The 144,179-nt window shown below is 41.8% G+C and overlaps 1 protein-coding gene across 1 annotated transcript; it reads left to right on the forward strand.

Moving 5' to 3' along the window:
* Nucleotides 1–27,001: 27,001 nt before the first annotated feature.
* Nucleotides 27,002–103,153, forward strand: LOC121614619 (cadherin-6-like). The gene is made up of 12 exons (XM_041948598.1): nt 27,002–27,095; nt 58,511–58,857; nt 70,065–70,359; nt 70,526–70,645; nt 73,486–73,659; nt 81,855–82,042; nt 83,797–84,047; nt 88,323–88,459; nt 90,179–90,300; nt 94,298–94,415; nt 96,151–96,402; nt 101,951–103,153. The coding sequence occupies exons 2-12, from the start codon at nt 58,636–58,638 to the stop codon at nt 102,496–102,498; spliced, it is 2,427 nt and encodes an 808-aa protein (XP_041804532.1). The 5' UTR covers nt 27,002–27,095; nt 58,511–58,635; the 3' UTR covers nt 102,499–103,153.
* The last annotated feature ends 41,026 nt before the right edge of the window (nt 103,154–144,179 follow it).

Below are 144,179 nucleotides of genomic sequence, written 5' to 3' on the forward strand. Positions count from 1 at the left end.
GAGCTTTAAGATTGCACGTACATTACTGTGGACCATTTTTCAAAGCATGCTGTAGTGTTTGAGATTATTAAATCTATTTAAGGATTTTTTTCTGTTTGGTTTTTGCTGTTTTGACTTTCAGGCAACTGTTGATTTCCCTTCATTTCATTCTGGTCTAAAAAATGAACCCATAGAGAGTCAAAAAGAAGAAACCAGTGTGTCTGCTTCTATTTTCCTCAGCTGTAATTCACTGCTAATCAGTCTGTCCTGGGTTGTCACGTTCAAAAATGAAAAACACAACAGAGTATCCTGACTACTGGACTGGTGCAAAGCAAATGCAATTTGGAGTTAACATGCACAGTATAAATGTGAACAAACACTGTCCTTCATGTTGGATTTGCACTCCAAAAGATTTGGGTTTGGGCCAGAGTCAAGCTGTGCAGTATGTGTCACAGAATTAATTAAACCGAGAGATGAGAACAGAATTCTTCTTCCATATGATCTATCTGTCACGATTGAAATAGTTCATTCAGGATGGAGTTCTCTCCCTCTAGTATTGTTCTCCTGTCGTTCTGTTCTGTTCTCTGCGTGGCATTTAAGAGTCAGGAGGGAAGAGCTGCTAATGAATCAGTGGGGATTAGCTGGCCAGATGATGGAGGGTGGAGACGCTCTTCAGTTCAGACCACCTGAATAAAATATAACACCTAGAAGGCTCTTCCAACAAAATAGCTAAAACTGGCATTAAAGAATACGTGTGTTTTATTACAACATGGGAGTTATTTCTAGTAAATATAACATCTCACACACAAGAGTGGAGAGATAACAGGAAATGAGTGGAGGGACAGGCAGGAAATGACATGCAACAAGGTCCCCCGCCAGATGCGAACCGGGGACCTTGCAGTTGATATTCGGCACCATAATCACTAGACCAATAGACTGCAGATGAGCCAACAGTTTAGTCAAATTCATTACTCCACTTTATTTGACGTGAAAGTGAGTGAAGCAAAGGAAAGCTGCGTGCACACACAACAACCATAAGCACTGCAGGTCTAAGCTGAAGCAGGAAGTGGGTCTGGAAACTGGGACGGGTGTTTCCAGCAGACAGTTTGGGTAATAATTTGTGATTTACTTCCACACACATTTGACTAACCTGGGGGTTTGTTTTAAACTCGTCTGACCATGTGATTGCTTGTGTTTCACGGTGTCACTGAAGAGCTCTCAACAGTCTTGTTGAGTATAATGTTGTACTCATGGGAGCGATGGCAGAGTCAAGCGATGGCAGAGTCAAGCGATGACAGAGGAAGCATAGACAGTTCAGTATCCACAGCTCTATGTGTGCAGCTCTGTGTGTGCAGCTCTGTGTGTGCAGCTCTATGAGTGCAGCTCTATGTGTGCAGCTCTATACTGGTTCTAGCTGCTGCCTCACTCAGCCCATCGACCTTGATACTGGAAGCTGGAAACACTGACCAAGGTCCTCCTAAAAACTACTCACTCAGTAGGTTAAATAGTTGCTTAGACAAATTTTTATTTCATTTGACATAGATTTTCCCAAAACTTTGAAAAGTTTTGAATTGATTATTAAGGCAAATTCTGCACAGATTGTTGATGAAAGAATCAAATCATTTTCAATGTCAACAGCAAAAACTTTGTGAGTAAACTGCACATGGTGAGCAGTGGAAATGTGTTCCAAGGTGCTCATTTAGAGCTCCTACCACAGTTTCCACAATTCATTTGAGGTTTTCATGTGAAATTGATGTGTTCCTTGAGTTGCCTCCTGCTTGCCAGTAAAAGTTAAGGCCAGCAAAGCGAAACCTCTCACAACTCCAGTAAAACACTGACTGTGAAATATGCTGCCTTATGCTGGGTGGGCATTCTGCTCAGCTTTGGCTACGAGTCTTGTTGGAAGAAATCATTTTATTGAGCAACCTCTGAAGTTGCCATGAAAGAGTCAGGTTCATTAGCCATGCTCTCAGTGGAAACCAGGCGTCTTACTTAAGCTGTGATCAGTAACTAATAGAAAAACCAGCACCAGCTCTGACATCCTGCATCTGAAAGTTGGACAGCAAACGGCATTACACTCAATGATGTGCGGTGTCAGAAAATCAAATATAGAGGATGAACAATTAGCAAAACAGTTGTGACAAGACCAGTGTGAAAGGCTTGTGTCACTTTAGCAGCTGTGTGCAGGAAACATGTTCGTCAGCCACCTCTGAAAGCTCAGGTGTTGTGGTGTCCTTGTCGTCACCAACAGAAAGGAGCTTTCAAAATAGACTGTAGCTTTGGCAAAATAGCTCACAGTCCTGTAAATCCTCCACAATCTTTGTGATAAAAAAAAGTTTACTCCAAACAGAAGTCCAGGAATCCAGCAACCTGCACTGTAATGTAATGAAGTAATGATTTTAGATACAGTGATGAAAACACAAACACAACATTTTCTAGGATGCACAAACTAAACTGGTGACTACAGACAAAGTGTCCGGTTTGTTTAAAGCCTTATGATCTCCAATAAGCCGTGCAGTGAAGCACTGAAACACAAACAGAAACAGCCTCCGTGTGCACTGAAACTCATTTTCTACAATACAATCATTTTATGGCGAGAGCTAAGAAATGAATGAACTGTGACCATTAATAGCTCTAATTCTGCAGTCCGCTTGCACGACCATGTCTCGCTCTGTGAGCCTGCAGTTGTGTTACCTCAGTCCTGCTGAAGGGCCTGATGGAGTCACTGGCCTTTGGCAGGTGGAGGGTCACAGCTCATGATGGTGCAGTTCATGACATCCCACGGGTACTTGATGGGTTCAAAGTTAAACACTTACAAAGTGACCTAAGTGTTGTTTTTTCTTGCGTGACCTGACCTGAGACCTGATTAGACAGTGCTCTGTTGGAACTTTAAAGTTAGACTGTGCCTAACACAACTTTTTTCAGAACTGCAAACCAAATCACTACACTTAAGCACAGTTTGGAGGTACCTGACCTTGAGCACTTCCATTTTATTCACACTTTACACTTCTACTCTACTACATTTCACAGGGAAATTCTGTACATTTTATCTCATTACATATTTATTTGACCACTTTAGTTAGCCGTTACTTTGGCATTCAAAACCTGATCAGCTTTTAGAATATGATGCATTGTGACTGATTTAACTGCCAACGGTATAAAATGCAGCTGAAATTTGCTTTGCCTCAACCACCTACACCATTAAAATGTTGCCTCTACATTAATGCATCAGTGATGGAGTACAATAACAGCAACAGGGGCTGTTCTGCTTCCACATCACAGCACATTTCACTGCTCAGACTTCTTTACTTTTACTGAAGTGAAAAAAAAATATGGATGTAGGTCTTTTCAAATTGAAGTATTTTTACTTAAGGGAAGTGAAAGGTCTCAGTACCCCCACCACTGCTGATCACTGACAACATGCAAGTGGTCTGCATTTGCATGTTGCATGTCAGGCAATCTTTTCCTCCTCCTTTGTTTGTACCCCTCACTTTGTGTACTAACATATCATTCTTCTATCTGTCAAATTATTTCAGGCTGTAACAAAACATCACTCCTCAACAATAAGTGTTCATGTAACTGAACCAGATTTCCTTATGATGTCCTTTACAGTTTGTAAAAGTCAGTTTATGGTATCATAGAATGAGAATGAGAAATATTTAGATATATGTAAATATATCTTTATACACGTATCCACCTTCTGTCGCCTTTCTCTTATGCATCAGCTGTTTATTATGGCCGTTTTCTGCCACATAGATACAGTCCAACTGCTGCTAATTACACTGATTTATGTGCTTGTGTGCTGTGACAAGCTTTATCCTCAGCCAGATTTATTTTAACACATTTAATAAATCAGTGTAGCATTGATCTTTGCTAGGATCAGAGCACTCAACATCTCTTGGTGTTTAAGACTGCCATAAGTCAGACTGGAGGATCAGCTCCTGACATGTGTTGACGGAGAAAGAACGCTGTCAGTTTGCAGAGTTTTCCTGGTGAGAAACAGGCAGAGAAGTCACAGAGGAAGATGAAAACGCACCTCTCTTTCTTCCTCTTCATGTTTTCACACTTCTTCTCTGTCTCTCTGCATCTTTCTCTTTTCTCTCTTTCTGCCCACCCACCACAGTCTAGCAACATATCTTTCACATTGTCTTCTCTACTTCTTATCTGTGACCTCATTCACCTTCATCCACCCACACACACACACAGACACACAAACACAACAAGTGTTTGGATAAAGGTGGATTGTTCAGCTCTCCATTGTTGTGGCCAAGGTAGAACTTTTCCAATCTATACAGCGTTAAAACGGAGAGAAACTGCTTGTATTTTGATTTGAAATGGACATGGTGAGGATCAGGTGACGTAGTATACAGAACAAGAACATGTGCACAGAAATGATTGACATGCAGATGTAAATATAAAATAAAGAAATAGCTATGTGGATTGCATGGCAGGTGTAATGATTACCATGTTCACTATCTATGTTTATCATGCTAGCATTTGCTAATTACTGTAGCACTAAACATGAAGTCCAGCTGAGGCTGATGGGAGCATCATTAGTTCTACAGGCATTTGGTCACAGCGCTAGATGAAAAGTCAGGGAGTCACCAGAGAGAGTACAGTTCATCCAGAGGGGAACTTGTCTTTCAATTCATTGCAATCCATTAAATAGCAGTCAAGACATTTCAATCTGAACCAAAAATGTCAAACTGCTAGTGGCACTAAAGGAAAAGTCAGAGGATCACCGCAGTCATTAGCATATGTTCTCCAAGCATGAATGTCTACACAAAACTCCATGTCAATCATCCATTAGCCGTGGAGACAAACCAACTAACATCGCTATCCCTCGAACCACGAAGACCGCCTGAATAACGTCCCACCACACCTTTCTGGCACTGAAAACCTGTTGGGGGTGCTGTTTCTGACCATTTACAAGCCCACCCACGCTGCACAGTGATTGGCCAGGTGTGTGGAGGGGAAAGGGTTTGAGGGATTTAAACTGAACTGTCATGTTTCGTCTGTACAACACAGTGACAGCTGTTGAAGAGGCGGTGCAGTGCTCACTTGTTTGGATGTTTTCATGGGATTTGTTGGCAAGAAGACAAATATGGATTGGATAAAATATGGATACATCAGCCTATATTCTAGAAGTGATTGGAAAGCAATGCAGAAACAATCAGGGTCGTGTGTTCTCTTTTAATGTTGGTGACTGAGAAGTTTAGTTTAACTACAAAAGTTCTTTGAAGGATTGAGAAATCTTATCAGACCTGTGTGTACCAGGCTCAGCGGCACCATCATTGTGACGTGAGCTTCCAGAAGAGTTTTGCTCAGATATCACTGGTCAGAGTTATTGCTCACAAATACACAATGAGCATTTTAGCTGCTGTGAGAGCTGTGGGGGACAGATTTGAAAGGGCCTGAATAACATCCTGCTGACTGGCTGACTCCTCTTCACCTCACTTTGTGCTGCCGACAGTGAAGCTACATCTTTCTCAGTTTGCCTCCGTCCATTGCATTTGCATGCAATCAGTCAAATGGAATTTTGTTTACGCATTCTGTCAGAAAACAGGGTAAAAGGGCATGGTAAACGAGCCAACATGCAGAGACTGAAGTAGGGAGTCCTGCTGTTTATCAGGGAGTTGCTGCTTTTCAGACTGCTTCACATGTTTCTACGTGTTTTAGAAGTTAGGTTCCTGTATATGTTGTGCTTTTAGAGGGCTCTGATGTTAGCTTGGCAACATCAGTATGTCGATCCACCACCTTGGTCCTGACTAAAAGGTCTCAATGATCATCTGATGGATTGCCATAATATTTTGTACATACATTCATGGTCCCCTGAAAATAACTCTCTCTGTGTTTGCTGATCCTCTGTCGCCACCATGAAGCCATGACCAACCATGACATATCTCAACAACCACTGGATGGATGACCATGACGTTTGCTACAGACATTCATGTCCCCCTCAGGAGGAATTTCAATAACTTTGGTGATCCTGACTTCATGTAGCACAATCATCAGCTCAGTTTTTCGATTTTGTGTAACTTTATGACCAAAAGCTGCAAAATAATTGACATTTCATCAGCCTCAGCCGCACTTGTTTAGTGCTGATGAGTAAATGTTAACCTGCAAATACGCTCAACTACGGTGGTAAATGTAAACATTATACATGCTGAACGTCGGCATGTTGAATTTAACTCCAAGCACCACTGAGTCTGTGTACAGCCTCAGAGCTGCAAGCACGGCTGTAGTCTTGTTAAATTTAGTCTTTCTTTGAATCCACATCAAAAGCGAGATTATACTATCCCTACAAGCAGCTCCTGATGAACTGAAAGCACAGCGGACATCAGAAATATCAGAATCAGTGTATCAGAAATTTACTGGACAAAAATGTGCTTCAATTAATCTGCAGGCTCATTGAGCACTGGAGATTCATGTATTTATTAATTCTGCGCTGTTGTCTGGCTGATGCAGAGCAGCACAACGTGAAGGCACAGCACCAAACATGCTGTCATTTCTTGAACAGTTGCTTAGTGTAGTCTGTAGACTAATAAAAATAGCTATTTATATGAATGCATCAATCTCTTGTTCAGTCTTAATTCTACTATAGATTATCTCGTGATGTAAATTGTCATAATTTTGCAGAACGTTAGACGGCAGTGTTCGCACTGTAATGCATTTCAACAATAAACATGACATGTTGAACAAACTGCAAAAAAAAGTTGGGAAGGAGGTCATGAGGCCCAGGATTAATACAGGATATCAAGTCACAAGCGACCGGTGCGATGTGTGTGTGGGTGTTTTGTGCAGCTTGATGTAGTTTGTATGTGATTTAATCAAGGTTAACAACAGATTTATCAGCATGTGCACTGCTGCCTTCAGGTGACTGCAGGGACTCAAAGAGCTGTTGGAGAAGGTTTCCAGGCAGCGTTAAGCAGCTGTGGACAACAGATACTGCGATAAGCACCCATATTAAGAGATCAATGCAGACTGGTTTACTGACGATCCTGCTTTAACGGCATTAGAAGTTATTTTTGATGCTGACTTAAACACCTGAGTGATGTTGCAGCAGAAAGCGACGCGGGTCTGAGACGTCTATTCTCAGCACATCATCTAAGACCCAGTTTCCGCCGAAATAACAACTCTCTTTGTGCTGCCTCATTTGAATGAACCTCCCACCTGTTTGTGCCTCTCTTCCCACCCAAGCACTCTGAGCTGCGAATACACACCGACGGGCAAAGTAAATTTCAAGGTGATGAAAACACCTCCCTGTCAGAGCGCTGCTTATGCTGGCCATTGCGCCGCAATAAAAACCTATTACGTGAGGGAGTGCACTGCTGTTGCCGCATGAAGTGACGTGCTGAATTCACCTTTGACTACAAATACATTCAATTTACTTCAACTTCAGAGGTAAGCTGGTCAGGTGAGGTGATACACTTGTGATGTTGAGCGTGTTATAACCATGGACACCAGGAGAGAGAGATGACTAGGCTATAACCACCTCTCTGATAAGCTACCAATTAAAACACCTCTCTCTCACCAAAATAACTAACCTGTGTTCGCTATTGCATACAAATAATTGTCAGCAAGCCAAGTGATTAACAAATAACATATTTTCATGATTAATTTGGGGAGTCTTAGCCTCCCCTAGCCTCTTCATAGCATCTATACTGTTAATTCTGACATATTAATGGCCAAACAAGGACTGGAGGTAATAACAGCTTGGGGGAGCAACATGTAAAAAGGCCTCACCTGAATCTTCATTGCTGAGACGAGCTGTGGAATGTTGTTTGTGAGCACAGCGTGTGTTCAGGAAGGATGAGTGACAGGGTGTGGTATTAGAGACAAGCAGACAGGATGTAGGCGGCAGGAAAAGGAAATGGTTATGTTCAAGGTGACTGAGGGACAGAGGCACATGCACGTGGTTTGGAGTGATAAAGAGTTTCATGAGGTTGCCAGGACGCGTAACGGGAATTCACTGCGCCCGGCAAAGAAATAGTCCACCACGTAACCCCATATCAAACCAAGAAATGTTGATCAGGGAGCTTCAGAGGTGCTGGTAGGTGGCTTTTGGTAGCGTCATATTAACTGAGACTGGTATCAATCAATTTAATATTAAAAAAACAAGTTGATTCATTTAATTTTCAAAGCTGGTTATGAGTTGGCAGCCGGCACACGGATGTCCCTCAGACCATGAAAATGAGAATAAAAACAGATCGTGCTGAGAGAGTAAACTTTGTCTGGAGTCAGAGTTAGTCACATGTCGTCTGACACAGGACCAGTCAGGGTGAGTCACTGTAGGACACTTTCTGTTTTCTTAAAAATATTAGGGTCATTACATGATTTCTTTGGCAAAAAGCAATGGGTAAATATCCAATATATCTCACCGCGGCCATACTTTGTTGACTGGCTTCTTTATTGTGTTGATACCTCGTGTTGTTTGTCTTAATCTTCACTTTTATATTGAAAAGCTTATAAATAGAATTAATAAAAAGGACTCAGCCACCTCAAGGGCTGTATTTCTCTGCAGTCACAGTGGGGTAACTAACTGTGGTCACCAACGCTAACTTCCTCCATCCTGTGACTTTGAGTCGTTGTATGGCCTGCTGTGATGCTGTTTGCAGGACTGTACTGCAGGGAAGTGCAGACGGTAGTTTGACAGTTTGTCATGCAGCTGTTTCTGTCTGGTAATACATTGTAATCGTCATGGTTTACTTGACATGGCAGAGCTTTGCAGCTACTGTACAAGAAGCCGTACTACCTACTTACCCGTTTTGCATTAAAGTATCTGCTGATTAAACTGAAACACTATGAGCAGGGAAAGCCTGCTTAGCAGCCCAGAATCCTGAGGAATTACAATCACGACTGTCGATGCTGATCTTCAGGGCTAATGGAGGATGTAGTCCAGGTCCAGGTCCAGGTGGTGGATGGGCACGTAGCCCCTTCATGCAAGTTTGCTTTTCACCACAAACCCACAGTTAATGTTTGTCTTTTCATCAGCCATATGTACAATCTCATCCCCTAACCTAAACCAAATGTCAAAGCACTTAAACCATAATTAAGACTGAAATAGCTTCGCAGTCATTGGATGGGCTGCAATGGACCTCATGACTCCCACTGACTGTTGGCCCTCTTTGCCTCATGTGCTGTCACTATATGCAATGCTTTGGACATATTGGCTGAACATCAGCAAGTTATATTTAACTCAAATCACCACTGTGTCTAAGTACAGCCTCTGTGACTATGGCTGTAGTCTTGTTAAATTTAGTGAATTTAGTTTAGTTACAGTGAATGCACATCAAAAGTGAAATGATGCTGTCCTCAGAAGCAGCTGTCCTGAACTAAACATGGTAAATATGCTAAACTGTGTGAAGAACAATTTCTCCCTCATTCATTTGAATGCAGCCATTCCAGTGATACAGCAGAGGTGGCAACACAGGCTCCAGTGAAACACACGGTCACCTGGCAAAAACGTTGAATGGAGGTGAACCTTTTCTGCAGTGTGATGCAACATCACCCAGCAAGGTGCTGCATTGGCACATCACATCCATGAAGTGCACATTCCTAGTGAATTACTTTTTTAGTGTAAACAGAATGTTTTACTTCATTTTCCCACTATGAACTCGACTGAAAGCCAGTTCGTGATTACTAAATGGTCTGGACGACAAAGCCTCCAGCCTCTGAAGCCAGAAGTCTCTAACAGGCTAGATCAGTGGTTCCCAAAGCCACTGCAGAGGGGGCGTGGATGAAACTAAACATTCATTCAGAATATGATTTATGATGGGAAAATAAACAAACAAGAGTTTCACTAAAATTCAGCTTGGGTCCTTCTTGTTAGCGGGTAATGATTGGTACTATGGGGAGGAGTTGTGAACTCTTTATGGCTTCTAAAGAGGGATACGTCAGAAAAGGTTTCGGGAAAGATTAAAGAAATTCACGATTGGCTGAACTGGCTGGAACAAAGTGATGATGAATCACTGGACTTCCCCTGATTACATGAGCTCAGTATGAGTGGGGCATTAACCTTTCTGAACCTTATCATGGCTCAGCACAGTGGAGAACGTTAACATGAGGAACAGGAGCACCTTGGTAGCTTTGTCACAGTGACTGACTCAGAATCAGACTCATGTCACAAATATGTCTTCAGCGGTCCTAGTGCTCAAAGAAGGTATCTCGTGGTTTGGCCAATAGCATTTCACTGTGTGTCTGAAATATTAGGAGATGTGGTCAGTTAATATCCTTTGAGCAGTTTGCAGCATCACTTGGATCACGGTACCCTGTGTGCCTTCACGCCTGTGAGGTGTACCCCTCCTGCTAACTTCTTGTCTGCTGGGCTTCACTGTGAGGTGTGGACAGACAGAGACACGGTCAGCATCCTGCCGCTGCATTGTTGTCTGTCGCCCGTCTGCCGAGTGAAACAGTGACCAAAGAATGGAAGACCGGGGTTAGAGGAGGGACGGAGTCAGTAGGAGGGCAAAGGAACTGGGGAGAGGGACGACTGGAGGGCATCATGGGGGAGGCGCCTCTGTTGGTGGAAGGAGGAAGGAAAACAGGAAAAGAGAAAGGAAGGTAGGGGGTTAACAGTGGGGTCTGAATAGGGGATTAACCCCCCTGCAGACCCACTAACACACCACACTGGATTAAGGCTGTACACCTGAAGGGGCCCACATTAGACGAACTCTTAACGAGACACCCCGGCTGCAGTCCCGGAGTACATACTCTCCTGCTTCCTCTTTAGTTCTCAGGAATTTCAGGGATCTATTCACTTTATATTACACGTCATAAATCCAATCCCCTGCAGTGTCACGCTTGTCTGAGTGAGAGGATTTTCCGAAGATGGACAAGGAAGACAAAGAGGGAGGATTCTCCTCAGTTCACTGTGAAAATTCCTCATCAACTTGTGAATAATATCACTTGGCAGTCATGGTAATGGTGGCAGACAGCCCTGTGTTTGGTGACAAGCATGATTGGATTTTCATTCTTTGTTTGTTTTTTCCCCTGCTTTTTGTTTGAGAAATGCCCCATGGGTGGCTTGCAGTGCCAAAACCACATTTTGGCTTCCCTTGGAAAAATTTGTCTGAGGTAATCTCAGGGCCAAGTGCCCAGAGATGGATGGCTGAAGCCCAGATACTGGACAGTCATTCAATGCCAAAAATGCTAAATACCAGATAATGAAATTATTGCTCAGAATGTAATTATAATAACAATAGCATGTAATAGAATTTCCTGATGATGCAATAAAGGACCGGGAAGTACTCTTGACAAGATTGCTTCTTTGTGGATAATGTATTTCTGTCATTTTGTAATGTATGTCCCAGACTTATGTCTTAACTCGCTTTTATCAAAAATGATGTAGAGCAGATTTCAAAATTCCATTATCAAAACTACAGGTCCAAATTTAAGATCATCACTTCTAACCATTACAACTGGTTTTTTTTTCGCCTTCAGGGATTTTGCTGTCACAGTCTTACTTGATCTGGCTTGACCAGTACCTCTGTAGCTGAAGTTAGCAAACTTAGATATGTCTAAATACTGTGTAACTGACAGGACCGAGTCAGTTTGTTGACTTTAAGGCTCTTTTTTAATTGTGCCACTGTAATATGTTGGCATGTCCCATTCTCACCTAATCTCCACTTGTGACCACGGTGGCTGACGTCCTGCAAAGGTAACACAGGCAGCTTTGATTCCTGGACAGATTCAAAGGATGAGGACTATAGAATCTGCCCCCATCTCTTACAGTGTAGTCGCTCTAGAAAGGTCGTCTGTGCGGGCAGCTCACTATGACCCGTGTAAGGACGAGGTCGGGGCGGATGGGTCAGTCGCACAGAGCACCTTCACCCAGGGGGCTGCTGGTCATGTCATGTGTGATACCAAAACTATGCAGCCTAAGTTAACTTCCATGACATACTGAAGGTCCTAACAAAGTACATATGTCACTGAACTTGCATCACTAACAAACCTAACCAAGTAGTTCTGGTGCCTAAAGCTAATCAAACTGCGACTGTTTCATGATGTTAACCACGGGTTTGTTACTGCTTCTCTTCAGTCGTATAGTATGGGTTTGTGGAGAATAGTGTGTCATTTTGTGAGTTACTGGCAAACAACTTGTTGTGTTGGTGTGAGACCATCTTGGAATAGACCTACCAATTAAATTACAACACTTGCCTTCATGGCTTCAGGTCATGTAGCCGGGTCAGGAGAACATACTGGTCGGCTTTGGTGTGAGTGGGTGAGCATGGGTTGCATAAAAAAGTGCAGAGGTCCAAATATAGGAATAGAATAGACTAAAATAAAATATGATATATATAACTGTGACAGTGCATTAATAATATGTGTAATATGTGTCAACAAAATCAAATAATTTAGAACCAAATGTCACTCGATCTCAAAAACATGAGCCATCATGAGGGTTTATATCAAATATGTCCTGACACAAATGTTATCATGTTAATTCTTTATAACAGCTTCTTATTTGATAATACTCAGACCGTAAGGCATGATTTATTGTCAAAATACTGCCACAGTATTTTGAAAGTATTCCTCAGCAACAGGTCCTGTACTTCAGTAATGTCTGACAGACTTGCACAGTCTGTGTCCGGAGCAGTTTTCTCCAACATTAACACTGATGTTTCGTCTTTCAGATTCCAGTCATTTCTAATTTAAACACTGAGCTTCAATAATTCATTTAAATATAAATAAATATTACATTTTACATATCCCTGCAGTGAATTCATACATATTACTGACCCAGCATACCGTGTTGTTGTCCCATTACAATACACAGTACCTTTATTTCTAAAATGTAGAGTCTAACAATACCCAAACCTACAATTCACAATCCACAAAGCCAGTTGTTTTTTTTGTTTTTTTCCTACCAAATAAATGAGTTTTATGTAGACTCAACACTTCTTCAGGTAAAATCTCTAAGAGCCAAAACGAAGGTTTGAAGATTTCTTTCATGACTGATTTGAAAATTTGTATTTATGTGAACATGGTTATTTTGTGAACAGATTCTCTTTTTTCAGTTCTAAATATATTTATTTTTAGATCAATATATGTATTTTTGTTGTCTGCTTCGTCTGATCCTCCTTGTGAAGAAGCAGAGGTTGTGACACACTGAGTGTGACTGGCTATCAGCACAACGTGGTTTGTTCTTTAATTCTTCTTTAGTTCTATTAACATTTATTCATGAAGAGGTACTTTTCAGTGGAAACCAGCGGGCCAGCCAGCTCCACTGGTTTACAGCTCTATTTTATGGACAAAACGAGCAGTGTGTGATCTGAGAGGAATTTGAAGGCAGGGGGATGGCAGCGTCCATCTGTGGAGTCAGAGGGGGGCCTCTAATCTCTGTCTCTGAGCCCCCCACACCAGCAGAGCTGGACAGAGGAAATACTGTAAAATGGGAAGAAAAGAGGGGGCTATTATACTCCAGCAGAGAGCCTGTTTTGATGGCTCAGAGTTTTTACGAGGGCTTAAGGATCAGGGTGGGTGTGTTTCTGAACGTGTGATTGGTGGGCAGAAAGCAGAGTGGTACTGACTGAAGTTTATCTGATTTAAACTGAAGGCTCTCAAGATTGTGTTCAGCCTATGCCTTTTTTTTGTTTGTTTGTTTTGCATCATACACGCCGAACAGACTCTTCAGGTTTAAATAGCACAACCTCATTCTCACATTCGGACTGACTCTAGGTCTGTGGTGTGCAATATGCACGACAGTTGTTGATTTGCAGTGCACGTATAATCTTATGATGCGGGCGTACACGCCCATTGTCACGTCTCACAATCCTTGTAAAGCCTGCAGGGAGAAACATCTGTCTAAACTTATCTCTCAAACTTATTATCATTTACATTTTATTGAACATGAATGTTTTGAGATAACGCTTGTATGCATGAGCAATCCACAGGAACAAACAGCAAGAAGACGACAGCGAGCATAAGTCTAATTTACATCAATTACCTACAGTTCCACTTGTGCACAATGTGATCAAGAAGCAGTGTTTACATTCCAATTTCAAGCATAAAATGCCATTTATTATGCAAGAAAATGAACTTGTGTTTAACACTTCAATACATACACAAGACTGTCAGTAAAGATTTCCATATGCATCATGCTTTCCACTGTTGAGCATCAATTTTCAGCGAATTAAAATGGTCCCTGCAATGTTTGCTCTGCAGACTTAATCATGGAAAGTGTAGAATGTTTTGTGGAAATCAAAACGACGACTCTCATTTTACAATCATGTGAAAGCATCTTTGCCAAAAAGAGACTTCTTCTGAACAGTGGTCACACTGTGGCAAAATTCACCTTCATTTCCCAAGAGTCTCCTGTGTCAGTTGATTTATCTGAACTAGTTCATGATATTGAGAATTGAACAAGGATTCATTTAATCATTTCCTCTTTTAAAAGGAACATAGTCTTGTTTTGAATACACTGGATTTTCTGAGAGATTCAGCACTAATACCTTCTGTAGTTTTACAGTAATTCAGCTGTATTACATTCAAGTTATTACAGAAGCACGTGATCACCCTCTGGTATCACAGCAGTGTGAGAGCCTCATTCAACCGTGTTCAGGCGCAGGGTCACAAAGCCAGGACGTGTTGAGCCATTCAGACCGGCAGCAAACACGGCTTTATGATGGGCCACTGCACCGCAGACTGAAAGGGGTGTTAGCTGGATGGAATAACCCCTGACGTTCACCACCCTCCACCTGGAGACCTCTGTGTCCGAGAGGTGTCGCTTAAACTAAACCGGGTTTGTTTTTTTTGTTTTTTTAAGACCAAACGTACACAGAGAAGGGAAATTAGACTGTGTGGTGGAAGCTACAAAGACATTCCTTCCTTTGAGAAAAGCAGTTTAAAGGGTAAGACTTTAAATTAATCCTGCTGTATGATTCAAACATCTGTGTGTAAACACTCCTGTATTTAAACTGCTTTCTCTCAGGAGAAACAGAGATGGGAGCTCGAGGCACAACACAAAGGAGTTTCTTATTTCTTCCTCTTCCATGGCCTCAGGCAGCTCAGCTCCCCTGGACTGTCTGTGTGTGTGTGTGTGTGTGTGTGTGTGTGTGTGTGTGTGTGTGTGTGTGTGTGTGTCTGTTTGTTGGGAATCTCACAGGACATCAGAGGGCTCCAAGATGCTCCAGTGAGTGATTAGCTGTGCTCAGCAATCTCCACAGAGAGCCGCTCACACACACACACACACACACACACACGCACACACACACACACACACACACACAGGCATACAGTTTGTCAGGCTGACAGAGACGGGCAGACTGGCAGGCCTGGCTGAGCTGATGAACTGACGTGTGTGTGTGTGTGTGTGTGTGTGTGTATGAGAAAGGGCGGATGCATTGTTTCTATGTGCTGCATGCGAGCATGTTGCATTGCTGCTTGTGCAGGTGACTGCATGGATAAAGGCACATACGCACACTTGTGACGTGAACAGCGGGGGTCTGGTGCTGCTTGTTTCGAGACCGGCGTTGACTAAGCCGAAGCCTGAGCAGGATCTCGGCGTGGTGATTGATGCTGACAGGCAGGCTGAGGACATGATGAAAGTCTCTGTGTGCCATGAATGTACTGTCACCCCTCCCCCCTCCCCATTACATATCAGTAACATGCTTTCAAAGCTTGCTGAATCCGTCCCTTGTTGCAATAGTCATCAAAAAGCTTGCTGCGGTATTTTCTGTACTTTCAGCAGATGAGTAAGATCAAAGGGAGTCAAACTGCCTGTGTTTGACTTTATGTTGACAACGTCTTACTCTCTTTGCAAGGCCCTCACAAATCCCTGCAAGAGGATGTTAAACTTACCAAGATGCTTCCAGCTATCCCATGAATTAGGCCAAATCACCAGCTATACACACGCACTACTTCATCCGCAGGACGCTTTAGGTACTTAAAACACTACCGCCAAGCTGTCAGACATGCACAGGCTCAGCCTCTGCTTATTATTCACGATGACACAAGCTGGCTGGGACTGCCTGCTCTGTTTCTGATATGCTTCACATGTCAATCTGTATCATTGATTAACTATCTCATAATGTAGGTTTCTTTGAAGGAGCGTGGCTATAGGATAGCAACTTCTGCCGTTCACTTGGTTCACCACTTTGATGCAGACAGAAATATTTCAACAACTATTTCATGGATTTGAATGAAGCCTTGTAAAACATTCATAGTCTCTGGAGCATTAAGCCTAATGACTCTGTTAATCCCCTGACTTTTCATTTAGCTCCAACAGCAAGTTAAAGTCTTCACTTATCCAGTGGAATATCTCAAAATCTGCTAGATAATTGTCCCAATATTTGGTATAGACCTTTGTGGTTCCCAGGGGATGTTTTGTAATGAGTATGATGATCCTTTGGTGTTCTGACGACTATTGGATGGGTTGTCATGAAATTTGGCATAGACATTCATGTCCCCCTCAGGATGAACTGCAATAACAGAATTAAAACTTGGCCAATACTTTGACCAACCTGCCAACAGCAGGCATGGACGTAGTCCAGTTCACGTCAACTGTGAAGCTGTATTTATACAAATAAATGAAACTGGAGATATTTGGAGCTTTCTCTCAGGAGCAGAATATTCATCACTTCTTATTATTTCTGCCTTCACTTTATACCAAGCAATATACCAAATGTTCTGTTGTGTAGATTCATCATTAGCCTCAATAATAACTACATTATCCTGAAAAGTTCATCACAATGTGGACTTCCAGCACAATATGTCTATGCTTCTTCACAAACGATTTACATTTTATTCATCGACACTTGAATAGCAAGGACATCTGAATTGCTGGCCTTCCATTTCTACCTCTCTTTTATCAAATCTCACAAATGTGTCAAAGGGATAACCATTTCAATACCTCTGGAGGGTGGTGGGCTTTTCTAAAATCACACAGTAGCCCACGGTGCACTTCTTCGAACCCAAGAATGGGACAATGTAAGTTTAAAATCAATGAAAGATTTCATGCTGAAACACTTTAGATGGACACAAGATACTTCTATTATGAACATCAGTAATCAAAAAACCCAGACCCAAGAACGCCAAAGTTATGTGAACTCCCCGGAGCAGGTGTCACACAAAGCCTTTTGAGAGGAAGCCAAACAATTCTCACATAGTGATTAAACCTTGTATCTGGTCATAATCCTTACGTGTCTCACTTGTCTGGTTGTTTTTTTGTCTTGTCTTGTTCACATTGTTTGACTGTCTGTATGACTGCTTGATTGTCTTTCATGCATGGCAGGGCCACTGGGTTATACATGTATATGACAAGCATTGTTTTTCGGTTCCTCTTTGGAATTGCTTCTTATTTCTTTTTGACAGTTATTGTGCCTGAATGACTCCGTGAAATCCAACTGTCCTCGTGCGTGGGTTCAGCTCCCAGAGGCAGGTCTCCTGGCCAACAGAGAAGCCAAAGGTGGGCATGAGAGGAAGTTCGTTTAGTCATATTTTCCCCAAAATGCAAGTTTGAATGAGGTTTGAGCACAGAAGCTGAGGCTGTGCAAATCATTCCAGAGTAGTGAAAGTTTGTGCAGACAGTCTGATCTTCTTTTGTTACTGTTAAGGACTTTGGTGCAGTCCCTGAACATCAAACTCGAGATGACAAGGTGACCATGTGTGTCCAGTATGAAAACAAAGATGCATGACTGTGAAGTGACTCCTGGCCATAAACAGCTCGAGCACTGAGGATGATAAAAGACGGTCGCAGTATACGTTCGCAACAGCATTTCAGAGTGAGAGGATGAGAAGAAAGGTTTGGACAGTTACATATTGATTAACTAGTCTGCAATTAAATCTGTCAATAGTTTTAATATAGCAGAAAAGCTGCATAAAATTTGCATTTGACATTTTGTGAGCAAGATAAAAATAGACTAAAAAGAAAAAAAAACTGTTGGTTTGCTTGCAGGAAGCTCTGCTGCTAAATGATTGGTTCTTGTTTTTTAGTCTGTCCCGAACAGCTCAGTGAAAAGCCCCCCCAGAGCAGCTCAGGAGGATTGAAGTGTTGGAAATGTCAATGGAGAGACTATGACCTCATTTCCAGCTGGTATTAACATGTGATCTGGATCTGGATGTCTTACCTACATGAGGAAAAATGCATTTTAATATGAATGTGAAATGCTTTCGGCTACAGCTACCTGCTGATTATCTCGATGAACCAACTCCTAATAATCACATAACAGCAGAGGGTGGAAACAAGCATGCATTTGCATTTTCTTTCAAATTCAGTTGCACTTTGCGGTACATTGGATGGAAACGCAGCCATTGTGAAGAGCTCACTGTAAACTATCAACAACTCTCAGCTCATTGAAGCCTTCACGCATCTTTAAGCTCATTGTTTTGGCTTTACTGGTGAACATGGTGGAGCATTCAGGAGCCAGACATCCTTCTCACAAGTTGTTGGAGGGCAAAGCGAAGCTAAGGGGAGAATGAATTTTGGACTTCCAGTAGATTCTTCATGTGGACACAAAGATCACAAATGAAAGAATGAATGCTAATGTTGCTCTGTAACTGCTGGATGTTGAAGCAGCTGCCTACTAATATGCTAGCCATATCAATATAAGGTGATAACATGTCAAAGTTGTGTTCAGAGAGTTACTCTTCACGCCACAGAAATCTGGCTGCAACACGGTGATAAATTCTGCTCAAAGCCAGACACCCCCCGAAATGACTCACTGTATTATCAGACACTAATCCATCCCAATCAGATTTGTAAGTGTTAAATGTGCATGCTCTCAACCGACTGGACTGAAGGACTCGGACGTGCGTGCACTGTATGGGCCCAAAAACACAGACGGCTGTCAGTGCTCTTTTGGTGTATGCGTCCAAACATGAAAGACAATCAATGGTCACATGACTAACAGGGGGTAATCATGGTAACACCATGTGATTTTGGTTTGGTTATGTTTTACTGCCAACATTCTAATATACTTGTTAAATGAAAAATATATCAAACCTCTTCCATTAAAGTCCTGCACTTATTTCCACTGTTGTCCCTTGTGTTTCCACAGCATCACCTTCTGAGTAACATATAGTCTAATTAGCAAGATGGCGTCTCCATCTGTCCTTGCCTTGCAGTGCAGGACTTGATCACTCAAATCCTGCACTGCACACACAGATGCACTGTTTGCTGGCTTCCAGCTAAGCTACATGCATATTGACTCCTGATTACAACATTTTTCATATCAGGTGCAATTGAAGGCTCTGTGATCAAATGTCATTACATACTTACATACTTTATACAGTCATGCGTTCACAAAGTGGTGAACCTTGCTCCATCCTCGCTGTGAACCACTGAGCCTTTCAATCATGATACTATCACCTGTTACCGATCAACCTGTTTACCTGTGGAATGATCCAAACAGGTGTTTTTGGAGCGTTCCACATCATTCCCAGTCTGTTGCTGTCCCTGTCCCAACTTATTTAAAACGTGTTGCTGCTTTAATTTCAGAACAAGCAAATATTTACAAAAATCAATGAAGTTTTTACATAAAAACATATTTTACACAGCGTCTCAACTCTTTTGGAAGGGGTGTGTTTTATCTCTTTAGCTTCCTCCTTTTTGAAAAAAAAAAACAGACACCTTACTCATCCGTTCGTACAAAGGGGGTGTATTCAACAACTTTCCTGATTAAATGGGGTGAATGAATGAACAAAAATGAGTATTAACAGGACACTCACACAATTCTCAATTTCGTTTTCAAGAAAAAGAGTTACTGAAATTGTGCCATCATGCTGTGGAAAATGTCCACCCCCGTGTTTATATAGCGACAAAAAGAGCCCGAACGAAAAGCTAATTTTCCTGCTTCCATCCCAGCACCCTTATTCAGTCAGAGCTCCAGTTTTTCACTTTGTCTTGGCAGGGAACAGTAAACAGCACTGCCAGAGCCAGTCAGCCAATATGGTGTAACTGATTTAAGGCGGATTAGAGATTCCTGTGCTAAGCCTGAGAGAATCCTCTCAAATATTCACAGACGGACTGAATTAGTGAAAGAAACAATAGTCATTTTCAATGCATCTTATGTAAAATGTTTGCGTCCTGTGATATTTGCAGCCATTGTAGGTGGCTGGCTTTAAGTCTCAAGAACATGTGACATGATTATGTTTTAAAGCCAGTCAACGCCTGACATTTCTTTATGATATTTGAACAAGAACATGATTTAAAAATACATGCAGCTGGCTTTACAAAAAAAAAAAAAAAGAAAGAAAAAATCCTGTTTCCTCGAGCCTGAAGTTCCTTTTCTTTAGGTTAACAAAGTCTTGGAAAAGCTTTGGGGTCTATGGAAGTGGAATTGCTTCTAATTTACATGTGTTCAGCATTATCCTATTTTTCTCATGCTTGTCACAACTGAAAGCTTGAAATATAGAAGGACAAGTCAAGAGATATCCTATATTGTTCTACCTCAATAAAATCTTCAATCCAGATAAGCCATTCAGATATTCAGCAGCGAGTTCATGAAAACATGAGCTATGAGAAATATTCTGAAGGCTAAATGCATGCGGGGATCTACATCAAATGTATTCAGCAATTCATATCACCCACTAAACTCTGTCTAAATTCCTTTGTGAAAAGTTGTGTTTTTTTAAAAAAGGTTCATTTTCTGTGTTTTTACATTTATTTAAAAGACAAAATTAACAAGTTCACCAAATCCACAAAACAAAGCAAAGGTCAGGGGGCCCGTTCAAGGGATACCAGACAGACAACAACGGCACCAGAACTGAGAGGTACAGGAAAACAGCAGACGCCACTGCATGATAAAAAATCATATATATATATATATATATATATATATATATATATATATATATATATATATATATATATATGATTTTCTGGCGCACAGAACACAGTATTGAGTGTTTTAAGTCAGTAAAAAAATGTAGCCTTGGCAATGATTTAGTGAATTAACCTGTTTGCAGTATCCTGTACAATATTAACATTCCAGCCAATCAGAAACCACCATGGGCACAGAAGTGTTTGTAGTTTCTTGTTCATTTTTGTGCATTCAAACAGATGTCTGTCTTTGAATAAAAGTGCTTGCAGTTCCACAATTTACCAATGAGTGTTCAGTAGAAGAGTCTTCAGTAGAAAAGCAGCATAAAAATCATTATTTTTGTATCACTTCAATCATGTTTAGGTACCATTTTTTCCTTCACTTGTGTTTTTAACCAAAGCCTTTAATTCAACATCTGAAAAAACACACATTGAATTGGAATGTTTTACAGAACCCACCACAAACATCGAGCATTCTTGGCTGTCATAGTGGTAAAAATAATCCACAAAATGCTGAAAGCACTGCTTTCCGTGTTGTTTCAGTGTTTCCAGTGTTTCTCAGAGGCAGAGCTGTTTGTGAGGCAGAAGTAACGCCACTGGTTGAGTCAAAGCACTGACAGTGTGTGCAAGTGATCCAAACAAAATACTCTAATGAAAATATAGATTGCACTTAGAAATCCTATGAGCCACAGTATTGCTTTTTTCTGGGATTTGTTTGCTAATCAGAGCTGACAGCATCACCAGGAAGAGGCAGATTCTAAGTGTCAGGCAGGTTTACAGGAAGCTGAACATCCTTTCAGACTTCAGTGACTCTGCCGATCTACGTTCAGGTGCTCAGTACACACAAATGCAGGTACAGGAGTACATTTCTGTCCATAAAGTACATATTTCACAGATGTAGCATAACAGGCAGATAATGGTCCTCATGAGAGCAGAGGTGTACCTTCTGATCCAGCATAAAAGCTCAATGTAATGTCAGATATAACACTGGAGGCCATACTGCTCACACAGTCTTGGTGAAATGGCTGCCTACACCTCCTCCAGGCGCTGGGAGTTAAAGAGAAAAGCCATCAGGTGACAGACTTTGTTGAAAGCTACCTTTTCATTACTTGGGTTGGATAAATGTACTTTTAAAGGCAGAGAGTTTAGAGGTTCAGATATGTACAGATAATGCCGTTTCATTTGTGACAAAATGATCTAAGCTCAAAGGTCCACTGAAGAGCTTTCTGAGCATCCTGTGACTGACGACCGTGAATGCTGAATGAAGGTCATGAGGTGCTGTTGAAAGCTCTTAGTGCACCTTTGACGTGAGATTATTTTGTCACATGTGGTATACTGTTCCCAAGTTCAAGAAAGAACGACCACGCTCAAATTCTACAAAACTTTTCTCCTAAAATATTCTTCTTTTCTCAGTTAAATTACGAATTGATATTTTCAAGGATCTTTTTCTCCATCTTTTCCCAGCAGAGTTTTAAAGGTGGTGAGTCATTCTGGAGAAAGATTGTTGATATTTGCTGAATTTGAAAAATTCAGCAAATACCTCCTGATGGTTCGTTCCGTGTGCGCTGAAATAAAAAAAAAATCTATTTTTGTACTCAGGCTTTGTCTGTGTAAATGGGAAACAAACACAGCGGCTCACACCGAGCCACACACCACTACTCCAGCCAATCAGCAACAAGTGGCGTTCATGCTTGTGCACAGGACAGGGGGAAGGGGAGGGGAGATGGGGAGCGAGAGGGATAATCGCATTGTGAAGAAGGAGAGATGCCATTTTCAACAATCTTTCCCCAGAATGACTCACCCCATGTTAACCGGTTACATTTTTCCCTGTGTCTTTGTCTGATGTTGTTTTGTTTGCCAGCTTTCTGTGCTATTGCTTACAACCCAGTTGGCCTTTAGGATTTAATTAGGGTTTAGCTGAACAATTGACCTGATGCACAAATGATTTGTCTCTCAGAAAAACTGAAAGAGAAATAAGGAAACCGTGAGCCTGTGCACACCACTGATTTGTTCATACCTAAATAAATGACTTCCTTTTGTGACTGTCCTGAAATTAAAAGCACATTGCAGTTCCACTTGTCATTAGCATAATCCTTTACGACAGCAGCAGCCTCACAGCGGCGGGCAGACACTCTTTAGGCTGTTAGCTCTGGACGAGTGAACACCCCAACAAGGAAATTAATAAAACAGAGAGAACAACAATAGAAACCATGTCACCGGTGCACTTAATGCAGTATCAGCATCAAACTTCAACAATGATGTGAGGGCCGGTCCCTGGGGAGCTGAAATGGATGAGAGCAGTGGATCCACAAATGGAGAGGTTGTGAGGTCTGAAGTGCACTACACGGTGAGCAGGATCACTGAGACCCCAGCTCCACACATTTAGGATCAGGGCTGTGATTATTGCAGCCAGTCAAATCATTTCTATCATTTCGTGTCAAGTGTGTTAGAGTGTTGAGTGAAATATGGTGGCTGTTTTACAGCATGAGACGCCTCTTTGACAAATGTACGCTGTAGGTATGATTGCATGTAGGTAATTAATTTGCACTCCTAGACAAAGAGACATTTGAGTGCAGTAAGTTTTCCTCTATTATCAATATTGTGATATCCCTGGCCCTTTTATGTAGGAAAACTTTCTATACCCTTCACTTACAATAATCATTCAATCTACCACAACATTTATTTCCAGCACAAAAGGTTAATTTCCATAAGTCTGACACTTACAGAGGCAGGATCCGTAAAGGGTGGCTGAGGGGCTGAAAAGTAATTGCTGTAGCAACAGAAATGAAACTTTATTACAGCTAAACATGGCGCTGTTTCAGATCGATAAAGTGTTCAGTTCTCCACAGTCTCGATGAGATCCAGCAGCCTCCAGACAGATATAATCACATGTAGTCCACACAAGCACATGGCTCCTGGAAAGGAAACATCATTTGGTGAACAAAGGCAAACACTGTCTGAGATTACCCAAAAAAAAAAACTCCTTCAACATTCAATCTCTAAAGTAACCTACGGGCCAAATTTCAGGTTGTTGTGCAGAAGAAATGATACTGTAAGCATTCTGCCTCGAGAAGGCGACACATCCTGCCTACTGTAAAATAGAAAACCCACATTAAAAGCATATTTACATCAAAATACGCTAGGTGCATATTTTACACTGCCAGCCCTGATTATGATTATCAGACAGCTATGAACAAAAGACATGCGGGGCACATAAAAAGCTATGTAGATACTGGAACGTCATTAGTTTTAAAGAGGTATTTGGTCCTTAGCAGAAGAATTGGAGAAACTGAAATGTTGAGAGGATCATCAGAGTCATTTAGATTCATCCTCTGCGGACCATGAATGCTCCAGTCTATCTGGTAAATATTGAGATACTTCACTGAGTCAGTGAAAACTTTGACCTGCTGTTGGCACTAGAAAAAGAGTCAATCTAAGCCACTGAGCTTCCTCCTCTGAGGGCCGTTTATGTCTGTACAAAGTTTCATGGCCATCAATCCTATGGTTGATGAGATATTTCAGTTTGGATGAATGGTAGGACCTTTGTCCAAAGTCTCTCCAGATAACTGAGAGGAGATCTGTCTGCCAGCCACAGGTGGTGCCACAGTCTGTATCCACCAAAGCTGAACAGTGCAGGCAGAATATCATGAAGCATCCACATCAGGACAACCACACCCAGCCCAGTGTTACTGACCTTTACTGCTTTACTACAACTGTGAAACAAGAGGCCGGGCAAGGCAGTAATCCAAAGTCATCTGCTGAACAGCCACAACATCAACATACTTCAGTACCAAGGAGAGCACCCGCCACAGGTCTGAATTTATCAGTTAACAAGATTTTACTCTGCAAAACCAGCAACAAAAATATCATCCTCACTGTCAGCATTTTGACGAGCACATCCTTGATATGTAGATAGAGCCAAGATCCCAGTAGCTGGTATGAATAAATCAGCAGTGTTGCCTTCTTACCCTCTACACTAAGATTAGCAGAACAGTGTACAGCCACAGATCCAGCACCAAACTGGTTCCTCTGTTCACGTCACTCTCGCAAAGATGCAAGTCCTGTACATTTATTTACCTGGTGCTGCGTCTTTCTCACAGACGACTGGTTCTGCTCCGAGATAATCAATTACTCACTTAACTCCCAATAACAAAATAAATACAAGTAAATGTCTAATCTTTCTGCTTCATACTGGCACTGAAAACATTTGAAGAACACAAGAGTCACAATAGCTTCTCTGTCCTCACACATCTGTGCACCTGATTTTTGCTTTCTGTCCCTTCTGTAGCACTTTAGCCCTGGTGGACTGGCACAGTGGAACCAGGCCCCCCTGAAAAAGGCACTAATGTACAACAGGACAGAGATCTTTGTCAAATGTATTCTGCAACACATATAACATACTCTTTTATGTCAAACTAGATTCATTCTAAGATAAAACACCTTTTTTTTTCAATTCAAATGAATTTAAAAGACTAAATTTAATGTTCACCAAAACGGCAAAGAAAGGTCAGGGGGCCCCTTCAAGCAGACAGACAGTAACAGTGCCATCAGAACAGGAAAACGGCAGATGCATAGCCCGCTGTGTGAAATGAAATCCTTTCTATATATGTTTTCTGCCTTAAAGAACACATTAAAAAAGTCATATTACATTTTTGATAAAAAATTGAATTTCTTATGCCCACCCGCTATCGGTGCTCAAAGCACTACCTAGATTCAGGTAAGCAACATTTCTTCAGAAAGTCAGTCAAATCCAAGAAGCCTATCTTCCTCTCAACTTCACTGACAGAATAGAAGGAGAGCCGTGGGTCAGCCACAAATGGTGTTTTAGCCCCCTAAGAAAAGACCCACCTAAAAAAAAACTCAATATCAGTTTAAGTATACACTATATTAAGAATATTTTCACTGCTTTGCTTTGGCATCGGACAACCCTTCCCAATAGGTACCTGAAGCTGTTATTTCCATCAATGCCTTCTCCTAATTCACCAGACTCCTTTGACAAACACAGTCATTTTATCTCTCAGAACACAGGGCTTGCAGGTCTACTGCCAAACTAACCCTTTAAAACACCAAAATCACACCGTACCTCAAACTAACTAACCGAACAAGGCAGCGGTAGACAAGCAACTGATGTTTTTTACATGGAAAAATTTTGGCTTTCGTGTGTAATGTAGTGTGGTGGCTTTGGAGAGAGTGAGCTAACTATTCTGCCATGAAAAGCGGCCTCACATTTGGTCTGTGATGCGGTTTTGTTCCATCCTCCGCATACCCCATCGAGAGCGTTTCAGAAGCGGAGCATTTTGCCTCCCTGATTTTGTTGACTTTCTCAGATTTTGTTGATTTGATCTTTTTTTTTTCTTGATGTTTGTGCTTCTAAGCAGGCCACATAGTTAAATGGTTTCTTTTTTTTGTCTTTTTAAATTGTGTTTATTGTCGATATACAGCCGGGAGTCACAGTGCGATTTATTTTGAAATTTGACTGGATTCTCTATTCTGTTCCTGTGTCTGACTTCCTGCCTGGCTCGACCTGCTCTGTGCAGCCTTACGCAGCTTCCATCCAAAATTCTTCACAGAGCAGAAGAAAAAAAAAACTCTTACAGTATCTCTTTCAGATCCTATTAACTGCAACAATAAATTTATGGGTCCCAAAATCAAAACAAAGACGCTACGGAGGGAAGAGAATGGATGGGAACTGCAGAGTAGGGTGATGATGAGACACCTTTGAAATCTGATCCATTGTTCACATATAAATGTGGATTAGTGCATCTTTAAATTTCAAAATTCCAACAGGATCACATAGTGCACTTGAATAATCCAGAAGACTGCCATCCTGCCCAGAAGACACTTGTCCAGGCTGGAGCCAGCTTCAGCTGTGACTCCTGTGGCTTGTAGCTCACAGGCTGTAATAAGTGAAGCTCGTCACAAACAGCTCGTCAGTTCATGTGATCTTGTTGCTGAAACGTCTTCAAATAAGCCAGAGTTGTGCTTTAAGGAAGCAGTCGGCCAGCTTCTGAGAGGAGCGGCTGCTTGAATTGGGGTGAAGGCTGAGCCCAGGATGTGTGTTCCTGTGCGCGCGAGCGTGCGTGCGTGCGCGCGTGCCTTTAATCACTGACGGCACTGTAATGACCAATCAGCAGCCAGTTCAACTCCTCAATTTGTTGATTTGGTGAGTGGGGGCCGTGGGACGGAGGGCTGGTAGAGAGAGGGAAGGAGTGAACGGGAGAGAGGGAAAGAGAGAGAGCGCGCGGCAGAGGGAGAGGCAGAGGCAGAGTGAGGACGGCAGAGAGGGGACCGACGCGGAGAACAGCAGTCCGCCTCCGACCGCGGCTCTTAGTGAAGCTCCATCCTCGCCTCAGCGGTAAGTGGCACTGGCTCTACGCGGCTTTTGGTGGCCCTTCAGCGGCTTCACAGCACGTGAAACTGTTGTGCAGACACTCGTCTCCACTTTCCACGTCTTTATTTCCACGTTGTTGCTCCAGCAGTCGGAGTGTTGGTTCTTCTGAAGCTCTTTTCATGTGAGATGTCGCCTAATTGAAGTGAGTCATTCGCAGCCTGTCACCGGCGCGGTGCGAGGGCACGGTGCCGGCGGAGGGCACGGTGCGGGGAGCCGGTGCGCGGTGCTGGCGGGGGGGCACGGCCGGCGCTGCTGTGCGCTGCTTTTCAGCTGAAAGTGAGGAAACACGGTGAAACTAAGCTAGTTAGCAACTTTTATCTTCAGATGAGGCTTTCTTCAGCCACTTTTGGAAACACTGACCTGTGTGAATTTCTGAAAAGAAGCGTATTTTTTCTCAAAACGATGACACTATCTCAATTTCCCCGTTATTGTGTGACCATCACTAAGTGGAAGTTACTACAGACTGTCGCCGTAACGTCGACAGCAGAGTGAAAAACGGCAACTTGTATGGTAGTTAGCATATTATTTATACATGTACATATTTTTACACTGACTTAACTGCAGGTTATTTTTTGTTCTTGAGTCGTGAACAGTGTGTGTTGACAGCTTCTGGGTTGAACCTCCATTGGGGAACTGTTCTCTTTGAGAGCCGCCACGCGCTGAAGTGGACAGGCGGCTCGCGGAGACGCAGTTAACCCGGCTTCAGTGATAAACCTGGACCTGGCGTTCACAACAACTTCACTTTGGAAATTTCTCTTTGTTGTTGCAAGTTTGTCAGGTTTGGTGATTTCTCTTCTGACGCAGATTTAATTATGCGTGGTAATATCACAGAAATGTGCTAAATCTGATGCATTGTGACTGAAGGAGAGAGAGTGAGTGCAGCACTGAGAAGAGGTAGAAAGATGAATGTCGTGGTTTCAGAGCAGAGAGAGAGCAGAGACCTACAGAGGGACCGTGGAGGGGAGGAGTGATGCTGATCCGCTCCGACTGCTTCTCATGTCTTTCTCAACTCTCTCTCTCTCTCTCTCTCTCTCTCTCTCTCTCTTTGTCTCTCTCTCTCTCTTTGACTCCATCTTTGTCATTCCACATCCTGAACTTAGCATCTCATCAGAGGATACAGAGATTTTTTTTTCATATCCATCTCCTCACATCTGATGTAGCATCAGTAAGATAAATGATCAAACCCATTTACTGAACTTGTCATATTAACATGAAAAAGCGACTGAGCCGTTGCTCCCCTGCTTTGTCTTGTGTTTGAGTTATTCTTCACTTGTGTCTGTGGTGGCTTGTAATGAGAGCCTCTGTCACCCTGACACAGGCCCAGCAGCTGAACGTGTGTGTCGTCTCAGACTGGACAGCTAGAATGGCTATGGTGGCGGGTTTGGGTCAAATGGCGGCCTCAGATCAGGCTGCTCAGTGTTGGATTTGACCTGCTTGCAGTGCCAGAGGTCTGGGGGTGTCTGACATCTGGCCAGCTGTGTAGCAACAGTGTTGATTATAATGTTAATCTAAAAAAAAATTCCAGATCCTCTTCTTTTACAAGGTGGCCTTGAGGTAAGATTGAGAAGAGTTTGTGGCATGTTTTGAGAAAATAATCTTTGTTGTTTGACAGTTTTCATAGCAAAATGTGGATTCTGGAGTTTTGAAATCACCCCATAATTCCACTGATTATATGGTGTTAGAAGCATGTAAAAGCAGCGTTTAGTCATCATAAAAGTCTCTGCTAATGAGGCAAGTTTGAGTCAGAAGCTTTTAAAGCAGGATGAAGCAGGTTTAATCTCTAATTTTACTGACTGATACCCCAGAAAGTTCAGTCAAAACAACAAGAATGGATTTTATGACTTGATGCACTTCGATTATAACAAAACACCAAAATTGACCCAGTGTAGCTGCAAATGATTTAATTGTTAAGATTTTAGTTGTTAAATTAGTTGCTCTTAATTCATCATTTAGAATAATAAGGAATTGCACTGTAGTGAACTCTTAACCCCTAAACGATCTGTGGAAACCCTTAACAGACCACTGGAATTCAAAGCCATGGCAGGTAATTCAGACCCCTTGTTGAGCTTCATTGATTTATACTTTGTAGGATTCTGGGGTTTCCCAGCATGCATGTGGTGCTTTAGAAATGTACTTGGCACTTTCATCCGTCGCCTCGTTTACGTGGCCTGAGTCCGTTCTCACAAACATTCCTCGCTGACTCAGAAGTGACCTCGATCGCTTGTATTTCTGAAGGAGCGAGAGCCAGAAGCAGCCTGCTGGCTGGTTGGTACATAATGAGTTTATTGTCACTTTAAGCCTGACTAAAGACACAGAAATTAAGTATGCATCCAATCCAAAGAGCTTTTTTTTTCAACAACTGAAAATTGGTTTGTGTGTTACTCCCATAATCCTCTTCCAACAGTACTCTTCTCCAGGCTGCAGTGACCGGCGTGAATTTGTTGTATAGGTTATAATTGAATTTTAGCAACTGTCGGTGGATAGAAATGATGCTTCATTTACCAGAAACCATTGCCAGTTTGTACAAAAAGCCTCGTTCCTCTAGATGTTCTTGCCAAAAACAGCAATATTAATAGATATTTTTTCTGCTAGCTGTATGGACATCCAGTCTGTGCTGGTGGACAGTCTATTAAAAGCACAACCATGTTGGTACCATTGACACTGACAGAGAAACTGGCTCAGAAAGCCTGTCCCACAGTGCCTGCATGTATCAGGATGTATTGTTTGTGACCACTGTGGTTAACTATGAAAACTACAATAGGGGACCTTGTTTCCCTAAGATAAGCCTCTAAGGCAACACTGCTCTCAGGCTGCATACAAATCCCAGGGTGGTCCTGACCTTAACCTTAACAGTCCTTAATCTAAAACTAACGTATCAGTGGTGGACCTTGTTGGAGATACATAGTGACCATCAGCTGACTGAGCTGTAGTGCACTTACCCCAGGCTACTTGAATGTGGCAGAATTAATTATCGGCTCAGCCAAACATCAAACTCTAAATTTGGAGGAGATTCACTGCTTGTGATCTGTGATTAACAAGTAATCAACTTGCAATTCTTACAGTTCAACAGGATGCCAGATATAATGTTAGAGCACAATAAAAACAGCAGAGTAGATGGAAAAATCCAAAACATAAAAATGCTTTTTGGAAAACATGGAACATAAAATGAAGAAGCAAATATTACTCATTAAAACAAGTAGATTCAAAAGCACTCAAATTTTAAATAGTGGTTCTGTTTTTAGTCACGCTCATGTGCAAATTTAGCACTTCAAGCATACCTCATTTCACTTTTTTAATTAGCAGGAAAATTCTTGACCTTTGTAGAAAGAAAAAAAACTTAAATCAAGGTCTGCTTACGTTTATTTTTCACTTCTTTTCAACCACATCAAAATCTCAATTTGTGAGAAGCAGAAGTGGTCATGAAGTTAATGTTTAAAAACAATTTAGCGCTTCACCAAGATCAATACAATGAATGAACGATGAAGAACAGCGATAAAGCCAATACAAAGAGAGTAGCCTACACAGTAACTCGAACAGCAAACAAGTAAACAAAAACTGGAGATTATTTCAAGGCCTTAAGGAAACGTAAGTGTCAGGAAGAGATTTGTGGAAGAAGATAGAGACACCGCCAGCTTCAGTCATTCGGGCAGATCGCTCCAAAGCCACAGAGCCGTGATGGCAAAGCTCAGTCACCTTTAGTCTTTATCCTGGGCACGATCAGGTCAGTCATGCAGTCTGTAGTCTGTTAAGCAGTCAAAAGTTCACTGAGATAACCTGGAGCCAGGCCAGGAAAACATTTGCACAAAATCACTACAAAAACTGGTGAAGCCATCAGTGAGGAGAGGGAGATATTGGGCCCGTCTCTTTGTTGCAGGTAAAGGCCTTGCTTCAGCACTCTCGCCACACTGGAGGCATTCTCTTTTTTGGCGAAGGTAAACAAACAGGCAGGGCTGCAGCAGTTAAAGTATGAAGAGATGAAAGCATGTAATTCTCCTGAAAGTCAGGATGGATCTAAGTATAGAAGTGCTCCAGATGACCAGAAAAGCCTGAATGAACAAGTATTTTAGTGTGTCATTCCAAATTAGGGCTTGGGATCAGGCCTGGAGTGTTTATTAAGATGACTGAGGGCAGCTTTAATATTGCTGGATCATTGGCAAACAAAATCAAGGAGATGCCACTTAAATAACCTGGTGAGTGTCGGTTCTCTGCTGTCACCTGATCTCTTTAACATCATGTAAATGCCCCAGTTTTGGAAAAAATGGTATAAAAGACTAGAAAAACTTGGTTTTCACAACTACATTTGTTTAATAGCCTTGTATACATGTAGCCACATTCCCAGTAGGTTTTTACCTGTGCACACTTGAATAGGAAATAAATGAGTCAGTTTCTACAGTACAGCAATATTCAACAGCTGATCTGTCGTTTCCGACATTATTCAGACTGCTCTGACCAACAGTATTTCAGTGTGTTCTGTTTGTCACGTAGAAGTACAACCAGTCTCAGCCAGTCCCTAAAAACCATGTGCACTCTGTCTATAATGACGTCATAAGCTGCAGGGTCAAGGCCTGCACCCAAGTCCAGATGGAGCGTTTGGTACCGCATCACATGGATCAGATTTGGTATATACCGTACAAGAGGCCAAACACTGGCAGACCTGAAGCAGGAGACGTTATGCTGGAATGATGTTAAAAGAGCAGGAAGAGCAGACTAAGATCAGACTAAACTCACCAAATGATCAATATGATGATAGGATAAGAACATGTAAGGCTCTGATTACCTTAATTTTATCAGCAATCTACTTTTCAGAAGACAGAGGCCCAGGGGAAGAGACTTAACCAGTGCGACTGATAGGTACGAATTATCAAAACTTGAGTATTTTTGTTTGTTCAGGGACATTTTTAGGGTGCAAATATTGAATCTTTTAAATGCCTTGTAGTGCATGGGAATTATTGGAATTATTTTCATTGTACTTTTTTTAAAAAAGACCCCAATAACCAAAACAATTAGTGGAGTGATTTATTGAAAGAAGAATAATGTGCAACTTTTTTGATAAATCAATAAAGTCGTTTTGAAAGCAAAAAAACTAAAAAAAAAAAACATGCCAAACATTTGTTGGTTCCAATGTGCCAAAGGAGACACTTTGCTTCTTTTCTTTGTTATATATCACTGGAAACTGAATCACTTTGAGTTTTGGGCTTGCTTGAACACAACAAGTCCTTTTTTTCTGTACTTTTGTGATATTTCATAGAAATGATCAATGGAAAAATGTTCAGCTTGATTGAGAATGAAAATTATTGTTGCAGCCCTACTCTACATGAAAGTTCTACATTGTGCTTGTGTCCTCTGGGCGAAACAGTTGGTGGTCAAACGTTAATAATGTGAGATATCACAGGCAGCTACGCTTCAGCATCAAGGCTGGATTACCAGCTGAGCAAAGGGCCTCAAGGGCCAGAAATGACTCAGGTTCATGTATGTCAAGTGGTTTTGGTTATTTGGTTAATAGCATGTAAGGGATTTTTTACCATTAAAGTACAAAATGAACTAAAATGTGCTCTGAATTACTATGGCCCTGTTCTGTAGAGAGAGAGCGTTGACTCAGTATTTTAATTCATATTGTGCATATTGCTGAATTAAGTTTTTTTTAATAAATTGTAGCGTAGTAAATATAGTGATATAAACTAATGGGCACACAGAAAAACGCATGGTCAGGTACACTATTTTAGCACAGTAGGGCTCTTCATTTCTTCTGCATCTCATACACTGTGACAGGGTACATGCACAAGGCACAGTGAGCGAGGGTGAGAGCGACCATAGACTGTACAATGAATAGTGGACGTACTCACCACGATGTCACACATTGATTGGTGGACTACTGTATGAGCCTCGAGTTTGGCAATATAGCTTTCGTCATCTTGGTTTTGTGGAGCCAGAATTGACCATATTTGGGCGAGAGGATGGACATTGCTACACCACTACCCTGATTGGATTTGACGAGAACCCAAGGACATAAAGTGGTAGCAACTTGTCAATCACAAGGTAGCCACGCCCTAAAGCAAACCCTTTGTCTGTTTTACTCATCATTTACAACATCATGCTGTATTGGAGAACACTTGAAACTAGTGATTGAGACCTTAAACTCATGAGGAAACTGTTTACTGAGGTAATAAATCAAGTGAGAAGTAGAGTCATTGTCTCATAAGCTTCATACAGACTTCATTTTTTAGCATTTGAGTTGCCCCCTGCTGACCATTAGAAAGATTGCAGCTTTAATGCACCTCTGCTTTGGTTTCACTTTTCCGGCCGATTTCCGGTGCTCTGTCCCAAAAGCAATGTTCTGCCTAGAACTTAAATAAGAGTTTACGACACCTCAAAACCTTGAATAATTAGTGAAGCTGTCTGGCTTGTTTCAAATAATGGTTGAACAGACAAACCGTTCAACCTTTGACTGTGAGAGCTTGTTCCAACAAGGCTTCAAGTGTAAGTTATTACACAGCGTTAAAGTGTAAAAGCTAAGTTGAAAACTTGTAACACTGGCACTCTATGATCACTTACTGATGCTTAGTCATGGGTCCACCATAGAGAACCACTGTATGTACCAGAAAGAGAGAAATGCTGCTGGTGAAAAAGCTGTTAGAGGATATCAGTTGTAATGGATAGTCTCATTAAAGCAATGACTATTAAAAACACTCAGTACATGATGCCATCTGACAGAGCAGCCACTCACACACATTTAATTATAGAAGCTCTGGATGCTAATGAAGCCCTGAAACTGCTCTGTGTGCTAATTTACGTTGACGCCCGACAACTGCCCTGACAATAGTCTCTGTGCTCTGTATGCATGTGTGTGAAGTTGGTTGGGAGTGTGTGTGTAGAGGGTGATAACACTGATTTGGTCCAGGTGCATCATCAGGTACATTAAGGGGATTAAGTAGCAGAAGTGTGGCTGCAGTAGAGTTGTGTGTATGTGTGTGTTTATATCCTTTCTATCAGTATTTTCCAGTGGAAAGCACATTTCCTGTCCATATTTTGCCAGACAATTTGCTGATTCAAACATTGCCCAGGTCTGTTTTTCTAACCCATACCCCTCTATCACCATGACTGAGTATAATTGCATGGAAAGCATAGGCCGAAGGAATGTTTCAATGCAGAGTGGTCATGGTTGTGATACAGGACAGCCATAACCGTTAGCTATCACCTCCCTGTTCATAACTCTAGGCAACAGCACATACCAAATTGGTGTGCATGTGAATAGCAGCAGCTTTTAACACACTGCAGAAAACATTCACAGTAAATGAACAGTTTTCCTCTGACAGGTGTTCAGCTGCATCTTTCTGGAAGGGAGCCGCTAAATTGCTGTTTGAAGACAACTTCAGCCTTCCCTTCCTCTGGCTTGACAGCTCCTCCAATTACAGCTCTCCAGGCCAAGTGTGTTGTGTTTGCAAATACAGTAGATCGCTGTTCATCAAAGCCGGGTCAGACAGAATGAAAAGATGTGGCAGCGCGTCGAAATTCTCGGGACTGCTTTAGCGTTTTGACTGAAATCAGACAAGAGGCGTTTTTTGATCCTACAGCAACTTGCAAGCTATCTAATTCATGTCTGATAGCTAACCTGAGGTAACAAAGAGGAGAACTTTGTTGAAAATAAAAAAGGACCAGAGAAAATAAGCAGCGAAAGGGGGAATGCTGGTACATGACGAGAGCACAATGTGTAATCTTGCTCAGGGGCTTTGCCAATGTAGTCGCTGGTTCAAAGGCTGTTTTCACACTGACACAATACCCCACACTACTGAAGAAGAGCAGTCCAACTGACGTTAAACTGCTTTTTTGTCTGCTACAGTGCACGTATCTATGGTCACGATAAACAAAATAAGAGCAAAGGAAAAAAATAAAAAAACAGTCAAGAGCCATGAACAGAAAATGGAAATGAACAAAAAGTATATATTCTAAAATAAAAAGCTGGACAGTGTTTGAAATGAAGAGCATGGAGAGATTTCCATACATGCATTAATATAACGTGACACGTTAGATATGGAGACTTGCCGTTGTTGTAACTTGTACCGTGTGTGGGGCAGGATAAGAGTCAGTGACAGCGGGGTCCCGGCCTTGCTGATGAGGCCGGCTGCAGTCAAGAGGAAGCTGTTGTTGTGGTTTTGGTGCTGATGGGCCGCAGCCTCTTGCCAGAGGGGAGTGTTTCAAAGAGTTTATGTCCAGGGTGGGAGGGGTCAGCCACAATCTTTCCCGCTCACCTCAGGGTCCTGAAGGCATACACGTCCTGGAGGGGTGGCAGATTGCAGCCAGTCACCATCTCAGCAAAGCGAATGATTCGCTGCCGTCTGTCCTTGTCCTTGGTCAGTGGCAGCAGTGCAGCACAGTGATGGAGGATATGAGGATGGACTCAAACAACTTCTGACATATTACTACCTTATTAATCCGTTAAGTGAAATGTGTTAGCATTAGCCTTCGTTTGGAGTCGTGCTTTTATCCTAAATCCAGTATTCACTCTTTTTTTTAGATTTCATTTGGTCCACTTGAACTTGAAACTCGTGGCTGCGATACAAATGCTTCAGGATAGCAGCTTTAATCAGAATCAAAACATCCATGAAAGATATTTCACCTGTCCTTCAATTCACCTCTGATCGACGGACAAAATAAGTTCAAAACAGTCGTCACCCGGCCAGTCAGGCAGAAAATGCTTCCAGCGGCGAAACTCTGACGAGGCAAAAGCACAGCACATAGGAAGTGGATTTAGATATGTTGTGGAGAAGCTTGGTTTGTTTGCAATGTGCTGAATATATGAATGAGTGGCAGAGAAGTGGATTCTGACTCTGTGACTGAGTCTTGATTGGAATCCGTTGTAGATGATGTGACTTGAAACTGAGTGCTGCTGCCGTCCTTCACAAAGGAGGGAGACTTTTACAGCCACCTCTCCAGCTTACCTGTGGTGAGAATTAGTGACTAAAAAGATAGATTTTCTGTGGCGTACTCCTTTCAGGTCTTGCTATGTTTCCGTGATAAGGCACTGTCAACACCCTCACATTTTACATTCACAGTGCAGGTGTTGTGGAAATAACAAGTATTATAGCGTAAGCCTTATGGAGAAATGCTGCATCGTCAGTCACAGGATCACACATAAAATCTCTACGGTGAAAACACAACTCCTCTGAGGAGAATGAGTGTGAATTCAAAAAAAAATTCTAGTCTATTTTCTCTCTTTGAGGGGCTTTGTAGCAGTTTGTTGGATAGTGAATGGGGGAAAGGATTGGATGACGATGGCTCGCATGAAATGACATACACAGATAGAAAACATTTTCCAGGTGTGAGCAGTTGACAGCGTACCTGTGGTCACGTCCAGACTGCGTGAAGCTTGAAAAGACAGGACTGGCATTCACAGGAACGCCACACAACATGTAGGAGAAGACTGAATAGGAGGAATGTTTCGCCTCCTAACCCAAATATTTCCTTACATCTTGTTTCACAGGCTGTTAAAAGCACGAAGACAAACACACTGACAAGGAAAGTACCATTCCACATGTGACTGTCTTGTTTGTTTGGTGTGAAAGGCTCCTCCTCATCAGGCTTTGTCTGCTTTAAGTGGAGGTGAAAGGAGAAGCTGGACGGAGCGTATATGTTAGCTAAACGTAGTTTGAAACAGAATAGTTAATAGACTCCCTCCCAATCTAACCACAGCTGTTGTTAATTGTATGGCCCAGTGTGTGTCTCCAGGGGCTGTGGAGGGCAGTCAGACAAAGGTTAAGTTTTTCAGCTTCATTTCTTTTTTGATTAGTGTTGACTTTCATTGGATTGGACTGGACCGGACATGCTGCTGTGATAAAACTGTATCATAAAAGACTCTGTTTCAAAGAGAGCTTCTATTACTGCTCTCTACATGGGTGGTCTGTTTTTTACATGTTTTCTGGCCCAGTTTTAATTTCACTGTATTCCTCAGTGTGAGTCTTTAAATAGAAAGTGCTGAATATTTTGCTGGCAATTGTAGAAATTGAACCATAATTCCCATTTATATGTGTCAGTAATGTGTTAATTACTCCTTGTTTCAATGAAGTCAGTCTTCACTGAAACAAGGAGTAATTTTTTAAAGATCCCCTCCAGACATGTGTGAATACGTAGATTTTCTGACTAATCATGGTTTTTCAACCAAAAAAGTTCTACTAACCTGCTAAAATCCTTAAAATCACATCTTCTTCTTCTTCTCCTTCATTAAAAAGTCAGTTCTCAGTGTTTGTGCACTGGAGGCTTCAGGTTTCCACATCATACTTATATAAGTTGAATATTGGACCAGAATTGGCTTCCAGACTAGTTCTGATTGCATTGTGATGCTTGTAGCATAAAACTGGATTTTCAATGAGCCCAGAGAAACTTTCCACATTAAGCAGATGAATGTAAAAACAGCCTTCCAGTGTCAAACTGTGCACCTACATCAGTCTGCAGAGCAGAGCTCAAACATCCGACTGTAGGAGCAAGAGGAAAAGAGAAGGAGATTTTTGAATGGAGGGGGGGTTAAATAATAGTAATCATATTTGAATCACATTTTGGCTCGTTCCAGCTAATTTTTTTGGCTTTTCTCTCTGTTTGGGAGCTTTAACCTTACTGGCAGGAACTTGTTTTTTAGTTTTGTGAGGCCTGTGAGTCAGGCTGAGTTAATACCAAGGATTTAATCCCTGAGGACAATAGACGACCACATAAAGCCAAGTGCTCTCCGCTCGCCATGGCCTTTGACAGAATATATACTATTCTGTTAGATAATATACTGTACAGTATTCTCCTCTTTTAGCCACCACCCACCACCGAGGCTGTGAGCTGCTCTCTCACTGATCTTTAAGCCATCCATTTTCTCTACCCACTGATAGTGTTCAGGGTCACAGGTGGCTGGAGGCTATCCCAGCATGCATCGGGTCACACCTTGGACCAGTAGCCAGGAAGCAGTACATTTCTTAAAGAAAGAATATTTGCTACAGATCCATTGTGAAATTTGAATGACAAGAGCAGCCATGAAATCTGATCTGAACACCAGAGTTGACGTTCATTGATCTTGAGATTAGCTTTTCAGACTGTGGTATTTTGTAAATGTTGGTTGATGAAGGTTACAGCAGGAGATGCCATTCAAAACCTGGTATCACAGGGGCTGGTGGTGGTCGAGGAAAAACTTTCACCAGTGTGAAACTTCATGAGGACAATACACACTGGTGGCGTTTGACACAAATCACAACACCTAAGTGCATACTGTTTTCTATGCAAGCCACCGCTTTTGTCTTCACATCAGGATGCACCACAGTCCTGTTTCTCAGCACTGACACAGTGTCAGCTCCCCAGGAGAACAGCAGTCACGAACACGATCACTCGCTGGTTTGGCAGAGCCCGTCTGCTGGACCTTGACTAGTTCATCTGTTTGTGTGGCATGCCCAGTGTAAGAAAAAAAGATGTGAAAGTAGGCAACACAACCTGTGTGTGTTGCACTCTACGCTGTGATAATCCCCTAGTCAGTTTAACTCAATCAGCAACCTTTATTTGTGTGTCCATAATGTCAGTGAGGGTAGTCCATCTTATAAACACCTCTCAGTATAATACAGCACAGGACCAGCACAGCCTGCAGCCTCCACACTGACCAATAATAACTGACATCAGAACATTTATTTCTGCATTAGTGTAAGGTAGGTGTACCTAATATAAATTGACAACTGAGTGGATATTTATTGGTAGCGACTCCATCAGGATCAAAAGGGTTGTTGGTTGTGAAAGATGCTGGTTGGATATGCCGGTTAGTTTGTGAGTAGAGACAGAATTCCTTCCTATTTATTATCTAGTTGTGAGCCTGAACGGTCACCAGAGTGTTCGATATTGGTCACTTTTGGATGTGACATAGAAACGAGTGGCCTGGAAGCTGGAGCTGGCCGAACATAAATATTTGATGGTGGTTTCTGGAACAAGTCGATTTTTCTCACTAGACTCCTAAACTGCTTCCAAATTGGATTCATGGCTTGTAGAAGAGATTAAGATAAGAGGAAACTACACTGATCCCCACATTGAGAAGGAGGATGTAATGTAATGTATAGAAAAAGCCGAGGATGACACGGCTGCATGTTCCCTCCAAAGTAAGGAAATTAAAGTGGATCAGTGAAGCACATCTTAGATGTTCATCTTAACTGGAGGCTTTCTTTAACACGAGCCTTGTCCTGTCTGTATGCTTTCTACACTATCCTCGCTCCTTACGCTCCCATGTAAACACACACCGTAGTTTACGAGGCTAGATGTTTGCTCATTTGCATAGTAATGGCCTGCTACATTCCAAAGGAGAGTGACAAAAGCATTGTCTTTGTGTATGTGTGTTCCTGCTGCTTCCCGGCTCTGTGGCAGCCATAAAACAGGAGTTCTCATCATGATAAGATGTCCTTGTGAATGAAAGAACTGCAAACAGAGCACCACTACAGCCATCCGTAAACACTGTCACAATAAGGAAAAGCAGTTCTTTAAAACACTTTTACACAGGCACACAGCCACATGAAAGCCTTCTCAGCACAGAGCTGTTTCACTGTCTTCATGGCACTTTGTCCTTTTGCTTCCTTAAAATAATCTCTGTTTCTTGTGCTAATTTTAGTGCAATGAATGACGAGGCTTGAAAGGTTTTGTTGTTGTGTCCATCAGTGTCCACACATCTCCAGTTCAGAGTTAGGTTTTGGAACTTTAGTACTGAGCTGTATGGAAATCTTACTGATTTAGGGTAACTGGAACAAAATCAGTGTCTTCAATGATCCCTGCCAGAGATTGTTGCAGCTGCTATTACCACTACTGTGGGTCCAGAGCAGGGAAAAGTAAGATAAAAATAAGAATAGGGCTTATATAAACATTATGTAAACAGAAGCAACAGTTGCAACAGCAGAGCATGAAAAGTGGAACTGGGAAAGACTGAATGGCGTGTAGAAAATGTGATACCCAATGATGAGGAGCATCCCTCCGAAAACAATACTTGTGTATTTGTTTTGAGCTGTTACATAAGCTCACATCATTCACGAGGGGCCGATGCCCCACTGAAGAATCAGTGTCGCAGACATGTTGTGTATTAGGCGTGTCATGATTCTCCAAACCCACTATTCCATTTGACTTTCAATTTTAAGGTCAGCCTTTGATTCAGTTTCCATTTAAATATTTTTCTTTCAGCACTGGCACTCTGACTGTTGGACGTTCGAGTCTTGATCCGTGAAGATCGACAGATCATTGGTTTTATGTCCTTACACCAGTTTCTTTTTCAAATTCTACATGATCTCAAGTGTAATATGGTCATTTAAGTGAAATCTTTCAGTCTGATGTTGTTATCAATGCCATATTGACCGATTCTTAAAGATTCTTGTGTCTACAAGCATTTTCATATTAGATCTTTTCATAAATTCAACATGCTGCAACTATTTGAGAGGAGGTAGATTTCCTCTTGTTTAATTCTGGTGTTGGTGTGGTCACTGGTCTGGGAACACTTCTGTTCATAAAAGTTCATATTGCTAAGTCACCCACCAAGCACAAATACCAAATCTATCTGTGGGCTTTGAACTGCTGGTCAGGTACCAAAATCAACCTGAGGATGCCACTCAGGGCTGCAGAAACCATGTAGGACACAGAGGTCACGTCCTTACTCAGGTCATGTGTCTGGCATTTGAAGAACAAGAGGAGAGAAGTGCATCCTGTGATCCCATAAAAAATACACATTTATAGCTGGTTCTGATATTTCTTAGACTTCATATCTAAAATTTGATTTCTTTGGACAAAAATAAAAATAAAGGAGTTTATTATTCATGAAAGAAAAAACAAGAGATGAATTGATCATGAAAACAATCATCAGTTGCAGCCCTGGAGAAATCCAAACGTGCTCTTCCTCTGTCCAGAGAAAGTGCCCTCACTCCACCAAAGGAAGGCACTGTGATGTCACCTGACAGGATTTCAGGTCAGTGATTTTCCAAACGGTCTCCTGCTGTGTTCTGGGTCTGCTGGTGTGTGATAAAAGCTGCTCGTGATGTGTCAGGTCTCTCATCTTCCTTAGTCCTGCTGACCTCCCTCCCCAAGCCCTCTCTGTGGTTACATAACGTTGTAAATCCTAAAGGACCATCTGGTACCAACAACACTATCCATCACTAATTGTTGTTGATGCACATGGCAACAGTCATCAGAGCTCTCTCTCTCTCTCTCTCACACACACACATACACACGCAACTCACACACACAGTAATGTATCCTTATGAGGACCTCCCTGCTTACATATCTTAACCAAAAAGACAGACTGAGATAAAATAGACTCACTTTAAACTCTGCAAATATGTAAAACTTTAACTGGTGGAGTCTTGGATGGATAGCAAAACCAAACACATCTCACACACACACACACACACATTCAACATCTATTATCTCCCCTTTGTTAAGATTAAAGCAGCTCAGGTTGCATGGGGGATTAGGCTGGTTGGGACTTTGTAATTGCTGGGAATGGGTCACCCAGTGAGTGCACTGTGTGTATGTGTGTGTGTTGGGGTCAAGCATAGGGGGCAGGGATTACATGACCCACGATGTGCATGTCCTGTTGTGTGCTTTGTCAGTTTCTGTGAACCGTTACACTCCACTAAAAGCTTGCTTGTAGATGTCCTCAGTGTAATGCTGAAGAGCTCAGAGCTTTAGATCAAATGTTTATGTTTATCAAAGCCTGGATGTCATGCAGTAAGGATCTAAATCTCCATTTACTCTGCATTGTCCAAACTACTGGACTAAATACCATATATGTAGGTTATTTTATTGACACATACACGGTTGAGAGCTTTTAGCTGTCTAGCCCCACCCCCACTGACCCACTACATGGTCTATACTAAGGGGACAGGCGGGAAAGGTTGCCATGTTTTTAAGATGGTGCTAATAATCTGCTTCAAGTAGAGACACTAAAAACAAACAAAAATCAGATCCATACACATCCTACTGACCAGTAGCTGCCTTGAAACGAGGTGTCAGTGCCAGTCGACTGATTCTGGTCTCTAACTGCTGTCACATTTTGAGTGAGCCCAAATCAAGTTCATTGATTTCCTGAATCACAGAGTGACCCCAAAACCTGGCCTGAACTGTTCATGGTGATGTGGTTTCGTTGGATGAACAGTGGTTTTAGGTGGGGTGAGTATTAGAATGACTCTGAGAGCAACCAGAGTTACTCTGCTTTGGTCTCCACCAACTCTCAAAGAAGAACAATTTAGCGTTAGCGGCTAAATTCGCCATTACATTCAGCATCTAGTCTGTGTGGCTTTCCGACTGAAAATAGCTGCCTGATTGTGCACCAGAACAGGAACATACAGGAAGCTAAACGCTCTGTTAGGCTGCAGAATCAGGAGGTAGTTTTCTGTGGAATGACCCCTTACACATTACATAGAGGCTTCTGATCTGTTGTTGATATAGTTTCAACTCGTTGTAATGTAGCACAACTTGTGTTGTTTCTAAAGTTGGAAATTATGCAATATGATAATATGATGTTGCTGTAAGCAATTCAAACTGCTGCGCAGATGCATCTCAGCTTTTTGCACATTTCAAAATGAGTCTACAGGGAGCAATGAAGGAGGCTGTCGCATTTGACAGCTGAACTTTCCTTAAAACGTTTGAAAGGTCACAGTTTAAGAAGACACTTTTATTCCCGTCATGCATTCTGGTCCAATATAAAGGGTCCACATATCTTCATTTCAAGCAATTAAGAATGCTTTTTGAACAATTCTGTTCACGCTTAACAGTTTTTCAGTAGCCCTTTCGCTGTTAAAGGCTACCAGACGAGAGGCTTTGCTGCCCCTTTGTGGACAAACACTTTACAAAATCACCAGTCACCAGTTTGTGTTAAATTACCACGATTACCGTAACACAACCAGAAAAATGATTCATTATTCTTCCAACAATTGAAATTCTGCTGAATGTCTTTTGTGTTGAGTAACTGAGGCATTTCCATCTGAGTAAATGAACTATGCTATTCTCAACAGGTTGCAGACCTGTTACTTTTTGAAGAGTGTCCATGTTTTGAATGGAACAGTCCACTCGGTTATACTAAATGTGCTTGAAATGAAGTACTTGTTCTTACCAACGTTCAGTAATCATACTGGTTGTGGTCTTGAGGTCTTAAATCCTCCAGCCAGTTGCCTCAGGAGTCCAGGATGGCATGCAGCCACAGCTGGTATCTTTGGTTTAAAAAGTCATGCTGCATTGTTGTGGTAACCATCTTTCTGAAACTTGACAGCCATCTTTTTAAGAAGCTTGCTTGTAGTTTGGTTTTTAACAAGATGGCTTGTGATCACAATGATGTTTGGCAGTCAAAAGCCTGTAGTTGCCAGAGCATCCAGGGATAAACAGCACAAACACAGGCACACACACTAAACATCGAGGATGGCTTCTGGACAAGGAGCTGGACGTGAGTGTGACTCCTTTGTGGGAGAAGTCAAGGTCACATATGAAGAGCTTCTCAGGCAAATAGGACTGCATTGTGCATATCAACACATCGACTGATGCAGGCGGTCATGTGGGTCGAGTAACGCTCAGTAGTCCAAACAAATCCAACAGACTGCAGCAGCGACTGTTTGTAGCAATTTTTAGTCAATATTAGTGTATAATACATGTCGTTGACTACACTTCTATTCGATGTAGTATTTTTTCTGGGAGTGGCAGAGAGTCAGCATTAATCAGTTTTTCTGTGTTCATGTTGGAGGGAAGGGGGACTGCTCCCATAACACAGAATACATTTACAGTAAAGGAGGGAAGAAACTAATCAAATGCTGTACTTCAGTACAGTTTTGAGCTACTTTAACTTTACTTTCTGTTATTTTCTGCTTCACTACAACAACTACATTTCAGAGACAAATAGTTACTCACTCTGCCACAACGTATAACTTATGACTTATAACTTAAAAACTTAAGTTATTTTGCAGACTGAGATTCATAATGCAAAATATAATCACCAAATCAATTCTAATGTCATATTATGGGAAAGATGATCCCCAGGGTGGATTGGCAAAATACCAGACAGTGCAAAAAAGGAAAAACAAGAAACAAAGAGCTCCACCTCCTCCAGCTGCAGCATTGAGGTAATGTACATATTAATACATCAAAAGTTGTACTTGTAGCAGAGTATTTTGTGCGTTTGTTACTTTTGCTTAAGTCAATGATCTGAGTACTTCTTCCACCCCTGACTTCCAGTATTGAATATTTTCTCTCATTACTCACATCCTAACGTTAAGACATTCACATCAACATGCACAACAAGTGAATTTCAATCAATGCCAGCGACTGCTCAATTTAAGCCAAGAAAGACGTTTGTTCAATAGTGCGAAATAAACAAGGCGACCAATTACATTCAGTCAAACATTTTATTATACAACACATCCAGAGAGAGGATGATACGTTCTTCTTTGAATGAGCAGTCTTTAGAGAAACTCATCCAATTTCCCTCAGGGACAGAAAGACGGTGGAAAGCAGGCCTAAGTGTTCAAAACGGCCGTTACGTTCTCCCACCAACACAGCAGGAAGAAAAGGAGACGTGGACACCTGACTGTGAGCGCTCGATAAACTTCACTGGATGATCACTGCTCAAAACATCTGGAGACACACACCAAAGAATCAGAGTCAAAAGCTCGTTCATACACTGACAGCAAAAAACATTCAAACTCCACATCACAAGTAATGCCACAGAGTTTTTGAGGAGAATACTCCACTGAGCAGGAGCAGACTGTGTCATAGACCTCAGGAGAGACCAGGCCTTGAGTTCAGCCTGCTGGAGAGCTGGGAGAGGTGAAGAAAGATGGAACAGTGTTAACGTTCATACGATGTCGGACATAAATACACACAGAGAGCTGGGAGTGAGAGTACACACCTACAGTTAGGGCCACACGTATTTGGACACTAGAATGATTTCTGTTATTATTCCTTTGTAGATAACTGGGATGTACAGTCATCAAAGTCAGCCTCCCATGGTTTCACATGTCAGCTCTTCAGCAGAAAAATATATTACTTCATTAGCTGTCTGCAGCTATACTTTCTTTTTACTGTGGTCAGCCACATTTCTGCTGCTGATCTCATCACCCATCACTAAAGGACTATTGAACGATGCGTTTAATGACTTAACAGAGTAGAAACTTTGCTAGATACAAGCTAGTCCTGTTATCTGGTTGAGCAAGCTACCGTCGTAATCAGGTGTTCTGATACGGCCGCAGCTCAGTGTTGCTAACTTAACAGCAAATCTACTGAATCTAATAAGCAAAGAACCAAACAACAATAACTGCTTTGAAACTGAGGTAAAGTGTGGACTAAGTGTCATCTGGCTCTGGTAGCTAAGTGTTGCTCACATTAGCTAACCACTACACGTGTTACCCCTGCATTCCCCGCCTTTGTAAACATTTTCACCCTCAGTAAGCTGTGCGAAAGTATTCAGTAGAATTACAATGGTTATGAAGTGATTTCTTGATATGATTCTTATCCTGTTCTATAAAATGAACACATATTAGTTGCACTACTCGTAATTGTGCAAATCAAACTCATTAATTCACATTAATATCACAGTAAAGGATCAGTGACAGTGGGCAAAGCATAGCAGCCATGAGAATATCATTAAAAAAAATCAATGAATATAAATTACCAGTGTGGTTTAAGTTTCACTACTAAAACAATGAGACAACTTTCTCTCTCTCTCTACGCCCAGCAACATCAAATAGGTGAGGGCAGTTTCATGTGCTACTTTCTGATTTATACTATGTCATTTATGAAAGTTTTAATGTCATTTTCCCCTCATTTAAAACACTATTTTTCTTGGTCAGTGAAAGCAACAGTGGCCATTAGGTACTTCTAACCTGTATGAGTACTGCAGAATTTAGTAGAAAATACCTTCAGGTAAAAAGCAACAGTGCAACACAAATGAGACTTCAACACCATCTTGATATTACTTTGAAGTTGGCAATTGTGTTTTCCAATGTGAGGGAGCACTGAAGGGAGCACTGAGCTCCTTCTGTGCTCTGATGTGTCAAAAGTAATTAATGATACATTTAGTCTGTGCTGTGCACACAACTCCATATTCCCAGAGAATAAAATGGTCGAGGTAGGAAAAGAGTAGCCCCCTGTTCTTCCTCTAAACTAGCAACTGTAAAGTATGTTCATGCTTTCTATGGATAAACAGCGTTTTGCATCGAAATGCTCAATACTCATTGATCCATTAAAATGCTTTACTCTTCTCTATGCAGTATGTGTGCAAAAAAGTGTGGAAAGAAAGTCAACATTTCAGTGTTGTAACTTATTTTACATTTACTCTGTTCATGCAAGCGCAGTCTGTCCCTTTGTGAACAAAATGTGTTACACCCTACACGAACAGAGAGCAGCTGATTGAACTGCATCTGTAGGTCAGACAGCCCCACCTGGATGCCTTCCATTGAAAAGTGTTGTGAAGCTGTTTTGCACTGCTCCTCTTTGGAGGTGTTAAGCGAACACACATTTGCCAAAGCAACCTAATCTTTGAAGTTTGTAGTCTTGTAAAAGAGAAATATGCTGTTTATACTGTAACTTCCATCTTTCAGTAGCTCTGTGTATATCAAGTGCAGCTGGAGTGGTCTCATCGCTGTCCCCTGTGGCCGATGGAGGAAAACACATGCTATTCTCAGCTATTACCAGAGCCAACAGCAGTTGCAGTTATAAGGTATAGATTTGGTTTATTATATTATTTGGATCTACTCCTATGTACCAGCTTTGTTTGCCTTTTCAAATGGAGCAAATCTGACTGTTGTACTCTGAGTTTAGAGCTCTGTGCTCATGTTTATTCATTCACAGTGACTGAGACAGAAATAATAATCACTTCAGTTCCTTCAAATCAGAAATGTTGAAACTATGAATTCTAAAGAAGATGTTGTTGTTGAGGATGACAGTCCTCCACCTGAAAATGATTATGTGACAATTGCGAGAATTTGGCACGCCATTATCATGTTTGTGTTGGAAAAGTGTTAGTTAATGGTTAGGTTTAGGCAAGAAAAGCAAGTATAGTAGGGTTAGGTTTAGGAAATGTTTCTGACTCAGCTTTAACCCAAGTTAAAGAACAAAATCCACAGTCCTTCTGTGCAAAAATGCAGTCTGAAGATCAGCTGAAGTTGATATGAGTGTTCAGCGGTCTGAGTTAGCCAAATGAATTGTGTTCATGGGTTGTTGTTCGTAGGATCACTGGTGTTTGTCGTGACAATTAACCATGAGACTACCAGGAAGTGTCCCCTGACAATTAAACACTGGAAACACAAAGAGGGGCCTCCAGACTCAACATGCAGTAATCCTGGACTGCTGAAGCATATGAACACTTAAACATCAGCTGGACTGTAGTCAAGGTTAAGGTTCAGGTTCAGTTTGAGTGCTTAATGGAAATGTATTTGTTGGATGTCTCCACTCAAACTTTCTCGCGTTGCTCTTTGGCAAATCAGTGTCAAGGAGCTGCATTCCGAGCTGGAAAGTGTATTTCTGTCGATTTCATGGACCCATTATGTTATTTTCATTTGAAACCTCTTTGTTCTCTCGCAAAATGTAATGAGACCGTGCGACTCAAACTAATGCGGCCCCGTGAGAGTTGGAGGTCTTCGCTGGAGGACCTTTTCTCTGCCCTCCCCGGCTCATTGAAGCGGTTGCTTTTTTTCAAGAAAGGACTGATGTGTTGATTTTGAATTCTTTGTTGTATTTTGAAGCATCAGAGAGCTGGGTGATGATAATGAGAGTCTTGATCACAGCAGGAGTGTTGAGAACACAGTGAGGGTGCTGTGTGACGGCCTGTGGACCACAAGCTGTCTACACACCCCAGCTGTCCTTCATACACAAAGATCATTGCTCCTGTGTGTGTGTATTGATGTGTTTATGTTATTGATCGCTGCTTTGTAACAAAGGGCTGTAAAGCCTGTCTGGGTGGATGACAAGCTGGCTACCTGGGCACAATGAATGCTGAGAAAAGATGCTTAGAAAACAGTGCTTGCCTAGTATGTACATCATTCATTTGTGTTCCTCAGGATCAGCATTTAGTTCTGTTTGTTTTTTCTGCTCCTACATGAAGTTGTAAAAGGCCCTCCTGCTGAGCATTGCAGGCCTGACTTTTCCCCCCCACACAAACTTGTGGTGTCCTATAGAAACCATCGCAAATGAATCAATTCTAGTTCTTCAGAGTTTGTATGAAATTGACCAGTCAAGTCGTGTGTTTCCCCTCCTTCTTGTCTTGTTATAGCTGGGTAAACCAGGGGCATGTGCCCAAACTCACCATGAGTACAAAAACAGCTTTGCTGCAGCCCTGTGAGCTGTATGTCCATGAGAGAAACGCGATCAATAGCGGTCAATATTTCCATGAATAAATCAGTAAATGGCACATAGCATCTCCCTTTTACCTTGCCTGGGCCGCAGTGACTCACTTCTAATGGAGCTTTAATGTGATGTAACGTGCCCTTCGGCAGCTGTATTGGAGGTCATCGGTTCATGCGCAAGGATAAATGTCAGCAGCTGATCAGCTGATAGCGTTTCAACATTTGGGTTCACTGTCTCAACCAAACGACCAAAGTAAAGCTCTGCCTTTACTGGGAGGTGATCATTTCAACTGTGATTGCAACATTACTGATCAGTTTTTAGCTTTCTATTATGGCTTCAGTAGCTAGCTTTACATAGATTGTCTTATTAACACATCTGATTCACACATGACCCTGCTGGCTAGTTATAGTTCTACCTTTAAGTGAACAGTTTGTTCAGGTTAACTAATCTGTCCCAGCTTAAACTACAGATAATAAGAATAGAGTTTATTCTACATATGTATGAAAATCCACATCTTCTAAAGAGTTGCACTGCATTGGCATTAATCAAGGCCAGTGATGGCTGGATGAGATATGCTATGTTGTGTACTTTCAGTATTGCGTAGTTAAGTATTCAGAGTGTAACTGCAGTCATAGATACTCAGTAGAGAGCATCACATGTCTATTAATCAGCAGTTGAAAGTGGTCTTGAAGGTTTTTTGGGTCTTTTAATGTCTTTCAGTTATTTATGTTTCGAACTAGCTGACAGAATTTTTCAAGACATTTTCGAAGTGTTGAACTGTGAAGGACTTCCTTTGTACACTCGTTCATGACAGTGTCAACACGACTGAGAAAACAGTTTAGGCCCAGATTGTTTCCATGATCAGGTGTTGAAAAGCTATCCTGGCCAAACTGCAGCTAAATGCAGAGTTTGTCAGGGGGCAGCACAGCGCACGCACTGGAGAGATTTACACAAGCAAGTCATGTTCACCCACAGCAAGACCAGGCTTACATCCAGTCAAAGCTACTGTAACAGAAAAAGCTTTACTCCAATAACTAAACACATGGTGAAGAGATGAGGCAAAATGCAGCCTCCATCTTAAAATAGCAGCTGTTCTATGTACGTCTGAAGGCAGAGCAGGACACTTGAATGACTTTTTGTCCATACAGTAAAACTCATAAAGTTAGAGGTGTGCATCTCTGGGATTCAGTTGAAAAGTTTATTTCATTGATGAGAAATATGCTGAATAAGAAATGCTAGAGGGCATGCTGTGGAGTTCCAGCAAACAGTCCACAATCTGACTTTGAATAAATGTAGTCAGTCTTGTCTTTTGTCCCTCAGTCAGTTGCTCCTTCCTCCTTCTCTCTACCAGTCCAGAGAGTCCAGAGAGGAATCTGGACAAGTCTTGCATGGATCTCCATGACATTTGCAACAGACGTCCATGGTCTCAGGATGAATCCCCTGACTTTTCATCTAGTGCCATGCTAGCATGACTGTAAACCCTTAAGGGGTCAGAAGTGCTTGTCGGATCATTGAACAGTGTCTGAAACCACCTCCCCCAATCCTTTATGATGTCAGAGCTGGGTAAATGGGGGATGGTGGGGCTGCGTTCAACAATCCATCTGCCGATCACACTGCCCCCACTTGGACAGGTGTGCAGAGGCTGATATGTTGGCAGGGTCCCATCTTTTTCTCCTTTTCCTTTTCTCTTTCAAGCTCTTTTTAAATTCTTTTACAAACACTTCACTGTCTTTGTCTCCATTTGATGGATTGGCAAAATTGTATTTTTTTTTTCACTTCAATGTGATGAAGTGCTTTGATTGGTGATACATTTAATTTTCTGAGGCAGACAAAAACAGACACATACTTTCTGGTTATTCTGTCCAACACACATTTCTCCAGCAATAATCATTACTGTATCATGATATATATTGTGTATATACTCTCTGCACAGGAGCAACGCTCCCCTCAGTAGTAGAAGGAATACTTACTTGACATCAGTCAGAGTGCACAAATTTGAAGACTCCAGTCAAAGCAGAACGATGTGTCCAGGCCAGTGCGACTCATTTTAATTGAGAGTTATCTGGGTTTATCATAATCATAACCCAGTTATGATGTTTACATACACCAAGCCAGAAACTGGGTTACTGACTGACTGGGATCTTTGTGCATTCTCTCTCAGACTGAATATCTAACAAGATGACTGACTGACAGACTGACTGGCTCGTAAGTGGATTAGGAAGACATGCGTGTGTTGACCATGGCTGCCCAGCTGACCAGCTGAATGACTGAGTAACTAAATTACGTTGTGTCTCTGGTGTCTGGTCTATATTAAAGAGAATGATTCATGGTCATGTCATGTGGATCACAAAAAAGTTGCTGAAAAAGTTCACTCTTTAAAAACTAGTCAAGTGTCTAAAGTCAAGGTGCAGCTTCTGCACCTCGTTTATGGTTTATTCATAATGAGACTTCACACTCCCAAGGACCGGGGACTGGACTATCTGACGGCTGTGTGTGTGTGTGTGTGTGTGTGTGTGTGTGTGTGTGTGTGTGTGTGTGTGTGTATGTGTTTGAGGGAGAGACAGCAAGAGTGTGTGAGTTAAAACTGGACAGGCGGTGTGGATGCTGTTGGCTGCCTTCAGATGGCTGGTCTATTCTGATGGAAAAGGGTGGCTGGGTTTGTACTTGTCTCTCTCTCACATGCACACACACACGCACACACACACACACACACACACACACACACACACAAGCTGCTCAGTGGCTGACATTCTCCTTTTTTCACCTCTAATTGGTCCTCTGGGAGTTGTCAGAGGTCTCAGTGGCTGTCTGCAAGGTGGCAACACATACATACACACACACACACACACACACATGCGCGGGCACACGCACATACACAGCCATGCATCAGGAGAAGTAGGAGATGGAGGCGACAGAGGAGGAGAGGAGCTGTGATTGTCACCAGAAGGTCATGAGCATTTATCACTGTTTGTAAAGACAAAGGAGGGGAGATTGGAGAGGAAATATCATGTTGGCCTGTACTGCTGCTCTAAACTGGGTGTGACTTGTATGAATCCTGACTGCTTTGATGACAGCCTCACTACTGATTTGGCCATATCAGCTGTGTCCAACACTTTCACTATAGTACCCTTGAAAGCCGTACCTAACCCATACGTACTTGTACCTAAATCGTGGATCTGCTTTGCATTTCCACTGCAGACAGTTCTGCTGAATGTAGGCAGGGCTGTTACCACATGGTAATAGCCACGTCGACCACATTAGTAGTAGTCACAGCATATCTCAGGCAAGAGTGTAAACAAAGGAAGACAAGAAAGCAATGGAGGACATCGAATGTTTTGTGTTCTTTCTTCTCGGCTGTTTATTGCAACAAGGAGACAAGCTTTGTTTGAGTAAAGGCTGCAGGCAGCAAGGAAAAACAGTGCCGGAAAAAACGGTTCAAGAAACGCTTCTTCAGAGCTTTTGAGCATTTGTGCATTGAGTCCTTTGTTACGCAAGAAATGCCGATTCTGTTTACCAGTCAACACACTGCAGTGCTTCTAGCTCCAGCTTAAGGTCCCGGGTCAGTGTGCTGTGTACCTGAACAGAGGGGTCAGGAAAAAGCAGGAGGGGATGGAGTGACTCTGTGGGTACCATCCACAACTTTGACTTTTTTCAACTTTTTGTAGAGGATGGTACTGTTTGGTCGAAAAGGTCACAGGGTTCTAGCAGTATTGTGTGATGTGTGGAGCTCTCCTGCAGCTGTGAACTGGATATGGAGCTGGAGCTAATATCCTGGAGTCTCAATATAACACAATTGAAAAGATGTAGTTGTCCATTTCTGAGCTGTACTTGAACTGGAACTCATTTTAGGATAAGGAAACAGTAGTATTTTGTGTTAGTTCCATTTTTGCGTGCTGTGGAAAGGCTCATTTGTTTCGGACATGTCATTTAAAGGAGGTTGCAGAACGATGATTGACAGATCTCTCTTTTACTCAGATGTCTCCATGGAAGTTTCCTACAGCAGATTAGACAAATGCGTCACTCACTTGGTTGCCTTGGCTGGAAAAATATGGCAGTTGCTCTCAAATCCTAAGATTTCTCCCTAACATGTTCATGCATACGCTGCTGTTATGAAGTGAAGAGCAGCAGCAGGGAGTCTGACTCGTAACACAAAAAATCAGCGTCTGAATACATTTTAAGTACAGCGTGCATGTAACACATGATAGCTTCAACCAGGGGCTTCCAGCCTTTTTTGGATCTAGACCCCAGTTGAGATCAGACATTTTTGAGACCCCTGCTTATTAGAATATAGACATTTATTTGCAGGGAGGATTTTAATGAAGAAAGAGAACACCTATAAACCTGCAGCCACGGTCAGAGAGACGGCCTGAACACTGCGACACAAGCCTTTCCTGTAGTATCATTTCATCATCATCACAGACCTTTAAGCCTATTGTGCTCAAGATCAGCTGCTGATAGGCTGAAACAACTGTGAAGAGTATGGAAGCAAATAAGGTCCATTAATATTTTGGAAGGAAGTGGACAGTTTGCTTTCCTCTGATTTGATGGTCAGTGAGCCGGCCATATTAGGTGTAAAAATAGATTCAAAATGTGTGCTTGTAGCTTGTAACTTCAGTGTATATAAGTGCATACACACATAGAAAATGTGTGTGTCTGTCTCTCAAACTTGCAGAAATTGTGATTACACGTACAAAAACAGCTTCTACAGAAACAAAGCTTGTTTTTTTACACATGTTCAAATGACATCTGCATGCAGAAAACGTTTCCCACCTGCACAAAATATTTACACAGCTACGAAACCTTTATTATACCTTCACAAATTCACACTATCAGATATGTACATGCATTTTTTTCACACGCACAGAACAGGTGATATGCAACTGCAGTCTGTTAAATAATATGTGAACATCATTTCACAAGCTCCAAATAATAATGACCATTATTTGCTTCCATACAAGAGTTCCATAGATATTTGTACAGCAATATGCTTAAAAAGCAGTACTGCAAGATATAATCCGAACCTTTCATGTAGTTTCTCCCATATCCAACTTACTGGCTGCACTAATGTGTACTATTGTTCAGAAAGCTGCTCAGTCAAGGTCAGTTCATTCATTCTACTTAACAGATATGATGTAAAAAGAAGAAGCAGTAAGAGTGTGATGGTTTTCATACCATACTGAAATGATGTGAAATCTCTGGATGCCTGGAATGACAGATTCAGAATTTTAAAACATGTTTCTATGTGGTAATGTAAAATAAATGTGATTTTTAGTAACTTGGCCAAGTTTTGTAAAAGCAGTGGCGAGGTCCAACACAACGGTCGACTCGCAAAATGTTGATTTTCCTTGAAGACCTGGTTCATGAAGGAACTATATCATAGTAAAAGCATTTCACAGAAGTTTGATGTTGTTCAGCTGCTGAAAATTTAATACACCAACACCTCTTACAAAAATAACTGAGGTACTGGAAGGAGACACATGTCATAGGTGGCTGTTGGAAATGAATCATCATCTGCGGTGATTTTCGTGCTGGCTTCTCGAAGGCTTGGACTTGGGCCAGTACAGCAGTGCTGTAACAGTGCTCGGTGACTTCGCACACTCAAGCACACGCTAGAATAACTAGGCGATGGGGGAAATCCCTTTGAACTGGAAAACTTGAAGGCCCCGGCCTCTTTCACTGCACCATAATGGAGCGGTGTGGCTCGTTAAAAACCGAGTGAAGGCGTCCAGCCAGAATCAATCAGTCTCCTGTGTGTTCTCCACCTGATTCAATTAAAGCCTTTTCATAAAGCACCAACTAAATGGGACTAATGCAGTACATCCAGAGAAAGGGAGAGGAAACATTAGCCGGCGCAAGATAGAGACAAGAGAGGGAAAGCGACAGGAAAGAGTGAGTGAGAATGCTTTGTCATTCAGCAGTTCAGGGCTTCAGCAGCATCAATCATTTACTAAAAGAGCTTTAACTAAACATGGCCCTGTTCAATTCAGTCATGTCAAAAATTTATATATTTACAACACAGAACATGAGAATGATTCTGGTGTATGCTTTAGCTGATCTGAACAAGCTGGTGTCATTGTCATAAGGGAACTGCACTGCTTCGACACAGCCGATGGCTGACGGTTGAAAACCACTGTTGCATATCAGGGCTGCACCCCAGTGCTGCAAATGTGCATTATCCTTCAAATTAAGCTCTGCAAGGCCAGTGCACAATGAACATAATTATTTGATTTGCCCCTTCTTCATTTTGATCAGTCGGGTCATGATCGTGTCTGTTCATTGTGCAAAAATCTTTGTGAATCCTAAAAAGATGACATTGATCTGGTGTGAACGAAGTACTTCCATGCCATGTCAACAGAGTCCAATGAGTTACATTTGTATGGAAAGTAGCTCATGTAAAAAAGAACATTATTTTTGCTTGTTGCAGCAAGACCCTGACGGAGCTCTGTGTGGGAAGATAAAAGCACATCTCCTTTCACTGCCGTAATTGCTGCGTAAGCGTTCCTTCTAGATCCTTCAATGTGAATGCGTATGGATTTATTGATCCAGTGCAGTTTTTAAGTGCACAAAGACAGTTTTTAGGAAGTGTTTTTCAGAGGCTACAGCCACTAAGTCAGTGGTCAATCTGATTTTTCAGGCAAAACGTTTATTTAAATGTGAGACATTTTGCCTTGCTGGAACAATGCATGCAGAGAGAGGAAGAGGATGTGCTCACTGTGTGCAGTGAAGGAACTGTTGTTGAATATTTATATATACCTTAACCACCGGTGTAAAACCATTCTGTAATCTGTACAACAACTACAGACTACAGACAACCAGGTCACACCAGTAATAAGAGAACATGTCATTTCCTGTGAACACATTGTAAACCTGTAGTAGTCTCCGGTGAAAGCTCTGTTCTCTGTGCCACCTCAGTGATGAAGGCGAGGCAGAAGTGAAGAACAGGTTTAAAGGAAAGATGAAAGAGAAGGAGAGAAACGTTTAAATTAAGCTTAAACCTTTCTGGCTGGTTAAAGCAATAAGGATTAAATGAGTGAAAATCAAGATTTAAATGTTAGAATGTATGATTAAACATTTAAACTTGGACTGAATCCAGACCAAATGAAATGTATTAGTAAATGTAATGTTGGACAAAAAAAACTCATATTTCAGTCATCAAGCATTAATCAGTCCCTCCAGACGTTCTTAATCTTGCAATCACATAAATTAAAGCGAATTGAATCAATCCCTGCAGTATTTGCAAGGGAATTCGAGCCAATTTGCACTTTTACGAAACGTCACATTCAATTAAAAATCAAGCCGAAGCAAACTTCCTGGTGAGGAGCCCTTTGTTTCTCTACAACGTGTCTTCTCAGGAAGCTAATATTAAGCTTAGGTTTCTGAAGCTTGCTCACAGTGTCACACAGTGTGCATGGGAGCACCACGTTACGTTATGGGCTCAATTCAGTGTATAGACTGAATTCTTTAACAAGTTACAGATGTGCAAGTCCTGCTTAGCTGTCTGCTCAGGCTAGCAGCTAGCAGCAAGAGGTCCTAAGATTCTTAAGTTAGTATCGTAAGTTACTTAAATAAGCGCCCAAATGGTCACATTTTAAACAAACTAATCACAGTTGTTGTGGTCTCCATGTTGAATCCCCATAGTCCTGAGTTACCTTTATGAGGAGGCTGATGTTAAGCTGATTGCTCCCCAGTTAGTGGCCAACTTTGCCTGTTCAGTTTGGTGCTGGACAGGTAGCTCAGAGGGCTTTTTTATCTGAATGCCGAGCGTATGACCAAACAGCCAACCAAAACAATGAGCTAAAACAGGCTAAAATGCTCCGTAGAGCTGAGGCGAACTGCAGAGTCAGTGCTACTTCTCTGCGGGGTCTTCTCAAGCAGTTCACCTTACGCATCATCATTTAATCCATTGTCGGTATGGAAAGATATCAGTAGTGCAGCTTTGAAGAGCAAAGTCTTAAAACTCAGCTTATGAGGAGAGATGGATGTGAAGGACAGCAGAAGCTTGTGCAGGGAGGAGGTGTCTGCCATATTACCGCCATCATCACACATAACACTAGTCAAAGTATTTATTTGTGAATAATTCAGCCCTCTTATAAACACACAGCTTGATAAAAGGCCTTTTCCAGCCTTAGCCTTCAGCAGTCAGATTGTAAAGATTACATGCCGTTTATCTTTCATATTTCTTAACCTTGTCAGTACCTTCTCGCTGGTTTCGGTAATGCTCTGCTGTTGCTGCAGCCTCTCTGTGCTCTTTTCAGTGGATTTCTGCCTTTGTTGTGTTAATGTGAAATGATAGTCTGACTCCATTGCTTTTTGTTAAACATCTTTCTCCATGTGTTACTAATGACTGTGCGGCTGAGCGGTGGGAGCATTGAGTGCATTTATGTGTCCTCCTCTTTATGCCAGGCAAAAATAAATCTTTGTTTACGGAGAGACAGCCGTGGTAAATGGGAATGTTCAACGTTGTCAAGGGAAGAAAGAAGATTCAGCTCGACTGTGTGAATGCGTAAAAAATGTTGGGTCCGTTCATGAGATTTAGAGAAGTAGTCTCTCTGCCTAGCGTTGAGTGTGCATGTGAGGTCTGACGCTTTCCTCCACTGTGCTTTGGCTGTTTGATTTGCTGGAGCTGTTGGAGATCTGGGATCATGAAGCATGTAGCATTTACCCCACAATCGTCTAATGTAATGAGCAGCCACTTTATCAGTGAAATGACTAAATCATCGTACTTTGCTCTTCATTATGCTGTTCAACCACACGTAGTGCGGTGAATGCAGGGTTGTCTAATGGTGCCGCTCATGACATAAATCTTCCTTTTTCCCGTCTTGGTCACGTGTGTACTCCGAAATAAGAAGCAGAACCACATCACAATACTTCTTTTTCATTACCAAGCAGGAAGTAATGAAGCAATCAGGACCCACAGAAATCAAATAGTGGACAAGGCTTGTTTCACCTCACCTGCACAGAGAGCCAGACTTGTATTTCAAACACCTTTCATTCTAATTTTGCCTGTTTTACAAATACTTCTTACCATATTTTAGCATAAGCCTCCCTGTTTTCTGATCTGTTCCCATTTTCATTTTCTGCTGAAGCTGGATGCTATTGCCGCACACTTCCTCCCTGTTGTCTCTGTAGAAAACAGTAAACATCAGCCACACTAATTCCATCAGTACAACAGAAGAAGCGTCATGCTCAAGTTGCTTTAATTTTGCATTGTTTTGATCGCTGTTACTCTCCCGTCAGTTAAAGTGGAAACTTCCTGCACAGGTTTTTCACAGTCGGAAGGCTTCCAGCTACTCTACATACTTACAGGGCATAATTCCCACAATTCTTTGTGGGCTTTTTATGTCAAACATTTGCAGGAAGTGTTTCACTGACGGCAGCTTAACAACTGAAAAGCAGTATTGCAATGCATGAAGCATCTGCAGGAAGTGAGATTCATTGATGGTCGGAAGTCGGAGTGACCGAATCAGTGAGTGGAAATAGTATTTTCACATTGGTCTTATGCCTCAGGAGGAAGATGTTGAATTTGTTAATGCATGCACATGTACAAGTACAGCATCACTGTCACTGCATGCTAAGCATTTTCAGTAGACTGTCAGCGTAAGCTAAGAAATGCAAAATGGGACCTCCATCTCCATCTTGAGGTTGTTTTTTTTTCAAGTCCTGTGAATCTTCATAAATCAACAGAATATGCAATCAGCGACACTTCTCACATCTGCACTTGTTATTAGTGCAATCCTCCATTAAATTCATGATGAATAACAGGGTGCATTTCACTGATCGCACCTAAGAACACTGTGTTGTCAGGCTAGCCTGGTTCATGCTCTTTACAAACAGCATCAGACATGAGTTAATAGTAATTCCAGTGACCACTGTGCTTCAGGTGGAAGTGATGGTTCAGAAGCTTTGTTTCTGCTGTGTTCTTTCTGTTTACCATAACTTGACTTGCACACGTTACCAAATCAAAAGATGAAAATTCTGCACTCCTACGTCAAGCAGTTCAGTAGACATCAGTGTTGTGCCATTTAGCCCGGCCCTGTAGCCTGCTCATCGCTGTCTCTCTGCTTCTCTTACAGCTCCTTTACCCAGCCAGTCAAAATCTGGAGGACTATGACCGATAGACTCGTCTCCCAGTTCAGGGTGGTCCAGCTGGGAAGATAAAGCATTTGTGACCTGTGCATCCTACACCTCCGATAGAAAAATGAGGACTATCTTCCTGGGTGTTGTATGCGTCCTCTGTCTTCCCCTGTCCCTGGATGCTTTGTCTTTGAGCGGACGGATGATTGAGACCGTAGATGGAGAGGGAACTGGAGCAGCGATCAGAGGAGAGAAGCTGCTCAAAAGAGTTAGACGAGGCTGGATGTGGAATCAGTTTTTCCTGCAGGAGGAGTATACAGGCAGTGACTACCAGTACATTGGCAAGGTAAGAGTTTTGGTTCCATTCACAGTGTAAAATGTCCCATATGGTAACACATTCCCTCGATTAGTCCTGAAGACACTCATCAGCCACACACCACCACACTAATCAGTATTTTTATATTAATAGTAAGTCAATAGTGTTTCTCGTAGAGATGAGCCCAGAGAGTCGCCCAACTCTTTAGAGGCTGTTTTCAGAAAGAAAGTCATGATATTGACCAAATGACAGAACACAGAGCACATTAGCTGGTGAAAATACTGTAGCATGTAGGAACTAAAGGCTGATACTGATCTCAAGAGACCAAACCAGAGCTAAACAGTGAGTATTGGACTTGCACTCATTATATGGCCAGAAACACCACTCCAAATGAATGCTACTGGTGCTCTGTGTGTGTGTGTAATGTTGATGAAGTGCTAAAAGAAATGAAACGAGCAATTCAGCTTTAAAGCCACTATATGTGGAATTAGAAGACTTTTAACTTCGGCGCCCCACAGTGTTAGCTGTATAGACCTATAAGTTAGAATTACTTTAAAACTTAAGCTCACAATGGCAGTGCAGGATACACTGAACACAGAGTACTGCAGAACTGTAGAACGTATATTTTGGGCAACTTTGGATGTGCGTCAGACTTCTGAATTGCCGTGGAGCATTGAAAGCACCGTTGCTGCAGCTGTGTTTCCTCAGACTGTCACAATAATGGAATATCTAAAAATGTTACAGTGGTGTATTTTTGCTCCTCCAAACTGTAAAGACTTGTGTTGATAATGATGTGTTTGTGGCCCAGCGACTGTGCTGTGCAGTACACATTCAGGACAGGGAGGCAGAGAGCTGACAGGAAGAAAATGGCAGGAGGGGCACAAAGACAGAATGTGCAATGTGAAGTGAATATATGAGGAAGGTGTAAAGTTTCCTCACCTCACATGCAGATGGATGTATACGTAATGACTGCCATGGGGGATGTGTTAATGTCACACCATCCTGTCGATAGCTCTCTCCTAATCCTCTCATTGTTCTATGCACACACACACACACATATATATGCATACACATATACTTACTATATGCATATACATATATTTACTACTTACTTATACAGATCTTTAAGTGCTATTTGTTTCAATGCTTTTCCTCCTTTTCCATAATACTGACACACTTTGTTTGTGTCTCAGTGTGTTTCATTGCTGTTTGTGCCACTGCTGCTTCTGTACACCCTCTGAAAGCCAGAAACACATTTTCATTTCTATATTTCATTTCAAAGGGGAAACATATATGTCATCATTGTTTACTCATCCGGTGTTGGTGAAACACTGGTGACATTTTAGCCTTGTTCTGCTCGAGAAGCTTAATAACTTGTGACTTGAGGCTTGAACCTTCAGGGACCTTGTAAATCTCTGGTACTTGCTTCTTCCTTGTGTTTGTACTGAATTTTTCAAATGTTTTGCCCTCGTGCCTCTGAACCGCAAACCCACTGTCAGGTTTGAAAGGCATGTGTTGTTTTAAAATAATCACAGAAATTACACCATTTATCCGAAAACAGGGATGATCATTGGACTTTTCAATTTTCAACAGTGCTTGATCACATCACCTTACATCAGTAAAAATAACCACATCTGAGCTTAAAATAGTCATATTTGATGCCTCATTTGAAATGTCACCCAAAATGAACTGTGATCATGTAAACAGCATGAAGTTCTGGACTCCTGAGTGCAACTGGCAAGCCTTGAATGACTCCTGCAGGAGGAGGAGGCAGCGGCCAGGAGAAGAGGACAAGAGCGGTTGCAAGTAGAGGTTGTAAAGAAGTATCGCTTAATATGTATGGCATGAGGAGGCCCCATTTTTCCAATATTTCTAACGCTTCTGGGCATTTGGAAAAATGATGGGTACATAGACTCCATTTTTTGTTGTTGTTTTTGTAAAATAATCATAAGACAAATAAGAAAGACATTTTTGAGTTCTCCCTATTTCTAGCTGTGTGTTATCTGGTCGTTGTTGGTGATAGGTCAGATGCTGGCAGCCTCTGTGTCTGCGCCTCCTCCTGAGCAGTGCCCACATTAAGTTCCAGGAACTAGTCCATAGAGCAAGTAGAGAGGAGCGGAAACAAAAGCAGAAAAGGTGATGGTGACTTCACGTTACTTCATGTTTCGCTAAGGTTCTGAAGTGAAAAAGTGTGATATCACACAGCTCTAACATCTCCTTTGACAGGACCAACTTGGTGGGACAGGAAACTGAGAAAAACCCCAAACTAAACACACAGTCTCATCTCGAGCTCCATGTAGAAGCTGTTCTGGAGCTCTGAACAAATGAGAGGGGAACCACAACATGTAACCCCTTCACACATAGTGGACACAACAGTGGACAGCTATTCAAAAGCTGTTTTCTTGTATATGTACGGGTTTTAATGGTATAGTTGCACATCAGCCACCACCGTGGAGGCTAGTGCGTCATCCCTTACACTGCCACCCACTGGCCAGCCGTTGTAAGTGCAACACAAATGTCTCAAAACCAAGATGGCCGACGGAAGGCCAGGAATGCTGAGCAGCTCAGGAATACCTCGCCAGTCCTTCTATAATAGGAGAACCTTGCAGGTAAATAAAATCTGGTAACATCAAGTAACAACTAAGGAGTAGTACAATTGTTAAAATTTCCATTGGCGTGTTTAACACATATTTCTTTTCAAACACATGCTGTCCACCCGAGTGGACACGAGAAAAACTCTTCGAAAGATTGTTTGCAAAAAATTAAGTTCAACTTTACACAGGAAAAAATCTTGACTGAGGCTGCCATAATTCATGCATGAAAGGGCAAAAAAAATAGCTTTTGTGTATGCTGTTCATAACCCATAACTGAGCTGCAAAGTGGGATGTCTAGACTAGCTGTTTTCATTGCTGGCGTTTGCTTGGCAGATAACAAATGCAGAATGTGAAGTTTCTCATTATGTTTAATTCATTAAGAAATGGCTGTTATGAATGAATGACTGGAATCGATAAACAAACACAAGTTAATGCAATGAACACACTGTATCTCCTACAAATTCTATGAAGAATTGAATATATTAAACACATACAAAATGTATTTTTTGCTGTTTAAGACCCTCAGGGCCAAGAAAGGTTTCATCCAGTCATGCATAAGTAAGGCCCTCAATGTAGCCGTACATGAAACATGCTGTTTGCTGATGTTTCATTGCCCTCAGAATCAGATGTATCATGTTCACTTACCTTGTGCAGACATAGTAAGGTGATGAAGGGATGTTGCATCTAACTGGCTGCTCTGTTTAATATCAAGAGGAGTTTCTTACTTGTCGGCTTATTAGTGAAGTTAGCACACAGTGCAGCGTGATGATAGTTGGAGCTGTGCTGTTTGATCAGTAGCCAGATGCCGGGAGGTATTGTGCTGCTCTGTATGAAGCCTGCTGTCTGACAGCACAAAACAAAGTCAGCTTTGAAACAAACAAGAGTTTGCCATGATTGAGGTAAACACAGAGAGAAGCAAGACAGAGTCAGCAGACTTTTCCTCCCTGCTGGGGTGTTGCCTTCACTGCAGGGGGTCTGCTGGGTGCCTCAGATATGCTTTAGTGACAACAATATGGTTTAGAGACAGTTTAGCTGGGATGGGGATGTGTTTAGCAGGGGCAACAATATGGGTAGGTTGACATTAATGGCATGTTTTTACTCCTGATCCCATGGAGTGAAGACAGAATATTTATGCAGTCCTCATCCAATGTATTAATATTCAATTACACAGCAAGCATTACCTTCAGATGCACTCTGCTTGACATCACCCTTTTCCATGTAAGAGCAGTAAACAACAAATAACAAACAACTCCAGGCCTAAACTGACTTATGCCAATCCAACTCCCTGTCTGGGAGCCAAACCCCGGGAGGATTCAGAAAAGACAGAAAAACAAAACACAAAGGGCTTTGTTTTTGTGTGGTGCGTTCATGTGCAGTCAGCCACAGTCATCCAAAACCAAGACAAGATAATTCTGCTCTGTTGCAACTAAGGTCTTACTTTCATAGTTTTTAGTACATAGTTTACTGTATAGTGTCCTCATCCAGTTAATCACTGGGATCTGGTAACACAGCAACTAGAAGGAAGCCAGCCAGAGGATCAGTTGGGTTGGGAACAAAGCCCCAGGTTAGCCACTCTAACATCCATCACAGTTTACAGACTGACTTCCTGCTTCAGCTTCCACCTACTCTACTTACAGTAGCTGTGCAAGAGAGCAGAGGTTTCCATTTTATGATTCAATCACAGTATTTATATATTATTTATTATGTCATCTCAAAAGTCACGTGTACATGCTGAACCCCTTAAGACAGTCTGTGGTGGATGTCTGTGTATGGATATTTTTGCTGTGTCCTCTCCATGTGGTTGTGTTTATGGTTGTTGTTGTGTACGCTGGTGATTATAGAAAGGACAAGACTATAATTTACCTTAACGTAAAAATACAGTACATGGGTTATTGGTTAGGCCAAATTGTTCTTTGAATCACTTACAAATGATAAGACAGAAAATGTCCAAGTGAGCGTAACGCCCTGGATATCTGAGTCTTATAGATGCAGCAAGACCCACTGCTGCAGGGTTTATCAATAAAAGTTAGAAGTAGCACTGAGCAGAAAAAGTCTTTCTGTGGCACCTAATACATGTGGTACCACTGTCAGTGTGAAGGTGACTGTGAAAAACTGGAGGAGACAGCAGTATGGTGGAGATATGGTAGTAGAGACAGTGATCTGGGACACATAAGGACTGGAGAAAACATACTCCGCTCTGGAAATGCGCTGTGGTGAAATGTCCGCAGGCTTCGTCAGCTCGTGTTAGGTGAAAGCATAGAGGTGTTGCAGCCCTGCAGACTGACAGATCAAATCAGACTGAACACTGCTGGAGAGAAAAGGCAGCAAGGATCAAAAGGAGAGACAGAGAGGGAAAGAAGGGCAGAGAGTGAGGGGGGAGGTAAGGAAATGTAGGCTTTCTAATGTGAGCGATATGCACAGAGAAGGTGCTGTTAAAAGAAGACTCGAGACGAGGAGGACAGGCAGAACAAAAGCACAACAGGGACGAAACAAGAGAACAAGAATTCAGCAGCAAGAAGAGAAGACGTGAGGGTCTGCAGGAAGAGAAGGTAGACTGACGAGTGGAGAGCGAAAAGGTGAAACACTGCAGGTCAACTCAAGGAAGAAAAGTGGAGACAGCTTCCAGCCCCAGCTACACAAACAGCTACATCCAGCCCACTGCCCTCACTGCTGGACACTTGCTTGAAGCAGAATATTTGATACAGAGCTGATGCAGTAAATACTGATGCTATTTGATGTTTCCGCTGTTAAATAATAAATGAAATTGTGTGATGTGCTGATGACTGAACAGTTGAATGGTTTTATGAAAAGATGTCAGTGAAATATCAGATCAGCAACCTTCAATAAAGGACAACAAATACATCAGCAGAATATATCATATATATTATCATGTTGATGGATGTTTCCTTTTTTAATAAAATGATCATATTGGAATCAAACGCAGGTTTGATTGATCCACAGAATTAATGTAAATATCTGACAAATCCAGGTGCTACATCACATTGATCCCAAAATTACTAAAAAATCCCATCCCACATGAATCAGTTTGGCTAATGTCTCCCACAGTGGTCTTATAGACCCAAAGATATTGCAGTAAAGGGATACATGTCTCTATATAAACAGCATTATTTATATAACCTCAGTGGATATGCCTGAGTGTTGCTCAGACATAAGATGCAGACAAAATGGATAGATGGGCTACAAATCCCCTCTGTGGTAACTGTTGTGCTTGAGTTTGAGTCAAGGTTTTGTAGCTGTCAGTTGATGATGATGATTAGAATATCTGGCCTGTTGGGTCTGATGTGTCGTTCTCGCAGTAGTAGAGATGGATGGATCTGTTGACATGTGAGATTTGCAGCTGTTATTCCTGCATGGCACTGTGGACTTCTAGTATGGGCTGTCCCAAAAGTTATGAATTAAAGTTCACTGTTGAGCATGGAAATGCTAGTTGGACAAGAGGATCCACTTGTATTATGTGTAATGCAGTTGGAAGCTCTGTAAAAAGCCAGAAACAGGACCTTGAGTTGGAATTTTTGTCAAATTATTTCCAAGGTCAGAATGAGCTTTGACGATTATCATGGTCTTTGTAGTTTCTCTTGCTCTGCTCTATTTTATTGTTATTGCTTTATGTCCAAAGTTTGTGTAATATGAAAGAGTCAGATCACAAAAATATTTGCTGCTTGGCTCTGACAGTTTTGGTTTAATGTGCTGAGGTTTTCAGGTGCCCACAGAACAGTGGAGGTGAATGGAATTTCAGATGCAGTGACTTTTGAGTATCCCAGTTATATGTTGCCCATGTAAATATACCCTGTTTTCCTGTGATGATTGATCGATGAATGAATTGTCACACACTTTTCATGAACTCACCCTACATTTGTGCTGCATTACTACTACATCTGTTCAGCGATCTGTTCAACCATTCCTTTGGCTCATGGGCGCAGGAAAAAATAACTTCTGAATCCTTTAGAATAGTCCCTCTCAAAATGTTTTCACAGCACTTCAAAGATGATCTATATGTTTGACTTAGTGACACAGACACACCACACAATACTTCCTCTCCAGACACCAGAACCAGGCAGATGAAGTGTGACCCATCCCTCCACACGGCTGATTTGCAATGTTGTCTTTTATGTGTGTGTGTGTGTGTATGTTTGTGTGTGGTTGAGCGGGGGGTTATCAGCAATGAGCCAGGAAGTGGTGCAGTGTGGAAGACTCTAATTATTCCCCCAGTCTCATCAGAGTTGTGCAAACTTTTGTTTGGAGTGGTTTAGTTGTTCCCAGAACCATCCATCATCCACCGCCAAAGTCCGTCCAGCCTAACCAGAGACTAAAGTTTTATTAAAATCATTATTCTCCACTTGAGGAATCATTTTAATTCACTTTATTGCAGTATTCCAGTATTTGTTTCATGCATACAATTATAACACTCCATTCACACAGGATTTTAAAGCTTCAGAAGAAGGCTTTTCACCACTGGTGCTGAAATCTGTTGTAATTTCTGTCATTCGTCAGCCATCCCTCTTCATTAAAAGGGGAACTACACGTCAGGGTTATCTCAGGGCCTGGAGACTACAGATTGTGGGTGGTGGTTTGAAAGAGGTGGCCATTTCCCAGAGAAGGAGGGTCAAACAAAAAGACACAACTATATTGCATTATGGGAAATGTTTTTGGTGTTTGACTCATACAAGAGACTAAATGTCATGATATCCCCGGCTGTCCAGTCCGGAAAGGTGAGGAAGGGCAAAACCTTCAGCATGTTTGATCAGATCATGTATTACGCCTGTGGAACCAACATCCTCCTGAGCAGAGCTGAATTTAGCTAAATTTTAAAGGGTTTCTGCATTGTAGTAACATCAATAGCTTCAGCAGACCTTGGACGTAGCTTTTTGGTTCAGAGGAACAGGAATTGTGTGGGAACAGAGATATTAAGTTGAAAGGAAAATCCTCTCATTGACAACCCAGCAAAACTCCAACAGGCCAAGTCTGCAGATTAGGATTTTTTTTTTTTGAAGAGGAAGAAGAAGAGGCTGTGAGTCAGCACTCCAGTTTCTCATCAGGACTCATTGGTATGGACAGGAAAGGGAGTTTTGAAGGCCAGAAAGTTCAGAGGCTGACCCAGTCATTGAATTATTGGTTTTGATAACAGCCCCACATGACAAACTACAGATGCCTTAACATGTGAAGTCACTCAGTGAATAAAGCAGGATTCTTTGCTGCCTCAGTGAATGATGATCCTTTCATCCTTAATAACTGACTTTTTATATGTGATTGAAGTGATTCCACACACAACCTACAAAAATTACTTAACGATCTACAGCTACAGTACTGACCAAGTCCCTGTAGAGCTGTAGAGGTTCACCTGCTAGCTGCAGAATGATGGCTCGTGCTGAGGCTTCAGTCGAACAGACAAGCCTTTACAGTGATTATTAGTCCTATTCTGATTGTAAGTGCTACAGGCACACCCCAACGTGAGACCTAAGATCGACTGTCATCAAACTCACATAAAATCATTTTAATCTCAGTGTTGCCTGCCCAAATCCCAGAAGCAGGTAGGAAGTTTGCCATATTAAAATGATAAAATCTTTTCAGCAGCTTAAAAACTGTTGTTCATCATTTGTCTACTGTAAATCTGCATGCTAGTTAGTAAAGTAGAAATTCAGGGGCAAACATGAAGATCAGGGCTTGCCCAACACTATTACACTCATTTTAGGGCTCTCTGTTGACACGTCACATGTTAAAATACACCACAATTGTTTGTATTTATTGAATTGTGGTGCATGATTTCCAGAAGATGAATCCTGCTGATTTTTGTAATCTCTTAACTATACCCATCAGTGAAATCACAGAGCTGCCGGCATGGCTGTCAACTCCTAGTCTGGCTTTTCACATCACTGGAATTCATACCGTTACTTGCACAGTAACTTTAGGACAGAAGGGCTTCACAGACACTTTTCTGCCATTTCTGCAAATAATAAACACAGTTGGATTATTTGAAATGATAATTAGCCTACCCAGGCAACTACAGTTGGGGCTTGTCAGAATTATGTATGGTTCTGCTTGTCAGAGTGTAGTTGCTGGTCAGTAATGGAGGGAATCAGCAAGAAGGCTAGCTGATATCAGAGCTTCAGTCTCTGGTATTCAGGAAGACATTTTTTTGATCATGTTTGTCTGGCTTTTGTCTCTTTTTCGAGCTGCTTTCATATTTTTGCTGCAGTTTCCCTCTCTGTCTGTGAGATGATATATACCAAATGAGCACAGACCAGGGTCGCAGGAAGGCTTTGTCTGCCTGTTCGTAGGGAGAGGATTACATACAGTTTGTAGGGTTTGTCCACTCTGCTCTGCAGAGGGAAGCATGGTTTGGGGTATCCAGTAAGGGTGTCCGCCAAAGAGCAACAAAATGACTCCATGGCAACAGCCTGTGCACGATTTTACAGTTTCGCAGTATACTGTGCATCTCTGCGTCTCTCAATAATCTGCCGCGGTCATGACCTGGCAAGCTAGTACAACAAAAAGGAAAGATCAGAACATACAGTATGCTTGTGTGTAATTTAATCGAGGGGGATTTTGAATCAGGCTCAGATTAAGTGCTCCCCATAGGAAACCAGTGCAGTGTTCAGTTCTTTGGTGCATATGTGATCAGATCATATCCTTCACATAAGAAGCAGAAAACAATGCATGAATCAGTTTTGAATCATATGTTCTATAAAAATAAAAAATATCAAACCCTCACATAAATCTATCCGAAGCCAGTGCTTGTAAGTAGCTCACACCTCCCACAGGTAGTGCAGATAGTAGCAGCTATAATGGCTCACTCTCAGACACACACACACAAATCCTTGTACTGCTATCTTTGTGAGGACAGTCTTTGACATAATGCATTCCTGAGCTCCTTACTTTTACCTTAACCATCAAAACTAAATGTCAACATGAACCCTGATCATAACCATGACCTAAACCTCTTACCTAACCTTAACCCTCAAACAGCCCTTTGAAGGTTTGTCCAAAATGTCCTACGTTCCAAAAATGTCCTCACTCTTTAGGTCTAAAACTCAAAGTGGTTCTCACAAAGATAGCTGCACAAGTACACACACACACACACACACACACACACACACACATACACACACAGTCACACACTCACACACGTATAATCAAAGGCTTCACCCTAACACCTGGCCTGGAGGAGTAAAGCAGGGATGAAGGGATGAAAGGTGAGCAGCAAGCCACTTGAGGTCAAGAGATACAGACAAAGACAAGAGGCGAGAAGGAGAGCGAGCGAGCAGGGTTATTGCTGCAGGTATCAGAGTAAAAGCACCAGACCTCACAGCAGATCCGATAGATGTTTACTCCTTCAGGCACAACACAAACTATGGCTTTCTGCTGCTCTCTCTTCATTTTCAGCTGGGGTTTTTGCCTTCAGAAGATTCTTGTTTTGTTTCTCAGTCTTGAGCTGACTCTTGCTCTTTCATTTGTGTTTCTGTCTTTGCTCTTCTTTGCTTCTGTCTTATATAAGCGGCTCACCACCATCCTTTGGCCTGTCCATCCTCTTTTCCCTACATCCATGTACCATCAAAAAGCTCTTTCCATGATACAAGGAAAGTACAAGTATATTGGAGAGTTTATATTTAGACAGACTGAAGTAAACCTGACAAGGCTTAAACGTCTGTCTGTTTGGTCCAAATAACTATAAAACAGATGTAGAATTACATGTGCTTCACTGGCAGTGGAAAGTAAAAATGTCCTGTACATGCATGCACTAGCTTATTGTATTAGAATAGATAGCATATAGAATGCTATCAAACCGCTCAGCGCAGCAGTTGTTGTGTAAGATGTATGATCACTTTATATGAAATATATAGCAGCACATTCTTACACATTCAACATTTCCTCCAAACTTAGTGACTAAATACTTAATTAGTCACTGTCTTCCAAACAGACTGTGAGTTCTTTCCAATATAACAACCCTTTCAGCAAGAGGATGAGGCTGTTAATATTGCATTATGTTATTGTTGACAGATTCCATGAAAAGACCAAAGGAATCACCCTGCTTATACATTAAAGTTCGTAAAAGATTGTTGTCATGGTTAAAAGTAGCCAACATTTACTGTCAGCAGGAAACGACAAACCAAACCACACTCTTTTTTTGATACAACCATCCACCATGACCTCAATTTTGCTGGGATATAACAATGTCACTTTACTTGTTTCCCATATAATTGACTCATAAAACTGTGACTTTAATCTCAGAATCTCAGACTTTCTTTTTCACAAAGTTGTCCTAATACTCAGGTGGACAATGAATTGAAACAAAATAAATAATGAATGGGCTCAGTTAATTACATACAGAGAACACTGATAAGTGAATTCATATCCATAATAAAAGGCGCTGCCATTACTTTAAAGACCTGGGTGTAAACCCACCTAGACAATATACCGTAGTGGAAAAAGTCAAATCATAGCTGTCTTTAAATGGAGTAGACTTTTTGAAAAATAAAAGAACCAAAGGGGTAAGAAAAATCAAGTTTATGCTCCAGTGCTCTTGAAATGTGGCATGTTGAAACTCTGAGTTACTGAAGTCTGTTATGTAACTGTCATTCAGAGGATGATAAGTAGGCATTTTCATATGTGTGTGTCCATCTGCAGCTCCAGTCGGACCAGGACCATGGCAACGGCTTAGTCAAGTACGTTCTGTCTGGCGAGGGGGCCGGCACCATCTTTGTCATTGATGAGAGTAACGGTGACCTGCACGCCACTCGCCGCCTGGATCGTGAGGAGAAGGCTTTTTATATCCTCAAAGCCACAGTGGTCAACAAACGGACAGGTCAAAAGCTGGAGCCAGAGACTGAGTTCATCGTCAAACTCCACGACATCAACGATAATGAGCCTCAGTTCAGCAAAGAGGTTTACACCGGCAGTGTACCTGAGAGGTCTGATATCGGTAAGGGCAGCTCTCACTGGACTGGCAGAGGAAAAATAGGATTGTTTTGATTTATATGCTTTCCATATAATTTTAGTTATTTAGATTTTTCTAAATAATTTAAATAGGAATAACCTTGATTTTGTGCTGTTTGTCAGTGATAGTCATATCCATGTATATCTCGCAGGTACATCAGTCATCCAGGTTACAGCTACAGATGCTGATGACAGTATGTATGGGAACAGTGCCAAACTGGTCTACAGCATCAGCCAGGGACACCCCTACTTCTCTGTGGACCCAAACACAGGTATGTTTGACAGAACCATACAATCTCATTCCCTGTGAGACATCCAGTAAGACAACGAAGAATATTATTTTAGAGAATAAAAGGCATTCAGACACAGCACCACATATCTACTGTACAAGACAGCTCGATAATACATAATAATGCAGACAGACATAAACATCATAGGTATAAAGTCTTAAAGTAAATCAAATAACTTTTTAATTCTTGAGCAAAGTATACAATGACACTGGGACAAACCTTTTGGACATGATTTAAACCTTGTTACAAACTGTGAACTAATAAGTTGTACTGTCAAGGCTGCATAATGTTAAAGTCTAACCAGATCAGCTGTGAAGGCATCTTTTCCTCCCTTCTTCCTCTGAAACATTTGCCAAAAGAAAAATATTACTTTGATTGAACATATTGTAAATAATTATTCCACTTATCTACACCAGACCTTTATTTGAGAACCAGGCCTTTATTTGAAACATGCTCATATGACTTTATTTCCTATAACTAAACCTTTTTAGATGTCAAGAAGAAGCCTCCCTGTTCCCTCATCTCATCCTGTTTTAGTGAAATTGACAGTAGCTCAATTGCAATTTAAGAAAAATGGAAAAGTAAAACTGAAATAATTAATGCATGAAAACAGCGTTTCTGAAAGTGAGAGCAGCAGACTGGTGACTGCACTGATAGAATAAGTGCTGTGGAAATGTACATTAAACTGAATTTGTAATTTGAGCTATTACAGCAGCAGAAAGTATGGATTAAAGTAGATTGACATTTTGGGAAATGTCAGTGTGTTCCTTAAAGCAAGTCTTTGTGCTAAGCAAGGCTAAACATGCCACAGACTTATCTCTGTAGTGGACACGCAGAGATGACGCTGATGTCAGCCTTTCCAGCAAAACAGCATATGAACATATCCCAAAAATGTCAGACTGTCCTCTCACTCTGTGTCACCGAAGCATTAGACTTTATTGCTCTTCTGCAAGTGTAACAAAGCAGAAAAATAGTGAATTAAAACTCCAACCACAACTGACAGTACATTGAGATGGAGCTACAAGAAGCTACACTTGTATCTCATTTACAGTTGGATTGCTGAATTTCAGTCCACTTTTTTCTTTTGAATCTCGCTCCTCCATTTTCATTTTGTCTGATTTAATTTATCAGATTGTCTGTGGAAAAAATTTTGCACCTCTGTACCAACACCAGAATTTAAAGTGAATCAACAGTGTCTCGGGTAGTGGGAATAGCCTCGTCTTTGTTGCAGCTCCGTATCTCATTTTAAACCAATGCCTCTGTTTTTCTTCTTCAATAAGAAGCTGGAAAGAGCTAGTAATGAAAAGTAAATGCACACTTGGTGCACCTTTTCCCTGCACATTAATGTTCCCACCACACTGAAAAAAGACAGAGAGGAGGGGTTTGTTGTAAAATCTGCTATCATGAAAAAACACAGCTCAGCTCAGCTCTTTGATTTTAGGTAGCCTCTCTATAAATTAAAAAGTTAGCCATCCATTTAGATAATGAGTGCAGTAATCTCCCTCTCTCCGCTCATCTGTTTGTTTCTCACAAGTAGAGGAGTCAGAGCCCTGGCCAGATTACTGCTTGCATGGATTAAGCAGTAATGATAGAGCATGATCTCTGGATGCTGAGAGGAAGTGGGATGTGAAAAAGGACGTTGTAGCAAATGGCAAACTTGTGGCTCAGGAACTAATGGCAGTGAAAGGGATAGCTCAACAATTTGGGAAACTTGTTTTGCATTATTTCTAAGAGTGAGATGGGACCAGTACCAATCTCATGTTTGTGCATTAAAGTTATAAATGCTTTTAAAGCTTTTAATGTGAGGCAGCAGCAGCAGTAGGATGTTCTGTTTGCATTAACATCGAGTTACTGCTGCCTCTGCTGAGAGTTAACAGCACACAGTGAGGCTGGTAAACTTACACTGGGCTACATGCTGCATCATTTGCTGCCAATCCACTTTGCATGCAAAGACAATCTGAATCCAGCGTGAGAGTGGCATAAAAATGACTATAGATTACTGAATGTAAATATATTTAATGGCTTTTGCAAGACAAAATATTCACCAAATAATAATTTGAAAAGGAAACGGAGCCCACTGAACTCCAGGACCTGCCAATCTTAACCATACTTCTCTGATGAGAGGAGAGGCCAATTCCTTCCAATACACTCCGTCAAAATGCTACAAAAAGTAGCCCAAATCATCAGAAGTCACAAAAACAATTTTTACCCACCCAGTCAAATAAAAAACTGTAATAATAAGCCTTGTATAATTTGCCAAGAAATTCTTCCAGCAAATGACTCCACGAAGCCACAAATTGTCATGTTTACATTTCTGTTCATGTCTGGGCTAAACAAATCAAATACAGAGTGTTAATCAGTGGTGTTTGTACTTGTATTTTTTAGCTTTTGACAAGAACCAGTCTAGCTGTTCCATTGTTTCCAGTCTGTATGCTACAGTGATCTTCACAGGACCAGTCACAGTTCTGCTGTGTCCCTCACTTTAAACTAGTGTTTGCACCAAACGACTGATTATATCTGGGAAACATATGTAACAAGCTGTGTATTGATTTAAAACAAGCAGAATATCTGTATAACAGATGGCAGGTTCTTCTCACCCACAGAAGAAACAAGAGCAAAATACAATGCTGTAGAAAGGCTTAGTTCATCTTAAGAAATACATTTTAATTGGAAACAGCAAGCTCTCTGATTGTTCTGTGAGTCGTCAGAGTTTAGCACGATGTAGGATTCTGATGAAAGAGGGCTGACGATGAAGACAAAGCCATTTAAAAAGAGAAAATGAGCAGAATTTAAACAGCAGCCTGTGTTCTTTTTTTGCTCAGGTTTGATCCGGACAGCCTTGGGCCCTGGTGACATGGACCGTGAGCAGAGGGAGCACTACCAGGTGGTGATCGAAGCTAAAGATATGGCTGGACAGAGAGGAGGGCTTACCGGGACCACCGTGGTTAACATCACGCTCACCGATGTCAACGACAACCCTCCCCGCTTCACTCAGAGTGAGATAACAGCACTGAAGCAGGACAGCCTGCATGCAAATGATGAAACACTGAGTCACACACGCACATTAATTATAGAGTACAGAAACAGAAAAGGGCAGAACAACTGTAATGTTTTTCCATACCTTATTCAATGTGAACAATTTGCTCACTGCAATCAAATGCTCGTAATCATGTTGGGAACAGACTCTTTCAGTTATCGTGTGCTGTTAACATTGATTTGGTTACAGAGGGAACAGAACTCACAGACTTAGTGAAATGTCACAGGCTTTATTTCTACAGATTGATTGTCCGCTCAGGAACCAATAAGGTAGCACATGCTACATTGTATTAAATATGAACACAAAAGCCAAAGCCACAAAAACATCTTCAACACACAACAGGCCACCTCTGAAAACATGTGATGTCTCACTGAGCAGTTTTACATCTGACAAGTAAACTACTACCAAGAGGCATTGTGATTGGATCACTCAAACCACTTGCCAAGGTGGACTGCAACACTTTTCACCACAGATCGTTTGTAGTGTAAATGCTAATGCGTCCTGACTTAAGGATGTGACAGTGAAATATGTCACCAGTGCATTAAGTGGTGGTTGTTTTCATGACAATGCTCAAAAAAATGGAGAGGAGCGCTGATGTACGTTGTTAGAGTGCAAGTGGAACCAGATGCCTAATCTCCATTTGGACAGACAGTTCTCATTTCTTACCAAAAACTTGACTACTCCTATCGTATCATATTGATTGATGTAAGAAATGTGCACGTGGCCCCTTGATAGACACAGGTGTGAATGTCGACGTGTCTCAGCTGTCCACTGTGTCTGAAACACATTTTTAAAGCAAGTGTACACAGGGTTACTGTTTAATGAGAAAGAAAATACAATGTTCTGGATTTTCAGGGTAGCACAATGTGCAGACACTAATGGAAATCTTGGTTATTGAGTGAAGAGTGGCTGCTGGTTTTAATTACATACAGTGCATGTGTCACTTAGTCACTGCTTCTGTAAGTGAAGCAGACATTGCTAAGATAATGAGTAATTTCTCTTTGCTGATTTCATTGATTCAGAACTTTTCAGATTGTGACAGCTGCAGACAGTGTTTTAAGTCATGTAAGTTCAAGTTGAAAAGGAATCTGCTGCTTTGCTAACATTTTAAACTTCTGAAAAGCACAAACAGAAAAACAGTCCTTTGCAAATCTCTTGCAAACCCGGTCTTAAACGCCCCCAGCTAGCCCATCATCTCTCCAGTTGTTCTTGAGGACTGAGGAAAGTTGTGCAGTGTAAGCAAGGGGAGCGTACTGCTTTGCCATAGATCTGCAGGGGCTGGGGTCAAGGTGTTTTCAGGCGGCGAGCTGTGGCCGCCGCCGCCGCCTCCATTGTTTTCAATGCAAACACAACGATCGAAAGCAGCAACAAAGAGAGAGAAGGCGGCTGCCGCTCTCTTGAATGAGAGCAGCTATTTACCACTGTCGTCAAAGGGGATGATGGTTCAACTTTTTCAATCTGCTGCCGTGGCTTGCTGCGTGACCATAGCAACCACACCGAGGACACTGACACAGACGTTGATTTTATGAGTATTTGAGTACCCTGAATTATACATCTCATCAGTAGCAGTGAACATCATCAAAGAGAAGAAAGAGAGAGTGGAGCATCCAAACTTGGTTGGCATTACAGTTTCACCCCTGTTTGTTAATCTTAGGTAAACTGAACCAAATGATGGAGGTAGACACTCAAAAAATAAACCTCTGAAATCAGTGCTACTTCAGTATAAACTCAAAGTTGCTACTAACTGCTGGAGTCTTTCTGCTCATAATCACTGCTCACCTCACAGTTATGGATCAGTAAATCTGTGTGCTTAGCTGACACATAAGAGGCCAGACACTGCTGCACTACAGCCACTGCAGTAGATTCAGTGAAGTTTCTCACAAACTCTATAACTCCATCACAGCAGGAGCACTGTTCACTCCCAGCATGTTGATCCATTCAAAGTCCAGCCCTCCCTGTCGGAGATATGAAACACTTCTTCCCTGGAAAATGATTTCACCAGCTGTGCGTGTCCATGGGAATTAGTCCAAGTAACATTAATTCTTCCCGAAAGCCTTCTTAATTAATTAAACTTAATTAATCCTTAATCACAGGAACAGTCTCACTGTAAACATGTGGGCTTTGTACCGAGCAGACAGACTCTTTCAAGTCCCCTGCTGTAGTGTGTTCATTAGGGGGAGACAGACTGTGGATTCAACAGCACCACTGTCTGTTAGTATGTTCTTCAGATTTGGCTTCAAATTACAGTTTGGACCAGCACTGGCTCAGGGCTGCAACTTGAGTTTTCTTTTAATTATGATTATTATTATGTTTCGTCTGAGCAACAGTCTAAAATCCAAAGCTATTTAATACACAGTGATATAAAAGAGAGAAAAGTAGCACATACACAAGTTTGAGAAGCTGGAGCCAGACAGTATTTGGCATTTGCAGAAAGTTGTTGATTCAGACAGCTGATGGACTAATCGTTTCAGCTCTGTGCTGGTTGAAAATCTGTTACCTCAGAACATGAATTGGAAGTATTCTGGTAACGTCTTTATTCGAGAAGTTCAGTGACTCGAACAGTTTTTATCCTCCAGCAGAGTGTCTTTGCACTTTCATGTCAAATAAAAAGACTTTTGTCTTCCCCTCACTTGCAAGTGTGACGTTTCCCATGAGGACTAGGGAGAGTTTGGGGCTACTAATTCTGGCCCTGATTCCCATGGCAACAGGTCCACTGTGGCCAGCACTAAGCATACAGAAATACATTTATGGATCCACAATTGTTCATTCATCAAAGCTGGTGTTCATAGTGAGAGCTGATTAGCTTGTCCAATTTTGCCATCTAATGTTCATGATTGGAACTTAATCTCACTAAATGTGGGGTTAATTATTAAACATAGTACACAGCAAAACTCGGTGCTGTGATGTGAGCTTGTTTAGATGAGCCACAGCTAATTCAGCAGTGCACATGTAATGCTGCACAGGAGTAGGGTCAGTTGTGAATATGATGTTGACAGAAGCAGAAATGTTAAGTAGCTGTAGCCTGTTATGTTGTTCCAGTTTGTCCGAAGAGTCTTTCAAGGGCCATTTCACCAAAAAACAACAGATATATAAAACCAAGCAGATCGCCCTGGCTTTGGTTGGTTTGGTTGCTCTGAATAATCCAGACCTTGCAGTAACACTTTTCAGTGAACTACTTTTAGCTGACAGCATGCTCTTTGGATTATGCAGAGTAACAAGGGCACTGTCTCTGGGAAGAGAAGTTGCTGCTGAATTTTTTAAATGTCACTGTGAGCGAAGACAGCATCAGGGAAAAGCAGGGAACTACCCCGGGGCCCCAGACCCTTTGGGGTTCCAAAGGTTTACTGTGTGGCAATTAGTTTGTGATAATTTGATGAAGGAAAATGTGTTTGCACTAATGCAACCTGAAGTGGTAAGGACCTTAAGGTTTCCTCTGCATTTTAAACTAATGTTGAGGGTCTCTTCAGTTTGAATTTCCTGAATTATTTCAGTCGTTAGTTATGGTACGTATTCAAAAGTACATGATGTTTTATGATGTATTAATCAAATTACTGTGGATTGTAATGTGAAAACTGACAGTACTCAATTCTGACTGGTAGTTGTGGATGAACTTCTATTAAGCGGACAGTATAAGCACCTGTGACTCAGGTGTTTGTCTGCACCAGTAACCAAATCTATGGAAAGGACAACATCAGTGATTATCCATTACACTAATGGAACATCCAATGTGTCGGGTATCATGTCTGACACACAGCAAACATGGAGGAGGGTGTAATTAAAGGAGGAGAACTGGTTAGTTTCCATCTCTCGACAAATTATTAAGATTCATGTAGTTTGTTTTCTGCTCTACGTTTGATGGACACTGGTCGAGGCAGAAACCTCAGAGACAGATATCTCACAACGTGGGCAAATAAAACCCAAACTATAAGCGAGTATGGTTAGATATTACTAATTCTAATTTGGATTAACTAACTCTCTAGGTGCTAGTTGACCTTGGATAAAGCAGCTGAGAAAACAGTCTCGCCACAAGGTCCATTTAGCTCCAATCACATCAAACAATCTCCATCAGCAGATGAGTTTTCCATCTGCTGTGGAATTCTTTCTGAACACTTTTCATCTGTGTTGGTTTATAAACTGAGCTTCAAAGTTAATTCTAATGAAGATAAAGGGATATGATTGAAAGCCTCAGCACCTTCTAGTTAAGATTATTTTCTCCGCTGCTGCTTCCGAGATCAAGAGTTAACGCTGAACCTCATCTTTTTATTCCAACATGGACGAGAAGCCTTTGAAGCACTCAGAAAAAAAAAAGAAAATTGTTCAGGCAATGTGTTGCATTGTCATTGTTCCAAGTTGTCAAGACGACAACATTTCATTTGCCGTTACCGTGACTCAGCAGCAAAGCAGTTACGTCTGTCAGAGCTGGTTTGTGCAGTGCAGCTCAGTATAATTCAGCGCTAATCTCAATTTAGTAGATGCATTGTAACAGTTGAAGTTTGAACGTAGCAACAGCTGGCGCAAATGTGGCAGCTGTTCATCAAGAGCCTGTATTGGCACATTGTAGCATTTGTGTGTGTGTGTCCATCAGCAGTGTTGCAGTGCCCGTAGCAGTGTAAAAGAAGAAAGTAAATTGCTGCTCTGTTGGCCCCGATCTCATCAGTCATTCTCTCGTCTAATCCTCATGAATTGACATGAAGGCAGAACTTCCTCCCCTTCGTTCTCCGACTCTCCGGCTCTCCGGCTTTCTGTATCCATCTCTTCATCTTCTAATTGTTTATCTCTCTCCCTCTCCATCTCTGCCTCGTTCAATCACAGTCACTGTATCGGAGTGTCAGTTTCTCCCTCCTCCTCCCCACCCAGCATTAACACCCATTCACCCACTGTTTCCCTCTCCAGTGCAGGGTGCAAAACAAGCTCGCCCTCGGATCTGCTGAGCAGATTGCATGTGGCATTATCATTCTGTTTAAGTCACCACACTTAACACACACATGCTTGTATTTCTACCAGTATGAGGACAATTCATTGGTTATACACTGTATGTTTCCGACCCCCTCAAATCCTGTCCTCACTCTGTAGGTCAGAAACTGGTTCTCATAAAAGTACACACACACAGTCTCACACACACCTTGGTCCGCACGTGTCAATTCATTTCACTTCACACCAGGACTCCAATCAGTGCTGTCAGAGTTAGAGCCAAGAGGCAACACAATCTCCAACCAGCCAGAAAGAAAACTGAGTGGAGATGAAATCTGCTTCTTCTTCTTCCCTCTTTACCTCTGGGCTCTTCAGGGTTTCACCGCTTGTTTGTTTTGGTATTTTGCTAAGAGATATGTACATGAATAGACGGCCAAAAGCACCTGTTTTTTTGTGGTTCCACTGGTTGGTTTGGTTTGGTTTGTTAGTTCACCATTCCAGTTCTTTTGTCTCTCACTGATGACATAGAGCTCGACAGCTACCGTAATACAGAGGTGCGTATGCACATCTGTATAATATCTGTAAAGAAGGTAGTGAAATGATTCTTTATTAAAGCTGCAGCTGCTGGAGTGTGTTTCTGTGTATTTCACTCTCTCTCTCTCTCTCTGAGGTTACACACACACAAACACACATAAATATACCGAAACAGTGGCAGGTGGAGCAGTGTCTAGCTGCCAGGGTCTATGACGCCTGCTGTGTCACAGCAGCATATAATTACTCACTCAAGTGGTTTATGCACACCAATAGATCTCTGAGACGGAGCGTATGTACACAGTCACATGCACACACAAACGCACACACGCACACATTGTGAGTAAAGGTAAGTGTCCCGATGTGAAACTGCCTCAGGTTAGCGGAGTGACATCTAATTTGCATTCATTTAGTCGTGTTTGGACGACATTCAGCGACTCAGACGATAGGCTTTTTTCAAACAGGCCAAGGCTGTGTTGGTTTCACAATGTGGAGGAAAACTCTTTGCAGCGGCCGTCTCGTCTCCGCGACAAACTGATGCAAAGCACAGCGTTAGCACTTATTCCAGAGAACAAAAGGATACATCACACTCACAAAAATACATTGAAATACCTTTTTAATGATAGTCAGCAGTCTGGCGGGGAGACATTGTTCCCGCGCCTGGCTTCCATCAGCAGTTGCACTACTTTTTTTGGACCGAAAACGCTTTTGTTCTTGCTGTCTACCTGTCTAACCTTCTTTATGAAGTTCTAAGACAACGGAAAGATGTTGTTTCTTCGTTCAGCATTTATGCTGTCAGATGATTTAGTTAAGGGGAAGACAAACTTTCTAGCTGTCTTCGGCTGAGTTTGTGTGGTGCATCCATTTTCTGTGACTGGTGTTATTCACATTAGCAGAGTCAGACTGACCCTGCTCTGTCACTCCCTCACACCATGTGAAAGGTCGGATTAATGCTCTTGATGAACACCAGTCAGTCTGTTCTTACTCAGGTGGTGAAGTTCTGGGTTTGTGTTAAGGCAGGTTTATTTGTGCAGCTCTTAATCCCAGTAAGAGCCTCAACAGACCTCACAGGGCCACATTAGACAAGAAACACAGACAACTGCCTGAGACGACACCAGAATAAATCACCTCATCCCCCAAAAAACCAATAAACCCTAAAGGGAAAAGTGTAGGAGACCTGGAGAGGGATTACATAAAAGGAAAAGAAGCAAATGACAAGGTAGTGGATCACTGACACAATAATAATATGACACAAATAAAAAATAAAAAAGGCAAGAATATTACAGAAACTACTGAACAGGAGGATAGTAAAGCCAGACTTACAAATATAATGGACTATGGTCCCTGCATTTCTCTGTAAATGAAAGTTTTCTCTGTTGTTTTTATGTCTACACACCGTTACCCTTACCTCTGGCAGGGAGCTTACTTTTGTGCCCTCTTACAGTGGATTTAGTCGTCAGAATACAGAGGGATATTAGTGTACAAACTAACCTAAGTCAGGTTAGTTTGTAAATTTCATCTCAGAGCCATCCCACAAAAGTCCTCACATACAGTACGAGGTACCCTTGTGGAGTTTTTGATCACCTGAAGGCAGGGAAAAAGACTGCAAGCTACTAAACAATCGATGTAAACAATTCAAGATTTACACAGAATTGATTTTTCCTAATATTTTATGTGGAAGGAAATATATTAAACACTGTCAAGGATACAGGCAGTGTGTTTTGGTGAGGAAAACTGAATGTGAAAACCAGTTTTGCTTGTAAAGAAAACTCCACAGTGCACCTTTAAGGTTGTAGAAATGGATTCGAGAGTCAATTGTTTTCCAATCTACACTGTTGCCCCTATAGTGCTGCTAATGGTTACAAGGAGCATAAATGTAGCACAAATTAATCTTTATGACACAAACCGAGAGCTCCACAGTATGAACATGGCAGCAAGACAAGGAAGGTTCTTTCAGACATCGCTTGCATCAGGACCGACAACGATAATAACAATGATTATGACTCAGTTCAAAGAAATGTGTCCCTCGCCATACGCCTCTTACACTAATTCCCAGCTGCTCAGCTCTTATATAGTTTTTTGAGAAAATCAATATATCCACATTGGACCAAAAATATAGTAATAAATTAGATGTTGACTTTAGTGGACATTCAGACCAAAAACAGTGGTGCTTTAACTCAACACAGCGGGCATGTTGTTCAGAGAGATATGAAATCTGATCCAAGATGTCCAGGCTGAAAATGAATTATTTTCTCTTTCATCATGACGGTCGCGAGGTGAACAGCAGAAATAGCGCGTTCGCGTTACAAACTAATCCAACAGGACTGCGTGCTGGGGTGTATTTGATTGGCCGCCTTGCCAGATGATGTCAGGTAGCAGAAAATGAGAGTCAGCTTGTGTTGGGTCAGACTCGCTCCATTCAAATGAATGAGAGGGCTGCGTGTGGCCTTGTCTTTGAAGATTTGGCACGGGACATAAAAGTAATACAATCTGGGAGGTGACCTGGCCCAGATGGTTTCCAGTCAAATTGGGGGGATTATTCGGTATGAAACTCAGGCATGTACTATGTACTACTCTTTGATATGACCACGGGGACATTTGCAATCCTACACAGTGGCCAATAGTGGCAAAAAGCAGTTGATCCCACCATACCTGCCATAAACACTCCTTATCCACGCAGCTAACTGTCAGTCTTATTGTCTGTGTTTTCAGGTATTTACCAGTTCAGAGTTTTTGAGTCGTCAAAGTCTGGCACTCCAGTTGGGAGAATTAAAGCCACCGACAGAGACATCGGGAAGAACGCTGAGATGTATTTCACCATCGTCAGTGGAGACGGCATGGACATGTTCGACATCTCCACTGACAAAGACACCCAGGAGGGAGTCATCACTGTCAGCAAGGTGAGAGGGAGAGGCACGAAACTGTGGCCTCCGAGTGCTGATCTCATTTAGAAACTGTTTGTGCAGCACTAATATGAAAGCCAGTTCTACAAACAAGAATAATTAGGAGGAAACACAAAAAATAGGGTTAAAGAGTCATTATGTAAGCAAGTAAATTAACTAGCAGCGGAGTAAATTCCAGTAGTTACACACTGAATAGCACAGAATGAAATGCAGAGTTCAAACTGCATTTATCGTAAATAATATAGAATCTGTTGCTGTCCCGATGGCCACCATCAAATGAAGCTGCCTTTTAATTATCTTGATATTTTTCTCACGGCAGCGGTTAAATCAAATTAATTCTAAAGCAGTGATTCAGCAGATCCCACACTTTCCACTCATAAGGACCCTGCCCACGTAGTCTGTTTTACACGTACTGTTAAATATGCAAAGCCTGGGCATGCTTGACAGATGAAAGAAACCAAATTAAACTTATTCATCTTTACCTTCACAACCCCCAGTCCTAGCCTGTGCAGCAGGACCGGAGCTTTTTATGCTGCTGGATTTCAGAAATGAATCACAGTGTCCTCGCAGAGTGTGTGTTTACTGATACACAATCACATTTGTTTTTTTCAGAATTTCTTTTGTTCCTCTTGCTGACACAACCTAAGAAAAGTCTGCAAGCTTCAACAAAGAAGTAATGATATTTTGTCAGCTGGATACGAGATGAGGACAATATCTGTGATTCCTTCAAGGAAGCGAAGGCAGCGCGCGTAGAGCCGTTTGAAACAACAGCCATGCAGCATTGTCACCGCTGGTGTTAAGAAGCAGATTCAATCAACGTTTTCTTCATCATTTGTCATCAGATGGAATCTGCCATCTGATTTATATGACATTTTTATTAATGTTAGATTTTCCTCTATAACAGCACGTGCTGCTCTTTTCAGTCTTTATCATTCAGGCAGTCAGTGGCTCTGATACAGAAAAGAGATGTGTTCCAACATCCCATAAATCCTGCTCAACTTCTCAGCTGAATTAAACTCTCTGCTCAGTCAGATATTCCCTCTGCACTGTATCAAGTCTGCTATTGCAGTGACAGTATACAGTGCTGTTTGTGTTTTGCCTGGATCACAACCCTGCCTATCTGTAAAATTATAAGAGCAATTCAGTCTGAATTTCAGGCTCGTCAGATTTCTTATTTTATATGTTTTCTCACGATAATACAAACATTTTAGATCAATAATTGTACTGTGCAGCCAGTAAACCTGGTCCAACATGACCGCTCGCCATTGTCTACACGTTGTAACGTCTCTTTAAAACAGTGTTTCTGCACACACTGCAGAAGTTAGCAAAAAGGCGTCGTAGGAGACCAAAGACAGAGCTAAAAGAGAGTGAATGTTGGACTTAGATTCATCAGGTGGACTCAAACAAAACCCCAAATCAGCACTACGATTGCTCTGTGTCTGATGTCTAAATAGGCAACTGCTTGCTAACATGCTAGCTATAACAACGTTTTTGCTTGTTTGTTTTTTGTCCCTACTGGCCACCGTACATTCTTTCTGCTAAACTGCTTAATAGTTCATTTATATTTGATTATTCTCGGCAGGTGCGTATTTGAACTTAGCAGCCTCTGGAACTTCAGCCTGTCTGTGTTGTACAGTAAATTGAATTGCTGGCCCAATGGGAAATTAATGTTAGCTTTATCTTTTTATCTGTACCAACAGGAACATTGTTCTCAAACTCCCGGCTGTTTTTCTCCCTCTCTGTCTCTGCAGCCTTTGGATTATGAGAAGAAGCCGTCCTACACAGTGGAGATCCAGGTCCAGAACACCCAGGTGGACCCTCGCTTCATGTCCGCAGGCTCCAAAGACGTGGCCACGGTTCGGATTGCCGTGGAGGACGTCGATGAGCCGCCGCTGTTTGACAAAGCCAGCTATCTGATGGAGGTGAAGGAAGACGCTGCGGTGGGTGTGGCCGTGGGCTCAGTCAGCGCCATGGACCCTGATGGAGCTCGCAGCATGGTCAAGTAAGGACAAGCCTCAATCTAATTCCTTTCTTTTTTTAGTCATGTTAAAATTAGGCTATAAACTAACAGGGCACGAAAACTAACCAATAACAGAAAACCCTGGAATCCTTTAAGGTGACAGCAGTAAACTACTTTTAGACGTCTCAAGGTATTTTCAGGAGACACTTGGATTTCAAAGGTAGTTCCAGTCTCACTGGACTTAGCTAAGATAATCTGTTAGATTTACTTTGTTTTTATCACATTATGAGATATTTGGTGATTTTCCTGTGTCCAAATGAGCCACAGTTTAGCAAACTTTTTGAAATGCAGCTTTAGTTTGCAGTTATGGACGACAGCTTCTGCCTTCTGTGGTTTTTCTGGTGGATTGAGCCTATTTTTTAAATTACCATCAAATCACTGTCCTTTTTTCAAGAATGGAGAAATAAGATAAAACATGAGACAGCAGAGTAGCCACACATGGCACGTTGCACGTTGTTTAAAATCTATTTTCCAATTTTGAAAAGAAAATCAAGGCCCCATAGGTCACAGCTGAGATATCAACTCTTTTCTTCACCTAATTTGAGTGTAGAAATTGTGTGACAGCAGGATTTAGATAAATCTGGACAAATAAGGTGAATCCAGGGGTGTTGATTCGTGGGGTTGAGGCGATCCTGATGACTATTTGCAGCTTTAAAACCTAAATGAAAATAAATGCATTTTTTTCCAGATGGAGAATTTTTTTAGCCCTTAGCCAATCAAATGTATTTGCATAAAGCAGTAACGTCATGCTCTATCATAGGCAGATGGTCACACTGACTAACAGCCTGAAACCCAACACAATGGCCACAGATTTGAACAGAAACAACCTGCAGTAACGTCTCCTTCAAATGAGGACACGTCCTGTCCTCCTGCATCTTAGCTTGATGAGCGAGTTACCAAACAAACATTCATTGAAAAGCGCTGCTAACATGAGTTTGCAGGCTAGATAGTTAAGCTACATTAAACAGCTTAAAAACGTACCAGAAAATGTCAGCATCGGCCGGTTTAGATGCTAAATAGTCCTTGTTCTTCCATACCACTGCTAACAAAATGCAATCTGCCCACAGCTTGTAAGCTACAGTTAGCAGCTCACATGTGTATGTCAGGTCTCAGCCTGCTGCTCCACTGCCAGTCAAACACAGACACTATCACTATTTCTATCAATTCAATTATTTATTTATAATTACTTTAAAAAAATGAATAACAAACCATTTACAAATAATAACAAACCATTTACAAATAACTTATATAACTGATATAATTTTGATTCATTTTGATTTCAGACTTGAAAGCAATCATTCGTCATATCAATCCCCAACACAGAGCTGCTATATTTGAAAGTTGGCTCCCTTCCTTTTCTGCTATTTTGGAAATCTCAGCAAAACTACATTGAAGTTGGGTGAAGTTTGACTTCAAATGGACCTTGAATCTCTAAAGACTTGTGTGGAGTTCTGATAAGAGTCTTGAAAGGGGAAACAGAGGAGAAGCATGAAGTAGGTTAAAAGATAGGCAGTGCAGTGATCACTGTTGAGATACTAAAGCAAGCCGTCTGTGGACTACACGGTGTGTGAAAACTGTTGAGTGCAGACACAACAGAAGCCTGCACACACAAGCTGCATGAAAACATTAGACATTGTTCATTATTGATGCGTGGCATTAGGGTAGTTTGAGCTCAGTTGCGCTCCTGCTGGTAAATGTCCGTGTCTCAAACGGCATCAATACAACCTGGGAATTTTCTCATGTTTACTAAACGAAATGCCTAAAGCCCTGTGAAATTTGCTCTGTTGCAGCAGGTATCGATCAGGAGGTACAAGACCGTTAAGATGAGCTGAAACTTTCCTGAACTTGTAGTACAGTAATGGATTTGATATGAATTATAGAAAGTGGTGCATTGTAAAACCAGAGAGTGTACTGTAGGATAAGTGAGGAGGGATCATCTGGATGGATGGCTGTTTGGATGGATGACAGCAGTCTGACGGTGTTAAACTGACTGGAGACGGACTGTGGCAGGCAGGACAGAGCTCAGCTGGGCACCAGAGCTCAGCCCTTATTCCTCTACATTTAAAGCAGGCAAACTGATGACGAGCATATTCCAATTAAAACAAGCATGGAACCATGGAGTGCTCTTAAAATGATGTGTCATGAGGGGGCACACACACACACGCACACACACACGCGCGCGCGCGCTCAGACACAATTCCAATTATTCCTGTTTGTGCCTTTGTGTATGTGACACATCTATTCACATTGTGCCAGTGAACTATTATTTTACTGTTGAATGCTTTCTAATTATGATCAAGCCTGGATGTACTCAGGCAGTGTTTTCTTTTACATTCATATATCTCTTTATGGAAAACAATAATTAAGCTTGAATGGTACATAATTAACAGCTGATAGCAGTTTGTCGTGTTTTGGAGTGGATAATCAAACCAGCCTTGATTCAGACGCTGAAGATGTTCATATACAGTACAACACGCAGTTCCTGTTCACAGAGCAGTTTGCCTCCACTTTGACAGGGAGAGGAAAAAGACAGAAGCAAAGGCATCTCAGTTCTATTATCTATGGAGTGCTGTGAAGCTGTGAATAGCTGCATTCAGCAGCTAGTTCAAAAATAGAGAACATTCTGTGAGCAGTCCACAGACAGTGGGAAGAGATTTCCAAGTAGCTGTGATGTTTTACAGGCTACAGTAAGACTGAATAGGAGGAGAGGACAGAAGGCAGCAGCTTCCAGTGCAGCTCCACTATGTGGCTTCAGAATATCAAGGTTGGCTGTTGCACACATTTTGTTTTTTCATCCAACCTTCCAGATCAAAGTTTGTAAATCATTTCTCGCTTTCGGGATTCGCTTCAGGGTTTTAACAAATGTACAGTTTAGGAGCATTCAGGTTGAAGGAGGAACCGACATTGGCCTCACATAGCTTGAATTTCAAGGTGTTTTTGCAGTCTGTGTTTATTCGTAGTGCATCAACCAACGTACACACCGACTGTGTGAGTATGTGTGACAGCTCACACTCCTAACCGCGCATTCAGACCAAACACAGCCCTGCAAAATATACAAGGGACTGAGTTAGTGTTTTTTGCGTACCAGTTAGACCAGGAAGTCCAGTTTGAGGAATAAAGCTCTGAGTTTGCAGGTTTGGAGCATAAGCTGCACAGCAGTTTAGAGCGCTCCCAGCTGACGCCACATTGTGTTGAGCTAGGCTCAGCTTTTTTTGCCTCAGTTCTTTTCCCTCCAGTTTCTCTCCCTTCTCCTTTCCTTCCTTTTCCTCCTCAGGAGAAGCAGATAAACGCGACTTCACCTCACTTTGTGCCACCTAGAGCCATTCATATAAAATTCACTTTGCGTCCAGTTGGAACACACCTTAAAGGACTCATCCAGCATTTCTGAAATACATGTATTTTCTGTCTTTCAGAGACTGAGCTGAGCACATCAAAATCATCACATATACAAAGCTGGAATCAGGACACGGTTAGCCTAACTAGCATTAGCCTGGCTTGACAAAAGTAGAAAAAATGGATAGGGCAATGTTATAGCATGTAATTCCTCCTAAACCTCAAATTACTGTTTCTGCATTACTGTTTATGGGTTGAAAAACTCAGCATGTGGCTATTAGTGAAGGCTTGGTAGGCGTATTTTTGTTCTTGGCTAGGCTTCTTGGCTGTGCACTTCACACACAGAGATGAGAGATGAGGAGACAGTGAGGGAGCCATTTCAACGTGTTTTTAATGTAGATTTTAGAAATAGCACTTGCTTTCAGTGCCAGGTTGTGGTTTTAAAAAAGACGCATGTTAATGAAGACGCTTGTGTTACTTTTACAAACAGTAAAATTCAGTCACGGTCACAAGCCTCCTTGGAAGCATTTGTGTAATTAATATTGCTTAGTTTGGATGATTTATTGCAAAACATATGCTTTTGTTTTATGTGGCTAGTGGCACATTTTACACCACAGAGTCCTGTGGGAAGCAACAAAGCAGCTGCACTCAGTAGCTCTGGCCCGTAGTCATAGTTTATGAGCTCACATTGTACCTTGAACAGCTTTAAAGACTTAAAGGTACATACAACAACTCCACAGTACACCAGATCATTTTTGACTTGGCTCTATCACCATCAACTCTCCTCCATCACAGGCTGAGAGAAATCAATTACTCTCCCTAATGTGGTGACTCCTTGGTGGGGCTGCACAGATACATGACTTGCTGTAGTTCATCCCACGCACAACCTAATTTAGCCCTTTCTCACCTTCTTGCTTGTCACAGGTACTCTGTCGACCGTCGCACTGACATGGACCGCCTGTTCAATGTCCATCCAGGAAATGGATCTGTGTTCCTGCTCAAGAGCCTGGACAGAGAGGAGACTGCCTGGCATAATATTTCAATCATCGCCACCGAGTTCCGTAAGTCCGGCGGGGCCGACACCAGGGATGATGTGATGTATTGATGTAGAGTAGAAATGTATGCGGCCAGACAGAATGTCTGCGACCACGATGTATCAGTCACAGTCTGGAGGGAGGTCAGTGAGTGTACTAACTATAGTATCCAGCACTGGAAAGGGTCAGCTCACCCCAAATTACAAAAGAGAGATCTTTTTTGACATGACATTTCAGCCATGTGGACACTTTCAGTTCAGGCTTCCACATATTTTTGCCTGAGTTTCATATGTTAGGGTGAAATGACATCTCGAAAACTTTCCAGAAACAACACCCCAGTTCCTCTGAATAATCCACAGACCTACACATGAACTATTTGCCTGTAATTACTCTCCACAGAAGAAAGAGCTGCTGTTCAATGTGTTCACAATAAGGTTTGCAGATTGTCTGAATAGCAAGGAAACAGTTTCCTTTCCCAGACACTTTCCTTTCAAGTCGTACAAATGTCACTTTTCAATGAAATGAGCAGCAGAAACAAACTTCCAGCCACCTCCATTGTTCCCACATTTCAAAGGTGGGTACGACATACTTGGCCAACCTCCACAAGTAGTAATAGTTTGGCCTATTTATCCTTAATTATTGACTAATTGGTATTCATAACAGCAGTACAACAGTATGACTTATCTATGGTTAAGTCACAAAATCAAATCATTGTACAGAGACCGATGCTGAAATGTTAAACTTACCAAGTCGACTTACTAATGATTCGTGCACAAAGTGAAGCCGACTGTCCACAGACTGGATCTACCCTTCACTGCAGTATCTACTTTTTTATCAAAAAGAGCAGGAAGAAATCAAAGCACAGACACCTCTGAGACACTTTCATTTGATATGGAACCACTGTGCTCATCATGCAGCTCCCTGTTGGTCCTCATGAGAAACTGAGTGCAGAGCGTAGGGAGACGGCTGCTACGAGGCTACATGCACAACTGTCCTTTCAGCTTTTGCTGATCGTTTTCTCTGTGCAGCCATGCAAAGGGAAGGAACCATTAATATGTTATTATCTGACTGTGGCTTTAACATGAAGTAGAGTCACCCATCAGCGCCATTATATATCTGTGGAAGAGGCTCTGGTAGTGCTGATTTTCTGGTAATCAAAGATGAAAAAACTGAATCCTCAAAATATTGTTTTGGCTCGTTTTTATTCTAATTTTCTGGTTTCCGGTTTTATTATTATCAGATAGCCCCAGCTTCCACAAACAACTTGACTCTGTCAGGTTTATTTATTTATTTACTTATTTTGGGTGTGAAATGGAAGCCTGATTGGTTTCCTGTCTTGAACTGAGACACGCTGTGAAAATTACAGCACTCTGTAAACTACTTGGGCACAGGATTAACAAATATGGCCTTGTTTTTGGATCTCATCTGGAACTTGTTTTGTTTTCTTTCTCATACTCATATTTCATCTGTTATGTTAATGTGTGAGCTCAGAGGTTAGAGACATGCCTTGTGTCCGGGGGGAGGGGGGCTCAGGAAAGTGGATGACTAACACTCCAACTTTCTGCTTCATCAGATAGTGACACAGCGCCCTAAAGCCAAGGCAACGTGCTGCTCAGCTGTAGCTATCAGTAGACGTGAGCTGAGGTTGTACCAGATAGCTCACAGTATGAGTATGTGCTAGACTGTAAATGTGGAGCAGTGTGTTAAGTTTTGCCCAGCGTGAAGCTTTTTTTTGTTTCCTTCCAGATAATCCCCGTCAGAGCAGCCACGTTCCAGTCTTCATCCGCCTGCTGGACATCAACGACAACGCTCCCACCTTTGCCACTGTGTATGAAACCTTCGTCTGTGAGAGGACTAAGGCTGGCCAGGTACTACAGCTTTATCACTTTGTGCTTCTGGGAAGTAGAAACATTGTACTGTATATCTTAGACAGACAGGCAGGTGGATGGATAAATGTGTTTTTTGTCAGGTGTATGTACTAACATACAGTACCCAGATATAATCAAGATTGAGCAGCATCCGATTGTCCAGCCAATCAGAGCCTAGGGTTGGGAGTCATTAGTCAATAGTATTTTATCTTGAATTGACTCCACGTATTGAATCCCTTACAATTTCTTAGCAACTAAATACAAACTCGAACAGGATCTGAATGCAGTGCTGTGAATGCAGCACACTCGTGCTGGTAGAGTGTGGTGCAGACCCTGGCCTGCAGAGAGCACATTAACCAAACAGTCACATTTTTGTCTTTTTTTTGTCAGGTTGCTCGTAGAATTAACATTATGACAGCTGGTGTAACCTGCTGTCTAATACTGAGAATCTCACCTCATGAATATTTTGTATATTTCTCTTTGCAAATATGAAAGGGTAAGGAGAGATAAAAGATTCAATAGAAGTGTGCTCCCCTCATAGCTGAGCAAATCCAAGTATTTCACCTAGAACTAGATCCAAAACTAGAGCCTCACTGCAAGCCCCTAGGCAAGAAGCAGTAATGACAAGAAAGCAGTAATATCATTATATCCTGTTTAAACACAGGTTAGTTCCTCGGTAATCATAGCAGTCGAGGATCTGTGGAGAAGCTACTAATTATGCCTTCACCTCAGCCAGCAGGGGATCTCTGTGCAGAGCAATGACAGACAGACCACAGAGTGGAACAGGAACAGGTCTGCTCTGTCAGGAAGAAACTATATAAGATATTATATTTACCTAATAATCCCACACAAGAAACTCTGACATCGTCTTAGAGACGCTAAGAAGAAGCAGCAGCTCTGTGCTGTGGCTGTGGATGTTTGACTGGTGTTGAAGGTTTTGATTGACATGCTGTTTGACAGCTTTTCTTTGAGAGTGTTCCTGCTACAAGAAGTCGAGTTATGCTGTATCATGCACATAGCTGTGCTCTTGCTGTTGTTAAGACTCTGAGTCGTACTTTGGCGTGAGGAGCATGAGGAGAGACCTTTGAGTCGAAAGGCAGACATGTTTTGTCTCCTTTCAATTCATACGCCTAAAGAGAGCAGCCTTAAAGGGCGATCCTGATTTCTTAGAACTTGGGTCTTATTTTCATAGTTCAGTTAGTATCAGTTACACTAAAATTTCTTACACCAAGGTAGATCCCAGGGTCTGTGAACATGGCAACAAAACAAAATTATTACTTAAACTGTCTGCTGTAAACATCCACCGTAGTTTACTGACCCACCTCCTGATTCAACTTTGACCTGCTGTGCCTACTGTAGTTGTGTGCACAGTTTTCCTTTGCAATGAGGGATTATTTTATTATTTATGTTTATATTTCAGGTGCACTCTCTCAGTTTATCCTCTAAATATAGTGGTTTAGATCACTGGATAAACTGTTGGTATGATGGTCTAAAAACACCAGACTCACCTTTTGAAACACCCACCATGTGTACATTGTGAAAGGTAAACTACAAACTTCAACACATATAAACTTGTCATAAACCAGAGTGATCCTTTAGGAGATGGACAGTCCTACAGAAATAAATAGATTACTTACACAGATACACAACTTACTTACACAAACGCAGTACACACAAAAATGCACACATCGTGGTTAACTGCTGCCTACGATCGATTCATAAATTGGCTGCTCCGTGACATTATTTCAGTGTGCAGCACTGAACTTGAAAGACCTCGACTACAGAATTTGAACCAGCTCTACAGCCGCCCAGAGCAGGTGGTGTGGTAGTTATTGTGTAGTAATGTGCTTTTATGAATCACTTATGGGACATGGCAAGAGCAAGAGGCTAAAGCGAGCTGGTAATCCCCTTTTATGAATAGATACGCAGCATTTGCATGGAATCAGCCCTTACTACCACTTTGACCCTTGCACTGGGTTTGAGAAATATAGGCCAACGTGTCTCTCGTCTTTATTTGAAGATTTTTCCGTCAAAAACATCAGCACAATCTGAAAATCCATTTTTACTGCAGTGAACTGCTAGATGAGGCAGGAACACTTTGTTTTTCGTGGCTCTGAGGGAATTTTAGGCTTTTTCAAATGGAGAACTGACTTTTATTTCCTGCCTTTTTGTGTTACACTGGCGGTGAACCAATGAATAAAGTACTGACACACAGAAGATCACTCTTCATGAATTCTCCTCTGGCTTCTAATTGACTGGCTTTACTGTCCAATGCAACACAACTGTGACTTTGTTGGATCTGTTGAGTAGTTCGTCAGTCCAAATTTGAATTTGAATGCTTTAAACAGTACTTAGTGTAATTGTACTCTGCTGTAATACCACTTGATATGATTCATCACGTACTGTATTTGATGCAACTAATGTGATTAAAGCACACAAGCTTATAGATGTGCACATGCTGTATGCACACATACACACACACACTCCTGCATCTGTGAAACTGATTGGCTGTGCTCCTGGAGACCACTGGGTTTCTTCTTTTGTGGTGGCTGACGGGCTAATCTGTCGCAGACGCTGACAGGAGCTATCACACATGAAATATTGTAAACAGGGTTACACACACACACACACCATGCATCTACATAATATTATACAACAATTAACAGAAAAACACAAATCTGTGTACAATCACACACACATAACAGGCTAAATATAGCACAACAAAACACAGCGAGGTGGAACAACACTACACTGATGCCACACACACAACGTCATCTTGACATTCTTCGGTATGGCGGCTCGCTGCCATTGGTCTCCTGACGTCCCTGTCATCCTGCCATCCTTTCATCCTTTAATTCCTCTGCCCTTTCATCTGTCCATCAATGTTAATCATCAGTATTTGTTCGCTGGATATCCTCTGCTGCTTCCCTCAGGCTACACATTCATTGGGTGTATGTGTGCACGTGCACGTGTGTTATTGGCACAAATCTTTGTTAAAGCCTTTAATCTCTCAGCTAGTGTCTCCCATTCAATTAAACAAGAGTGTATTTATGAAGTAAATAATAAATACAGAGTCACCATCTGAGAAATGGCAGGAACATACAGCTCCCCAGGGCTCAGCAACAGTCAACAAAGCCCCTGTAGTGCATTGGTGCGTATTTATTTCTATATTACACCTGCATTCATTAAGAGAGTTGGTAAATGCTCCATGAGGTTCACCAGCTAGTCGCTGGCTTTGTCCGTTTGCTGTTTGGTGCTGGGTGCTGGATCCCATTTCCATCAGAGAATCAGTTGTTTTTGGCTTAAAGTGATTCTCACCCAAATTCTATCTTTGGCATATGAAGCTCTCACCCCCTGTAGATTTGAAAGCTAGCTGTAAAAAGTTTTTAGCATGCTTCTTCACAGAGAGCAGCGGCTGTGCTCAGCTTGAATTCAGTCAGCTACAATGGATCCCAATGGTGACAAGATAACACTGGCAAAAAGTATCAAAACACCCAAAGAAACTTCTCAAACCACTGCTGGAGCATAATCCACTTCTCCATTGTCAATCCATACGCTCAGTGTGATTCAACGCTCATTGTTTTGCTCGAATAAAGCTAAATACACTGCTTCCATGCCCTGCTGTCACACTCCTCAAAGCTCCACTGGAAGCAGGGGGTTTTGTCACATTTACAAAAAGAGAGAAATACTGCAGGATAGCAAAGAAATTAGAATGTCAAAAAGCAAATAGCTCTTACATGGTTCCAAAGCTTTTCCAGCTGATAGCTGTGTAAAAGAGTGACATGGAAGAGGAATGATTAACAGCATTGTTATGGCTGGGAGGGGTAAAGGAGCAGCACAGGAACTTTGATATAGCAAAAGAGTGAAAACATGTATGTCCCAACATGTTGTACATGGAGTATATATTAAGTAAAGCATTTTTTCACTCATTGACTGCACACAACTCATGTTACTCCATCGGGATGTTCATTGTAATGAATGTTGGTGTCTCTGACAGCGGATCCAAACAGTGAGTGCAGTCGATGCAGATGAGCCGTCAACGGGACACAAGTTTTTCTTCAGCCTGGCTCCCGAGGGGACCCACCGCAGCAACTTCACTGTCCGAGACAACGGAGGTAGGCAACACTTAACCAGGCACTGTGCCTTTAATCAATTATGTTAACTGCAAGGCTGTTGTTGTCTGGGTTTCCACCACAGTGTAAAGACCTGCAAACGTTAGTCTGCTGACGTCTGAAAGAACGACAGCTGGTTTTACATGTCATTCTTGTGTTCAATTGTATAACAACGGCTTTGTCATTGGTCCGTCTGTTGCACACGTTCTTCTGTGGCTCCATGACGTGTTGAAGCACAATGTACAAAAACAAAGTGGTTCATGCCTGAAATAAAATGCTGCAAGTACTGAACCAACCAGAAATGTCCAGTGGTGCCCCCCTGTTACTTACCGTAAAAAGCTTTTGAAAAGGACTTTTGGGGTAAAATAGTGTTCCTGGAACATTATTTTTAGTTCCTCCAAAGGTCTCTAGTCCCTGGGGAAAGTCCCTGCAGTGGAAATGGTGGCTATTCAAAAATGGGCAGTTTTTTAAGCATTTCCCATTGATGGACAGAAGCAAGAAAATAACAAGTCACTGTAAAAAAACAAAAGGGCTCCCTCCCTGTCAGTCATCCCTCACACAACTAATGCATTAGCTGCAGCATTGTTTACAGTGGACCTGTCCAGCTGGGATCAGCTCCAGACCTCTATGACCCTACAAAGGATAAGCAGTTGTAGATCATAGAGGGATGAAGGGAGTGTTTACAGTACCTACTATTACCAACATCATAATACACACAAAGCCTGGCAGGCCATTTGTGAGCTAAAGCTGTTATTATTATTCTGGCTGTGACAATATATATTTTTTTCAGATTGGTTGATATTGAAACAGTCCATCACAATATAAATCATGTCAGTATTTCTGGTAAGATTCTGGTATAATATGAAATTTTGGGAAATACCTTTCAGTTTCACATGTGTGATGAACAGCTGTCGCCTGGGTTTAAGTGCAGTGTTTGTTTGAATCATCCATCCACCCCATCCTTCTCTTTGTTGGGCTTTATACTATGCCATCTGACTTGATCCTTCACTCTCATCATAATTACGAGAGGTCACCCATTAATGCCAAACATAAATATGGTTTCTTGCACAGGTGACCTGAGCAGCCGTGTTTCTGGTGAGGATGGGTTATGGGATGGGAAGCTATAGCCAGCAGCTATTAAAATTCATGTTCTATCCAGTGTGGGCCACATCCTTCTGTCAAGCCATATAAAAAAAGAAATCAGCTCAAGGTTGCTGAGACTTTATTTCATTTCATTTTTCCTGATCACCACAAACACTGGAAATCCAGGTATTCCATACGATTACCTGGCCATCATCCAGTACTCATAGAATCATAGTTACATTCGTAACTCTCTTGATTTATGTTATAATTTGAAAAGAGATTTAACTCTTTTACACATCATCAGTAACACAATGCATTTGTTCTGCAACATGATTGGCTCCTTGTGTCCTGTCAAGCAATGTAGTGTATTTTGAGATTGTTAAACTTTTATACGTTATAGTTGATATTTTGTTTCTGTCATCCAGACCTGCTTGATTGTTCCCTTGCCTCGAGTTGTAAAACAGATTCATCCTCATGTTTCACTCCCTCAGTTATACAGAGCAAATGACTTCTGCCTTGTTTGAGCCACATTTTTCTTCCAACCTGGTAATAAAGTGATTTTTATTCACAGCGCTGCTGTGTGACAAAGTGTCAGACACACCGTGCACTGCAGGTGTGCTGCGATGATATTCTAACTGAACTTTCTCCTACTCAGATAACACCGCTGGCATCCTGACACGTCGAGCCAGCTACAGCCGCCTTCACCAGAGCGTCTACCTGGTTCCTGTGGTGATCACCGACGGCGACTACCCCATGCAGAGCAGCACGGGCACCCTCACTGTGAGGGTGTGCACCTGTGACCGTGAAGGCAACATGCAACTGTGCAATGCAGAGGCTCTGAGCAGCTCTCCTGGTCTCAGCACCGGAGCTCTTATCGCCATCCTCCTGTGTGCCATCATACTGCTGAGTAAGTATGAGAAAATACAGTCAGTTTGTTTGTCTGTGTCAGCATCCACCACAGTCTTCAGTTCAACCCATACAGGGTTACACCAATGTTTAAAATGACTGGTCTAAAATATGGGGCAAAAAAGAAAGCTGTAGCTCATCTTACAAATCATATTCTGAATTTAAAGACATTCTCTATCAGAGCTGAAACAATGACTCCATCAGTTAAACAACAGAGAAATAAAAGGCTAACAGGCTACTATTTTGATATTCATTCATTTTCAAGAAAACACTAAAAAACATTGTCCGGAGCATGAGAGATGTTGGTGCTTGTTATAATTTATTGTAAACTAAATATCTTTTTTACTTTTTTAAGACATCTCCTTCTCTGATCTGGAAAGTTGTTGTGAATAGTTTCTTACTATTTCACAGACTATACAAAATCATAATAAAATGATGAATTAATAAGAATAATGAAATAATATGTTGTAATATAGTAGTAAATTACAATAGGTGCAGCCCTGCCACATAGTGTATGAGGGTAGTGCAAATAGTACTAGTTGTAAGATGTAGATTTAGCTTTATGTAGAAAACTTGTAGAAAGTTCTGCTTAGTACGTTTTTTCTGGAGCTGCCAGACGCATGTGGTGGTTATCCCCTGATACCGCCTACTGCCACCTGTGCTCTCTTTTTACATTAAAATGGCACTAAAAACTGAGCAGTCCACAGTGACGGTGAATGGAAGTGATACAGTAACAGAAACACTACATTTTACAGTGACGTTGACAAAGAAACTGCAGCTGGCGTGGATCAGTGACATCGTGGCTGATTAGCTTAATAAGGACAGCATGAGCACGTGGGGCGTATTGGATTGGTGCATCCTTATCTTCCTCAGCTGATGAGGTTTTCTCACAGCTCTCTATTCAAGTTATCTTTATCATCATGTATCTGTGCCATTTTGAAAAAATCCCTTCTATGAGCCAAAAAAGGTTAAAATAATGTATATTCATAGAGTAAGTCTTTATGTTTAAAGGTTTTTATTGTGAATCAACCTCATGTCAGTCACATATAACATAATACAATATAACACAATGTTGTGCAAAAAACATCAAAATGAAAGAAAGAAAGAACAAAAGAGAAACTTAACACAGGCCTTAAAAACCAACCATGGGGGGGAAATAAAAATGTAAAAATAGAGAATGCCCAAGCCTCCCCAGCCATACTCCCCACCCTCCCTCCGCAGGAGTGCTGTTAAAGTCCACCAATCCACAGCCGCCAAGTCGTGTGTTTGAAGACGTGAAGAAGAAACAACCAGCTGAGCCTCTGCTGTGTTGTGGAAACTACAAGCAGTATTTTTTTCTTCTCAGTCCCATAAATCAGGGACACAAGTATAACTCCCTCTGCTCTGGAACCATGAAAGTCCAGGACCCGCTCCACACTAAGAATGGCCTGTACACAACGCTACAAAACACACTTCATGTCCACAATGTCCATTGATTTTTAGATGATGTTTTCAATACAAAGAACTCAGTGTCAAGGCCGAAAGAGCTGCTTTCCAAATGTTTAAAGGAACAATGCACATTAATAAAGACATTGAAATTCTACAGAAGCATAACTGTGAAAATGTACATAAAGATACTAAAACATCTGTATTTAGCTATTGAAATTAAAATAGGAGGGACTCTTGAAATGAAATGTGTGTACACACAGCATGTGGCATGTCTGATCACACCTCTCTGTGCGCAGTACAGCGGTTCCATTTGAACAGCATTGTAAACACCGGCAGACGTTGTGCTTCCTCATTTGCTGTAATGGGAAACAATGTTGGTCCAGAGCTCGTCAGAATCAAACCTCGTATGGAAATGAATGCATCTCATCTGCCACCACATCCCCACTTATCCTCTTATTCATGCAGTGGTCACAGTCCAGTGGGCTGCTGGGAAATGAATACATATTTATGCTTCTAAAAGTGCAGTCATTGCAGACTTAGTGGACACACTCCAGGGACACTGGAAGTCAGAGTTGGGGCTTGTGAGAGAAAAATCAGTCTATATAATGATGTCAAACTAAATGCTGCACGACATTCATGGTTTTTGCAATGATTTCAATGGCCAGGATCATTTATAACAGCATGTTCCACTAATTTTAGAACAACTTGCAGACAGCATACTGGAACTCAAATGTACTATGTACAGATGTGTTTTACTTCATAATCAAGAGCAATAACCACATCACACATCATGCGGTACAGCGCCACTGTACATCTGCAGTAACTCCAGTTAAGTCACGTGCTCTAGCTGTATGTGAGTTCAGCGGGGAGGCAGTGCTGTAATGCAGTGTTCACACTTACAGTATATGAGTGCAGAGAAATGACAGCAGCTACCCATCAGCAGCCTGCATTCACACACACACACACAAACAGTTTCCATACAGAGTACAATGACTTTTTCTTCACCTGGTTAAGGCAACACTCTGGCTATAGATGTTGCTGTACAAAAGGCTAGATCTGGTTATTATAGTCAGGCAAATGTTATGATGAGAAGGAGCACTCATTTCAACACACATTTCTGCTCAGTGTTGTCAGGGAGTGTTGAGAGTCATACATAGGTGATTCAGTTTACCACCTAAATCTCACACTGCAGCTCAGCACACTCTTATTACAACAAAGACAAGCTCAGCTAAGTCAGCGCTTTGAAACAATGAAACAACTCGAGATAGAGCTTCCCGGCCACAGTACACTTCACGCATGTGGTGCAAGATTGTACAGTAAGGTACAGCATCACATGGTACAGCGCAGTATGACACAGCAACATGGCAACACAAGACAACACATGATGCAGCATGCTACCATAACACAGGTACGTTCGGCACATTAGTGTCACACAGCACAGTGCTATATGACAAGGCACGCTACCATACATCACCTTAGGATACTACTATATAGATATAGGAAATGAAACAATGAAACATGGCACAGTGTGATACAGTATGATGTGATATGACTGATTCGGCAAGATAAGATGCATCACAGTACGATACAACACAACACTATACAATATGACACGCTACAATACAACATGATACAATGTAACACGACACGACAAGACACCATAGCACACAATGCAATATGATACAGCTTGACACACCTGGATGCAACATGACTCCACCACAACATTATATGGCTCGACACAATACAGCGCTTTGCAGTATGACATGATGAGGTACGATACACTGTGATGAGGCACAGTGACACAGTGTGGTGTCATGCCTTACACCACATAGCATACCACACAATGCATGTACAGTTCCATGCTTCATAATAACATTGCTTTTTCAGGCACACTGGGAAAAATGCTACACTAATGTCGGGGTGAGCTCTCACCACAAAGGTTTAGATCAGTTCATTCTTCGAGCAGGTCACTCGAGACATGAGGGTGTACCGAACACAACACAGCCCCAAAAAGGCAGTTCTAATGTAAGGAAATAGATGTGAATATAATAGCAGTAGAATAGACTAGAAGAATAGAGTAGAATAGAACGCCCATAGTTCTAAAATGGACTGGGGGTGAACTGCAGTGCAGACTCACAAAATGTGTGATAACAGATGTAGATGTAACTGATACAAAGTAAATATATTTAAACATGCATTTATTCCAGAAAGAAGAGCAAACGGTGACGCTCGCTCTCAGTCTGGATACTTAGAGGAATCTCATTGTGTCAAATTATATTTAACATGGTAATCAAAACACAGCCTTGAGCTGTAGTGTGTTGGTACTACTGATATGCATATGAATGTATTCATCATCACCTCAACCAACACATTACAGTTTTTTCTTGTTCCCCTCTGTCTCTGTTCATCTTCCAGCAGACATCATTCGCTCTCCCTCCCTGCACTCACTGTACAGTAACTGCCTGCTTTATCTATACAAATCGTCCTCGTTCTGTGTTTCTACAGCTACCTCTATATCTACCTTCACTTGTTCTCTCGCTGACTCGTTCACATCGCAGCTCACGCTCTCCTGCTCCTTCGCAGACATTTCATGCTGTGATTTGCAATGCTACTGTGTATGCATTATCGGTTATTTCAGCTCCCTGACCTTAACTCCGCCTCTGCTCTTTCTTGTTGCCACTGTGCGCTTACTTGATTTAAATTCAAACTGGCCTGCATGAGCTTAGCCAATCAAATGTTCTGCATGATTACTTGTGGCTGAGCCCTCTCTGAAATCAAAGGCTGCTGTCCTTTCTGTCTGTCTGTGCCCAGGCTGTGCAGCCCTCGTGTTTTTACACTCATTTTCAGATATAAAACATAGTGTTTAGAGTTTCATGTGTTGTTCTGAATGGAGATGAGCTGTGGTGCACATCTTCACACACATCTCACTCTTTCACCTGTTTATGTTTGCATCATACAACATTGTTAATACTGTGCTTTTTATTACTAGTTGGAGATGAAAAGATCATTTGGGTTTATTACAAAATGAAATGAGGCTGGTGAAGTAGTTCATGCAGCCAACTCCTCAGTCTGCAGTGACACTCTCAAGGCGTACTACAACACTCTGTATCCATTGATGTACTTATGTGCTGCCAGGGTTCTGCTCCCTCTTTGCTGCCACACTGCTCCCCTGAATGTTATCCTGTCACCTGCTGTAGCACTTCAAAAGCCCCACCTCCAAACCAGCATGCACCTGTAGGCTCTACATCTAAGCTCCCTTAAGGGGGGAGTTCTTATCGCACTCCCCACTCCCTGATGTGCTCAGATTGGTGCTACCCTGTGGGGAGCAATTAGGTCAGAGCCAAGACATTAAATATCAATACTGTACATACTCTGCATTCACTTAATCAATCTGATGTGAGTGAGCTGACTGAACTGGGTCTATTTTTTATAGTTTTTGCCATCCCCATTCATCCATACGGACTCAAACAATGGAAATGAGACAACAGGCCTGTGGAAAAGGTTGGGCTTCATGTAAACATCCCCTGGTGCACAGCAGATGCACCACTTGTCTCGCATCTCTGAGCGTGGAAGCACGTAGTTGTTTTTTTTACTCCTCTCACTCTCGTAAAACTACTTCAAATGAAGGAAAAGCTGATTGTCGTCCCAGTTCTGCACAGAAAGACTTTTAATGAGCTACTGGGGCTTGAACAATGTTGGGACACGTAGATCTGGAAAAGAACTGAGCAGTGGTGTTCTGGTATAGATGCAACATGAGAAAATAACTGCCCAGTCAGAGCACCTGCAAGCTTGAGGTATGTGAGAGGCGAGAGGGAGGTGTCAGGGAGGTGTTACCACACGTGTGCATGCACATCATTTCTCTGTGAAATTTGGATGTACATCAAAATAAAGTGATTTAGATAATCTGGCTAAAATATTAGCTTCTTGCCCTGACTTCTTGAGCAATTAACTAACAGCATTGTCATAACCAATAAAAACAAAGCTACCAACATGAGACCACTGAAATAAATTGACCTTTTCCTTTGGTTTATTATCTGTGTCCTCATTGGCTGTATGTTCCAGGCACTGCTCTTCACTGTAAAATTGTCTAATCTCGTATCTTTTGGTTGTCTTTCTTGCAGTGATCGTGGTTCTCTTCACAGCGTTGAAACGCCAAAGAAAGCAGGAGCCTCTCATCATCTCCAAGGAAGACGTCCGGGACAATGTGGTGAGCTACAACGATGAGGGCGGAGGCGAGGAGGACACCCAGGCTTTCGACATTGGAGCACTGCGACACCCGGATGCTGCCGCCGCCTTGGAGGAGTCCACCAAACAGAGGCGTGACATCATCCCCACCGACACCCTGCTGTACCCACCACACCGCCGACCTGCCCCCGCCACCTCCGGCCTCATCATGCCGCCGGTCAGCATGGCGTCACGGGACAACGGGGACGTACGTGAGTTCATCAATCAGAGAGTGCTAGAGAACGACTGTAACCCGACAGCACCGCCGTATGACTCACTGGCCACCTACGCCTATGAGGGCGCAGGCTCAGTGGCCGAGTCGCTGAGCTCACTGGGCTCAGCATCGTCTGAGGCCGAGCAGGACTACCACTACCTGAGTGACTGGGGCCCCAGGTTCAGGAAACTAGCCGACCTGTACGGGGCCGAGGACAGCGACTTCTCCTAACAAAGACACCACGAACACACACACTCACTTCCATGTCAAAGACAGGTTCAGGAGAGATTTTGACCAATGCAGGGCCAGAGACAGCGACGGCCAACTACCACAAACTCGATCTCAGAGATTGTAAAAGCTGCTGATGAGCTTTAAGAAAATGTGAAATCTTTTCAAAATACACACAACACACACTCCACACGATGAAACAACAGATGTGCTGGCAGACTATAATTCCATTTAATGGAAAATTTAAGAACGCCACCTGATCCTTCACCTGCCTTCGCTGCACATGGATCCAAAAATGCTTACCAAGTCATTCTCAAAAAGTCCTAAATATCTGAATTTGGGAATGGCAACTAATGGATGTAGAAATGTAAATTAACCAGCGCAACGGCAGAGCCCAACAATCTTCAGTTCCACCAGTGTGAACCTCTTCAAAGACTCATTTCAGGCCTGAATGGAGTTTTGAATCTAAATTGGACTGTATTTTGTATTAAGAATTGGACTTTTAATACTTTCAGGCTTTGCTTTAATCTCTCCTTGGTTACCAAATAACCACTTTGCAGAGTGTGTCTTGTGGCTTTAAACTGAATGGAGGACAGCGTTGGGAACCAGGTCAGTCAACAAAACACCACTTACCTCTGCAGATATGAAGTGAAGAGTGTGGGGAAGAAGAGTTTTGCTTTTGGTTTGTTTTTTTTTTTTTACTAAGTGCCCTTCTGCTGCCCTTCGAGCTGAACTGCGGATGCCTGTAGGTTGGCTGAGACTGGAGGGGGCTAATGACTCTTACATGATTGCTTTTTGTCTTTTTCGCCGTCTTGTACAAATAGACCATTCCAGAGGAACTGTTCTGAAGGATCCTCGCTTGAAAATCGCCTTCTTCGGGACACAGAGTAAAAAGAGGACAACTCTTATGATGAAATGCACTGATTTCTTTATGTTTATGCAGGTTTTTAGATTCTTTTGGTTGTTTTTTTTTTGTGATGCAAGCAAAAAGAAGCTATATGTTCATGGCATCATTTCTAGATTTTTAGCTCTTGATTAAGTGTATATTGTGTCAGAAATGTGGTTGAACTGAAGTATACTGAGTTCTATGAATCTTTACTTTTACTGGAGTCCTTTTTTTCGATAACAAAATACAACTTCAGATGTCATGCAGTGTTGAACAATGTTAAAGTTTTCATTGAGAATATGCTTCATATTTACATGAGGGACATGGGGAAATCTTGTTTTCACAATAGAGCTGTCACTTTTTATTCAAAAATTCAGACTACTGTTTGAGTGTGAATGAAATCAACCAGACTCAAAATTGTCAGTTGTTGAGTGCATCAAGCTATTTGTAAGGCAAAGATTGTGCTTTTGTTCAAACATCAATCAGTACTTTTAGAATAACAATGGATCAAATGACTACATGTAAAGCGGAAGAGCCGATTGTAGCGGTCAGCCTCCGGAGAATTACAGCAGACTCTGTGGTTCTGCTCAGTTCCAGTTCCAGAGTCCTTCTGCTAATTGCTTTGATATTCTGGCCCCGATTTTCCTGTTGTGATCGAGTCCCACCGCTCTCATCAACCTCATTTCCAGCTGCAGGGATCAAACAGCAGACAGGCACAGTTAGCGACTAGCTGCTGAGCGTTGAGCAGCTAAAGAGCCAGGGTTGGTGGAGATCAAACCAGAGCTAAAAGTAGAGTGAATACTAGACTTCCATTCATCAGGTGGACACAAACAGGACTCCAAATGGATGCTAATGTTGCTCCTATCTGCTGGACATAAGTAACTGTTTGCTAACACGTTAGCCACAAAAAGAATAATATAATGGGCTGACAGTTTGTTAAATCAGTAGTGAAACATTTTGGCTTATTTGTTTTCTTGCCAAGAGTAAGATGTGAAGATTTACTGTCATGTCTGCAAGGCAAATGTGAAGCTACTGTAAGCAGCTGCTTAGCTTAGCTTAGGAAAACAGCTGGCTCCGCCTACCAGTTCCTCTAAAGCTCAATAATTAACATCATGTATCTTGTTGTTCCAATACAAAAATCAAAGGGTAAAAACAACAAGCTGGGGTTTTGTTTCTGTTGTTTATTGGTTGGTTCCATTAGCTTCCTGGAGAGTCTCCTTTGGTTTAATGCAAAGCAGAGGTAACTGGCAAGATGTGCAGATGAGCATGACACCAACCATCTGAGAAGTCATGCGTGGAGGCGTTTGGATTCACCTGTGGAAACAGGAAACGGCTGCCTTACAGTGGCATTACCAAACAGATCCAAGCTACCTGTTAGCTCGTCACTCAGATGACACCTCGCCTCAACACTGGTTTGGGATTTGGCTGCGTGGCTTGAGTTCAAATTGAATTGAGCAAATTGTTTGTTAAGGCACATTCATTCCAACTTAGCCTTTTGAAAAAGCGACAGCCCTAATTCACAACCAGCATTGCACTTTGAATGTCTCTCAATGACTGGTAGCCTCATTTTCAGCTTCATTCCTGTTTTCTCTTATGCACTCGCAAAGTTTGAGGATATGATCCAAATGTTTTTGCCCAAAGGTATCCTGGCACAGTTCACTCTCTGCTTTGTCTGAGACAAGAAGAAAAACAACAGCTTTCCTTATTTACTGGTTTATTTGCTTAGTTCAGCCTTGTGTGTCGTTCAGACACATGACACTTTGTTGTTAAATGTTGTAATTAACCGGCACTGGAAGGCAGCGTATTCTTCATTTGCTTTGATGTCACAGTTGTTACTGAAGCAAAAGGTCAAAATCACAACAGTCAACCTCACTGCCATGTTAAAAATAACATTTGTTTCCAAGTAACGGATTGAACTCTGAAGTCAAAGTCATTTACTGATTCAGACGTTTAGTTGTTCTGATTTGATATCGGGAGTTTGTATTGTGTGTTTTGGCAGTTCCAGTAAAAGCAGCAGTTTGTTCCAGTTGTGTTTTGTGACCGTGGTCTGCTCTGAAGGCTTAAAACAAAAATGTCCACATATTTTTCTTTATATTGTAATTCATTCTTTTTGTACCAAATATTTATAGGACATAAAGACGATATTCTTGGAGGGGAAAAAAGTCAAAATACCGTCCAGCTTCACTGTTTTTTAATGTAATTTTGGAGGTGTGAAACTCGCTGTGGGCAGTCTAACGTCCGTATATGATGTATTATCAAGTTGTTTAATTTTATCAAAATAAACTTTTACAGTGAAAGTGTTGTTCTTTTATTTTATTTGATTGCATTGTTACATCCATCTCTTGCTAAACTTAGTCATCTAAAGCACCTGCTCTGAACTTGAAGTTGAAAAGGAATTTACCACAGAGAAGGAAAAGTACAGGAAGTGCTCCTTCAGGTATTTCTTCCAGCTCTAACAGCAGAAACAAAGTTCAGTTCTGAAGCTCAGGTAAAATATTTCCCCTGCAACTTTTTACAGCTTCTAAGTGACTAGCATGTAACATTCAATTCATCTGTAAACATGACGATTCACTGGTTTGGTATGTTTTTTTTGGAATTATATAGTCAGCTAATTACACTGAAACAATTTAGTATGAAACAAAATGGAAAATATTAAGATATAAAATATAAAAAGGTCAAAAGGAAAAGCTTTTCAACTATAGCTGCAAACAAAATAAGCCAATCTCCGAGTCCTGTTTTATTATGAAGATTACCCTCCTTGTGTGTCATGTATGCATGTATGCTTTACTTCTTGTCTTTGGGTATTTTCTGGCTTTTGTGATTATTGATGGGTTTCACCTGTCTTTAATTAGCCTTCCATCTCTAGTGTATTTTAGTCTGTGCTTTTTCCCTCATTCCCTGCCAGTTCATCTTTGTAGCTTGTGCATGGCGTGGTCCAGGCCTTTCCAGTGTTTTTGTCATTTCAGTCGGACCACTTTAGTCAAAGTACATTTATTAATGCAGCATACATTACATTACAGTCATTCATTCATTCATTTCATTCTGCTGAGAAGGCTGAGGTCCTTTGGAGGATGTAGGACATTACTGAGGACTTTCTATGACTCTGTGGTTGCATCTACAGTCTTTTACGCAGTGGTCTGCTGGGGCTGTGGAAGCTCTGAGAGGGACAGAAAGAGACTCAACAAACTGGTCAGGAGAGCTGGTTCTGTCCTGGACTGCCCTCTGGACACCACTGAGGATGGAGGTGAGAGGAGGATGTCAACCAAGCTGACATCCATCATTGACTACCACTCCCACCCCCTGCATGACACAGCGGGGGCCCTCAGCAGCTCCTTCAGTAACAGACTGAACCGCAGGTCCTTCATTCCTACAGCTGTCAGAATGTTCAACTCCAGCATAGCTTAATGTAGCACTGGGTCCATATTCTGACTGTTTTTTTTTGCACTGATGTGTGATTTATCATACACAAATTACCAACTAAGTACACAAACTATGAATACATGCTGGTATTCTACTGTGCCATATATATATATTTTTTTATTACTGTGCAATAGTGTAAATGCCGTTCTTACTTTATCTGTACCCACCATGTGCCTTTGTATAAAATGTACATATATATAGTCAGCTTTGATTTTGTATTTTGTATTTCTCTTTTCTGTTGCTAGGTTTTTCCTACTGCTATTACCTGCTGCATGTAACACCCAAATTTTCCCGGCTGGGGGTTAACAAAGTCTGATCTTATCTATGCTTATGTAAAAAACCTGAAGCAAAGAGAGCACCTCTCTGCTCTTCGATGTGCCTACATGGAACAACTATAAGCAGCAGAGCAGCAGCAGAGACCCACAAACAACCATCCAAGCAAAACCTCCCTGTTCTTCCCTGTGCTTATGGGGAAGTGCAGTAGGCGGTGCTAAGAGCAAATTAGACAAATTTAAATGCAGCAAGACCAATTGAAACAGAGCTGATCCTGGACTGAGTTATTCACTAATAAGCTTTAAAAGAGTCCATGTGGTTACCTATAGCATTTATTGGAACAAGTCAGATCACAGGTTACTCATAGCTTTTTTAACGCAGAATATGTCTTTTGCTGTAGACGACCCATAGCCTTGAGTCGTAACGGGAGCTACGGCTGCTGCAGTTGTTGCTGATTCTATGCAGAGAAAATGAGTGGTGCAGCGTTCTGGCAGGTTTTCCCTGCTCAGTGGCAAAGAGAGGCCCTTGTTGGCTGGCTTAAGGTCGGCTCCTCAGATCACGACAGCAAAGGACAAATAGAAGCTCTCGGGCACACTGATTTGGGATGTCCATCTTAACAAGCATGAATGTATTTACAATTAACAAAGCTGAAGATGTTCTCATTGAAATTATAGCACACAGGAGTCATAGATGGCGTCGCCTTAGTCTCTCTTAAATGGTTAGTCAAAGCAGATTTTGGACACAGATTAAAGGAGTGAGAGAACGAACCACAGATTGAGCAGGAGAGGGCTTGATGGGCTGTCAAAAGGCCTGTTTCACATTTCACAGGTGTAAATAAAAAAAATGAATGATGGCTGAACTCGTTCAGGCTTCAGTTTCATGGTCCTGCTATTGTTCATGCTGACTCACTGTCATGCTGTCATGGCTTACTGGGACGCTTGAATAGAACAGAGCCACCGTTAATGTTATTCGTGACACCTGTTCTTTTCCTATTGTGACCCGTCAAAATGTCTGCTGTGGAAAGTCCTCCTGTGACGATTCACCTCCAGGAACATTTCAGGAAAATGGACAGTGGCATGTTTGGAAAATAGTTTGCTTTTTCTCTCTGAAGTTTTAATTGGCATTACAAAGTTGCATGTTATGATTTCCTGTTCCCGTCCCATTGATTTTTATTTATCTATCTTATACTAAACAGTATACTAAACAGTATGTTATGGCTAGTTATTATTAGCTTTTCTATTTGGCAGAATGGGCGATTGGACCAAGGACTAAGGACTAACATTGACTTTAGGTGAAATGTAAGCTTTGTGCTAAGAGCATTTGTAGGTGACACATACATACACAATATAGAGATAGCAGGAGTTGGTGGCCCGAAAGAATATTTTTTGCCCCTGGGGCCCATAGTGTGTTAATCTGACCGTGTCATTCACGGCTGGTTATCACAGTGCTTTGATATCTGATCATCTTCAGCCATCGTGACAATACATACCTCTGTACTGTTTGGACATTTCTGATGTCTTGTTTTATTTTTTGGTAAGCAGAAATTCTCAACAATATCAACTCATCCTCAAAAATATGCCAGCACTGCACTGAGACAAACTTCTAAGTATACATTAGCATTTTTGTCAGTAAATGAAACAGAGAAAAAAACGACACAGTTAGATGAAACAGAATCGCATAGAAGATGCACACTCTTTATTCTGGGCTGAAGCAGATAGAAAATGTGTCAGAAAGCTGCTGATGAATTCATTTTGGAACCGTTCTTTAGTTTTTTTCATTGTTTTTTGGATGGAGGCGGGTTTTTTAATAGAAATGGGCAGATTTGAAACCTTTCCTCTGTTTTACTCTGTGTACCATCCCTGCTCTTTTTCTGTTTCACCATCTGTCAGCAGTGGATGGACAGGAGAGCAGGAGAGGTAGTCACTTCAGTCCAAGTTTCTGTGTGTGTGTGTGTGTGTGTGTGTGTGTGTGTGTGTGTGTGTGTGTGTGTGTGTGTGTGTGGTTACCCAGTGCCAGCATTAGTGATGACAGCTGTGACTTCATCATGCTATGAGTACACAGCGTGCCTCCATTAGTGCTTCACATTTTTTCTCACTGTTAATCTTTGATGGGGCTGTCATGTAAGGAGATAAAAAATGACTGTCAAACTCACTAACCCCACCCCCGCTCAACACACTCTTACCACACACGCATACACACACTGCATATTCAGAAATGCACACGCATTTTCACTCAAAAATGCACGGCCGTTCATTCTTCAAGGCATGAGCTGAACAAGGTGCTGAGCTGCTTCGCTGGGATGTCCTGCCGTGTGTGGCCTGCAGCGCTGGGCTCTTCCCTCCACCACAGCCACAACACGTACCCGGGAGAAGCTGTAGAGGGCTGCTACCGGGACATGGAGCGAAGGACAGGAGGAATCCGTCCTTTTAGCAAGCATGCAATGTTGTGAAATGATACAAGAGAGACCAACAGGGGGTCAGCCACCAAATACCATCATGTATTCTTTTCAGTGGGACAGCAGGCCGAGAAAAAGTAGGGGGGTGGTGAGGAGATTTAGTCCTGGAGGGCTGAGACACATTGTGGTCATAACAGGACTGGGACTCAACAAATGCTGGTCCTGATGCTGCTGAGGGCTCAGAAAGAGGTGTCTTATCCTGAATAACAGACCCGACGGCCCTTTTATACCTGGTGTTCCCATGTGATCTGTATCTGGATACATTATCTGGATAATGACTCTGAACTATGAGTCTTTTACAACTTCTATTAATGAAGGATCACACTGTGCCACGGGCAGCTGATATTCATTTTGAAATCACTTTCTGCACAGAGCCACTCCTTGTAGCTCTTACTGGGCAGCTTGAGCCAGCAGGACGAGGCAGTCAGGTGACCTCTTGACGTGCTGGGTCGATGTTTTCCTCACAAATGCTGTCACGCAGTCTAGCAGGGGTCAGCAGTTTTCTATAACCATTATAGCAGGCATCTCAAACCGGTTCCATAAAGGGCCGCGTGGCTGCAAGTTTTCATTCCAACCAAGGAGGAACACACCTGGCTGGAATCAATTAATCAGCTGATCTCAGTCTGCAGTTGATAACTAAGGGATCCCTTGATGTTGATTGGTTGGCCTGATGTGCTCCTCCTGGGTTGGAATGAAAACCTGCAGCCACGCGGCCCTTTATGGAACCGGTTTGAGATGCCTGCATTATAGCAACCGAATAGCATTTTCAACAACAGGTCTGTATGTATTCATCATATTTTGTTTCCTTTTTTCAATTCATTTAACAACTCCACCTTATTTCTACAAAATGATCCATGGATTGTATCTGATGGCAAATGCCATTATCCCCGTTAGTTAGGACTGACAGAGTGACAGCAGCTTTCTACTCATTTGGCAAAAATTGTTCTGTGTTGCAAAGTTGTAATTTCACAAGGCAGTCTCCACAATAATTAAACAACATTGGTATTGTACATTTCTGCAAACCACAGATAAATTAAATTTGTACATTTCATATGTATCATATCAACTTTCTACAGCAGGTGTCAGAGTGATGGAGTTCAGACTGTTGGTACATGTATGTGAGCTGATTTCCACATCAGGAGGAGGAGGGGATGGCGGTGCTGTGACGGGTTTGTGGTGACAAAACATGATTTTTTCCCAACACGAGCCAAGTGCGTAAAGCTAGCACGATCTTAACACGGTGTTGTCACAACATAGAAGTGTAAGCTCAGATGTAAAGAAACAGAAAATTTCAGCATATCCGCTTCTTGTAGAAACGATCGATGCCAACATTGATTCTTTCCAATGGTTGACAAGTGGCGGGCTGCGGGCCACGTCCATTCAGCCATAGCATCCCCATCCAGATCACAGAATATTAACGAATTCAGAAAATGGGTGCATCTAACATCAGAGTGGAAGAGGAACAGTCCCAGTCCCAAGAGTGATCATAGATTTAATTTACCGACCCCTGACAAACTAGCCAAAAAGTCTGTCATTCATAGTTCATCTGTCTACAAAATTAGATTATACTCCAGCACCATCCTCTCTACACCATGGACCCACCATTAAGGTGCTCAGCTCCCAGGCGGCCGTTCCCTGGATCTGACTGCCCTGGCTGGACGACAGGAGGAGTTATCACTGAGCTTGTCTGTTGGAAGCAAGAGGCGTCACTTGGGTTTGTTTTCACTGACCAACTGTTGTATTGAACCTCAAACTGAGTATTTTTGTTTCTTTCCTGGGATCCTGAAGAGGAGGTTTTTTGTTGAGATAAGGACTCATTCACTGGTGGTTGAACTGCAGGTTTTGTATTGAGCACTGACAATACTGAGAACATCATCTAGTTCAGAATCTAGTTACCATTATGGATTTTTTTACAAGTCTGTTCTTATTTACTGATATAGACAAAAAAAATCAGGCTCAAGCTTGACTACCCAAACCTGATTAGGTTGGTGTCAGTGACTTTATTGAAAAAAAAACGTCAGCAGCAAGTAAAGTATAACAAAATGACATAAACCATTAGAACTATGAAGAAACTATATATATAATATACATAAAATAACAATTCAATTATTTGAATATGTTCTTATTTTCTCTGGTATTCATGTCATATACAGATGCAGTGATGATTGCTGGGTAATATGTTGTTGTCCATTCTTTAGTATTGGAGTTTGCTGTGTGTGGGGGAGGAACAGCAGCACTCTGACAGGATCTGCTCCAGTAGCAGGATCAGCCTGTTGCAGAGCAGGAAGCAGATCGCAGCGTGATCCTGACAGTCCTGCTCATATTTGTGCTGCTGTGATGCAGAAAGTTGGTGATTTTCTGCAGGTGTTGATGAACATGTTTTTTTGTTGGTCGGGCAGGTGGGTTAGCTCTCATGATGGGTCTGGTGAATGCGGTAAAAAAAAGTGTGTGAGTATGTGTGTGAACACACACACACTCCTCAAGGAGCTCAAGGTCCCATCATAATAGCCTGCACTGCAGCCCGTCGTTACTAACTTACGCCACTATTGTCATGCACACCAGCACCACACCTCCTCATCACTTGAGCACACCTGAGACACATCAGCCTATTATGCCCCTGCTCTCCCGTTTTTAAACCTCAGTATTCATGGAATCGTCCCTTGTGAATAGTGGTAACAGTTGCCTGTTCTTGAATGTGCCTGTGAGTGCAAAGTCTGGACTCCTCCTGCCTGCCTGTTCTCAAGTAATTGTTGGATCACCTGATTCTTCAGCTGCACATTTCAGTATCATTCGTTGGTAAATGAAAGACTTTGCTCATTGTAAACTTCCCTGTCTCTGTGTCTGTGTGCAGCCTTTTGGGTCCTAACTTGGAAAAACGTGAGGCGGATGTATATGACAGAAGATTTGAATATGTTGAATCATTTCAAAGCAGTACTGCACTAAATTAAAAATAAAAACATCTCTGAGGATCCTTCAGAATGTTTTCCTCTGAAGTTAAACCAACTAAATTAAGTTGTTTTTTACTCAAAGGTCAAAGGTGGTTTCAGATTAGATATTTGAGACCATCATTTGCACCACTTTCAATGGGAATGAAGTTGGTAGCTGATGTTAACCTGTATTTGATGGCAGGTTAACAACAAAGGCAGGCCGAGGGTTACGATGATGCTGCCCGTTCGCAGGCGGCAACATGTGTTGAATAACCTCCATGAATCAAGATGTTATTCGCAAATGAAAGGAAACATACAAGTCTTTCAGACATTGAATCTGGTGCACCGCCATCATGTTGGGACATTTAACATTATCAGCAATAAGATCATTTTCCAATCAATGGAACTGGTTCACATTAGGTTGGACCACATTGAAGAGATGAGAAATATCATCAGATGTAATCCAGTAGAGACAGCTGAAGAGGAGGCTGAAAGAAGCAAAACATGTTTTAAAGAGAAGAAAAATGAAACTGCAGAGGCAGTGAAGTCAAAGCAGACAGATGAAATATGAGATTAAATGAGAGACAGATGGCAGAGGGAGAGAGAGCAATCGCATCCTTAATCTCTATGTTTAATACTCAATATTTAATCAGATAGCTTCTAATTAATTACAAATTGTTTAATAATATTTCCCAATGATTAAAAGATTATCCTCCGCTTTGATTATTATAACCTCCAAACATATACATGATGAGATTTTCTAATTAAACTTGTCCTTCCTCCTTTGTCTTAATGGGGAGCACGCTTAAAGACACACTTTGAATGATTAACGGCTGTTTGAGCTTCTCTAAACGTGGCATATCCACTGTTTAATTTCAGGTTCAAACAGAGAGCTGTACGTCCCGCTCCTTGAACTTTTACATTCAACACATTTAACAGTGTGCTTCAGTCAAGACTTTCCATTCGAGCAGGAGGAACCTGGTCTCTTTCGGAGAGCTGCTCTGTCACGTTTGTTCTATTCATGGTTTATTTCTAACCATTCAGTGCTCACATCTGTGTTGTTGTATAATCTACTGTTCTGATTGGACTGTTGTCTGCAGTGTTTCCACCCTAACCTGGCTTCTCCACACACACCTGCACACACCTGCTTCCAACCATCTGATGAAGTCCTCAGTATGTACACACACCAGCTCGTTCGCTATCGCTTGCTGCCACGTCATCGGCCTCAGCTGTCCTGCCTTCCAGTATACCTCCCGCTGTGTTCATCACATTTTCACACCATTTCTTCCCCTCATTAGCTCCTACAGCTCCTGACAGCTCCTCATTCATACTCTGTTTCTGTGCTGGTTTTAAATCAGATGGTAAGGCCTTTCATGTATTTTAACATTTTACTGAAAAACATTATTGATAAAAAAAAAAAGACATGTTTTGGTCAATTGTGATTATCAATGACATGGTTTTATAAATTACACCTTTATGAGTTAGCTACATTACATTCCTTTGTTCATTATTTGCCGTCAAGAAGCCTGCGATCACCTGCTGCTGGGACTGTTGGAGGTTTCCAGCAACAGCAGAATGAAAATCATGGATGCAGCCTTTGTCAATTACGCCCCAAAGCTCTGAAACACACCTATAACCCACAGATATCAGGGAAGCCAGCTCGCTCAATTGCTGCACTGTGCTCACTAGCTGGTCACTAGCCATGTTTGTCTGCTGTATGCTGCTGAGCAACTATAATGTACAGCGGGTTTTTGCAGCTGCCTGCTGCTGAGAGCACAGTTTTCAGGCAATGAACCTAAACAACGAGCTGAAAGACTCTGACAAAGTGTGGAGGTGAGAGTAACTGCAGAGGTGGAGATCATTCTCTCTGGGTTTGACACGATGAGCAACTCCTCTCACATTAGACGCAGTCATTTGATCCTTTGTGAATCTAATAATTTTGATTCATGCAGCTTTATTTTCTGCAGCAGCGCTTGTGTACCATTCACTCCTTTTAGGGTCTGCATCAGACCTTTAATATGTGTTAATGACTATGCAAATATGATGGGTAAACTCAATTTATGAGGGCTGTTCAGTGACGATAAGGCATCTCAATGCAGCGTAAGCACACAGATTATCACCCAATCTCAACCATCTGCATAATCAAACAGTGCGATGGAGTGCAGAGCTTTTCCTCAGTCAGAAGACTCTCAATCCATCCAGACCCCCCACCTGAAAGCTCTCCAGGACGAGGGAGAGGGAATGAAGAAGAGAAGCGAGGGTCAGCAGCTCTTAAGTGCTGTTTGCAAGATGGAGAAGTGGTGTTTTCAGGTGTGTGTGTGTGTGTGTGTGTGTGTGTGTGTGTGTGGGAAGGGTGGGGGGGTAGAAATTCTTAGTGGATTCTGGTAAAGATGCCAAGAGGGCAAGACATGAAGGGACGTGGATTTGAGAGTTTCTCTTTGTGTGTGAAATAGTGGAGCTGAGTGTGAAACAGAGGAGGGAGCGACAGAAAGAAGGAGCATCTGCTACCACAAAAACTGGAGGAAGCATGGCAGCTACAGTGAGATCAGCCTTTAGATCCTGGTGGAAGAAGGAGCTGCTAAATATACACTCATGATCATTGACCTGAAATGCTTCAGTCATTAAGGGACAATTACATACAACAATTATGTTTAGTGAAACAATACAACAATATTAAAACGTGATCTCTGTGGATTAGTATATTCACAGCTATTATAAACTACACTGTAAAATAATATTAAGTCCATTTAACTATATTTGGCGATACGATGTGCCAGATTTAAGTTATGTATAAAGTTTATTGGAAAGATAACACATTGTGCTGAAGACTTGGACTTGTTGGATTTGGATTTGGCAAAGCCTGCTCTCAGAATGGCACAATCCTCTTCTTTCTGGCTGCTGAGATAAAAAAACAGAAAGCAGATGATTTCATTTGCTTCAGAGCAGACTCAGTGGATCTCACTTCCTTTGGTGAGAGTCTTCTCGAATGAGACGCACTGCAGATGGGCTGAGACAAAAAGCCAGAACATCCAGACAAGAGGAAGCAGAAACTTCTCAGAAGCAGCTGATGAGTTTTCTCTGCTTGGACGCAGAGGCTGATGCGAGGGGAGTCTCTTATCATCAAGGCTGCGGAGCCCATATGAGCACAGATGCTTTGGAGAGATTTTCTAGCTGGAAGCAAACTGGCGTTGAATACTAAGGTCCTGCGGCTCCATACGATGATCTCCTATGCAGGTGTGCACTGTCCACAACATATACTCACAGCCCCAACAACCTCCACCAACAAGGTCACACCTGTCAACACAAGAGCGCACACAGTGAATCCTAAAACCACCACCAGGCAACCGCTTGCTTTAAAACATCAGAGCAGCAAGGACTGGGTCAACTACATCCTACATGAAGCGAGTACAGTCAGGTGGTCAAAAATGCTGTGAACATCTCTGCATTATGTCAATGAAAACACTAAAGGGCGGATAAATTCAGCGCTGAGTTTATTTCTGTATGTCGTGATTGTGAAGTGGATGCAGAGATAGAGTAAAAACAGCCATCAGCAGAGAATGCCTCTGTGCCTCTTGGGGGCGTTCATGCTTTGGCAGATTTGTCATGCTGCCTCATATCGCTTCTCCTTCTGTGTGACACACCACAATCCATGTGGCATATTTTACAAGAAGCATGACTTTGAGCGAGGCTGCTCTTCATTAAGTACGGGTAATGCTATCTGTGCGACTCGCGAGCAGAGTGAGGCATGATTTCTACCTGCGAGCCTGAAATTCAGATCCCTCGTCTGCAGGACGCAACAGGGAGAGTCGAATAAAGCTGCTGTGACTTTTTTGAAGTCAGTAATTACATGTCATCATGTCCACCACACATCACTCCCCTCAGCCATCTGAAACACACCATTATGCTCCGTTCCGCTCACCCCATCGATTCAGACCCACTGAATGCATGTGGCCATCAAAAGGCAGAGTGTTGCTGTGCCTGGAAATATCTGGAAAGAAGGCACCACTCTAACTTGATCAATACGCCACTTTAAGTAAAATGCTAAATAAGTCCACCTACATAATACTCTTTTCATCCATGCAGCATCAAAGACGAGACCTCCCCACTGTAAAACAGACTCCTAAATGTGATTATTTCTGTGCTCTCTTTGTTCAATGCAAGATAAACACATACAGTGCATACGAACGGCATGCAGGCCTGCCAGTGATGCAAAGCAGATCAGTCGTCTTTGTCTCCTGTGCTCATACGCAAGCCCACAATCTGATTCTGATGCAGCGGAGCAAGATCTGAGGTTTGTAATGGGATAAGATGATCTATTTATGCCTAAAAGCCCAAACAAAACACGTGATACTTTATTTAGCGCTGCACTCTCAATGCTTCACACGCTGCTGTGAAATTGGATTCAGGGCGTACTGTAAATTTCCTGCATTTACCGCGGTGCCACGTCTGACTAAAACCCCGAAATGTCAAACGGGCAATTTAAAAGAATAGACCCTGATAATTCTTTTTCACTACAGAGCAAAACCCCATTTATCACAAATACATAGACATGCATGCATAAAACACTAACACCTTACTGCTTCTGGTATATATACATATATATGATGTTAAACTTGTCTAATTCTAGACTCCATTCCACTTCCATTAGTTAAGTGCCAGGCTGATTACTGCTTATCAGTCTTTACACGCAGTCACAGCATTGTAGCCTCTTTCAGCGTTTTGGTTTTCTTCACAAATTATCCCACCATCTAGCTCATTTCTAGCAGCAGCTGACAGCTAATTCAGTGAAAACTGTCTAAAAACCCACTGTACACTACCTGCCCAGCACCAACTGACAGGTTGACAAGAGACTAGCTGGCGAACGTGAACAGCGATCTACAAAACAGCCAGACGTGTTTCTCTCAGAGGGTGGTGGAGCTCCGTGTCTGCTGGATGTGTGAAAAGGTCATGTTTTGCTAACAAGTTGAGCAAACTACTTTCTGAAATGACGAGCAAAAAAGTTAGTATGACATTGATGAATTCAGTGTCTGTTTTCCTTCACAATTCTACATTTTTTATCTTAAAAACTTAGTTAAGCCTGACCATTTCTGCAAAGACCCATACATAATGACAACCCAGGTGCAAATCCTGTAATACTGTACTCACTCAGTCTGTCATTCACGTACTAGGAAAATAGAAAACTCAAAAAAAAAAAAAACAACAACAACTCAAGTGATTGAAATAAACAGACAAACATTTGGAAATTAATAAATTTTCTACAATTGCACAAACATTCAACAAACATATCAAGGCATTTTGGGCATCTTTACAGAAATGTGAGTCCCCAAGCATGAAGTTGAAACTGAAAAACAAATCACCGCCAGGTTTGGACTTGAGAGACGACTAATGGTATCTGCTTTTAGATTCCCCAGTGGAGGACACACTGTTCTCTGCTGTGTGTGTGTGTGTGTGTGTGTGTGCGTGTGTGCGTGTGTGTGCACGTTAGAGAGAGAGGCGGCCTCTGAGGCTTGTGGCTTCCCCTCTTTCTGCACTTCTCTGAATTCTTCATACCTCCTTACACTCCCTGTGCTACTGTTGAATTATAGATACGAGCTGCTGCACCAACTGCTCCAGCTCTCTCTACAGCTGTGTATCAACACCACCATTATCCACCCGCTCCTATGGAGCCGGAGAGTCCTGACAGCAGACCATGTGTCTTGACATAAAGCAGTACGCTATGTGCAGTATATAACTTTGTGAGCACAAAATGAGACATAGGAGAGACAAAGTCTGCAACATCCCTCTGGTGTCAGCATACGTCGGCTCTATATCTTTGTCAGTACTTTCTTACTAGTGCTTATTGAAGCCTGTGTAATAGCTGAAACACCTTAAAGGTCAGTACACCAGATTAGTCTGATTAGGTTCCATTCATGCTCTCTTATATAAACCAGGGAAGCTCTCAGTCTGTAGGGGTACTGATGATCTGCCTGTGCTGACACTGAATTTGAAACATTTATTCGAGCCATGATTTTCCAAAGCGTTGGGATCCCCTGTATGATTTTAGATGACTGACTGACTTGTTTCAGTGTTGTAGGCCGGGTGTTCCCTCGAGTGCCAGCACACACCCTGGGTTGTTTGTGACTGATCACAAAGGGATGAAACTGCTTCCGTCACCTCTTTCACAGTGTTTTTCATGCAGTGGCGAATGCCCGCCCTGAGTGCAAGCTGAGTGAACCCATTTGCTTCCCGTTGAGGTAAAACACGTAGGATCATTCTTCAGGACTCATTTAGTGGCTCTTGCAGTGTGTAAATGTTTTCTTTTGTTCTTTTCTCGCAGTGCTGACTGCTGCTTTGCCCAGGTCCTGTCCTCACTACATACATTTTGTAGTGCTGTGCTGGGTTTTAAGAGGCATCTCGTTGGTTGTATTTAAAGATGGTTAAGGTGTGTGTGGTACACTTACCATCCTCAAGCCCCAATGTGTGTCTCCTCTCTTTGTCTGGGGCCAGAGCTTAATCCAGAAGGTGGCGTGTGCCTGCCCGAGCTGGACAGGAGTATAACCATTACACCACTCCTTTTACTGCAAGGTGTGTGTGTGTGTATGTGTGTGTGTGTGTGTGTGTGTGTGTGTGTAATATCGGGATTTCTTTGTATTGGTCTTGAGTGGTACTCATAAAATATAAGAAGAATGGTCTGAAAAATGCAGCAGTCAGAAAGAAGAAGAAAGCAAAACTCTCAAACGAACATCTCTGAGTAAACTGCAAAGAGCGTATGGATCATTTGAACACAGCAGGTAATTGGAAAGCGTTTATCAGCTAATGTTAGCTACCTGAGCATGGAAACCACATTCATCACAGTCACCATGTTCACTATCGTAGCTTAGGGTTAGCGTGCTAAACTTTGCTCCAAATTGCTGCAAACAGAGAAGCACAGCTGACACAGATGGGGTGTCATTAGTGTGCATGTGGTTTGTGGTCATAAACCAAAGCATTGTACAAATTAAATTTTGGTCACCTGATGGTGCTGCTAGAAGGAAAAGTGAATATAATTTATCCTGAGGGGAACATGACTGTCTGAGCCAAATTTCATGACAATCAATGCAGCAGCTGTTCAGATATCTCAGTCTGAATCAGAGTGATGCTCACTGAGTGGTTAAAAATGTCTCTCACATCATGTTCACACACATCATGCTATCATTGAAATGTGAATTGTTATGCAGCCAGTGTAGACAGCGATACTGAATAAAACTGAGGAATATTTGTTTCATCAAACAGACTGAAAATCACGACTGACAGGGTTCATGTCTCGTGTCATTTTTTTACTTGACTTTTCTTGAAACTAAAACTGTGGACATCACTTTCTCATCCTTCTCTTACAATGCTAGTGGTGCTGTTTGCTAAAAAGAGAAGGAGGAGGAGGAGGAGCAGTGCAGCACTGGGGAAAAAAAATGTGCAATACATGAAGAAATCGTGACCTTGAAATCCATATACTTCATCACAACGCAGGGAAATAGCCTATTCTGTAAGGCGGCTTAAAACAACACCAAGAGCTACAATGCATTCCATTTGAGTTCTCCATTAATCGATTATTTAATTTAACACCATGGAAGGATGCTCCATCTGACAGGTTTTTGGGCTAACAACAAATGAATTTAATCTCCATCTAATGTTTTTCATTTCCTGTCCTTCCCTCTTTTGATTAACAACTAACATTTGGTTTATCTGACCTCCTTCTTCCTCCAGGGTCTCATTCATGGAAACCTTGGCTCAGCGATGTTCAGTAGTAGAAGACAGACTCAGCAAAAACACTGGTCTGTCCTTGTTTTTATGAACAGGAGAGAGCTGTATAGTCTGAATGCAAAGTGTACATTATAGAAAGTACTGTGGTGACTGGTAAATAGTAAATAGGCTACCATGCACCAGAATGATAGCCGTTCACATGCACACTCACACGCTGATGGCACAGCTATCAACATAATTGGGGGTCCAGTATCTTGCCCAAATACATGTAGACAGACCATCATAGTGCCAATCTGTTTGCAAATTTATGAGGTTAATGAGGTTGAGCTTAGCTCCAAATCCTCAAGTTAACTGAGAGCTGAGAGTTGGCTGGAATCACCAGTGTTACAGGCTCAATCAGCAGCTTTTGGCATTGAAGTTCTCCTTGCAGGTGACTCTCATCGCTGTTGTAAGCTCAGCTGTGATAGGACTAAACTCTGTGGTTTAAAACATACAGAAAAAACATAAAGCTACAGGAACAATCAAAAAGTAGCTGCTGAGCTTTCAACCTACGACACTCCTCTAGGCCTAGTTTGTGCTGAGCAGCTCAAACCAGCAACAGACTGAACTTGGATCCGAGCTGAACTGAAGGCCTTGGTGCTTGCTAAATGTGCTTACTGGATTCCTAAGATCCTGGATTCCTAAGAGAGTTTGCATCAGGAGAGCCTCCCTGGATAAGGAAAAATGTGTGATCAGATCAGCCAGACCACATCTGGAGGAAGTCTGGCTTTTTGTGATCAGATCTCAGCAGGTGTGAATACAATCCATACAGCGTGAGCTCATTCTTAAGAGAAAAAAGCAGAGTATGGATGTTTCAATACATACTGTAACTGTTTGCAACCAAGTTAGCCATTTCAACTAAAAGTCAAGTGAGTTTTATTTATATAAGCCCAACATCATAAATCAAACTCGCATCAAGAGGCTTTACCGTCTGTACAGCATATGAGAGAGAGACAGAGAGAGACACAGCTGTGCTTGTGGGACACAGGCAAACAGAGGGTCAGACAGATGCAATGGTTTTCAGGAAATGATTCTCATTGGTGGGACAAACGTGGACTGTTGTTGGGTTCAAAGATTAGATGAGAATGAGAAGGACTTGCTGGAAGGATGATGGGAACAGGTACAAACAGGGAGTCTGGCTGTCTGATGTCAGCTGGGAGGTTATTCCAGACAGGAGCCCTGTGCTGAGAGCAGACACTGCTGCAGTGTAAGGTTATAAGGAGATCAGACACGATGTTGTCGGCCATCAGAAAAACCTTAAAGTCTGAAGTCTAACATGGAGAGGAGCCACTGAAGGGAAGGGAATGGTGTCACATGATCACATTTTCTACTTTTACGTAAAATGACAGAATTCTGAACTGTTTGGAGATTTTTTGTACGCGTCAGGCCTGACAACACAACAATGAATTAAGGCAGACGACATTTCTATGCTGTGTTCACAGCTTGTTTCTGCTGCCCATCTTTAAAGTGGACTGAACAAAACTATTCAAATTCGAAAAGTGATCCAGGATCTCCACCTGTGATGGAGGTGAAGACGGAGCAGATTATATTTCGCACCGTGTCGTCGGCCATGTTCAACACAACGTGACCGTAAACATGTCACGACCTTCAGCGCTGCTTCCTCTGTCAAATAAGAATCAACTCTAACTCTGCAATTCAAGGCGGTCAGAAAAAGAGGAGCACACAGTGCCTCGTTAGGTCATCTAGGGACAGCAGTGTGTAGGGGAACATGGAGGGTTGACAATTTGTCGTGGCCATGGCTAATGAGGCCTGTTTTCTAGAGACTACAGTGCCAGCATTGAACTCATTTCCCAGGATAAGCAAATAAGATATGTCTTTGTCCCGAGTGCTTGTTTTGTGTTTGCAGGCAGTGAATAGGTTTTCCTCCCGCCCTTGGTCCCCTAAGATCTGTGACAGCCTGTTGTCTGGCGAGGACTGCTGCTCTCTGATCCACTGGCTAAACACGTTCACACATCCAATGTGCTGTGTTCACAGCTGCTCTGGTGTAGCCACATAGAAAATTGGCTCTGGTCAGCCAGGCCTGAAAAGGTTCAGAAGCTGAGATGTGTCCAAAAACACAGGTCTCCTTGAGGCTGTCTGCCACCGTCCAAGCCAAGCCTTTATTGATTTGTGGCATTATCTTTTGTGCTTCACTTGGCGTTTGTGGGGCATGGTCAAGTGTAAAACACAAAAACTGAAACTGACAGATACACATTCGGACACACACAAGTACACGAACACTTAAAATGACCGTGCACCCTTATCCTTTCTTTTCATGCTTCTAAAAGAAGTCAGCACACTAGATAAGGATGCTGCCCTCACACACACACACGCACGCACACACACACACACACACACACACACCCTCGTGTTAGTCACTGCATAATGCAAAGTCTTGACTTTCTTATTGGCATAGCGGAACGCAAATGTCTACACACACTCAAAGACTCACAAACACACACACCATACATGCATACAAACACACGTGCACACCCAAAATATGCACACCAACCCACCCACTCACACTTTTCAGAAGCCGTTGTGCCAGCCTTGTGTGGGCTGTGCAGCCTAAAGCTGTTTCTGCATCCTCGGGCTCCTCAGTCCAAACCTCAGCCCTCCCTCCCCCTCCGACTGCTGCATCCATCCAAAACACAGATAACCCGAACCACCAATTTCAAGAACACAACAACTGGGATGTTTTTTGCAGTAATGTACATGTCAGAGATGTCACCTGAACATTTTTATGGGGGGATTTTTATGGCGTTTCTGCATGAGTAAGATTTATTTGATTTAATATTTTTTTTATACAAAAGAGTTGATGAAGCATTCTGCTTCATATTCATTCAGCTGTCCAGGACATTCAGTCCTCTACTGTAGCCCAGTGAGCAGGAGCAGTCTGGGGCTCACTGTGTAGCTGAGGCGGCCACCTGAGCAACAGTTGTTGTCATTGAAGTGAGTTGTTGAGGTAAAGTGTTTTCCTGGTTTTGAGGAGGAAAGTGTGAGAGCCGCTATTTATTTGAGATGTTTGTCCTGACTTCACGCCTTGTACACAATTATTCCTGTGTCAAGCAGCGTATTTATGGTGTTTGCTGCAGTGTTTGTCTCATTCAGGACAGGTGAGCCCTGCCACACCCAATGGTCAGATTCCCCAATTTGATCATGGTATTATCAGTGCCACTGCTAGATAGGGCGACCTGTTTCACCTTATTTGTTTCATTCACAAACACGTTACTTTATTTTAGGTATTTGTTTTTTATTTTAGCTGATATCTGTCACAAATGTAAGTTAATTTATATTAAGTCATTCTAATTCTGAGGTCAAACAAGTGGGCATCACACTGTTAAGACTGTATAAGACTCATGTCTGGACAACATATAACTCTTGTTTGTACCTAGATAATTAAATTCTAGGTGTGAGAAAGTTGTCAACACGACACATTCTTTGATCAATCATTCCTCGTGCTACACTTAAACTAGTGGTTCTTCCATGAGGCCCATAGTCTTCAATGCTGAACGTAAGATGTGTTTAAGATTTTGTTATTATTCTAGTACTTTTTTACTAAATTTGTAGTTGGAGTCTGGAGAAAATGATGGAGGTTAACTGACTCGATGGAAATTCAGAAAATCCATTTTTGCAAACCTGGTCAAGCTTCACACCTGCAAGATCAGAACCAGAACCAACCCGCCACCCACAATTAGCCTTGAATCAGTTTTTGACTCGAGCATTCTGGGCCCGTTAATGTAAGGCCCGCGACCTGATCTGTACCCAAAAACAAATGGCTCAATTGTGTGCGCAAGACTTAAATTTTGCAAGGTTTTACCTGTAACCATGTGGTGCTTTTTTTTGTTTTTATTTGTTTGTCTTTATTGCCTGTTAGAGGCAGTGCTTGTCAGACCACTCTCTCTTCCTTCGTCTCTGTTGGCCTCTTTCCTACCAAGAGTCCAATAAAAAAAAGCCCCAAAACAAAAAACAAATGAGAATAACAGTTATATAATCAACAAGAAGAAAATGCAGTCACATTTAGTGCAGCAGTATTTTAATGACTTTTTACCGTGAAGCTCTGTTAGTCCCAGCTCACCCTCCTTAAATCCAAGCACATTGTTCAACCATGCAAACCAGGTCAAACCCACCAACATATTAGCAAGGAATCATTTTTAGTGCAAACTTTCACTTAAATTTAAACAACCTTAAAAAACCTGAAGATCGCGTGTGAGAGTCCAGATGACTTACATAATGCAGAGCCTGACAGGTTTCAAGGAGGTGTCGAACACTTCTTGCACATAGCCCTGTGCCCTTTGCAAAAACTTGGCATTGTTTGGAATGGTTTAATGAGAAAAACACTTATAACATTAATTATTAAGAATTCATTATTATTTATGCAACTTTATTAAATATTAAATTACTTTTACATTTGTGTTTAACTTAATCAAAAGTGCAACAGACTTCAATTGCAAATTCTGACCTTCTGTCCACAGTGTAAAAGAAACACCTCGTATAATGCAGCGTTTCCCAGTGGGAAATACTCAGCGCAGATTAATGAGCAGGGTGAGCTTGAGAAGACGCACATAGCTCTGCAATGTTTTCAATGTTTGGCTGAATTTGAGACAGTCTGATTCGTTTTCCACACACAGTCCGTGCTCGCATTTTGTTTTCATGCTTGTCAGGGCTGAGAATCCACTCACGTAAGTACGTGGTGGCAACAAGCATCAAAGTCTTGACAGCGCGGCTGGCCGGTGCCGGGTGCACAGTTGAATTCAATTTCCATGGATCCACTTATTGCGAAATCAATGAGGCTCTCCTGTTCCGATGCTGGTAAGGCAGGAGGCACAGCAGAAAAGGGAAAAAGAGTCCAACTGTCCAGCTCGTCTGTTTTGAAGTACCTGTGCAGCCAACTCGCTGAGGTGCATTATGCATTATGTGTTAATTTGCCCAGGAAAAAAAATCAGACAGGAAGATCTCTTGCAGTCTAACCCGAAGTTCAGCTTCTTTATCATCAGTATTATTTTGTATGTCGCACAGGGTCACAGTGAGCCCCTATAATACAAGATTCAGTTCATTCAAGCAAGAAAAAATGATTGCTCAGATAAGATGGTCGCAGAAGAAACTTCATCATGCAGATGGTCTGACAGGTGAAAATGTATAAAAGAAAGAAAGAAAGAAAGAAAATTTTAAGATCTTTCAGCTGAAAGAAATGTGTTTTGGGTTTTTTTAATAACCAGCACACATCCATGTGTAATCATAACATCACATGGCCTCTTCCTATTTCAGTGCCTAATGCAGTATCACTTCAATATGTCTTCCTGTCACGGCCTTTGCGCCATCTTGTAAGTAAGCAAAGCTTTATTTATATAGTTCTTTTTAAAGCACAAATTGCTTCACACATTACAGTAAAAGATAAAAATGAATAAACAATTAAAGTAGAAATACAATATAAGACATAACACAATGAGAGACAGGCCACACAAAAAAAAATGAATTAAGACAAAGCCAAGAGTTGAGATCTTAAAAAAAAAAAGGCTTACCTATAAAGATGAGATCTTAGATGTTGCTTGAAACCATCCAAAGATTCAGGAAATCTGACAGATGGGGAAGATGATTGCAGAGGTTTGGGGCTGAAACAGCAAAGGAACGATCACCTTTTGTTTTGCAGTAGAGTGGGGATGGATAAAAGCCCGAAATTAGAGGATCGGAGTGGTCGAGAAGTGGCATACAGGAAGAGGGGATCAGAAATGTGACAGGGGTCGAGGTTATGCTGAGCCACATCAGTAATCAACAGGATTACTTTGCAGGATTGATTTTGAAGGAAGTCAACGTAGGGAAGCAAGAACAGCAATGTTGGATTGTCGGCTACTTGTAGTTAATAGGAGCTCCGTTTGAACTAAAATAACCGTGGCTGGTGTAGGTGGAGAGAGCTAGCAGCATGGGGCCACGTAATCAGGGGCCTGGAGTAGCTAATTAGCTCAGTCACTCGACTGACAACGGAATAGAAATTTCCACACTCCCACTTACCTACCTACCTTTTGCTGACGCCAGTCAGAGTCGTACAGCAGCACTTTGAGCACAAACCTCAGTTCTAGGACTTAACAAAACAACTATGGGTCTATTTGGCACTGCAGTAATGCCACATGCTGCATATTGTGACTGTTAAAGTCTATACAGATGCCAACACATTTTGACCACAAAAGTCTGTTTGATGCTACGAAGGTGTCCAGCGTTCTGAAAACGTCTTCCCTAGCTGTGCTTGTTTCCAGCGGTTTACAGAAGTGCTTGTTCTCCTTAATCAACCCTTCATGAATATATTGGACATATACAGGAAGTATACGTCTGTTGACCTGTTGCAGCTGTAGCGCATATTCACTGGCTCATATGTGAAGTAGAAGCTGTTTCAAAACGTCCCCTGCAGTGCCGTTTGGTGAAGGCCTGTCTTTTTTTGGCCTTTTCTCTCCAGCACTGTCCAAGCCATATGCGGGGCAGCAGGGAGAATTAAGTCCTCCACAATAATGTGGGGCATGCCTGTCTTAGCCACTCAGTAGCTTACTGTATGGGATGTTTCCGGCCCCTACTGTTTACCGTAATACAAGTCTTACTGGCAGAAAACTACTTTACTCCTTGCTCATCAGGTTGTGGGATAGTTGCCTACGTTTGCACATGCAACATACTGTGGCTCAGTAAATAAGCCAGTATCAATACAAGACCCCAAAGCAATGTAGTTCTCATCATATTTGCATGTTTTTGATGAAGTAGTTTCTCTGTCAGTCACTGCGTGCATTCCCACACCTTGGGCCCTCAGCTCAGCATCAGATTAATCTCTGTCAGGGGCCATTTTCTGGCTGGCAACACCTGTACTGCTGCTGGCATCCTGATCTGAGGTAGACGCAGGCTGGAGGGTGACACAGTCCAAGTTGGGCAGTACCTTTTCCAGTATGGTGCTTTCTCATATCACACCTAACCAGTGCACTAAAATATTTTATGATTTGAATATGATTTGGTGTGATGTTCGCGAGCCTTGCACTGGATGGACTCATTCAGATAAAGCTGAGGACGAGTTGTTGCTTGAAGCTTACAGCTCACTATGCTGAAGTACAGGATGTTTTCCAGCTGTAACACACCTCAGATGGGTTTGAGTCTTCACGTTCTAAGTGAGGTGGAGCACTTTCCTGCACCAACCTCTTTCTCCCAATCCCTCCCCACATGCCTCATTTCACCAGCCAAGGGAATCCTAAGCATTTTGACATTGCTCTGGCACACAAGCTGTCTTAGATGCATGTCCTAAGGTTGTCTACCCATCCTTTGGTGGGTACCTCAGGAAGGTGATGTCTGATGCCTGCTGGTCCCTCATCTTTATGTTTTCTCCACCTTTCCCCCCACGCACAGTGTTTTCCCCATGGTGGAGGCACAGGAATACGGCACAATGCTTCCGAATGAGGCGGGGAAACAGAGGAAAACGTTGGCACATCACTGGGTGCTGCATGCTACCATGCCAGCCCACGTGCTGGTTGATAGCTGAGGTCCCCTGAGTCCCCTGAGACGGACTATCACTGACAAATAGATTCCTCCATCAGCACAGGCAAGTCGCTATCTCCTCCTGTTTCCATTATTATCATGCACTTTCATTTTTTCCAGGTGTACAGGAACAGACGAGCACAGGACCAGGCTCCCACATGGATAATTTGTCATGATGATGATTTCTCCCCAGGTCAACAGTCACAGAAGGCCCCTGTCTTGAAAAAGAAATTGGTGCCCAGCCAGTGCCTAACCACTGTCTGACAGTAAGTACTCTATAGCTTGCACCAGCTGCAACTTTAATAAGTAACAAACGTTGACATTCAACAAATTGAAAACATAACAGTACACCTATAAGGTCTTAAACCATCAGACAGAGTAAATTATAATAATAATCCACCATAATTAACAGAAAGAGTGGGCTTGAGAGTAATTAGACTTTTCCCTAGACTGCTCCAATCCACCTGACCCTATCTTGTTGAACTCAATGCCTTATAATTGGATTGGGATCCTATCACAGCCTGCATCATCAGTGATAGCACAAAAAGAACGTAGTGTCACCTTTTATGTGTAGTGCAGGGGACTTTTCTTTTAGCAGCTTGAAAAGAGAAAATTACCTTAAATTACTCTGGAAATACATAAGTAATTAAGTTCAGGTTTTTCTTACAGGAAGGTCTTACACTGAGGTCATGTCCTCTGTATTTTTTCAGCCTCTAATTTTTCTTTTCATATATATATATCCTAGAGAGATAGAGAGAGCTGAATAGCTTTTCATTATGTGACATACATGGAATGAGTTGTGCACGTACAGTACAGAACAGTCATTCTGTTCACTCTGTGGGCGATTTAACTGGAACTTACATACATGCAACACTTACTACAAAATTAGTCACCACTGTATTTGAATAGAGGAAGCACTATCAAAGCACATGACTGGCCATACCAATGTGGTATTGGTAATATGACTGATACAAATACTCTTTGATAATTACCTTACTACCTCTTGAAACAAGATGCCATGACGATAGGCCTGGCCACAGCCTTCCATAGACTGGTTTCAACCTGACACCTACGCACTCAAAACAAGGAACTACACCACCGGAAAAGAAGCAGCAACATTAGAGATCTGTGCTCAGAAACCATTTGCCTATATGCTTTCAGAACGTGACATGTCCAAATGTTTGCACGCAGGAGTTTCTGCTCTGCTGTTTTCAATGGCAAAAATAGTCATGTGGGAAATATGCTAATACATTATAATAAAGTTAGACTGCACGGCAGCAGCTTTGAATAAACAATTAGCCTTGCTGCAGTCATGCTGGCTGGTGTCGTCTACTCCATAAGCGGCTCCCTTGCGGGTTCATGCGTGAATTTCGTGGTGATGAGGGATCTCATCAGGGCATACAGCCTATGTCTAAAATAATATGTTTGCATGTATGAGAGAGGAGTCAGTCACTTCTGGTTTATTGTGCTGCTAAAGACATTTCCTAATTCCTTTTGCTCTCTAGTGCTGTACCTTACTGTGTCGGAACAAATGTACAGGAAATGAGGCACAGTTATTTACCTGTTTTTTAACATTTCATTAACACACTCTTTACACTAACACACACACACACACACACACACACACACACACTGCGTTTTATTAGTCAATAAAAATGTAATACATTTCTTGCATTTCTTTTTAAATGTGTTATGGGACTCATGACCTCTGTACTTCTAAAATCCTGGCTACGGCCCTGCTTGGGTTTTCTACACTTCTCTACTCAGAATCACTAGTTGTGCATTTATGTGCAACATTCAAATGCATACACACAACACCTAAAGAAATGATGCATGTTCACATCGAGGTTCGCTGACCGACTTCCTGTTGTTCTCATACAGAAATGAGGCACTCTGAGAAATCTTCTTCTCTTAAGATAGCAGAGCAGCACGGTGGCAAATCTGCACTGCAACACCATTTTACTTGAAATCAAACATATGAAAAACAGTTATACAGTAATAATTTTAAATTGCACTTTTCTCCCTCAGTTTGCACAGCCAGTCTATGCGGCAGGTTTCTTTGATGCTTGCTTGCTTACAATAGCACACGTGAATTAAAACACTGTAGCTGGGTGGTTAATTTTCTCTATTGTTAATATTGTTTAATAAAATGGAAATTTTGACATTTGGTGCAGCAGATTTTAATGATGAACTCTTTCATTAGGGAATCAGATGAGTCTAATGAATAATAATGAATGTGCACAGAAAGATTAACAAATTTGTTTTGTGATTCATATATAAATGACTCTCACCACAGAAATATTTTTCAGTGCAGTGAAGTATTTATTCTTGTATATAAATGTATAAAAACATATAAAAAGATGTTCACTAATGTATTTCTGATATTTATTTCTGATTTCTGCATTCACACATATTTCTTGCTTTAAATAAATGTAAAAGGAATCCACAAATATAAGTATTTAAAACTATTTTCAATCAGTTTAATCAAAAACATAGTTGGATGCTTTTACAGACTGAACCTGCATTTGCACACTGCTTGTCATCGCTGCATGTGGACTTCGCTGCCATGGCTCAATTCAATTTTTTTTTTCTATTTTAAAAAGGGAATTTTGAAATGTCTCCCTTCGCTTCAGCCAAACACATGAGCTTAGATTTAATGAGATCACATAGAGGTACATCTGCAGAGTCTGCGATGATGAATTACAGCACGAGGAGAGAATGAGTGTCAAACTGCTGCACATGTCTGGTAACTGCTCTCCACAGGTTAGTGATAACGCTTCTGTCGTGCATGATTAAATATGTTTGAGTTATGAATGCTTGGTAAGCCACGTACAAATGCAGTCAAGTTCACGAATGACAAGCAATTTCTGAAAACCGGTTCAACACTTTGTATATAAATGTAACAACATTCAAATGTGTTTTTTTCTTTGCAAAATGCAGATACTTTTAAGTACATACATTATATTTGTGTGTGGAAAAAATAATAAATGTTTGTGTTGTGTATCATTCTTTTCTATATGGACACACAATAAATATATTTTGTGTGCACTGGAATATTTATATAAAAATCACAAAATACATTTGAGCATCTTTCTTTGCACATTCATTAATATTGAGACTCATTCCACTTATTAAACCATGTTAATAACACACACCGAAGAAAATCTACTTAATTGGGCTCTTTTCTTATGGAGCAAACAACTACTTATCAGCAGTGTCCTCCTTTATTAAAGTTTTCAGGAATGCAGGACTTTCAGGGGAAACACAGAGTTCAAAAGTTCAACTTGACTCATGGTCAAAAACAGGCAAAACCAGGCAGGCAGATCAAAACCGACAAATCTATGCAAAAAAAGGTCAGGCGGGCAGAACAAAAGGCTTATGTTCAGGAATAAACGCAACAGATAATCTGGCAGGGAATGAGTGGCAATTGGCCGGTATACATTTTGCAAGGCTGATGAGGGGCAGTGGGAATAGGTGAACTAGTGGGCTGTTGGGAAGGTCAGGGGATGGGAAAACAGGAAAGGCAGCGAGTGGCTGTTTATGACAGGAGAGTTAGTATGTAACAGGGAAAAAACAGCAGACAACAGAATGAACAAGAAGGTCACTCAGAGAGCACAAACCTCCGCCAAGGCCAGTAGCCCACTCGTTTATCATATGCAAATCGACAAGCACAAGCACTGTATATGTTTGGTTATATTTCCAAGACCAGAAATATGTCAAAATATGGTTGTGTGCAGCTGAAGCCTCATCATCTCAGATGTGCATTTATAATGTTGTTGTTACACAGAAAATACTTCAGTACTTACACACTTATATACCTTTATGAAAACCAGACACACAACATGTTAACATGTCCATATGTACAAATATCACATTCACTGAAAAAACATCAACATGGCAGCTTTTTATCATAAATAGTAGTTATGAAAAACTGACAAGAAAGAAATTTTTACTTGGGAAAAATTGAATTATTATTATTACATAAACAGAATGATTTATTAAGGTAATATTTATACAGGCAGTGAAATAACCGTGTCATACAATGTAGAAATCAGAAAACATAATGTTACACAAATGGAAAACGAAACAACATAACAGGATGATCATGCTGTCTCCCTTTTGTTGCACTCCAGTAAAATATATCCTGAAGTCTGTTTCATTCCCTCCGCTGTGGGCTCTGGTCTGAAGTTAAACTGCATTCGTCTGAGTATGGGGAGCTCAGCCCTGCCCTCATGCAAACAGAGGCAGCAAACTTTTTCTGCTGCACAGTAGGCTGTTAGACCTGATCACTGAATCGATACATGATCCAGATTGATGGATCTTTACACTCCTAGTTTACTGTGCTACTGGGTCTCCTTGCTGAACGAGAGTCTGTCGCTGAGCAGCCACCAAGGCCAGATGCCCTAACTCTCAGTGTTGACGAATGTGAATAAATAAATAAACCATGTTTCTGCCCCATGATTCCGACTCACGCCAAAATTCCTCCTTGGCTCATTCTACGCCCTTGCACCATGTTTCACGAAAATTGGGCCAATAGTTTTTCCATAATGCTGCTGACAGTCAAACAAACAAACCACACTGCAAATCATAACCTCCTTGGCAGAGGTAATGATTAGGAGTTGGCAGGAGTTCAGGGGTTGTAACAAAATCAATGCTCCACACATACCTGGAAAACTAAAAGACTTAAATGGGAATAAACATTATTCAACGGGGCAAAATACCATGAAGCTCCATTATTCCCAGCTGACTCCCCTTAAAGGTCCAGTGTGTAGAATTTAGTGACATCTAGTGGTGAGGTTGTAGATTGCAACCAACTGAATCCCCCTTGCCTCATTGTCCCCTACAATGGCAAAAAACACAAAAGATGCAAAAGGTGCTCTTTGATAATAATAACAATAAGCTTTATGTCTAAAAGATTTTTCTTAACAATGTAACAAAGTGCTCTACAAAATCAAATAAGGCCAGTGTTTGGTTTGTCCATTCCTGGCTACTGTAGAAACATGATGCTGCAACATTGCTGAGGACCTGCTCCCTTTGTAAATATAAAGAGCTCATTTAAGGTGACAGAAACACAGTGATTCTTATTTATACTCTATTACATTTCTGCCAATAAATTCCCCAAAATCCCATTTACTGGACCTTTAAATCCAAGCACATCCTTCAACCACACAGACCAGGTTAGGTCCATCACTCTGCAGAATCACATTTGGATTCATCAGTCACTTGTGACCAGTAGGTGATTTGAAGGGCGTCAGTTTCATCTTGGCTCTCCTGAAACTATGTACTACTACTACTACTACTGTAATACTCAATTCTTTACTCTGTACTCTATAGAGTAGAGTCACCTTCATGATCAAATTAACAAGTAGCAACATGCAGTCATGGAGGAGGGAAAGGATCATAGAGACACACTGCTGCCTGTAATATCCCTCAAATATTTATCAACTCATTGCTTTAATACACAGCTGCAAAATATAGTTGTAGTAGGGAGATATGGAAGATAACTGGATAAAATTGACTGGTAGAGTTACAAATTTCACAGTTGGAGGGAGGGAGGTGTACATGGGTGTGTGTGTTGGTTGGTGGTGTGGGAGGAGGGGGGGGGGGTGCTCCATTTGGGCTATTCCTGCTGTTAAAAATGAGCAAATCACAGACTGCTCGTAACACAAGCTTTCGAATAAACCTTAAAAGATGAGAGAGCATTTACATTTAGTAAAGAGCCCCCGTTTCAGATGACAGGTTTAATCCAGAACAACACATGTTTTGATGTGAAAAATTCTTCCACATAGTCCTGTTCCCTCTTGCAAATCATTGACATTGCTTGCAGTGGTTTAGTCCTCAGAGAGAACATAGAATTAATTAATTACTATTAATAAAACCTCCTTAGATATTAATTCACTCTCACTTTTGCTGTAGTCTGACTCACTGTATGTAGACTCTAGGCAGAAGGCATTATGCTTCCTTTCCGCTATCTACCTGTTGCTATTTTCCAAATCCCTGTTGCTGCAGGAAATAACAACAGCCTCCGAGCTAGCAACCTACACACTGAAAATAGCAAGTTATCCTACGTCCTAGCAACCACTAGGGTAGCTGACGATATGAACAAACTGGTTTGCATTCAGGGCCACCCAGGTGTTGTGATTGGTTTAAGGAAATATAAACGTGACAGAGGGTTTTTTTCCCCTATGGCAGAATAATAATGGGTGCAGCTAGACCTTTCTCCAGCACTGACATAGTAGAGATAGGTCTCTCCATGCAAGACTACTTTTGATGTCTAGCTTCATCAAAAGTGCAACAGACTGCAAATTCTGTCCTTCTGTCCAGTGCTTCAATTTCTGGTCAGGAGCTTAAGGAGAGCTCGATAGACCCGATATTGTATGTCTTGTCTGTATTCACTTCGGTCTGCTTTCAGTCTTAGTCGTACAAAAAGCTGACATCAAAGTGTTCTGCAGGTTTGAGTTCTTTAACATGAGGTGACAGGAACATGTGTGCTCTCACTTAAATGTCTGTCACTCATAAAGTGGCCAAAGTCTGAACTGCCAGAAAGAACAGAATTCACCCAGATGATTCACCCTGTTACCTACTCCATAATACTTCTAATAGCTCTGTTCTGGCAACAGCCGAGGCCAGGCACCTGTGTTTCTGGGCTGTCTGTGTGTCCATATGTACGTACACACTGTACACATGTCCTTTTTCGTGAATGCAATATCTCAAGAACACCTTGAGGGAATTTCTTGAAGAATAGCACAAATGTTCGCTTCGACTCAAGGATGAACTGATTACATTTTGTTGGTCGAAGGTTAAAGGTCAAGGCTAGTTGTTGTGTCTTCCTTTTATTCTTGTCATGTTGAAGGAGGTTAACTGAGCATGATTTTCCTACTTATTTCTGTCAGTTAATGAGGAAAAAACACCCTTTGACCCAGAGACATTGTTGCTGTTGTTGTTGTTGTTGTTGGAAAGTCTCAGAGAGAACACTCTATCCTCCGTGATGCCTGTGCATTGGTGTGCACTCTTTCAAATTAGCAACATCTTCTTGACTTCACTTAAATCTACTGTTGTCCCACATTTGGTGTCCTGGCAAGAAGTTTATTAAAATACAAAAAAAAAAGGAAAAATAAATACCCACAGTTCCCTCAATTTGGGGGCTCTGGCAGAATGTCAACAGAGAGTATAATGTTGCTGTGGAGTCAATGAGCTCGCTGTGGGCTACAACTTCAGCCTCAACTTCAGCTTCATTTAAATGAGTTCTGACTCTAAGAATGAGTGATCAGTCTCTACCTGCACTACAGTAAAGCATTTTCAGGGAGGAAGTTAAACAGCAACAACAAATACGCAAACACAAATATTTGATCATACACACTGTTAATCCAATTCTTTTGTTGGAAGGTCACAGGTGAAGTAAGGCAGCGCTGGGCTCAGAGTGACAGAGCTCTCGCAGGATCTCTGTCAGAAGGAGCACAGAGTATCGGGTGTGGTTCACAGTTATCTTCTTGGGCTCGCACGGACCGAGTCTCATTGGCATGACAGATTAGAGAGGCCTGCTTATCAAACTAAACTGTGACACTGTTGATTAAATGAGAACATCCAGTAAATATCATAAGTTCAGTAAAAAAGTTCAAATCTAAAGTGAACAAAGGTCAATTATAACAACACCTTCAGTATGATGGAAATGGTACCGACTCACTAAAACTTACATGTTCATTTCAGTGTCCAGTATATTACTGTGTCACTCTGGTTCTGGTCTGGTGTGTTCCTTGGTGAGATTTTTGTTTGATTTGTGGAAATACAGCCAGGTATTGTCTAATTAATGAACGATTTCTACCACACAACATCCAGACTGAAATTTCCCAGCTTTGCTCACGATCGCTGATTCCTGCGTTCGTATCGCGAGTGGTGTCTGCTGCTACCTAGCACTGGCTAAATCCTGGGACAAATAATGCAGCTCTGATCCCATTCTTTAATCAGTCGTGGACTTCCACTTGAGAGACTGATTGCAAAAACACCCTTTAAAAACACACCCTTTGCTCACACCTGTAACTACTGCTGCCGCCGCCGCTGTTGCTGCTCCTCCCTTGGCTCGGCTCGTTCTTAGCCTGCTGGCCAAGCTAGCCGACAGTTCGACCATAGGCGTGTGCGACTTGTCTGCCTGTGTACTCAGGTAAGAAGACATTCAAGACAACCGTCACGTGTGAGAGAATGTGAGGAAGAAGGATGAGCTTTTCATACACTTCTCCACAATCGCTACTTGCCCAGACCGAGCACATTTCATGACTCCAACACCACATGGGTGAGTCGTCTCACAGTTTGCCCCATCATGAAAATTGTTGTCCATTGTTATGTTGTCCTCATAAACAAATGATTTATGTATAGTTATATAAAGAGTTAGAGGGCCTCCAAAGACATCTTTCCTCGGGCCCCCTGTAGTCTGGAGTCGGGCCTGATCATGCAACTCTAAAACTGTAAACCGAGGGATTATGAAATAACTCCATGTGTACAGGAATAATGAATTTCATGTCTGCGCAATTAATCATTGATCCCCAGATAACGAAGTACTTAATGTGGGATCTTGAGACAATGGGATAAAAACAATTGCATCTACACAGCTTGCACATGCCTCGCTGCTTCCATGGTAACAGTTTGTTGAACATTGTTCTAATTGTTCCCATGCTGTATATTCTTTCCATTCTCCACAGATCTCCTGCCAGAGGATTTCAGCTCTGACAGCCATGTTTAGCCTGTCATACTTCAAAGATCAAGTGACCTTTCCCATCTTCTGTCTTCATCCTGAGGGCCCTGAATGTCTCATTTAACCAACAACAAATACGCAAACACAAATATTTGATCTTACACACTGTTAATCCGATTCTTTAGTTGGAAGACCAACAGCAAGCCGAAGACATCTTCAGATCACAGATGTAGGGTTTATTCAGGTCACAGGTAAAGTAAGGCAGCGCTGGGCTCAGAGTGACAGAGCTCTCGCAGGATCTCTGTCAGAAGGAGCCCCCATTTCCGGGTGTGGTTCACAGTTATCTTCTTGGGCTCGCACGGACCGAGTCTCATTGGCATGACAGATTAGAGAGGCCTGCTTATCAAACTAAACTGTGACACTGTTGATTAAATGAGAACATCCAGTAAATATCATAAGTTCAGTAAAAAAGTTCAAATCTAAAGTGAACAAAGGTCAATTATAACAACACCTTCAGTATGATGGAAATGGTACCGACTCACTAAAACTTACATGTTCATTTCAGTGTCCAGTATATTACTGTGTCACTCTGGTTCTGGTCTGGTGTGTTCCTTGGTGAGATTTTTGTTTGATTTGTGGAAATACAGCCAGGTATTGTCTAATTAATGAACGATTTCTACCACACAACATCCAGACTGAAATTTCCCAGCTTTGCTCACGATCGCTGATTCCTGCGTTCGTATCGCGAGTGGTGTCTGCTGCTACCTAGCACTGGCTAAATCCTGGGACAAATAATGCAGCTCTGATCCCATTCTTTAATCAGTCGTGGACTTCCACTTGAGAGACTGATTGCAAAAACACCCTTTAAAAACACACCCTTTGCTCACACCTGTAACTACTGCTGCCGCCGCCGCTGTTGCTGCTCCTCCCTTGGCTCGGCTCGTTCTTAGCCTGCTGGCCAAGCTAGCCGACAGTTCGACCATAGGCGTGTGCGACTTGTCTGCCTGTGTACTCAGGTAAGAAGACATTCAAGACAACCGTCACGTGTGAGAGAATGTGAGGAAGAAGGATGAGCTTTTCATACACTTCTCCACAATCGCTACTTGCCCAGACCAAGCACATTTCATGACTCCAACACCACATGGGTGAGTCGTCTCACAGTTTGCCCCATCATGAAAATTGTTGTCCATTGTTATGTTGTCCTCATAAACAAATGATTTATGTATAGTTATATAAAGAGTTAGAGGGCCTCCAAAGACATCTTTCCTCGGGCCCCCTGTAGTCTGGAGTCGGGCCTGATCATGCAACTCTAAAACTGTAAACCGAGGGATTATGAAATGACTCCATGTGTACAGGAATAATGAATTTCATGTCTGCGCAATTAATCATTGATCCCCAGATAACGAAGTACTTAATGTGGGATCTTGAGATAATGGGATAAAAACAATTGCATCTACACAGCTTGCACATGCCTCGCTGCTTCCATGGTAACAGTTTGTTGAACATTGTTCTAATTGTTCCCATGCTGTATATTCTTTCCATTCTCCACAGATCTACTGCCAGAGGATTTCAGCTCTGACAGCCATGTTTAGCTCGTCATACTTCAAAGATCAAGTGACCTTTCCCATCTTCTGTCTTCATCCTGAGGGCCCTGAATGTCACATTTAACCATGTCACTTTCATTTATTTAGCATGCAAGACAAAAAATGTCATTTTGCAATAACTGCATTTATTCATGGTATATATTTTTCTTGGATTGTTATTTTCGTCTTGAATTTATTTTATGTGTGTTCCTGCATTGTTCATTTGCATAAATTGTAATGGTTGTGTCGGTTGGAGCGAGGGAGAGATCACTTTAACACATATAAAAGGTAGATAGAGTAATCTTTTGACAAATCATCTATATTTGACAGGGAAAAAAATCTGCAAAGGGAGGAGATCAAACAAACAATTTAAATATTTACAAGATCAAACAAACTATTTACATAGAAGCTATAGGAACACCCTAATCCAGAGGGAAAGAGTGAGACAGCAGCTCAAACCAGCTATTTACATATTTACAACTGACTGATGTTGTATTCTGTATAAGAAATCAAAGCATTTTACACCTTTGCTGAATTAGATTCAATAGAAAAATCCTCGCCATAGCAATATTTGAATGGCATTAGAGCTGTGGCGATTTGAGGGGGGTTCAGGGTCCCTACGCGTCCTGGAAAACCTGGAAAACAAATGAATTTTCCAGTCATCTGAAAGGACCATATTAATGTTCAAAGAGTATTTTAAATGTTATGTGATGGAAACGCTGTGAACACGTCTCATTTATGTCACATGGTAGCACATGCAGGTTGGATGAGATTAGAACTTAAGCATCGAATAATGGAAGTTACATTATCCTTCAAATGTAAATATAAGTCGCTGCAGGCTGGTAGCTGGCAGTTTTTATTGGCTTTATAGATCAACTTTATAGATTGCTGTCTTCACTACTTGTTTTAGTCTTGTAACTCGTGCTGAGAGTGTTTGTTTAGGTCTGAGGCTGGTGGTCTAGTGCAACCAGAGAACCTTTAAGGTTTGTGATTCAACTCTCTAACTCAGTACCAATAGAGAGTGATGAAGTTAGCCCTCGACTTTTTTGAATCAATCAATCAAATCTGCAAACCATCGAATCTGATCAACATTTTTCACTACATGCACAGCACGTGCTTTTTTCACGGTTGCCTGCAGTCTACCGTTCAGGTGGATGTAACAGTAATGTTTTAATTAAAGTAACTTTTGGTGCTACTGAAAGTTTTAACCTCTGGAGCACAAGTGCTGCCTACATGCAATCAAACAAACTATGTGTGTAACACTCACTGGACCAGATCCCATTTTTACAATATATCCTGGTATGTTTTTCTAACCAGAGGTGACAACACAAACATTGCACCGGCATAGAAAAAGTGACTCAGCCAAGGACTCCATTGAAATCAGTCTCTTTGAACTCTGATGCCTGATGTTATTTTGCGAGGGAAAAATGATTCAGGAATTTCCAAATCTGTGTCGCTCTATTCACTTCCAATCTAATGCAATCAGCAAAGCCTAGCATATCCCTGCTTTCATCCTTTTGATCAGAAGGAAAAACAATTTACACTTTTTCATTTCAGAGGCAGTGTGAAATGAAAGCAGAATAAAGGAAAGTCAGTAGAAAGGGCACAAGACAGAGAGAGATGGGAAATGGTGGGGTGTTAGCGAATGGATGAAAAGCACTGAGCACATTTCATTTAAGTGATCCATCATAAACGTGCCCAGCACACCACTCACGCACACACACACACACACACACACTCACATACACAGAATTACATGCCTCAAAGAGCTGCTCCGTAGCTCCTAGAAGCTGATAACTGAGTTGGCTTTCCTGTAGAGTACAATTGAATTTAGTCCACAGATTAAACACAAGCTTCAAACTTAGAAAGGACACGTCGGTATCACCATATATATAACTCCAGCACGGTGGACTCCCTCGCATTACTGCATCCCTATACAGAGTGCTACAGCTCAGAAGAAGGGGAGTTGAAGGGTCGAGCCAAAGAAAGGATGGGAAAGACCCTGGACCATCCACACACAGTGTCAAACTAAGATAACCTAAATAAAACCCAAAAGCAGGACCATCAGCAGCCTCCAAAACAAAATACCCAGTAACCCAAAAAAGTAAAGTAACTGCAGCCTAACAAGAGCTGGTCTGTCTTTTCTTTCTGCGGACTCAGTGAGCTCAGGACGTCATCAGAGGTTCTGGGTAGAACACAGCGAGAAGACAACAAACACGATTTAGAGAAGACCAGCAGAGGGCACTCATAATATAATGAGTTTGAAATGTGGAACAAATTGAAGGCAACTCTCTGACTGCGTAAACCAAATTTCAGAGCTGACCTTGATGTCGCTTATCCTGCTGTCATGGTGACGCATCCACTGCCTCCAGTTCCACCTCTTCTCCTGCTGTCCGCATGTTGCGCTCTATCGCTTGTGCTGAGTGGAAGCTGACTTTGTGCTGATGCTAGCTCTAATGGACATCTTTTAACATTAAATACCTCCCTGTCTGCTCAGACAAAAGTCACGATGTGTGACGGCCTCATTAGGTGTTTTATGGTGGGAAATCTCACCTGCAGCAGGTCTGTGGTTCATCTAAAGAAGCATCCAGAAGCAACTGGAGAGAGAGAGGGAAAGCATTCTTTTCCACTTCCAGCCTTGCTGGCGTTGCCTCTTTTAACTGACCCAAAAGACCTCTGCACTTATCGAACAGCACCAGAATGTCTGCCTGTTAGACGCCTCTCCTCGAGATCGTCCAGGCAGGGTTTTTTTGTTGGCGTCACAGGGAGTTGGTCGAGGTGGATGACAAGTGCAGGACTGGGACACCAGACTCCAGGGTCCACCTCTAGGCTCCTGTTTGTGGCTTGGTTTAGGTAGCAAAAGCACTTTGGTTTAGTTTAGGGAAAGATGCTATTTCTGTTCAATGTTCCCTAACCTGAACCAAGTGCTGCAAGTCTCTAAACAGAACCACAAATATGTTTAATAATTCTGGAGACACTAAGAAAGATTGCCTATTTTAGCAGAAAACAAATAAAACATTGTCAGTGAATATTTCAGTAATATAATTTCAACATTTTTGCAACTTACCAGATATGTTAATTAACAACTTTTCCTCATTATGTTAATAGAAATTATTCTGTCTGCATTATCTTTCCCTAAAAACGTTTTTGCTGTTGCTAACTAGTTGTATATAAATGTAATTTCTCGGAGACAGGGCCAATCTGTTGCTCCTCAGTCACACATATACCAGCCATCATTTCCTAGAACACACCTGAGCATTACTGTGTTCATCCTGGTTCAGGAGGAAGTCAGAGGGCCTGTCTCCCTGTTATTAAAGGCCAGGCCCCGGGGTTCCATCGGTGGACCCTCACTGCTTTTTTATTTGTGGAAATAGTCTTTGTGATAACTTGAAAAATGCATTGTCACATTTCTGTTGTGATAATGCTGTTATCTATTGCTCATCCCCATCAGTAGTACAAACCCTTGAATTCCTGTTCTCCTCCTCTGATGTCGTTCAGTCCCATTTAACCCAACTTAAGTTGGTGTTAAATGTGGACAAATCCAAAATCATGCTGTTTTTTAATCTTCCCAAACTCTCTCCTGCCCGAGGACTTCATATGTATTTAGGTAGACTACAGAGCAGCGTCTTCCCTCAGGCTGTCAGACTCCTCCATTCATCCTCCGTACTCCACCATTAAAAATAGTTTATTTTTATGGCTTATTTTTCATTCCTTTATGTAGTGTTTTGTCTCATGAGTAGCAAAAAGGGACTACAACTTGCATTTCATTGTACAACAATGTGTTGTGGAATGATAAGCAGTGTCAAGCCAGTTACTTACTGCTATCAAAAAATATAACATATTAAATGTCACTTTCATTTGAAAGTAATATGTTACTACAATACAACAATATTAGGACAGAGAAGATGTCAGCGACTCCATGCCGGGTCACAGTTCACACACTTCCCATAGACGTGAAACTTGGTGCAAAAGAGTTCCTTTTGCACCAAGTTTTCTGAAAGCTGGAGCTGTCTCGATGGCCCACATTTCCCATCATGCAGTGCTGAACTGAGTAGTTTGTTAAATATGCTAAATATAAGAAAAGATCAACTTTAATTAATCCCCAGCTGGGGAAATTTGGTGTTACAGGCAGCATAAGTAGTCATAGCAACAGCAAAGGCAATAGAAAATTAAAAATACAAAATAAGAAGCTGATTATATACAATATATGTTTATTTTATAAATTGCACATAGTTGGTATGGATAAGTACAGTATTTGCTCTATTGCACAGTAGATAAATATATATATGTGTGTGTGTGTATACATATATATGTGTGTGTGTGTGTGTCACAGTTGAAATAAAAATATATGCATAGGTGTAATATTTAAGGAAAAAATAATGTAATATTGCACAGATTACACACATTCCACATTCTCCCATTCACACACTCACACACACTGATGACATAGCATCGGGATCAATTTGGGGTTTAGCTTCTTGCCCATTGGTCCATGTTTCAAATCATTTTTATCATCGTTTTGAATCATCATTATGCAGTTAATTATTTGTAGAGACGAAGACACAAGTGTAAACAAGAGAACGTCTGGTGTGTGCAGTGCAGAAGCTACAAGAGCTAAATCATCAGTGACTACTACTATCTATTATTTTTCTTCCAACTAGTCGATTAATCTTGCAGTCGATAAAAGTCAAACAATTGTTTTTTTTCTTAAATGTTCTAAAGGGTTCTAAAAAGTTTTTAGAGCCAAACGAACTGAACAGGTTTTACTGTAAAGAATGTGGCCTTTGTGATGATGTATGAATGTATTTGCTCTTTCTTTAAATCTGAGTCATTTTGTTTTATTTTCTGAAGCTTTGACTTTCATTGTGCTTAACATTCATGTGTTTAATGTAGTTTTTCATTCTGATAGATAATACAAATTAGCAGCAACCTGATGCAACATATCTTCCTACTAATGCAAGTGCAGCAGAATCGTTACCATGGGATAATGATGAGTCCTGACATCAGATATTGTTATATGATATTTTGACATTATTTGACATAATTTGAGGTAAGTCTACAGACTTACCCAGAACTTTGACCAAAACCCTTTCAGAGAATCTTTTGAGCTCTTGTATTGCACTTGCCATTGAAAATTCAGCTGTGTTTTTCAATGCATTGAGTGGCTCAAACAAAATTACATGCTACTCCTCTGCACAGGAGTGAAGGCTGAAAACTGCTAGCGGTAGCTGATTGTTGTAGTGTGGCTGCACCTGCTGAGTGACCATCCACATTAGGTGAGCTTTTCTTGTTAAACTACTTTCCTATGCCCATTTCCACAGAGAAATATGACTGCTACACTAGCCAGATGTTGGCTGAATTCAAGCTGACACCAAATTATCAGAAACGGAGCCAATTCTTTCAAACGTGTGGATGAAGCGCATTTATATCCAGTAGCAATAATAATGATAATTGTAAATCACAGTCAAATATATAGTATATCACACATTAGGACAGGCCCACCATAGGTATGCCCAGTGTTCTGGGTGGGCCCCGGGGGGCCAGACCCTCCTCCTACCTCTGCGTGTAGTAAGCACACAACTTCTACCCCGAGCAGAGGTCCTTTTTTCTGACATTCTCTGTCTTTTCCATTTGCTCCTATTACTTTCATTCTTTCATCTACAGCAAATCTCCTGCTGGGTTTTTGTTCATCTTCCGCTGTCGTCTCACTTTTTCTTCCATCCCCCCTACCTACACCAAGTCTGCTACTATACTTTTAATCTTGTTCTTTTCTCTTTCTTTCTTCCTCGCTCCTCTCACCCCTCTTCTGTCTGTGTTGCTACCTCCACTCATCGTCCTGCTGTCATCTCCTATGGGCTCCCGTCCAAACCAAAAGGAAGAGAGATCAAAGCCTCCCATTGCTCTCAAAGGCCACCAAGATCAAAGGGTGGATATATAAGCAGACCCGCGCTCACACACATCCCATCACACATCAATACAGGAACACCGGTCCAACTGATAGAGTTGCTCTAAGATCGTACAGAAGAAAATGTTTGCAGCAGTTGAATTTCCGTTTGTGTTTGTTTGCATTTGATGAGTTATTGATTACACAAGCTGATGGGAACTTTTTTCGTTTTATGATGTATTTTTCTGCACGTTTCCTGTTTTTCTCCTGGTCTAGACCGAACAATTCCCCAAACGTTTCAATTATCACCAC

This window comes from Chelmon rostratus, chromosome 12 (genome assembly GCF_017976325.1).
Source record: "Chelmon rostratus isolate fCheRos1 chromosome 12, fCheRos1.pri, whole genome shotgun sequence".
Classification (NCBI taxonomy): domain Eukaryota; kingdom Metazoa; phylum Chordata; class Actinopteri; order Chaetodontiformes; family Chaetodontidae; genus Chelmon; species Chelmon rostratus.

Excerpts from the sequence above, each read along its gene's own strand:
- LOC121614619 (XM_041948598.1), top strand. The coding sequence starts at position 58,636 with ATGAGGACTATCTTCCTGGGTGTTGTATGCGTCCTCTGTCTTCCCCTG. Across the intron at positions 73,660-81,854 it reads CCCTCCCCGCTTCACTCAGA|GTATTTACCAGTTCAGAGTT; the intron begins GTGAGATAACAG and ends CTGTGTTTTCAG. Across the intron at positions 96,403-101,950 it reads GTGTGCCATCATACTGCTGA|TGATCGTGGTTCTCTTCACA; the intron begins GTAAGTATGAGA and ends TCTTTCTTGCAG.